Here is a 144,179-nt window from a genome sequence, read left to right as displayed (position 1 = left end):
TATAAGTAAAAGAAATGTACTCCATGACATAGGCTTACAGCTAGTTGAGATTAATATAATTTAGGAAGAATAGTGTTTGTCACGATTCCGGGAACCAAACACGCTAACACACACACAGAAAAGGTGCAGTACCGGACCTTAGAGTGGCCGGGCTAAGCACACAAAAAATAGTCAGGAGACAAGCCGAGTAAGGGGAACCAGAAGACAGAATAACGAGAAACAAGCCGAGGTCAAAGGGTAGGAGAAAGTCACAAAGTCAGAAAAACAAGCCAGAGAGTACGTAACCAGAAACACAAGTTCTGTAGCAATACTAGCAAGCAAAGACCACAACAGGGCAGGGAGGAACAGGAAAGGTAAGTATTTAAATCCATAGGTTAATTCTGATTGGATAATTTCCAATCAGAATTAACAATCACACGTGGGAGATATCTAGACCTCCCACTGTGATTGAGGTACTGTGCCTTTAACGCCGGGTCAGGTGGCTGACCCCGGCATTTATTAAATTGGGTGGTCTCCCAGCGTGCAGCGTCATGCATGCTGCCGCTGGGGGACGTAGAGGAAGACGCGGGCGGCATCCGTGGCTGGGAGGATGCCGCCCGCCGAGCGCACGCCAGGAAGGGACCGTGGACGGCTGGAGGGTGAGTGCCGCGAGTGGACTGCAGCCTCTTCTCGCAGCCGCCCGCGGGATCCTGACAGTGTTAGGGGATAGTGTAAAAGTTAACAGGCATATTGCCCTGAAGATGCTCTGGATTGTATCCCTTATCACTCTCAGGCAAACCTAAAACTACACACACACACTTTTTTCCCCCTAATACTAAATGTACCATAATCTCACCTAAACTTGTCATAAACCTTACTCTAGAAGTGTCCTTATTAAAGGACCCCTATAGGCACCCAGACCACTTCAGCTCAATGAAGTGGCCTGGGTGCCAGGTCCCCCTAGTTTTAACCCTGCAGCTGAAACTGCCATGTTTACATTGAGGGTTAATCCAGCCTCTAGTGGCTGTCTACCTGACAGCCACTAGAGGCCGCTACAGCGATTCTCAGTATGAAAATCACACCGAGGTGACTCTGGATGTCCATAAGAAAGCATTGAGTAATGCTTTCCTATGAAGGTTTGAATGTTTTAGTTTTAACCCCTTCAGCCCAGTGGGAGGGGGGCCTAATAACCCTATATTGCCAGGAAAACAAGTTTGTTTTCATGGCACTATAGTGCTCCTTTAAGGTTATCATTCTTAATGGTGGTGTAATGGTAATTTATAGTGTTAATAGTGGTTTAATGGGTTTAGTCCAGTTATTGTTCATGTGCAGAGCAGGGGGTTCACAACCAGTTCCCCAGTTAAAGCTAACAGCTAAAGACTCCAGTAAAGTTGTCTATGCTTCAAGGGAGACCGGGTTTATTTGCGCAAAACCACAAAACGTAAAGAATACTTTGGTCAAATGACTTTCCGCATTGTTGATGGTGATGTAATGCTGCATTATTCTTACAAACATAGGAATATAATGGCATTGCAATAGCACTTCATCAGTATATTACATAAAAAGCATTAAATGTTTTAGCTCCCAGTACAGTATAATTAAAGGATCACTATAGGGTCAGGAACACAAACATGTATTGCTGGCCCTATAGTGTTAATACCACCATCTAGCCCCCCTGGGCCCCTCATGCCTCCATAAATATAGTAAAAATCATACTGTATTCAAGCCTGAAGCTGTAAATCTGCATGCTGTAAGACTCAGAAAAGCAAGCAGTCTGCTGACATGTGGTAGCCTGATCCAATCACAGTGCTTCCCCATAGGATTGGCTGAGACTGACAGAGACGCAGATCAGGGGCAGAGCCAGCATGATTCAAACACAGCCCTGGCCAATCAGCATCTCCTCATAGAGATGAATTGAATCAATGAATCTCTATGAGGAAAGTTCAGTGTCTGCATGCAGAGGGAGGAGATACTGAATCACAGGATGCTGTGCACAGTGCTGCCCTGTGCTCTGATGACAGCAGATCTGAGTGGATGGAGGCATATTATGCATATTATGCCTCCATCAACTCCGAAGTCCCTCTGGTTCACTCTGAGTGACTGCAACTGGTGGTGTTCCTAGCTTTCAATGTAAACACTGTATTTTACATTTACATTCTCAGAAAATACAGTGTTTACATGAGAAAGGCTGCAGGGAGCTATAGTTCTCACCTGCACAACCTCATTAAGCTGAAGTTGTTCAGGTGACTATAGTGTCTCTTTAAGTTAATTTTAAGCTATGTATTTCAGAGCCTATTGCAGTTCAGTTAAATAACACTAATAGCATATATAATACCGTTTTGTTAAAACATTATAATTGTATTGCAGTTCAGTTAACACATTTTAATCCCAGCTTTGGTGCAGTTGAGTTCCAACTGCAATTCCGTAAAAATGTATTTGCAAGTGTATTGCAGTTCAACTGTTAAAACATTCAAATTCCAAGTGTACCACATTTCAGTTGTTAAAACATTACAATTCATTATTTCTGTGCACAATGTATAAATATTCCAGGAACGGTACTTCAATTTATATTAATATTTATTTTAACACACTGGAACATAAGGTTTACGAAATGAGCTGTTTGCCTGTTCACTGTTAAATCATTCAGAATTTTCACAGTTCATTGTATAACACTGGGGCTATTTATGGAAGTGTGAAACTAAACATGTTCCTCAGTGTTTTACAAGAATGTATGTGTTGAAAGTAGAAAAAGAAACAGGGTTAAATAAATACCCAAAGAATAGACTTTTCAAAATAAAATGGTTTCCTTTAAGAAACATCCATACTGTTTCTGCTGACAATGAACATTCCTGATCTGGATTAATTATGTGTGCACATTCTTCACTTATATGTAGAATGTGTCTGCATGGGTATAGAAAAATATAATGCAGACTGTACATTGTCACATCACAAACAGCATATGTATTAATCTAATATTCTTTCTGTTTTCACTAACACAAGGATTTTATCTTAATTGTGTTTATAAAATTTAACACGAGTAAACATAGTTGACATTTGGCAGGCTTATTTTTGGGGATTCAGCCGACCTGCTATTGCATAGTCTACTCAACATCTTCACCTTGTGGTCAAATTGATTGGGTACAGCTGTTTTAGCCGCATAGCATCTTTCAGAAAATCATACTTCTGAGATTATTGGGGTGATAAGGTAAATTAATAGTGATGTCTGGGTGGCAGCGAATACCATATTATAATGTAGGCCATTATATTTCCTGTACATAGTTCTCATGGAACAGTTTTTACCTTTGGTTAGATAAAATTAAGGAGGATGGGAAAGGGTAATATAGTTAAAAAAAACTATGTAAACAAGAAACAAATGGAATACATAAACTAAAGACATATAGATCTTTGGACCTTAACCCCTTAAGAACTGAGCCAAATGTACACGTTGTGAACAAAACAAAACGTAAACAAAACCTGGCATTTGCGCTATATGTCTGTCCAACCGTAATTCACCTCTTTCATATTAAATGCACTTATTATATATAATTTTATTCAGGGGAAACAGGTCTTTCATTTAATATCAAATATTTAGCTATGAAACATAATTTAATATGAAAAAATGGGAGAAAATAAGACTTTTGTTATTTTTTTAGTTCTACATGACATTTTAACTGTCAATGTCATAATACTGTTTGCTTGTACTGCAATATAATACACATATTTCTATTCAGCCAAGTCTCACGTGTAAAACAGTACCCCCTATGTACAGGTTTTATGGTGTTTTGGGGTCAAATATAGCACGTTACATTTGAAATTGAAATTCGCCAGATTGGTTACGTTGCCTTTGAGACTGTATAGTAGCCCAGGAATTAAATTTACACCCATAATGGCATACCATTTGCAATAGTAGACAACCCAAGGTATTGCAAGTGGGGTATGTCCAGTCTTTTTTAGTAACCATTTGGTCACAAACACTGGCCAAAGTTAGCGTTAGTATTTATTTGTGTGTGAAAAATGCAAAAAACGCCAATTTTGGCCAGTGTTTGTGACTAAGTGGCTACTACAAAAGACTGGACATACCCCATTTGCAATACCTTGGGTTGTCTACTATTGCAAATGGTATGCCATCATAGGGGTAATTTTCATTCTTGGGCTACCATTAGGTCTCAAAGGCAACGTAACCAATCTGGCAAATTTTAATGTGAAACAAATGAAACACAAGCTTTATATTTGACGCTGTAGCTTTTGAAAACACCATAAAACCTGTACATGAGGGGTACTGTTGTACTCGGGAGACTTCGCTGAACACAAATATGTGTGTTTCAAAACAGTAAAAAGTATCACAGCCTTAATATCGTCCGTGTAAGTGCTGTTTGTGCGTGAAAAATGCAAAAAACGCAAAGCATGGAACGTGGCGGTTTGTACACGATAGACATATGCGTTTGGAGAATGACTACGCTTACTTTATACTTTTACCTCACTTGTACAATATTGGACGTATTTTATGCTACTTGTGTCTTACTGCATTATGATGTTTGTATTCTTTTTGGTGTACTGCCTTGAAATAAATAAAGGATTAAAAAAAAATGCAAAAAACTTCACTTTTACTGGCGTTATCATCGTTGTAATACATTTTACTGTTTTGAAACACTAATATTTGTGTTCAGCGAAGTCTCTAGAGTAAAACAGTACCCCCCATGTACAGGGTTTATGGTATCTTGGAAAGGTATAGGGTTAAATATAGTGCTAGCAAATTAAATTCCCTATACTTTCGGCATGGGTTGTCAGGCAGGTTCCGCTAATTGTAATTAATTAAGATACCTAATTATGTAAAAATATTACATAAATATATATGTAGAATTCATATATGTATGTGTATATATATATATATATATATATATATATATATATATATATATAATTTCTTTTAAATATTTTTATTTATATAGGTATATAAATAGCGATATATACGTATATATTTATGTATATAGATATATATATATATTATTTTGTTCTATGTTTAATTTCATATAAATATATATATTTATATTAATATCACAATACAGTTAGAACGAAATAACACACATCTATATATTTTTTAATTATTTATTTTTAGTTATTTTTTTCATTTTTTTTGTATTATATATAAATATATATATAACAATAATTATATATGTATTTAATCAGTATCAGTCTACGTGTAATTTGATATTAATATAATTATATATATATAAATAGTAAAATACACCTAGACAGTCAGGGGCGGACTGACAGGTCGGGCAGATCGGTCACTGACCGAGGGCCCGAGTCAGTCAGGGGGCCCGGCAGCACAGTCATGCTTCTGCTGTGGAGATCAAAGATCTCCACAGCAGAAGTAAGTTATGCAAAAAAAAAGTGCTGTAAGAAGGTTGCAGGGGCCCATAATGACTCGAAGGGCCCCTGCAACCCATCTATCCCCCCACTCCACTCCGTGAGAGACCTGGCAGCATTATACCAGCTCTCACTGCCAGGTCTCTCTCTCCCTGCTCCGTGCTCAGTGCCCAGTGTGAGGATGGGAGGCGGGGCAGGAAGTGACATCACAGCCCCTGCTTCCCTCTCACACGGAGCACACTGACAGCATGGATGGAGAGTGAGAAGAGGATCCTGGCCTCCAGAGTGCTGCTTGATGAAGATGGAGGGAGAAAAACATCACATTGTACAGGTAAGCAGGCCCATATACACACACTGCCCCCCCATATATACACACTGCCCCCCCCATATACACATACACTGCCCCCCCATATACACACACTGCCCCCCCATATACACACACTGCCCCCCCATATACACACACTGCCCCCCCATATACACACACTGCCCCCCCCATATACACATACACTGCCCACCCCACACATACACTGCCCACCCCACACATACACTGCCGCCCCATATACACACACTGCCCCCCCATATATACACACTGCCCCCCCCATATACACATACACTGCCCCCCCATATACACACACTGCCCCCCCATATACACATACACTGCCCACCCCACACATACACTGCCGCCCCATATACACACACTGCCCCCCCATATACACACACTGCCCCCCCATATACACATACACTGCCCCCCCATATACACACACTGCCCCCCATATACACACACTGCCCCCCATATACACACACTGCCCCCCATATACACACACTGCCCCCCCATATACACACACTGCCCCCCCATATACATACACTGCCCACCCATATACACACACTGCCCACCCATATACACACACTACCCCCCCATATACACATACACTGCTCCCATATACACACACTGCCCACCCATATACACACACTACCCCCCCATATACACATACACTGCTCCCATATACACACACTGCCCCCATATACACACACTGCCCCCCATATACACACACTGCCCCCCATATACACACACTGCCCCCCATATACACACACTGCCCCCCATATACACACACTGCCCCCCATATACACACACTGCCCCCCCATATACACACACTGCCCCCCCATATACATACACTGCCCACCCATATACATACACTGCCCACCCATATACACATACACACACTGCCCCCCCATATACACACACTGCCCACCCATATACACATACACTGCCCCCCCCATATACACACACTGCCCACCCATATATACATACACTGCCCCCCCATATACACACACTGCCCACCCATATACACATACACTGCCCCCCCATATACACATACACTGCCCACCCCACACACACACTGCCCCCCCATATACACACACTGACCCCCCATATACACACACTGCCCCCCATATACACACACTGCCCACATATACACACACACTGCCCCCATATACACACACACTGCCCCCATATACACACACACTGCCCCCCATATACACATACACTGCCCCCCATATACACATACACTGCCCCCCATATACACATACACTGCCCCCCATATACACATACACTGCCCACCCATATACATACACTGCCCCCCATATATACATACACTGCCCCCCCATATATATATATACACTGCCCCCCCCATATACATACTGCCCCCCATATATACACACTGCCCCCCATATACATACATTGCCCACCCATATACATACACTGCCCACCCATATATATACACTGCCCACCCATATATACACACTGCCCACCCATATATACACACTGCCCACCCATATATACACACTGCCCACCCATATACTGCCCACCTATATATATATATATATATATATATATATATATATATATATATATATATATACACACTGCCCACCCATATACATACACTGCCTGTGTGTGTGTGTGTGTGTGTGTGTGTGTGTGTGTGTGTGTATATATATATATATATATATATACACTGCCCACCCATATACACACATACACTGGTCACCCATCTATACATTGCCCCACACACACACTGCTCCCCATACACACATTGCCCAACACACACATACACTGCCAACACACACACACAGCCACACATATATTGCCCCCATACACACATTGCCCCACACACCCTACACATTCACTCACTACACCACCCCCCCCACACACACACACTGAACCTTTCACACACACACACACTGCACCACTCACACACACCACTGCTCCTATGCCCCACTACAGCCTCATATCCCAGCAGACCCCAGGTAAGTTGTCAAACTGTTCTTAAACAGTTTAACCCCTTCATCCCAGCAGGTTGGGGGAACTTAATGACCCTATTGTGCCAGGAAAACGAGTTTGTTTTCCTGTCACTATAGAGCTCCTTTAATATTTTGTCTTCGTAGGGCCCTGGATAAAATTTTGTCCGGGGGCCCAGAAGGCTGTCAGTCCATCCCTGTAGACAGTGTATGTGTGTATGTGTATATGTGTATATATATATACTTAGATCATATATATATAATATATATATAATATATATATGATCTAAGTATATATATATATATATTTTTTACACTTATTTTATTTTATTTCCAGCCAGCAGGGGTCTAACTGTCATTACAGGCAGTCCCCCAGCTTGCAATGCAGCAATGCAGTTAATGCAGTTGCAATGCAGCAGCCAGCTAACCCAGCCATGTGATTGTGAGGTCCTGCAGGAGGCAGGATCTGCCGCGGGGGACTCCCTGGGAGTCCCCCCAACTGCGATCGCCGGCGTGGGATCGCCGGCGTGGGATCGCCGGCAAGCGGGTAAGTAACAAAAATTTTATGGGAATCTCTATCTACAGTAGTGATGGTGTTGAAAGCATTTTTTTGGGGGGAAACTATCTGCACAATCATGTGTTTTTATGTATTGCCTATACATGTGCTGTTAGCTGTGTTAACTGGGAGCCATCTACTGACCGTTGAGTATTATTGCAATACCTTCACAATTAACATTTGGTATTGCAATAATAATTTTTCGGTTCATCACCTAAACGTCTATTTCATACTGCTACACTATTTTCTATATTTCTTCCTGTTTCAATTCTGTTTTGTGTGTTAGGGGTATAACACATTGAGTGTGTCAGCAGCATTGTATAAAAAATTCATACCAATTCTAGGTATCTGAAATTTTTAAAGAGCGCTCCAAAATTAAATTACTCTACCATTTCATCCCGGATACTGTACGTTTTTAGACTGTTGCTCTGCACCCTCCTACATACTTATGTAACTCCTAATCACCATGGCCCCTTGGTGCCTTTCTGAACTCCCATTTGCCCCCGTGTGCCTCTAAACCCTATGCATTTCTTTCAACTCCCACAACTTTTTTAAACTACATGTGTGTCTGTTAAATTCTCATGTTTGTTACCTTTGTTTTTGTTTTTTAACGCTGTGTGTGTCTATTAACCCCCAACACACTACATCCGACTGCAGTGTGGTCTTCTGAGGCCATGGTGGGGCCATGGTTGAGGTTGAAATTTTTATGGTGCCCAGGTAAACTTAAAGGTCCAGTATAGTGTTCCGAAAACAAATCTGTATTCCTACAGTGTCCCTCTGCGACCCATCCCCCTCAAGCCCCCCTGCTTGTGCCCCACACCAATGATAGTTAATGGGTTAATCAAAACCGCCGCTCAGGGGTGGGGGACAGGGGGAGGACCTCAGGTTACCCCCCCTTATTAGTATTTAGGGCCAACACCCACCGCTCAGGGGTGGGGGCTGGGGGGGAGGACAATAGGTCCCCCCCCATCATTTTTTTTTTAAAACAGTGAGCAGCCACAGGCTGCTCACTGTTTACTAGACATGCCCCTACTCGCGGTATAGCGAGTAGGGGCAAAATTTACTAATACTAAGTCATTTTTACTTAGTATTAGTAAATATGTCTGAAACACCAATTTAGGTCTTTCAGCCTTTTGGTAGATAACTCCCTAATACCGTGGGAATTAAGGAGTTATCTACTAAGCGGCTGCAATAGAAGTCCCGAATTTCCGAAATGCCGAAATGCCGAAGTTCCGAAGTGCTGAAGTGCCGAAGTTGCCGAAGTGCCGTATTGTGAAAATTCCGAATTTCGGAATGCCGAACCGAACCGAAAATTTTCCCCATGCACATGCCTATTAGGAACCTCGGCAGTTCAGAGTTAACAAATAAGGTGACATATTTACTCATATATATAAAACTTTTCTGTATTCGGTATAGATGTTCTCTAGAAGACAGCATTCATGTTCTCGGTTTTTATATGCTGAAATCAGGCAGTAAATCAATCAGGAATCCCACAGCATATAACATTTGCATACTACACGGCATCATTTTTATGTGCTGACAATCAACATGATGGCATTATGGCAGCCATAATAATGTTGGCAATATAATTGTTCTAGAAACAGAACAATTTTACAAATTGTTGCATACATGGTAAATGAGCATACTCTAGTGGTGTGATACAAAAATGCAAGTAAATTACTTGAGCATTTTACAAAAGCAATACAAATTAAGGATATGATAATTTATGCCATTTAATTGTTTTGACTCTCTCCACTTTTTAATATACTAGATATAAGAAAAATACAAGGTAGCCAAGCAGAGAAATGGTTAAGGAAAATAGGAGAGATAGGTGAACCTTAGATGACAGCAATCCAGGTGGAGAGGTGGTTGAATAGGCAGATGTAGAAAAACTCAAAGGAGGAAAAAGGAGAGGGAAGGACAGGCATGTAAGAGGAGTAAGTTAGCTCCCACCATAGCAGAGGGAGGCAGTGTTAGCAATGTCAGAGGACGAGAGCCGGTTTCAGTTAGTGCCAGAATATTCAGGGCACCACCATCCATGGTGAACACACTTACAGGGTCACCGTCCAAAGGCAAACAGAAAACCACACAAGTGTTATTCTGCCTATAGCAGCGATGTTCTACCTATCACCCATCCCACTTCTCGCTGTCACCTCCATCCCCCACCCACTAAATACACCACTGCTACTTAATATAAATACGTACTTTTGTAAGGCAATTTTGTTTTCTGTGATGGCTACAAAACTTAAAAATAAATAAACTCTAAAATTGTGTTACATTGATACTATATTTAACTCCTTGTGACCTGTAACCACCAAAAATAAAATGAAATCCTAGACATGATGTACAGCGTAAAGCAGGAAAAATAATTTTGTTTATTTTTCTAAAGCTGCACTAATTATGCACACATTTATATTGCTAAAACTGTGAAAAATGTGTATATTTGCATTTTTTTTTTACAATAAATGGGAATGTATAAATGTATGTCACATCAAATTAAAGCCATTTTTGTCCTTAAAAAGTCATATCATATGTGCTAGTGCAATAGATCAGAAAAATGACAATTGCAGTTGAACACAAACAGCAACATTGTTTCTGCCCTTATGCACAAAACAATCAAACTCAATATATGTCGCTAACAGATAAAGTCAGTTTCATTCTATGTTTAATGCTGCAGATATACACACTTTATCAATACCTCTTGGAGTCTGTTGAACGTGGAATTCTTTGTACAGGTATTTGGACTGTAACCCCTCTAATTACACAAAGGGGAAAGTGATATCAAAGAAGTGATTAAAACTCCAGTTGCAATCAGTATGGATTGATTTACAGTGTTAATGGAATCCTGTGAGAATATGGCTCATAGTCAGGCTTATTGCTCTTAACTAAAGTTGCCAGTCTCCCCCCATCTCTCCTCTCTTTATTTTTTCTTCTCTCCCCCTTTCTTTTTTTCTTGCATTTTTTATTTCTTTTTAATTAAGTGATTAGCTTGTAACAGCTTTTTTTATGCATGCATGAAGCTGCTATAATCTCTAGAGGTGTCTAACAGGTAAATCTGACACTTTTTGTTTTGTTTGTCGTTATTCATAAATATAGAATTAAAAATATAGAAGAATGATGTTGTCAATTCATAATCTACATAAATTAAGAACTGAAAGATTGTTTCAACTTATTTTTTGCAAGTGTGTTTTCAAAATTACTGGATTCTAATTAAACTTCAATATTTTATATTAACTAGAGTGCATTCTTGAGTGTTATAGAACAATTCTATACAATCTCACACGCCTCCCTTGTGCACTGTATGGGTGTTTAACAATGCTTAATTTCTTGCGTGAGAACTTTGCATTGGCTGTGGGTAGCTCAAGAACATCTGGATGTAGTCCAATGGTTTACTTAATTGAAATAGAATGCTCTTTTGTTTCATACTAATTCTATTTGCTTAGCAATCAGAATAATTCTATCTGATCCTAGCATTGGATAATCAACCCTTACGCAGAAATAGTTTTCTCTACCAATCTATATTTAAATACAGTAGTTTCATGTTTAGTTCCTTTTGCACAATCAAGTACTTATATCTGAGATGACAACTGTTTTAGAAGACAATTTCAATTATGTCACAGCTCATTTCTAATTGTGATGCAACTTTTTCTTAGCTAGTTCACATTCACAACAAGTTTAGCGAGTACCAGTTGTTTGCTGACAGCAACATTTCACAAATAGCGACAGGGAGTTATCATTTGGTGCTGCTGAAAGCAATTCACCAGGTAGCTAACAGCTCCATCATTCTACCCTCCTGGTTTCAGACTGGTTTTCATCCCTGTCCCTACTCCCTGCCTCTAAACCATAAAATGTAACACTATCCGCTAATCTATACAAAAAGGCAAATGGGAGCAGCGCCTTATGAGTGTCCTCAAATCCGAATCCGAATTAGTCAATATGAACGCACCATTTTGAGAATAGTGTTAATGTGCAAAGACGTAACGTATCCAACTTTTCCCAAGCTAGTTTTATTTAAGATCTCCAAAATTGTTGCTAGGGTAGAGTCCCAGGTAGGTGTCACATGTTCATCCTCACCTTGTGGTGTCTGTAATGGCAAATGCTTCTCTGCCATTAACGAAGGTACTACTCAGCAGCCCTGTGCGGTGTATCTGACTTCTGCGGCATGTTGAAGGACGCCGGCTGCTGCGGACAGGGCCGATGCAAGGATTTTTGCAGCCCTAGGCAAAACATTTTTTGCCCCCCCATATGTCCTGCCCACCATGTGACATCACAATGCCCCGCCCATATGCTCTGCCATATGGGCCAACGCCAATCTTCACAAAGTGTCTTTTATCTGAAAAGACAGTGTGTTTATATTAAAAAGCCTACAGGCACAGGCTATAGACACCAGAACCACTACATTATGCTGTAGTGCTTCTGGTGACTATAGTATCCATTTAATGTGAGGTAAATTAGAGATTAGTGCCACTAATAATATATTGGATTGCCTACTTACCACCAGATGAGGACAAGAGGCTGATGGTGGGCTCAGTCTGGCTCCACAGGTCTGGTGTAGAAGAGGCTCTCTGGAGACAACTATTAACGAACAGGGCCCATTACACAGCTCAAGGTCTGGGCCCCCAGCGCTTGACCGTGAGTATGCCTACAATGCCCACCCATAAATACCTACATGGCCCACCCATGAGTTCTCTCACAGGAAGTGGAGTGTATGTGTGTAGGGGATGTTGTATGTGTTATTGTAGAGGATGCAATGTGTGTTTTCTTATAAAATGTATTGTATTGGGATACCAATTTGTGTAAGGGATGTAGTATGTTTATAGGGGATGCAGTGTGTGTGTTTGCATGTAAGGAATGCATTGTATGTTTCTGTGTGTGTGTGTAAGGGGTGCAAGGTGTGTTTCTGTGTATGTAATTGAATGCAGTGTTTGTCTGTAAGGGGTGCATTGATTGTGTAAGAGATGCATTTTGTTTCTGTGTGTAAGAGAATGAGTGTTTGTGTGTTTCGGGTGTGTCTGTGTGTGAGTTGGGATGCATTGTATGTTTCAGTGTGTGTGTGTGGGGGGGGATGCATTATGTATGTGTTTGTAGTGTAAAATAGAGGGTTTGTGGGGTAGGATAGGGACTGAGAGGGGAGCAGCTCTTTATTTATTTGTAAAAAATGTCATAGTGCTCTCCCCTCCTGTCAATTATTGATTTCCCCTTCCCTCCTGTCCCTCCGTATTCTCCCCTTCTGTCCCTTAGTGCTCTCCCTTGGCCCACTGTCCCTCTGCAGTCCCCCCTTGGTGGTCTTTTCACTCCCCCCCTCCCCCTTAGTGGTCCTCTATCCCTCCCCTTAGTGGTCCTCCCTCTCCCAAACCCTTTAGTGCTCCTCCCTCTCCCAACCCCTTAGTAGACCTTCCCCTCCTCCCCCCACCCCCTTAGGTGGTCCTTACCCTCCTCCCCTCTCCTTAGTGGTCCTCCCTCCTTACCCCCCTTTGGTGGTCCTTCCCCCCCTTAGTGGTCCTCCCTCTCCCAAACCTCTTAGTGGTCCTTACCCCCCCTCCCCTAGTGGTCCTTACCCCCCCTCTCCCCTCCCCTGCACTTCCCTCCTGCCGGTCACTCAAACCCGGCCGCCCTCCATACAGCAGTGCTGCGCCACCTGGGGCTTGCAAAAGCGCTCAGGCGGCGCAGCATGAGGAGCCGCACCAGTGACTTACAGGTAGCACCGGCCCTGGCTGCGGATCCATTCCAATTTGTAACCCCAGTCCGCTCAGAGTATTGACAACTTGGCGTGTGTGTGACGTCACGCAAAAGACGTGCACGCACGTTCTGGGGTCAAAGGCCGGGTACGGCCAATCGCATCTGAAGGAGGCTTATTTAAACTCCTTTTACCTTTTCCTCATTGCCCTGTCGTGGTTTCCCTTAGTAGGTTATCTGAGAGTGTATTTCTGGTTATTGACTTTGCCTCCGTTTGACTTCCCTGTATTCTGGTATCCTTGACTTTTTGCTTTCCCTCATCATTGTGTCTCATTCTGTTTCCCTGACCTCGGCAAGTAATCTGACTTTTCTCTGGTATGTTAAGTCCGGCCATTCTAAGGCCCGGTAAGATGTTAGCTCTAGTCCTAGGTGTGATACAGTTCTGCGTGCTGGATCAACTAGTATCCTGACAGTAGGCTCCTGGGAAGCCCCAATTTTAAGTTTATTACCATTTCATTGTGATCCCTAGTTCTCCTGAAATTCTGCAAATGGAGTTGTTATTTTTCTTTAAATATTACAATTCTCTTGGTTGGCATTTATTGTCTAATGGACAATTTCCTTTTCAAGGCTGCATTGCAATCCTTGTGACCAAAAATACAAACTTGAGTCTTTAATTTAACAAGTCAAGTGGAAAATTCTATTTTATGGATGCCTGCAACCTTATAGTAAAGTATCCCCTGAGACTAAATAAAAGAAGACCTATGACCAACACTTTCTCCTGATTTTAAAGAACTTAGAATAGATGATCCCAAGTCAGTCAGTTTTTCTTGACAAAGCCTTTTAAACCAAAATATTTTATCCTGTGCCAAATTGCCATTACTCACTGTTTAATAAAGAACCCCAAAATCCTAGATCTGCTTTTCTATAATGTGACTGCATGAATTTACATTTGGGGAGAGATGAAACCTTGAAATGAGATTATAATGAGGTATTGTGGCTTCCATGGAATCTATGTCGGAATTCATAATATCATTTTATCATTATACATTACCCGGAGAAAAAAAAAAGTGTTTTTTTTCCAACATACTAAGGGCAAAATTAACAGATGCATTAAATATTATTTCCTCATTTATCTTAATACATAGAAGCATTTATTCCCAATAATTCTTCTTTAGGCAGTTTACAAACAATATGTGCATGCTCTTTAAGTCCAATGAGTAAACGATTTATAGAGCTAATATTAACATTTTTGTGTTTGTGCTATAAAAGTTTGTGTTTTGCTGTTAGTTTAATTTTACTACTTAAGTGCAATATTTGTTTAAAAAAAAAAAAAAAAAAAAATTAAAAGTAGGTCTCCATGTCTATAATGGCATTAAACAAATATATAATATATAATAATATAATTTTGCTGACTTGAGTGAGTTGGTAAATGTCATCATTTTTCTAAAAACGTAAAATTGTTTTTACATAATTTGTTATCCTTATTTTAAAGAATGTTCTGTTCCGTCTGGCCTCTTCAAGATTAAAGCATGGTTTGTTATTCCAAAGCCTATAAAAATCAGGTGCATGTTGAGCCATGTAAGCTTTGTGCTCAGAAATGATCCCCTCTAAGTAGCTGGTATAAGCAGTACTTGATACTTAATTTGTCTGAATCCCACCATGTCTGCATGCAATCGGCATAATAAATAATGAGCTCTTTGCGTGCTAGCTGGTTATTAGGATCTAGACGGGATCAGAGAATACGTGTCACATGTCCAACTCAACATGATTTAAGAAAACTGTCACCTTCTTTTAAGGTTAGAGTAATAGGAAGCCAAGTTCCATTTTGAAAGAATTTTAATTAGCAATAAGCAAAGGAAAATCCTTAAGCCACCAAAAGTTTACAAGTGCTACTGTTTGGACTTTTTTTTCTTCATCTTAGTTAGTTCAGGCTCTCCTCCAAGCTGGGGATTAGCCTTTCACTGGCATGTTATCTACAAACCTTGCAGTCATACTCATAATCCTATCAACAAACCCCTTGGAAATATTAAGAACACATTAATACTGCATATGGGACATGGTCCAAATTAAATGAATATTAAAGCTTCTTATGATTATGCCAACAAGCCTTAGTTATTTGAAAACTGAGGCAATGGTAGAAAACATGTATTTCGATGTTTGTGTAGACGATTTTTTGAGTGTTCCATTATTTACATATTAGCATAACAAACAATGGAATAAACACAATTATAATAGCATAAAATGGACCTGCTTAAACAGGGTCAGTTTTTAAAAAATGTCCACAAAGCTTAAATGGTTATGTGCAAATGTACCCTGAAGATCTATCCAACTGTCTTTAGTGAGTACTCTTCAGATATAATGCTAAGGAGAACGTTTTCGCACAGCCCCAGGGCTTACCTAATTTGTCTTTTTTTTTACTGTGTAGGGTCACTTTTTTATTTTTTATAAAAGGATGGAGATCCTTATATATATATTTTTTTAATAAAAGGTTGGGCATTCTCTTGTATTGGGGACGGGAGGCTGGCACATAATTGATTGGAGAAACCTTGCCACATTGTGCATCCCTCTCTTCACTTACTCATATTCTGCTGTACCCCAGAGCCCATTGGATAAGGCATTAATAGGTAACCCATATTAATTCATAACCACACACATGCATGGTATGAAAATGAGAGGAATATATATATATATATATATATATATATATATATATATGTGTATATATATATATATATATATATATATATATATATATATATATATATATATACACTGTGTGCAGAATTATTAGGCAAATGAGTATTTTGACCACATCATCCTCTTTATGCATGTTGTCTTACTCCAAGCTGTATAGGCTCGAAAGCCTACTACCAATTAAGCATATTAGGTGATGTGCATCTCTGTAATGAGAAGGGGTGTGGTCTAATGACATCAACACCCTATATCAGGTGTGCATAATTATTAGGCCACTTCCTTTCCTTTGGCAAAATGGGTCAAAAGAAGGACTTGACAGGCTCAGAAAAGTCAAAAATAGTGAGATATCTTGCAGAGGGATGCAGCACTCTTAAAATTGCAAAGCTTCTGAAGCGTGATCATCGAACAATCAAGCGTTTCATTCAAAATAGTCAACAGGGTCGCAAGAAGCGTGTGGAGAAACCAAGGCGCAAAATAACTGCCCATGAACTGAGAAAAGTCAAGCGTGCGGCTGCCAAGATGCCACTTGCCACCAGTTTGGCCATATTTCAGAGCTGCAACATCACTGGAGTGCCCGAAAGCACAAGGTGTGCAATACTCAGAGACATGGCCAAGGTAAGAAAGGCTGAAAGACGACCACCACTGAACAAGACACACAAGCTGAAACATCAAGACTGGGCCAAGAAATATCTCAAGACTGATTTTTCTAAGGTTTTATGGACTGATGAAATGAGAGTGAGTCTTGATGGGCCAGATGGATGGATTGGTAAAGGGCAGAGAGCTCCAGTCCGACTCAGACGCCAGCAAGGTGGAGTTGGAGTACTGGTTTGGGCTGGTATCATCAAAGATGAGCTTGTGGGGCCTTTTCGGGTTGAGGATGGAGTCAAGCTCAACTCCCAGTTTCTGGAAGACACCTTCTTCAAGCAGTGGTACAGGAAGAAGTCTGCACCCTTCAAGAAAAACATGATTTTCATGCAGGACAATGCTCCATCACACGCGTCCAAGTACTCCACAGCGTGGCTGGCAAGAAAGGGTATAAAAGAAGAAAATCTAATGACATGGCCTCCTTGTTCACCTGATCTGAACCCCATTGAGAACCTGTGGTCCATCATCAAATGTGAGATTTACAAGGAGGGAAAACAGTACACCTCTCTGAACAGTGTCTGGGAGGCTGTGGTTGCTGCTGCACGCAATGTTGATGGTGAACAGATCAAAACACTGACAGAATCCATGGATGGCAGGCTTTTGAGTGTCCTTGCAAAGAAAGGTGGCTATATTGGTCACTGATTTGTTTTTGAATGTCAGAAATGTATATTTGTGAATGTTGAGATGTTATATTGGTTTCACTGGTAAAAATAAATAATTGAAATGGGTATATATTTGTTTTTTGTTAAGTTGCCTAATAATTATGCACAGTAATAGTCACCTGCACACACAGATATCCCCCTAAAATAGCTAAAACTAAAAACAAACTAAAAACTACTTCCAAAAATATTCAGCTTTGATATTAATGAGTTTTTTGGGTTCATTGAGAACATGGTTGTTGTTCAATAATAAAATTAATCCTCAAAAATACAACTTGCCTAATAATTCTGCACTCCCTGTATATATATATGTTCAAGGCCCCTTTATTTGAAGAGGATATCTTAATTTTTTAAACCCCTGCAATGACCTGCACAGTTTACAATATAAGAAAGTCATTACCTTCCACACACAGTGGGGGTCTTATAGGGGGTTGCTATGAATCCCAATCTATTTTATATCACACCTATTTCTGTGGTACTAGACAAGCTGACCATTGAGGTGGCTGGTATTGCAGGAGGTGAGTACTAGCCCTGTTGTGTTTTGAGTAGGTTCATTGGAGCCATGTCGCACCTGGTTGGTACAATATGTTGCTACCTTCTCAGAGGCTTATCTTGTTTAAGTTACAATTTTCCCGGTGGGTAGGTAGCAAGTGGCACATTTAGCTTTGTGTGTGAGTCTGCATATGAATGTGAGTGGCTGTATAATTCTCTATGTAAGTGTGCATGTCTTTGTGAGCATGTACATAAGAGTGTGTGACTGTGTGAGCCTGTGGATCAGAGTGCATGTATGTATCTGTAGGTGTTTCTGTGTAGATGCAATATATTGGAGACATATGGCTTTAAGGAGACATAGTGGGCTGAGAAGGTAAGGTATAGTAAGAGGGAGGATGTGACTCTGAGTCACAGATGTATTGTAATGGCTAACAGTCTGTGAGGAGAATTTCAAGGGAAAGACATTGCTGAATAAACATGTGTAAGGGGCGGACATTGCTATGGAGTTTTGAGTTACCTGGCAGGAGGGAAGTGCTCAGCGCTCCCTCCTGCCAGTAACTCTGTGTAGAGTGTCCGGGCAGCACGGACCGCGCTACAGGAGCTTCCTAAACCCGTCCGGACTGAAGGAAGTGCTCTCTCAGTAAGCACTTCCTGTCAGTCCGGCCAGGTACAGGAAACAGAAGCTCCTGATCCGCAGTCCACGCTGCCCGGACACGCAACACAGAGGTAGGAGGCACAACAGGAAAGGGGTGGGAGAAACCACTAAGGGACACTGGGGGGAGGGAGAGGAGGAGAAACCACTAAGGGACACAGGGGGGGCGGGGGAGACCACTAAGGGACAGGTGGGGAGGGGAGATCACTAAGGGATGGGAGAGCACTAAAGGACAGGAGGGAAGGGGAGAGCAATAAGGGACAGGAGGGGAGGGGAAAGCACTAAGGGACAGGAGGGAAGGGGACAACACTAAGGGACAGGAGGGGAAGGGACAACACTAAGGGACAGGAGGGGAGGGGAGAGTTCTAAGGGACAGGATGGGAGACCTCTAAGGGACGGGGAGAAGTGGAGTTGAGACCACTAAGGGACGAGGGAAGTAGAAGAGATCATTAAGGGATGGGGAGTGTAAGACACACAAAGACTCGAAACTTCCTGTTTGTTGTTTTTGTGAACACTGCCTCCAGAGAGCCTGTTTTAACACCAGACCAGTGGAGCCATACTTTAAGAAAAAATATACAAAAAAAAATTATATTAACAAAATAAATATAATAATAAAAATAAAGAGCTACTCCCCTCTCAGCCTCGATCCTACCTCACAAACCCTCACTTTCACACTACACACATACACAATGCATCCTTACACACACAGAAACACACCTTGCATCCCTTACACATACAAACACAGATTCACACAATAAACAGACACACACACCCAGAAACACATAAGGCATTCTTTACACACAAACACATACTGCATCCCCTATACACACCCACTACATTTCTTACACAAACTGGTATCCCTATACATTCCATTCCATAGGAACACACACACATTACATCCTCTTCAATAACACATAACACATCCCCTACACACATACACTCCACTCCCTGTGAGCAAACTCATGGCTTGTATGCATCAGGCTTATGGGCAGGCCTTGTAGGCATACTCAAGATCAGGCCCTGGGGGCCCACACCGTAATATGTGTAAGGGGCCCCAAACATGGAGCTGCTTCCTGTTTGTTGTTTTTGTGAACACTGCCTCCAGAGAGCCTGTTTTAACACCAGACCAGTGTAGCCAGACTGCAGCCTGAGCGCATCATCATCCTCTTGTCCTCATCTGGTGGTAAGTAGGCAATCCAATATATTATTAGTGGCACTAATCCCTATTTACCTCACATTAAAGGGCCACTATAGTCACCAGAACCATCTACAGCTTGATGTAGTGGTTCTGGTGTCTATAGCCTGTCCCCGCAGGCTTTTTTATGTAAACACACTGCCTTTTCAGAGAAAAGACACTGTGTGCAGCACTGGCATTGGCTCATATGGCAAATCATATAGGAGGGGCATTGTGATGGGGGGGGGGGGGGGGGCGCACATTTTTGTTTGCCTAGGGTAGCAAAAATCCTTGTTTGCCTAGGGCAGCAAAAATTCTTGTTTGTGTATGATTAAGAATTCTGGTCCTGCACATAACATAGGCTCCTATAAAAGTCAGCATTGTACATACAAAATGAGTAGGGAGGTCATTTGTACGATATTTACAATGGTTAAAACTATTCACTCATCAAACTCATATTTCTTTAGCTTGGAATTAAAAATGCAATGTCGGCAAACAGTGGGATTCCATAGTCACTGCTTCAACTAGATTAATCAAATCATCCACGCTCTTAGAATAGCAAAGAAAGGTGCTATACAGGTGGTACCTAGTGCCGACCAGGCTACAAGCTTTCTTCCCAAGCACACCTGCCTCTTGTTGGCGATGCCAAAATGCAGAGGAAACCATGCTACATATCTGGTGGCTTTGCTCCTCGTTAGCACCCTTTTGGTAAGAGGTACCACGGGCTGCACCTTAAACCACACAGCCTTAACGCATCTCCTACTGGAACTTTCTAATTCGATCCCCAAGAAAAGGTGAAAGCTGATCACGCATATTATTATCACAGCTCAAAAACGTATAGCGAGGAAATGGATAACTACCTCGATACCATCCATACATCAGTTAAAGGCTGACATTGATGTACAGAAAAATTACGAAACGCGAATTACATCCATATTCCCCCAATAAACTAACCAGGGAAACATGGAGTATCTGGGACACATGGAGATTGGGTAACCCAAACCAACTGTAAATGATTGTGAAATGGCAGCACCACATGGAGGGACTAGTTGTTGCAATGTGACAAGGTACACAGTAGGATGCCAAATATGCTACAGCAGGCCTCGAACAGTCAAATGGATAGTCTTTACTACTGTCTAGTTAGTATCATGGATGATATGTTGTCGATGTTACCCCTGTTAACCCCTCATCCTACCCTTCTTCCTTTCTGTACCCGACCCACTGTACTTGGAGAAACATTAAAAATCTTCAAATGAAAAAAAAAAAAAATGTCATGTCGGCATTATTGTATCTGTTATGGAAGCTTTTCTCTTACCTCTAGTTATTTTGAAGTCAATTTTAATTTTGTAAATAATTAATGTACTGTTGGTGACCTCTAGTGGCTAAAAGTAGATAAAACATATGTTTGAGAATGCGATTTCTTTGCAATTCTTGAGGAAGAAAATGCTCATCAGCATGTACAGATAAGTGTTGTCTCTAAATAACCTCCAGATTTTTAACTTATAGATGGAACTACACAAGATATTTGAAGAACAAACAAAATGCTACAACATGAGTAATAAACACTGTAAAATAAACATGCATTTTGTGTGTGTCTCAAGGTTTTCCCCTTCAGTGACTGATTTGAAAACAAAGCTATCACCTTTTTCTTCTGCAAGGTTATTTTTCTTTTTTACTGCATGTTCATATACATTGTGGGGTCTTGCTTAAAAGTCTTATTTGGGAATATTGTATGTGACTTTTCAACTTAAAACTAGATCTAAATAAAGGAATATTCCTAGGATTACACAGAGAAGCAAGAGTCAGTTCAGGGCAATTTGCATCGTATTCACTCAGATGAGCATTGAGAAGATGTTTCAGACCGTTACTGCTACATTGTTCTTGCCAGGAGCAAATGCCAGATGAGCCAGGAACTAATTCCGTTTTCCAAGAAGTCATTCATCATGCTTATGAGGTGGGTGAACAAGGGGATCACTGTCTGTCATGTCCCTAAATGGAGTAAGAGCTGTCGCTAGCGGTCATATGATTGTTCAACCCTCACACCCCATTTGCTCTCTGCTGTTTCAAATTTCTTTCCAGTATATCTAAAGTCGAGTACCACCACAAGCTGTCATGTTTTTGTAGATGGTGTGTGGGAAGCCTTTTTTTCTCGTACTCCTACTTCAAGATTTGGCTAGCCCTCACACTATGGTGGAAATGAGCAGCAGCTCTCCTGCAATTCTCAAGTATGGTTTGCACCTTTTGTGTTGCTCACAGAATTGCACCCTTGACAACTGCCAGCAAACCTCAATGACCTAAAGCAATGCTGTAAAGAGGAGGGGGCCAAAATCCCTTCACAATGGTGTGAGAGACTGATAAAGTCATACAGAAAACAATTACTTCAAGTTAATTCTCCTAAAGGTGGATTTACAAAGCTATTGAATCATAGGGTGTACTTAGATTTTTCACACAATGTTTCTCCATAATGACTTTATTTTTGTTTTAAAAATCATGACACGAACCATGGGACAATAGTCTGCTGGGCTCGGGCAGTGCTTGATGGCACTGTGTCTTGTTTGCGGCCCCCCTCTCTTTTTTCCTTCTTTCCTCGCACCTACTCTGCTCTCTATACTCCGGCGGTTTCGCCTTTTTCCTCTCTCTTTGCTCTGGCCTTTCACTTTTTTCAGTCTCACCCTTTTCTTGTTCCTACATTTTCTCTCTCCCCTCCCTCTGGTCTCTCCATGGATGGAGGCTTTTTTCTTTTTCACCTACTTCAGATACGAAGATACAGTTGCATGAACAATGTAGTCTGTGATCAAGTTGGGCACTCACGTAGATTGGGATCACGGTCTAGCTGCCATGCAAGTAGCACTCTACAATACCTAACTTTAGACAGCGGACACCTTGGACATATTTTAGGGATTGGCATGTGATGTCAATATAACAATATACATTATGGCCAGGCACAATGAATGTATTGTTTTCATTATTTCCCCGATTTATTCTGGGCTTCTCTCACAGCCATAGTGCCTCTTTTTATATCAACATGCTGCGCAAGTAGCAAGGCTGCCATTACTCATCATCACAGAATTCGATTTTGATTGTGTATGGAGTGCTGCGTGTCATCCGACTCACTGTTACTAAATAGAATTGTGTTTTATGTTTTTCTTTTTTACTTTTCCACCTTTAAAAATGTGCTGTATTAATCTATGCTGTTCTCAAATACTGTAAGATGCACACAGACGCTGGTCTGGCTCTGTGTAACTGTTGTTGGTACATGCACGACAAAAATAAAGAATTTAAAAAATAAATAAAATCATGAAACGGTGTAATATATCATGTGTTGTTGGTCATCTGAGGTTGTATTTACCTAATTTCGAGACCTGCTAAGTAACATTTGATTGTTGTTATATCCTGATATGTATAACCATAGAAAGAAAAGAGGGGGTACTTTCTTTTTCCATGACTGTATATATGTATGTATTACATAATTAGGTGATTTTATTAATTATATATTGAGGGACCAGTCTGAGAACCCAGGCAGAAAGTCCAGAGAATTTTATTTGCAAGCCATATATTTAACTCTGTAATTTTCAAAAACCCCATAAAACCTGTATATGGGTGGTACTGTTGTACTGGAGAGACATCACTGTACACAAATATAAATGTTTTACAGCATTAAAACGTATAATAACATCATCAGCTGTTTTTTATTTGAAAAATGCAAAAAAAACTAATATGAACACTAACTTTGGCCAGGGATTGTAACTAAGTGGCTACTAAAAATGACTGGACACACTACAGTTTGAATACCCTGGTTTCTCTACATTTGCATATGTCTCTACGGTATGTCATGATGGGGATAGTTTTCATTCCGGGCTGCCATATTGTCTCAAAGACAACATAGGCCCAGCAAACAAATCTGGCAATTTTAACGTGTAAAAACTGAAACAAGCAAACTTTCTATTTGACCCTTCATTTTTATTTTTATTTTGAAGGGTGTTTTTATTTGAAAATCACAGGGATTACCATGGGTACCAGGTTTGCCCCCAGTTATGCTAACACATACATGAGGAGATGGGAAAATCTCTTTGTGTGGTGTGGTCATGACTGGGTGGCGAACCTGGTCCTATGGCGGAGATTTATTGATGATGTGGTAATTATTTGGAGAGGAACACAAACATCATTTGTATCATTCGTAAGTTATCTCAATGAGAATGATTACAATTTAAGATTTTCACCAGTATGGAACAAAAATGAAATAAATTTTTTGGATATCACTCTGTTTGGAGAAGGGAGTGAAATAAAGACCAAATGTTTCTTTAAGCCCACAGATGGGAACAGTTACGTCCATAAAAAGAGTTGTCATCACCAACCCTGGTTGAGGGGAATTGCCAAAGGACAGCTGACAAGGGTGAGACGTAACTGTTCCCATCTAAATGATTTTACACGACAGGCACAACATATAAAGAAAAAATTTGTCACAAAGGTATATAATAAGCATTCAATTGATAAAGAAATTAGAATCATGTCAGGAACAAAAAGAGAAGAACTATTACAGGATAAACAAAAAACTAAAAGAAATGGAGAAAAATGAAATACTGCTTTTATTACCCAATATAATACAGACCATCATAAAATCAAAACAAGTTTGGAGAAATATTGGCCGATCTTATTAGAAGATCCTTTATTAGGAGAGATAGTACCTAAAAAACCAACACTGATATATAATTTTTTTTTTTTTTAATTATCTGGCTCCGAGTTATGCCACAAAACAAAAAGAGGAACAAAAAGATAAGGTGAAAGGTTTTAAGGGATGCAATAGATGTAAGGTATGGTTTACAGTAACTTTGGGAAAAACTACACATTTTTTTAATAGTAAAACTACTGGGGACATTTTTTCTATTAAAGATAGTATTGGTTGCCTCACAGACCATGTCATTTATTTGCTGGAGTGTCCGTGCGGCAAGCAATACGTGGGCCGGACGAAAAGGGCATTTAAAATCAGAGCAATGGAACATATTAACAATATTAAAAAACAATTAGAATCCCATTCGGTACCAGTACACTGTAATTCATGTCCATTATTTGACCTAAAAAAATTGAAATGTACAGCTATAGAGAAAATCCCACAACACTGGAGGGGAGGCAATAGGGAGCAGAGGTTGGCCCAGAGAGAAACATACTAGATCCAAAAGTTACAGACACTTAGCCCTTTGGGACTGAATGTCGATGTGGATTTTGTGTGTTTCCTGGGCTAACTGATATAACCTGTTGGAAAGGTAGTGACATTGATAGAGACATTGGTAGTGACCTCAGAAAAAAATCAAAAGAAATATATGAAAGAGAAGTGTAAAAATCAGATTCTAATATGAGAATTGTAATATAAAAAAAATGCAACACAACCATTATATACAATATGAAAAAACAGGAAATAAAATAAAATATTAAAAAGGGGAAAAGGAGAAGAGGCAAAATAAAAATAAAAATGAAAACACTCACAATAATAGAAACATAAGATAATATACACAATCTAAAATAGGAAAGAAAGGGAGTATATTTTATGTAAATGGACAAAATTTTGGGTATGTTTTATGATGCATGTAAATGAACATCAGCACACAATGTCCTGTTATAAATGACATATTAGATGAATTGGTGTGAATGTAACTAACCAATTAACCATCTCACTATGTATGTGGGTGGATATCAGTACACAATGTCCTGTTATATGAGACATACTAGATTGATTAATGTGAATGCAATTAATTAGTTAATCGAAAAAAAATAAAAAAAAATATATACCGGTAGTTAAATAAATTAATTTAGTCATTAGAAGGACAATTGTTTGCTGATGAGCAAGTATGGAACTAAAGGTACTAAACATAGTATTGTCAGAGGATAGGAATGAATCTTAATGTTGTTTTTCCTTTTTCATAATGCATACTATGGACTGCAATATCATGTCAAAATTGGGGTAATCCCTCTGGCGACCACTAGATGGCAGTGATAAGAATGTTTTGAACTGGGTTGAATGAAACGCACGGCCATCATAACTAAGGATCAAGTGGAATGCACGGATGTGCGCAAGACCGGAAGTAAACGCCGAAAGCGGATTTTGACCGCGAAAAAAGAAAATCATCAGCTGGGACAACTCTACACGATAATTACCGGAGAAGAGGAAGCCCAATCAAAGGAAGAAGATAGAACAACACCCACCACACTACCAATGGACTTCCAGCTCCACCATAGTTAAGGGAAGGAGAGGGAGGGGGCTATTAGGCTTATTTGTGCATTTGTCACTTTGTTGGCAGTGTATGTGATTATATATTTTATTGTTATTTTTATTTTTGGTCCCTGAGGAAGTTCCCTAAGGGTAACGAAGCGCGTAGGACCGTTATTTATTATTCATCTTTTATTTAGTGTATATATATATATAATATTTTTTTAAAAGCCAATAAATCTTTTCTAAACCCGACCATTGGGAGTGTGCGGACTTCCTTATAACCGGATTTGGCGTGGTAACCAGCAAAGAAAAAAAAACCTATCTAAGGGGAGGCACCTTGAGGGCCTGACTTAATTCATCATCTTGTGAGTGTAACCTTGAAATGTGAAGCGAGTGTTCAAAGTTGTAACTTTATTACACTATGTTGTATTTCATGTTTCCATTTTAGTGGTACAAGCTGGATCCCTGATCGTTTTGTATTTTATAAGATTTCTATTTGACCCTGTAATTTTCCAAACAGGCAAGCTCTTCATTTGACCATGTAACTTTCCAAAACACCATAAAACCTGTATGTTGGGGGGCATTGTTGTACACTTGGGACATCACAGCATACAAATATGTGTGTTTTATTATGATTCACAGTAAAAATGCCATGCAGAGTTTGGAAAATAACATTTCTTAATTTCTCACACTTCTTTAGATTTTATTCATATTGAATTTTGTTTTCCATATATAAATATTTAATTTGAAATGATTTCTCTTGAACAAAATGATATATAATACATGTGGATGTGCTTAATATGAAAGAGGTAAATTATGGTTGAACAGACATATCGCTCAAATTCCAGGTTTTGTTTTGGTTAAAACTTGTACATTTGCATCTGTTCTTAAGGGGTTACAAAAGTCAAACAAACTGTATATTGCAAAAATAGTTTCACACTAGGATTTATGAGAAAATGCCTACCAACCCAAGTGGCAATGTCCTATCTTCCACTCAAAGTTTGCTCCTGGTAGTACTAGCTGCTTGATACAGCTTACTGCTGTTTTGCCAAAGCATATGAGGATCTGTCTCAACATTCTATACTTGATTGATGCACTCTACCCCACCAAAAGGTATATCCCTAGATGTTTTAAACCTACAGCTTACATGATGTCATTCTAAAAGCATTCCAAAGGTATGCAAAGCATCAAGAGAGTTGTAGTTCTATAACATCTCGGGATCTACCTTTTGTGCACCCCTGCCCTACACTATCCTCACTGCCTGGGTTAGTATGTATGGAGCTCTTTCAAAATCAGCAATGGTACACACTGGGCTCTCCGCTGTCCCATTTCCTGCTTGGGTTTTTTCTAAAGCCATTCTTTGAAGAGGTCAGAATAGATGGTGGTACATCTTGAGAAAAACATAAAGTAGCTGCATACACATATGATGTTATTCTTATGTATGGGAACCCACAAATTTCATTGACAAATATTATGAAAGCTTTTTGTGAATATGGTTTAATGTCCAACCTTAAATTAAATGCTGATTAGTCCAAAATCTTAAACATAACTCTTACTAAGTCCCAGTCTACTCTTATACGGGGACAATTCCCCTTCACCTGATATAGTTTCCAAATTAAATATTGAGACATTTGGATGGTATTTTTCTCTTTTCTCGGAATAGGACATAAAGTTGCTGCATACATAGATGATGTTAAGTTTATGATTGGGAACCCACATTTTTCATTGACAAATATTCTAAAAGTTTTTCGTGAAAATGGTTTCCTGTCCAACTTTGAATTAAATACTGATAAGTCTAAAATCTTGATTATTACCCATTCTACTGCTCTTATACGGGGGCAGTTCCCTTTCGCCTGATATAGAATCAAAATGATATTTAGGTATTTATTTTTCTCTGGCTACACAACTAGTTGTAATGTGGTGCCTATGGTTGCTCTATATTATTGCTCTCTAACTCAGTAACACTAAAATAATAATGCAGCAATGGGTGGATACAATTTTATAAGAGCCATTTAAAGTTACTATGTTGTAATTTTGGCCTTAAATTTTAAATTCACCTTCTATTCATTTTGAATTCCTGATTATTCTCAATTAGTGAATACTCCTTTATTTGTAGAAACATTGCAAAAATCAGCTCAAGTATCTGCTGCTTTAGATTAATTATATGAATATTATTACAAAAAGAAAAAACACTGTTATCTGCTTTCAACTTCTAAGTTAACAGCTTGAAAAAATGTGGACACCTGTCTCTTCTTGCCTATGGATCATATTTTTAGATTTTTTGATTCTGTCCAAGTCAAAAGTATCCAGCTCCCAATTATTCAGTTCCATTGTGCATAAAAACTGTAAGTCAGAAATTACACAACTCAGTTTTGCCACCAAGACTGAATCTGGTGTAAACAAATTCTCTGTACTGAAGTTTAAGTATGTGAGTTTTGTTAGATTTTGTAGTACGTCCATTAAGGCAATCCATCCGTCACTCGTTGCACGGTTATTCGACAAGTCCAGAAATTCAAGCTTTTTAGATTCATTCCTAAAATGGGTAGCTGCAAACAAGACAGTGTGATATTGTAAATGATCTACTGAATATACTGCAGTTTATGAAATGTCAGTGAGGTTTCTCTTGTAAATTTTCACATGATCAGAAATTCACCTACAAAACTGACTGAACGTCTTGACAGAAATAATTAAAATAACATAACAAAGTAGTAATGTTTCATATTAAAATAAATAAATAAAACAGGTCCCCGACATGAGCAGTACTTGTGTTAAATTGGGCTTGGCACAATAAAAAGTTCTACAATGTTACACCAGATACCTATACGCCTGTTGAAATATAGCTTAGAAGATGAGGCAAAACAATTTTATGAGATAACAGTCAGAAAACACAAGGATGTAAACAGCCTTCTCTTCTGTTACTTATTACCCCGGTATCTATCAACACAAGACTGTACAGTTTATAGTGTACCTATACAAAGGGAATCTATTTCATTTACATATCAGTGTGATCTCACTCACAATGAGGTCCAGTAGAGAAATGCCATGTAAATCTATTCTACACAAAAGATAAAGCAAAAATACGCAATCATTTTGACCTTTTCCCGGAATGTGCATCAGAAACCTTTCTAGTGTTGTTGAGAAAGATATCCATGTTAATTACACTTAGTGAATTAGACCCTAGACTTTAGAATTTGACCCTAACCATATGTAAATACACTAAAACAGGTTATAAGAAGACCCAGAAAAAGGAACACATTGTAACCATCAGTTTTAAATAATTGTCAGTTTCAATGTGAGTTCAGTTAAGGGGGGCACTTATTTTCTTACACTGCATTAAGACTTTCTGGGCCTTGATAGGGACTGATGAACTGGCATAGCCTCTGCTGCAACTTACTCAGCCAGACTCTATTAAGCGACAATGTAGAGAAGGGGTGCATTAGTACCTGAGGGATTGCCTTAGATGACCAACATTTGCAACTGCAACAACATGATCACACCCCCTCCTTCTGATTGACTGTAAAATATTACTCATTAATAGTCCACTTAACCCCTTCAGGACGGAGTCAATAGTGAACGTTCTGATCAAAACAAAACGTAAACAAAAACTGGAATTTGCGCTATATGTCTGTTCACCCGTAGTTCCCCTCTTTCAAATTATATGCACCCACACTTATTATATATAATTTTGTTCAGGAGAAACAGGGCTTTAATCTATCATTCACTATTCATATATGGAACATAATTTATTATGAACAAAATTGAAAAAAATGTGAGAAAATAAGATTTTTTTTAAAATTTGCATTTCCGTCTGACATTTTAACTGTGAATGTCATAATACTGGTTTTACTGCAAATAAATGCACATATTTGTAATCAGCGATGTCTCACGAGTACAACAGTATCCCCCATTAACAGGTTTTATGTTGTTTTGGAAAGTTACAGGGTCAAATATAGAACATTCCATTTTTAAATTGAAATTTTCCAGATTAGTAATGTTACCTTTGAGACGGTGTGGTAGCCAGGAATGAGAATTACCTCCATAATGGCATAGCATTTGAAAAAGTAGACAAGCCAAGGTATTGAAAGTGGGGTATGTTTAGTCTTTTTTAGTAGCCACTTAGTCACAAACACTGGCCAAAGTTAGCGTTCATATTTGTTTTTGTGTGAAAAAAGCAAAAAACGAATATTTGGCCAGTGTTTGTGACTAAGTGGCTACTAAGAAAGACTGGACATACCCCACTTGCAATACCTCGGGTTGTCTACTTTTGCAAATGGTATGCCATCATGGGGGTAATTCTCATTCCTGGGCTACCTTACGCTCTCAAAGGCAACATTACCAATCTGGCAAATTTCAATGTGAAAAAAATGAAATGCAAGCCTTATATGTGACTCTCTAACTTTCCAAAACATCATAAAACCTGTACATGGGGGGTACTGTTATTCTCGGGAGACTTCACTAAACACAAATATTAGTGTTTTAAAACAGTAAAACATATTACAACAATAATATAGACCATAAAAGTGCAGTTCGCTTGTAAAAAATGCGAAAAAAGTAACTTTTACTTAAAATATCATCGTTGTAATACAATTTACCAGTTTGAAACACTAATATTTGAGTTCAGCGAAGTCTCCTGAGTAAAACAGTACCCCCTATGTACAGGTTTTATGTTGTCTTGGAGAGTTACAGGGTCACATATAGTGCTTGCGAATTAAATTCTCTGCACTTTCTCCCTGTGTTGTCAGGCATGTCAATCAAATTTTAATTAATCAAATCACATAATTACGTTAAAAGATTATTTAAATATACACGTAGAATTTTAATATATATGCATTTAAAGGTATTTAAATTCTACGTGTATACTAATGTAATTTTTTATGTAATTATATGTATTTATCTATATATATATATATTTGCGGTTATTTGTATTTTATATATAGATAGATATATATAGAATGTCATTCTAAGTGTATTTTGTTACCGATATATATATATTAATAACAAAATACAGTTAGAATGAAATTACATATGCATATATAATTTATATTAAATTTTGTTTCAATATTTTATTTATTTATTTTATTATTTTAATTATACATATTTATATATAATATATATATGTACATCTATTATATATATATAATATATATACATATTATATATATGTAACGTCATTCTAAGTGCATTTTAATATTAATATATATACTTATATTAATATTAAAATACACTTTGTATGACGTTACATATATATAATATGTATATATATTATATATAAATATATATATACATATTATATATATATAAAATTATATTTATTTTATTTTTACACATGTCTAATTTATTTTTTTTACACCTCCTACCAGCAGGGGGACTGTCTGATATTTCAAACAGTCCCCCTGCTGGCAGATCCATAGCCAGCTATAGGGGGGCCATGTGATCGCTCTTTGAGAGCGATCACATGGCCCCCGGGGGCCTCATTTGCCGGAAGGGGGCTGCCTGGGCTGTCAGGCAGTCCCCCAGAAGAGGATCGCGGCAGAGGTAAGTAAATCATACCTCCTGGGGCTGCAAGCCGTTACGGCGTACCATGCCGTCGCAACGGCTTTAAAGCCCATTTAATGCGTGACGGCATGGTACGTCGTAACGGCGGGAAGGGGTTAAAATTGTTGCGTATGAGTAAGCTAATCAGAAGCAAGAGCATTGTAAGAAAAAATAAGTAGTTCAAATAAATAACTTTTATTTATTATATTCTTTAGGGTTCTGTGGAAATAAATGTTATTCGTTGGAATGGGTTTTGAATTACTTATATATTAAATTGCACATTGGATGTGAAACCACTTTAAAATTGGTAGATAAGAAAGATATATATATATATATATATATATATATATATATATTTATCATACAAAATACACAATCCAGCACACTCGCTTATTTACTAAACAATGATTTAAAATCTTACAGATTGTAATAGTTTTATTTAAAAACACCTCACCAAGGCAAAAAATAATGGAGGTTTTTGTTACATTATATGAACATATATTGCATAATCCTGCTACAACGTTAATGTACCTCATTCAGGTGAGTGCAGCCCTCTTGGTTTCATTTATATATATTTATTTATTTATATATATTTTGTCACTCATTTGATTGGTAAGTGTTTTATTGCTTTATGCATATAATGTCACATTACTGTAAACTCTGTGATCTTGAAAAAGACCCTTAGGGGTCAAAACGTCGATCGTATTACAGATGTAAACTTTTTTTGCTATTAATTCACGATTTACTTTCACAAGACCTGAGAGCGCACCCCTGATATTATAGAGTGCCCCCCCAAATTAATACACTGCATCCCTCCCTCCCTCAAATTAATAGAGTGCCCCTCCCTCAAATTAATACACTGCACTTCCTCCCTTAAATTAATACAGTGCCCCTTCCTTCATATTAATACACTGTCCTCCCTCCCTCAAATTAATACAGTGCCCCCCTCAAATTAATAGTGTGCCCCCACCCTCCCTCAAATTAATACAGTTCCCTTCCCTCAAATTAATAGAGTGCTCCCTCCCTCAAATAATAGATTGCCCCATCCCTCCCCCAAATTAATACAGTGCCCCCTCTCTTCCTCAAATTAATACAGTGCCCCCCTACCCCAAGCCCCTTTCTCCTACCTTACAATCTGCTGTCTGTCCTTCAGTTCCAGCTCCAGCCCAGAAGCTCCTCTGGCACTGCGAGCAGGAGGGAAGGGGGAGTAGCTGCTCTGGTCTGCTCAGCAGACACACAGACACTCTGTCCTCTTGTGGCTGGGAGAGCAAGAATCTGGAAATATTTTTTCTGTCGCAGTCACAGCAGAAAGCGGCCCCAGGGCAGACAGGCCGCAAATATGTTCACTGTGGGCCGCATGTTTGTCATGCTTGCCATACAGTGTTTTAAAAAACCTCCACACTAACCTCCACACTAAAGAACAAAAGGATGTTTTAATCGCTCTGGCTGCTTTACATGCAGCCACATGATCAGCAGCAGCAGATCATGTGATCTATATGATCACTTGTCCCTGCGGACTGTCCTATGTAGGGAAGACAGACCTGACCATTAGAGACCAAATTCGAGGACATCGGTCAGGGATTATGACAGTCTTCCGTGACCTAAGGACTGATAAACCAGTGGCTAAACACTTTCTGGCAACCGAACAGTGTTTGCCCACACTACTTATTATAGCAATTGATCATGTCCCTCATGGGGTTGATAGATCTAAATTTATTTTACAGCGTGAGGCATTTTGGATTCATAAATTGGATACAGTGGCCCCCCAGGGACTGGACTTAATGAAAATATAGTATACTCAATGTTCCTCTAATGTGTCTAAGTTTATGTTGTTTTCCTCCCGCAAGATAGGATGATATTATATGGCTGAATTATTATTATATTTTTGTCTTGTTTATAATTGTCATCATATATAAGATAAGATGGTATGCCCCGGATTGAGATTATTTTTTATAGTTTTTTATTTTTTCTTTATTTTATTTTTTGTCTCTTCATCTATACTTATTAGTCATGGGTACAGTTATATACATATTATAATTTTATTTAGTTTATATTGAACAAGATATTTGAATTCATATGATGTCCCAGAGTGGGGGCATTTATCTTCTCTACACACTATATAAGCTTAATATTCATTTGTATAGTTACACAATTCTTAAAATCATGTTTCATATATGTATACTTTATGGATTATACTGTATGATCCCGTTTTGGGATACAGGTATATATGATGTATAATACCCTTATGTATTACTGACAGTTTAAACCACTTTTGTGTGCTACATTTTTTTTCACTTCATTCATATAATCATTTCACATGTTTTTGAAATACATGTTTTCTATTTCTTCACTCTCACTCCTTTATTCATCACTTTGGCATGCTTACTGTCAGATTTTTTCTATTTTTACATTGGATATTTTTATATATCCAATGAATATATATATATATATATACACTGAACAAAATTATAAATGCAACACTTTTGTTTTTGCCCCCATTTTTTATGAGCTGAATTTAAAGATTTAAGACGTTTTCTATGTACACAAAAGGCCTATTTCTCTCAAATTAAATCTGTGTTAATGAGCACTTCTCCTTTGTCGAAATAATCCATCCACCTCACAGGTGTGGCATATCAAGATGCTGATTAGACAGCATGATTATTCCACTGGAGTGCTTTAGGCTGGCCACAATAAAAGGCCACTCTAAAATGCAGTTTTACTGTATTGAGGGGGAACGGGGGGAAACTAGTCAGTATCTGGTGTGACCACCATTTGCCTCACGCAGGGCAACACATCTCCTTTGCATAGAGTTGATTAGGTTGTTGATTGTGTTGTTGTTGGTCCACTCCTCTTCAATGGCTGTATGAAGTTGCTGGATATTGGCAGGACCTGGAACACACTGTACACGGTCGTAAACGCCGATTGATAGCATCCCAAAACATGCTCAATGGGTGACATGTCCGGTGAGTATGCTGGCCATGCAAGAACTGGGATGTTTTCAGCTTCCAGGAATTGTGTACATATCCTTACATGGGGCCATGCATTATCATGCTGCAACATGAGGTAATGGTCGTGGATGAATGGCATAACAATTGGCCTCAGGATCTCGTCACGGTATCTCTGTGCATTCAAAATGTCATCAATAAAATGCACCTGTGTTCATTGTCCATAACATACGCCTGCCCACACCATAACCCCACCGCCACCATGGGCCACTCGATCCACAACATTGACATCAGCAAACCGCTCACCCACATGATGCCATACACGCTGTCTGCCATCTGCCCTGTACAGTGAAAACCAGGATTTATCTGAAGAGAACACCTCTTCAAAGTGCCAGAAGCCATCGCATGTGAGCATTTGCCCACTGAAGTCGGTTACGACGACTGCAGAAATTATTTGGTTATGCAAACCGATTGTTGCAGCAGCTGTCCGGGTGGCTGGTGTGGCAGTGTGAGGGAACACTGCTATATTAGCCCCAGAATGGCACTTTCAGTGTTCCCTGACTAGAGGGGTTAAAAATCAGGTTGCTCTAGTACATCAATTAGGGAGCTACATAAACCCTATGCAGAGGGAAATCAGTCTCTCCTGTGAAGAGCTGCGGCGGAGACAGAGAGACTGTGAGTCAAAAAGACTGCTGAAACTGTATGGGAACAAAAATGTATTTTGCAAGCCTTTATTTGTATTTGTTAAACTACTGGGTTCATCTTAGCTGCCCAGTAGCATAGAACGGGTACTCTATGTTAGTTAGTCTCCAGTGTGGAGTAGGAGTTTTTTGGGGGGTTTCATGTTTTGCTGTGGCTCAATTGGGGCCTGCTTGCTAAATAAAGCTTTCCTTATATTGGAAGAAAAAACTATTTCTGTTGTTTATGACCCAAGACCCGGCCAGCCTGCCACAGTGGTCTCAGACGATCTTGGAGGTGAAGATGCTGGATGTGGAGGTCATGGGCTGGTGTGGTTACATGTGGTCTGCAGTTGTGAGTCTGGTTGGATGTACTGCCAAATTCTCTGAAACACCTTTGGCAACGGCTTATGGTAGAGAAATGAACATTCAATTCACGGGCAACAGCTCTGGTGAACATTCCTGCAGTCAGCATGCCAATTGCATGCTCTTTCAAAATCTGTGACATCTGTGACATTGTGCTGTGTGATAAAACTGCACATTTTAGAGTGGCCTTTTATTGTGGACAGCCTAAGGCACACCTGTGTATCAATCATGCTGTCTAATCATCCTGATATGCCACACCTGTGAGGTGGATGGATTATCTCGGCAAAGGAGAAGTGCTCACTAACACAGATTTAGACAGATTTGTGAACAATATTTGAGAGAAATAGGCCTTTTGTGTACATAGAAAAAGTCTTAGATCTTTGAGTTCAGCTCATTAAAAAATCAAAAACAAAAGAGTTGCGCTTATAATTTTGTTCAGTGTATGCCTACACATTTTAAATGGGCTTACCTAATTTTATCATGTCAGTGTCTGCCAGGTTCCATCTTTTAATTGCAAGTTTTGACAAACCCGTTGCCTTCCGAAGTTGAAACAGTAATGCATCTAGGCAAAGTTTCACATCACTACCTCCAGGCAGCAAAAGTGTTTTCAGTGTGGGCAGATAGATCAAAGCTTTCACTGTAACCAAACAGAAATTATTATTTCTTTAGTATATATACCTTATATTGAATCTGAAACGTACAAAAATGTTTTTAGAGGCCTACCAAGTTCTTCCATTGACTGACTTTCATCCTCTTCTAAATAGTTTTCAGAGAAATCAAGCACGGCAATTTTAGGCAATGTTTTCAAATTCTGAGCTATAAAAATATTAAAAATTGTGAGAATATTAATTTATGATTAGAAACATGCATCACATGTGAGCTTAAATGTATTGAATGTATTTATAACGGTGTGGAATATTACAGATTGTAAAAAATGCATTTGATTTCTTTATAAAAAGGGCATAAGAGACACTCACCAGACAAATGCTTAACCCCTTAAGGACCGCTGACGGTTCAGGACCGTCAGCGGTAAAACGTGCGTTTGGACCGCTGACGGTCCTGAACCGTCATAACGGTTTTGGGCTACTTACCTGATCGCCGTCGGTCCCACGGCGGCGATCAGCTCTCCTCCCGGTCCAGGGGGGTTGCCTGTCTGCCCGGGCAGCCCCCCCTCGGCAGATCAGGACCCTCACTCGATCACATGACCGCAATAGGGGTCTTTGTATCTGCCTGCAGGGGGACTGTCTGTGCTGACAGGCAGTCTCCCTGCAAGTGAAAAATCACAAATAAAGTTTTAAAATAAAGTAATAAGTGTGAAAAAAATAATAATATGTGTATATATATATATGCTATATATACATGTATTATATCTATATATACCTATATATAATATATGTATATATATCATATATATATAATGTCACACTAAGTGTATTTTTATATTTATATATACGTATATAATTATAAAAATACACTTATATTTAAATTACACACGAATATATACAATATATATAATAACTATATATATGGTATATATATATTATTATAAAATACAAATAATATGTTAATAAAAATAAATAACAAAAAATAAAAATAATTTTTAATAATTAAAAAAAAATTATATCTATATATTCAGTTTTATTCTAACAGTATTTTGATATTGATATATATATATTTATATCAAAATACACTTAGAATGTAATGATATATATATCTATGAATAAATAAATAAATAAAAATAATACGAAATATACATATGTCCACATACATAATTACATAAATAATTTCATAAATATACACGTAGACGTCAAATATATAAATATGTATATATATTAAAATTCTACGTGCATATTTATGTAATATTTTTACCTAATTAAGTAATTTTAATGATTGCAATTTGAGGGACCTGCCTGCCAACCCAGGCCAAAAGTCCAGATAATTTAATTTGCTAGCACTGTGTTTAACCCTGTAACTTTCTATGACACCCTAAATCCTGTACATGGGGGTACTGTTTTACTCGGGAGACTTCGCTGAACACAAATATTAGTGTTTCAAAACAGTAAAACATATCACAGCGATGATATTGTCAGTGAAAGTGAAGTTTTTTGCATTTTTCACACACAAACAGCTCTTTCACTGAGGATATTATTGCTGTGATATATTTTACTGTTCTGATACACTAATATTTGTGTTCAGCGAAGTCTCCTGAGTATAACAGTACCCCACATGTAGAGGTTTTATAGTGTTTGTGAAAGTTACAGGGTCAAATATAAGGCTTGATTTTACTTTTTTTTTTTTTATTGAAATTTGTCAGATTGGTTAGGTTGCCTTTGAGAGCGTATGGTAGCCAAGGAATGAGAATTAGCCCCATGATGGCATACCATTTGCAAAAGAAGACAACCCAAGGTATTGCAAATGGGGTATGTTCAGCTTTTTTTAGTAGCCACTTAGTCACAAACACCGGCCAAAGTTAGCGGTTTTTGCATTTTTAACACACAAACAAATATAAATGCTAACTTTGGCCAGTGTTTGTGACTAGGTGGCTACTAAAAAAGACTGGACATACCCCATTTTGAATACCCTGGGTTGTCTACTTTAAAAAATATGTACATGTTAGGTGTGTTTCGGGGATTTATGACAGATAACGGTGTAACAATGTCACTATTGATACATTTAAAATATATATATATTGAAACAGCAATTTCCTACTTGTATTTATAGGCCTATAACTTGCAAAAAAAAGCAATAAAGCATGTAAACACTGGGTGTTTTTAAACTCGGGACAAAATTTTGAATCTATTTAGCAGTTTTTTTCATTAGCTTTTGTAGATAAGTAAAAGATTTTTCAAGTAAAAGTCCAAAAACATGTTTTTTTTTTTATTTTTCACCATATTTTATTATTTTTTTTAAATACAATATATGACATAATATAAATACTGGTATGTAAAGAAAGCCCTTCTTGTCGTGAAAAAAACAATATATAACTTGTATGGGAACCGTAAATGAGAGAGCGGAAAATTACAGCTAAACACAAACACCACAAAAGTGTTAAAACTGCTCTGGTCCTTAACGTACAAACATCGCAAAAACAGGCCGGTCCTGAAGGGGTTAAAGGAACACTAGTCACCAAAACAACTTTAGCTTAATAAGGCAGCTTTGGTGTATAAATCATGCCCCTGATGTTTTACTGCTAAATTCTCCGTCATTTACAAGTTAAATCACTTTGTTTATGTAGCCCTAGTCACACCTCCCTGCATGTGACTTGCAAAGCCTTCTTAAACACTTCCTGTAAAGAGTCATCTAATGTTTACACTTCCCTTATTGCAAATTCGGTTTAATTTAGAATTTAGAAAGGACCACTATAGGCACCCAGACCACTTCAGCTTAATGAAGTGGTCTGGGTGCCTGGTCCATCTAGGGATAACCCTTTTTTCTATAAACATAGCAGTTTCAGAGAAACTGCTATGTTTATATTAGGGTTAATCCAGCCTCTAGTGGTTGTCTCATTGACAGCCACTAGAGGGCTTCCGCGCTTCTCACTGTGAAAATCACAGTAAGAAGACGCCAGCGTCCATAGGAAAGCATTGTTAATGCTTTCCTATGAGACTGGCTGAATACGCATGCGGCTCTTGCCGAGGAGGCAGAGAGGAGGAGGAGAGCTCCCCGCCCGGCGCTGGAGAAAGAGGTAAGTTTAATCCCTTTCTCTCCATCCAGCCCGGCGGGAGGGGGACCCTGAGGGTGGGGGCACCCTCAGGGCACTATAGTGCCAGGAAAACAAGTATGTTTTCCTGGCACTATAGTGGTCCTTTAATATGTCTCTCAATATTCTACTCTATGTTATTTAATATGTCCGATGATATTCAACGGGGATGACCACTATCTCCTCTTTTAAAGAAAACCTAAACATCCGAAATCAGAAAAGGAAACCCATACCACACATGGTCCATCATAAACAGGGTTTTTTGGAGAATAATTTTCTTGCATATGACTGCATTTATCAGAACCAATAATAAACATTAATATTTTATTTTTTGTAATTTCCTTTCTTTTGATGTTAGTTTTAGCAAGTGCCATTTTGCACACGCTAGAGTCATCGTCAGCAAGAAACACAACTTTAACTGTACTTTTGTACCTCTATTGTCCAAAAAGCTTTACACCACTACTGGAGTTAAACGCCATAGTAAAATGTGAAACTTTTTGTTCGGAAAACCAATAATTGGCCTAACAAAAAAACATTTTTTTGTATTTTACCACGAGCAGTAATTTCTTCCCCTAAATGTTTTATGGTTACACACTAAATGTATCCACTAGTTATTGCAATAGAAGATAAGGATGTATTGTAAAACATTAGGAACCTAGTACTTACAAATAATCTTCAGTGCATTCCCAGTCAAACTGCAGTTAGATAGCTTGAGTTCTTCAAGCTGTGGACAGCTGGATGCAATAGCTCGAGCTATGTATTCAATGCCTTTCCCAATTTCAGGCAAAATGGATAAATTCAACATTTTTAATTTGCTTAATTTTTCAATACCTTCAGCTGTAAATTTAATAAAAACAATTTTAGTACGAAATGATTTTATATTTGAATTACCAATATGAGTGAGTAAGATTGGATTAAAATATTTTACTCTCTCACAAACCACAGGGCTATCAGACAGCTACATAACAGATAGCCATAAAACATTTTATACACATTTATTTTTATACTAAAGATAACATACATAGCAATAGAATAGGCTTATGCATAATAATACTGCCCAGTGAAACAGTGACAAGCGGGCTGCATACCTCTATATTACACAGACACTACAAGAACATATCAAAATGCCCTATAATATGTCTTATATATGAGTGCAGTATAGTTTATGAGGCATAACCTCTTTTACACATATGCTGTACAACAAATCTGGATAAACATTCTGCAACCGAGAGAAAGAAAGAAAATGTATTTGAGCTATTCCTGAGTTTGTGTAATTCAGCTGTAAATATAATTACTTATTTTATTTCATTTTATTTTTTGCTGATTTAATACTGGGCTTACTTTTTCCAAACAGGAAGAGATATTGTGTAGCAATTGTTTTACATTTGATAGCTCTGTATTTTGTTGTATTAAAACAACCTACAACCTACAGATAATGTATATATTTTTTTTTTGGGGGGGGGGGGGGGGGGGGGGGGGGGACTATTTAACATTATAATGTTAAGAACTATCCTTTTAAAAGGGATCTGTGTGTGTTGCAAATTCGGAATTTTGAGTAATAACAGGTTGCAAACTATTGATAACATAACAATATTCATGTCCATGTCCAAAAATATTTATATACATTAATAAAACATTGTGATACTCACCAAGTATTTGTGCATCCTTCTCAACCATTTTTATGTTTTCTAAAATTAATTTTTCAATGTTCACTAATTTACATATTCCACAGAGAAGACCATCTATAAAAGATATCTAATTAATAATCAAATATACATACTATTGTTCATAATAAAATGTAAAATATTCTTGCTGCATGTGCTTTCTATACATGTAAAATATTGTATGCAATGTCCACCTTGTTGCACTCTTAATTTAGAAAAAGTAATGGTTAGAGAGCAGTTCACATGTTACTGAACTTCAACTCTCATGATTCTCTGGCTGTCTATTTTATTCAAAGAACCATGGGAGTTGTAGTTCAGCAACATCTGGAGGGCCAGAGTTTGGAGAACCCTGTTTTAGAGAATTGTGAAGTTTGTCAAGACTGGTGTATAACAGTTAAAGCAAATAAAGTGTGCATGCACTGAACTAATATTTTATACTGTCCTGGCTATAGCACCTATCCTCAGAACATTATAAAATTGCTGGTGTTCTCAAAGCAAATTCACTAGGACACCATAATCACCACAGTTTAAAGTGTCATATTGGAATTGCTATAACAAATAATTGGAGTTCTTTTTCTTGACGTACATTTTTGTAACGGAAAACGCTAAGTGGAGGTCGGAAAGTAAAGGTGGACCCAAGTAACTTGCAGACTTAAATACAAAGGTGGACCCAAGTAAACACTTATTTTAGATGCAAACATTTACTGTCTGTTGGTATTAACAAATAAGATCCTTTTTTTTTTTTTACCAACAAGCATGGAAATAAACCATAGGTGTTTTTTAGGTCTATGTTTTTTGTTTGTTATTTTTGAGGAGGGGGAACAAAAACTCACAGATTACTAGATTATATATAGATATGTGTACAGGTTTAAATTATCTGTTACTGATTAATGACTAGGTTGGTTTATGTCTAAGCAACTATAAGTACTTATTGTTTCATAAAGTCTCAGGAGAAAGAACAAAAGAAAGACACATTTGTTTACCTGGTTGGTGTTGAAGTTGTCTATTGGAAATACTTAATGTTCTTATTACTGTCATGTCTGCAATTCTTCTCTCATCTTCAATACAAAGTGGTGTATGGTCAACAATTAGATCTTGCAGGTTTCTGCAAGACTCCAGAATGCCTGTAATAGCACCAGTGACTCCTGCACTATTTTTTATCTTGAGTCTCAGGCGTCTAGCCGAGCAGCATATTTTACTAAGGTACCGTATGTCTTGTCTATTTAGCTTATCAAAGTTCTTAAGTGTGACTTCTAGTGTCTGTAGATTTTGATTCCAATTAAAAAATAGTTTTACTGCCTTTTCAGAAATGTAAGTGCTGATCTGATCGTTTGGAGTTCTTTGTTTTGAAGGGTTACTTTCACAAATTCCAGATAACTCCAACTTGATAATTTCCAATGCACTTAGACAATTTGGTAAGTGCTCAAAGAATTCAAAATGCTGGGATGATATGTTGTTGGTGTTAATGTATAAATATTTATCTGCAAAAAGTGATTTAAATTCGTTACTCAACTCTGTTTTGGTTGAGCTTTCATAAAAAAGATTAACTCCAAACTCAGCTAAATCAATACTGTTGCTAGTAATATCTTTGTTGCATACTGCAACAATGTGGTTTAGAACTTTATGAGTGGCTGTCTTGGATGATCCACAAGTATATAAAAGTAGATTGCTGTACTTATTAGTAATATCGTGAATGGAGTCTATTCTGTTCAAGTATGACTGCCCTTCATTAACATATCTTGTCTCTTCAGAACATAGCAACTGAGAGAGTCTTCTTCCTGCGACATATTCTTGGAAGGATTTATGGAAGAATCTGTAAGTAGGTCTATGTCTCTGGGCAGTATATTTATTCAAGAGGCCAATATTCAACAACACATCTTCTTGGATATCGGGCAAGTGATCCTCTCGAAAGTCAAACATATGATCAAACAATCCTCTTAAAGCCAAGTTTCCACAGCACTTGATGTTCTCTTTTACAATATGTTTTTTTATTTTACTAGTTTTGTACTTGCCTCTTTCAATCATCAGTTCGTATAAAGTGCAGAACAAAGCTGTTTGGGTGTTCATCTGGAAATCTTTTTCCCCCATCCGTAAGGCACAGGCTATTACTACAAACAAAGGTGTCTTCATGAGATTTTTAATGAAAATAGAATCCTCTAAAGTGGCCAACAAGTCCTTAGCTTCATCTTCCACCAGAACATTTTCAATCAGTTCTTTAGCACTTTCTTCAGTGAAATCACTTGTTTCAACTATCAAAGCTCCAAATTTTCTAACTTTCCCTATTGTTTCTGTTCTTGTACTAACAATAACTGTACTATTGAATCTGGGATTTTGTTTTATAAGTTCATCGATTTGTTTGCAGCTGTCAGCTTGAAATTCATCATAACCATCCAATAAGAACAACACCTCCTGCCCTAGTTTCCATATTTCATCCATGAACTTTTTTTTTTGCCATTGTGAATTAATGGGAAAAAGTTGGTCATCTAGAGTTTCATACAGCGCATCACTTGCACTGCGAAGAGTGACAAAAAAAACAAGTTTGTAACTTGATAATGATTTACATTCATCAGTGGCCCACATAAGAGCAATTCTCTTGAGAATAGTTGTTTTTCCTTTCCCTGCTTCTCCTTCAATAATACAAGGACTTCTGAGCTTGTTTAAAATTTCCACTAGGGTCAGCTGTTTCTTCTTGCGATTAAGTGTGTCTTTTTCCCATAACAAGGGATCTTTGAATGTTGTCTCCAAATCAAATAAGATATCAATACCTGTTTCGTCCCCCAGAGGATTAAATTTTTGAAACAACGGGGATTGATATAAATTCTTTAAATATTTAGACAAATCTTCTAATTCCTTTTTTGTATCAATGCCCATCGTATCTAATGAGAGAATTAGAAATCAGTCTGTTATTATCTAGAATAAAATGCATTCCTTTAAACAAGAAATAATTCTGCTGCTAAATTAGTGGGACATTAGAGAGAAAACATTAGTTCTATAACTGATCAACAAGAAAGTAAGGTACTTTCATCCATTCAAGATCTTTCCCACTGGGTTATCATGTAAAACTGTCACAACAGTCAAGCAACACAGTAGTGAGAGCATTGTAGGTAATTACATATTTAGTTTTCCAAAGTATTGCTGCTTCTGGATTAATGACAAGTGCTATCAAAGTTGGAGAACTAAAGTCACAGTCGTTACATGTAGACCACGGCCTACACCATAGAAGCAATTGCAGCTGAGGAGTTACTACTCCCTAAGCAGAACTGTTGTGAGGACATCTAGTCTACAGGAAGGGATACAACATTTGGAGAACAGGTAGATATCTGGGAGACAGTTAAACATTGATGGTGAAGGGGAGGGAAGGGTTTGGCCACAACGGATTTTTCCCATCTCAGTCATAGTCATGTGCAACTACATTGCAGTAGGGTTTACTATCTAAATCCTATGTACAAAATATTATGTAAAATAATGAGGTCAAAAAATACAATCTTCTAATGCTAACCAGATGTACACAGAGAAAGAGTGGAGAAGAATGATTTTTCCCCTTTCAGGGACACAATGGAAATCACCTCAAATTGGGGTTTTCACCTTCATTTGGATCAGCAACAGAAATCATGGAAGTGTAAATGGTTGGTGGACACTTTTAACTTATATGATTATGAACATGCTGTCGGAATAGGGATTGTGTAAGATAGGGAATAATGGGATACTTAGCTGTTGACACTACTTTGTTTGTCTAGGGGACAGTATTTTATTTGATGCTTATGAAAATAATAGAATAGGCTTGCTTCGTCTTTGCAGGTGCTGGGTTTATTTCTGTGGACTAGTAAATCAAGTTGTTCCACAATGTTACATACAGCAGGTAATCTTGCTGGATGGATGTCAACACAATTTAAGAATGTTCATAGAAACAGCACAGAGTTTATAGACAGAATCAGTCATTTACACATATTACATCACTATGATGAAATAATAATATACCAAAAGGTCAGTCACAGAGAGAATGCATTAATGTGACAAAATAAGTTGGAACCAAGCAAGGGTTGCTGATGTTAAATTTCTCTGGTTTAAAATAGTCTATGAGTATCAGAAAATGCAAGTGTGCATAAAAAAATATATCCAGTCATTTAAGGAACTATTAATATGATACATATTTTGTTTAATGAAAGGACCTTTACTGAGGTCCCAACACATCGATGGATAATATGATTTGCTGTGGAGGGGTATAATTGCAATTTATCAATATTTAACACAATTTAATAAAAATAATAATACTTTTTTTTATTATCTCATATTTTTATCACATTTGTAATAAGGCATCAAGTGCAATCAGGGATTTTATTTTTTTTAGCATAAAACATATTAGATATAATACTCACTTTGTCCAATCAGATCGTGATAGAAATGTGAATCTCGATTTTCAAGCAATTTCAGAAAACATATGCAGGCTTCATTCCCTTTTTTTAAAATCATAGTAACCAATTCTCTTGCGACATCTTGATCTACCTTTGCAGAAAGTACAAACTCCATCTCATCCATAGAAAGGATGCATTGTGCATAGAGCTCATCAGCAATCTGTTTAGCAATTACCCTTCCTAATCTCTGGGTAAGCTCTGAGAACTTTGTCCGTATTAGGTTCACTAAGGAAAACATATAACATGGAATCAACATCAAAACAAACATGTAACATGGAAAGTAAAATTATGAAGACATAAGTGAACATGAAAACTCTACTCTTTTCTGATTGACGGCCACTCATCTTTCCTTAACTGACGCTGTGATTGCTGTGAAACTGCTGGACCAGGCATGTTAGTTGAGCGGCCATTGGTCAGGTAACAGTATTGTCTGACCCAACATGGCTGTTCAACCAGATTCAAAAGTGATGTTATTGAACGTGATATTAAGAAAATCAATCTACATCATTTAGATATTAAGTTCTCTTAGGGGAACATATAACAAGGAATAAACGTTGTGAGATTGTAAAGACATTAGTCAATATGAAGAAAAGGAAAGTAACCACCTTTTTTACTCCCTACCGCTTGGACCCAGTGACCTAAACAGCAAACAGGGCACTATAGCATTAGGAATTTACATTTGTATTAGTATTCTTTAATTATATTATTTTAGATGCTGTATGTTGATTTTTGTTTGTGAGGAAAATTCACTTTGTATCTGGCTGAGCAGTCATTTTGGGTCAGGCTGTACTGTTTTCTGACCCACTGCTACTCATCATTACTAGTTTGCCTCTGTAATTGCTCTATGCGAAAGTGCGGCAGCTGGCAAGGTGGGCTGGGTGGCAGTGGGTCGAATAACAACAGAAGCAAACAAACAAAAAAACTTAAAATATTCTAAAAAAAAAAAAGAATACATTTACATAATTTAAAGAAAATTGTTGTTTCATTAAATTTGATTAAATAAAATTTTTTTTTTTTTAAGTGAAATGTTGATGACAGTTCATCCCCTCTGTGCTGCTTGGACTACCATGGAAGTATTAGCCTGAGCAATGGGAGTCTGTAAGTGCCAGTTGACCGCTTGCAGACTATCGCATCAGTCCATTTCTTGGTGATTTGGTATGGCTAGAAAGAAGTGTATAATCCCTGCCTTAGCAATACCTCCAGTAGTGGCTGGGCTGGGGGTGGCCAGAGACATGTATTTAGTTTTAACTGCTAAAAACCGGTTTAACACTAAATGGAGGAACAGCGCCAGGGAACTTGAAGGCACTATAACCAATTCAATGATATGAAATGGTTATAGTGCCTACAGTGTCACTTTAAAATAAGCGGGAATTTAAAACTTTAACCCCTTAAGGACACATGACGTGTGTGACATGTCATGATTCCCTTTTATTCCAGAAGTTTGGTCCTTAAGGTGTTAAACTAATTATTTTAAGCTTTGAATGCACTATATACAATACAGATTAATTTGCTCTGAGGGACAGGCATTGAGGGCCAGAAGTTCTTGAGGAGGAACTTCTATTATCTCCCCTAAGCTAAGCCCTGCAGTTCAGGGCTTAGTACATTGGCTGAAGGTGTAAACTGACTTAACCTTTTTAACTGAATCTAATCACATTTAATACTTTTCAATAATGAAATCCAATATACAAACAGTCATACCACATCCATATTTCTGTTGGGCTTCGTTAATTCCAGTTCTATAGCGACCTAAGAGAGTTCCCTTTGCTGTCATAGCAATGTTTTCAAGTGATTTACATATGTTTGTAACCATGAAGATGATACAAATAACAAATCTGATAATGTTACTATGTTCAATATGCATATACTTTTTTTTTTTTTTAAATCAGCAATATCATTATAAAATACCTATTCTGAGTGTGTCCCACAGTTCTATTTTTTTTTTTCAGTTCGTTTCTGTTTATTACACAGAGTTGGATTTATATCTCACTGGTTCCTAGACAGGTTAACAATTTCAGTCCCTCATACAGGGACATGGGCTCAGACAGATACTACTAGCTGCATCATCCACAATTTATTACCTCACTACTCAGCTGACCTGACTTACTAGCTGGGCACATTAAAACATTGTGTGGACCAACAGACATATAATCATCACCTCTCTGCATATCGCAGGTGACAAGGCCACTGGTCCATCAACAGAAAGGTTCTGTCTGATACCTAGGTGGGTGCCTTAGGCTCGCTTATAGGTTATCTGACTGTGCTGATAGAGCATTTTGATTATGGTGTGTAAGTAGTATAGTACACTTTTTTGAAATTAAATAAATAGTATAAACACTTACTTGTGAGTCAAATTGTAGAGTTAATGTTACAAAAAAAATTCTGATTCTCCTGGGAAATAAATAAAACAAACAGTATTACAAACATTGGAAGTGTTTAAACTTTACAGGGTTATTTTACCATTTCATGCATGGGGGAAGGGGTGGAAGCAAGAGGCATAGGGAAACTTTAGTGTTAGGAACACAGTTTTGTATTCCTAACACTATAGTGTGCCTTTAAATGTCATTGGAGGGAATCAGACCCTGGTTATAGGTAGTGTAATGAGGGATTAGGCTAGATTTGGTATGGCTGAAGGGTAATACGTAGTGGTCTTGTCTCTCATGTTGAGATATCTTAATGTAGTCTAGTGAAGTGAACAGATGATAGTAAGTTCTCTTAAACTGAGGAACCAAAGAAAGCTAAATAAGTGGCGGTATTTATGTCATGATTGCGTGTGGTTCGAAAGGTGCTGCATCAATGAGATAGGACCATGACCGACAAGATATCTGAGGATAGGTAATATGGAGGGTGGATGAAAAGTACTTGATGTTTAACGCCTAACCAATTTAGAAGATGACAGAAATTTGTTAAACAATATTAAATTCCAGCCAACTCGTGAAAATGTACACTCTTACAAAGCTTGTAATGGAGAACAAGATACGTGATCAGTGACAAGTTGTCAATTCCTGGGATATGGTCCTATATCAAGAAAGTAGTTAATAGCAGTTGACCAAGTCAGTATTGTCATGAAGTGCATATGTCAAGATCTGCTCGAGGCACATATAGACACGTAAGATATGACATAGGTGAGCAAGAATAATTGAACGACCCTTGAGTTTTGAAATAGGAATCGAGGACAACTTAATTGCATATTACCAACTTGACAGGGAAAGCAATAGTTCAAAATATATACTTGCGTACACCCACCCCCACCCACCATATACCTACCTATATACTTACATATGTAGATATGTATATTTTGCTTATCTACAGCTTTGAGCCAGGTATAACCCTGATCCAGTCAGTTGTGACACCTGCAATTTAGGGGAGCCAAATTGAATGACATAGTATAGAAAATAATATGTCTTAGTAAGGGGCCCAATACCGTAAGCTGAAAGAGGCATGCTGTGATGCTTATATGTAGATGAGAAGCTGAATTGTACTAGTAGTGAATTTCGCCCTGAATGAGCATAGGAGCTTCTATGTACGAGGGGGGAGTGGCTTAACCTAATTATTAGCATAATAGATACATCCCAAATCTGCGTGGTAACGTATGCAATCTGTATCCTAGTCTACTTGAAATGTAGACAGATACTCAATATCCTGTTGGACTTCTTGAACGAACAGAAACATGTACTGAATATTGAGGTATGTAATGTATGCTTGAATGCATATGGAGGACCCTGCGAGGGTCAGTGTAAAGAGACAGACCCTTGTTAAAGGCAGAGTTGCAAATGTAAAACAAATAACACTCTTCCTGTAGGAATATTAATTTGTCAGGAGAGTGTCAGCTGGAAATCTTAATTAGCATAGAGAAATAATAAATATCTGAATGAATGAATAAATAAATAAATGCTTATCAAACCAACTCCATAACCAAAAGGTGGTGGGCAAAAACAGAAAAAAATTAACTAAAGCCAAGTGGCTAATCCTCCAAAAACTCAGCAAGAGATTCCCTATTGTTCAGACTCTAGACCAGGCCTGTCCAACTTGCGGCCCCCCAGATGTTGCCGAACTACAACTCCCATGATTCTTTTAATGAGGCAGATAGCCAGGGAATCATGGGAGTTGTAGTTCGGCAACATCTGGGGGGCCGCAGGTTGGAGAGCCCTGCTCTTTTGATCAGGTCTTATGGTTTGCATTGCTTTAAGGTTATCTGTGCTGGGTACATTTTTATTGCTCGTTAGTGTAATTAAAGAAACACTCCAAGCACCATTACAACTACAGCAACTGATCGGCTTACAGCTCGGAAGAGCTAACTGAAGCACCAGCTTAGGAGCTTCTGGCTCTCTGTCGTCAGTAGCAGAGGCAAAGAGAGGCACCCCAAAGACTCCAGATAAGAAGTCAGTCTGCTCTAAAATAGGTTGACTTCTTACAAGTTGGGGGTTGGAGTGGTTGCTATGCCGTGGCATTCTTGACACTATAACCACTCAAGTGTGCTGTTGTGGTTATGGTGCTTGGTGTTTTTTTTTTAATGTTACTTAGATAAATATTTTTGCACTTTTTAAAAATAATTTCTATGTCTGCAAAAACATTAAAAAAAGAATGTGGAAAAAAATATGCAGTTCTTGTATAGTTTTTGTTTTGTCTTGACATGTGTTTTGTCCCCTGAGCATGGTTTAAGTGTGCAAACTATTTAAAGGTTTACTCCAAGCACCATGACCACTTCAGTGATTTAAATAGTGATTTCACTATAAAACGCTTCAATTTTAACCCTTTTGCTGCCAGAAGATGGGCATTGCAAAACAGTTTGCCCCATTACCAGGGGCCAGGGTACTTCTGGCATCATAACCACGACAGCGGGCTGTAGTGGTTTTGACGCTTGGAGTAACCCTTTAACCCCTTAAGGACACATGACATGTGTGACATGTCATGATTCCCTTTTATTCCAGAAGTTTGGTCCTTAAGGGGTTAAAGTTACATATAACTACCTTGTACTGTTTTACCTAAAGAATGAATTGCAGTGTATTGAACGATTACAGCTTAAATTAGTATTGTGGTTTTAGCTGAATTAGGGAATTTCCCTACATTATGTTTTAATGTTTGGTGAATACTTTAGTCAATGATTTTCAAATCACCCATTTCTTCACAAATTGTATATTTTAATTGATTTCAACAGATTACATTTAAATCAATGTGAAAGCAAACAACTCCAGTTCTCTAAAGCTCACTGGCAATGGAAGAGTTAAATCAATACTTAATCTGGCAGAAACAGAACGTTTCTGTACTATACAGTATCTGGAAGAAACAGGATACATTAGTATACTTTACCTGACAGGAGCATGCAGTAGTAGATGGTGTACAGTACAGTCTTCCTCGCTGTAGATCATGTGGTCTCATGTATACGTTCAGTCAGTGTCTTTTTATTATTGAAAGGTGCAGGAAACGTATTGAGCTGCTGATTCCTGCTGAATTGGTGAAACGAAGTTTAAAATGACTTTTTTAACTTCCTGTTCCTGGATACTCTTGTTCCTGCAATGCTATGAAGAAATCAGCAATGTGTGTGTGTCTCAATGCTTTTGTTTATTCATTACTGCAATGCGTTAACCCCTTAAGGGACAATAAGGCATGTCTTGACACAAAAGGGATCGAGGTTAGATATGGAAGTGTGACAAATATATACTTATTTTAATTGATGTATTGCTAATAAATATACAGGACAGGTACAGTAAGTGCAAGAGTTACACTCATGAAAAAATATGTGTTTGGAGTGTTCCTTTAATAGTCATACATGTATTATTGTAGCTCATAAAATATATTCAGATATAATTATACTGTGCGTGTGTGGTTTCTGTGCTATATCCTTATATTTGTATAACACTAATACAGGGGAGGGCTATACAGTTTTGCTTTGGAGGCTTGTGTTCCTGTTAACAATAAATCTGGATTTTATGTGCCTATCCTATTGAATCCATGGACTTCTTCATAATGATTGTGGATCTCTCCAATGGTGCACCAGTTTATCAATTACCTACATTACATACTAAAAGGAATGACAGATTGGAATGCCCATAGACTTTAACAAGGCAGTGGAATGCCCATAGACAATAATGAAAGTGAAAGGAGTGCCCATAGACAATAATGGAAACAAGATATTTCAATTAGAGACAAAACTATTAGACATATCAAGTAAATCTTTTGCTGACATACTCTCCGAGCTCAGTGTCAATTTTTTACATTGAGATTAAGTGGGATTATCAATGTTTTCTATGGAATGACAAGGGTGATTGGCTAAAGAGAATGCCCATTGCCCATACAGTATAATGGGAAGCAACACAAACCCATTTGCAGGTAAATCTGTGTGACATAGTAAACTAACCTTTACCCAGTAGTTAGTTGTGTTTCAGTGTGGCTCTGTGCCTTTTTTTTGTATATGTGACTGTATTCCTTTAACTGTGTGTGGAACCGTGCCTGGAATTGTGTCTGTGCATGTGGATATGTGCCTGTAAATGTGTGACTGTGAGCCTGTTACTGTGTGCCTATTACTACACTTGTGTTTGTGTAACTGTATGCCTGCGTGTGGCACTGTGTGCATGTGACTGTGTGTGCGTGAGATTATGTGCCTGTGACTATATATTACAGTGTGTATTTTTGTTGTGTATGACAATGTTGTATGCGACTATGTGCATGTGACTGTATGCAGAGGTGTAACCAGAGTTACGGGAAATAACAACACTTTGCTCCCCCATGTACCACCCCCCATGCACCCTGCCCCTCTGGTTATAATTCAACACATGTAAAGATTATAGCATTTGTAGATAAAGTGCATAAATTGTTTTATGAATAAACACTTATAAAAGCTAGAAAAAAATAACTGCTGATAAACTTAAGCATGTTTTGTGAGTTTGAATGTGTGTATGCAAACCATCGCGGCAAACCAGGCAAATGCCCAATGGGTTGCGATAGCCATGGGCTGAAGCCAACAAGGGAGATAAAGGGCTGGTGCTGCCTGACCTCCGGGCCATACAGGGAACTCTGTGGCTGTTGAGGATATAAACGATCTCCCTCAACAGCCTGCACACAGCATGCTAAAACACAGGAGCCCAGTGCACATGGTCTACAACTGCCAGGGGTTGAGACCAGACAATACATCCACTGGACCCAGGCCCGATGTAGCTGCAGGCCCATAGCAGTGTCAAGCTCTGCCCCCTTGCATGTGGCTCTGCCTCCAGAATTAGGCTCTGCTGTGCTCACAAGGCACCTGGTATCACCAAGGAACGTGATCCCTCCCCCTTCCTGGATCCCTCCCTCAAAGGTAAGCCTCAGGGAGGGAGGAATTGCAGCACCTTAGCCCTAATATAGGCCCTTAACGCCTTACTACAGCCCCTAAACTCCCTACTTCAGCTCCTTACCACTACAGCCCCTAAACCCTGTACTTAAGGCCACTAAACTACCCCTACAGCCCCTAAACCCACTATTATAGCCCCTTACTACAACAGCCCCTAACCCCCCCCTACTACATCTCCTAAACACACTACTTAAGGCCACTAAACTACTCCTACTAGAGCCCCTAAACCCACTACTACAGCCCCTAGCCCATCCATACTACAGCCCCTTACTGTCTACTACAGCCTCTAACCAACCAATTTCTGCCCTTAAGCCCCCAATTGCTACCCATATACTCTACTACAGCATCTAATCCCCCAATTGCTGTGCCCATACCCTGCTATAGCCCCTTACCCCCAATTGCTGCCCCTATACCCTACTACAGCCCTAACCCCTCAATGGCTGCCCCAATACTACAGCTTCAAACCGTCCAATTGCTGCCCTTATACCCTACTACAGCTTCTAACCTTCCAAATGCTGCCCCTATAATTTCTGAGTGTGTGTCTGTCAGGGTCTGTGTGTCTGTCAGTATATGTGTGTCCGGTTAGGTGACAAGTCCCCTTTGATAGTATGGGAATAGTGATTTTACTTAACTTTTTTCCCACAGGAAAGCAGTAGGAGGCTATTGCGCATGCACTAATCAACATCTCCTCATATAGATGCATTGAATCAATGCATCTCTATGGGGAACATTCAGCACCTCTATGCAGAGCGTGGAGAGGCTGAACGTAGGTGCTGCACACTGTGTAGCACTGCCCCAGGAAGCACCTCTAGTGACCGTCTGAGTGATGACCACTAGAGGTGTTACTAGGCAGCAATATAAACACTGCCTTTTCTCTTAAATGGCAGTGTTTACATTGAAAAGCCTGAAGGCAGAGGTAAAACTAGAAACCACCGGAGCCCCAGTGTGAAAAGTGCACTGGGGACCCCCATGTGTCTCATCCCCCCCAGTCCATCCACATGTCTCATTCACCCCCTTGCCCCTCCAATTGTTTCTCCCACCCCTAGCCCCTCTGTGTCTCTCCCACACCCCAACCGCTCCATGTTTCTTACCCACCCCCAAAGTTTGTGACAGACACACACACACTCAGTGACAGACACACATACATACTGAAAGGCCCACACACACACAGACACAGACTCACTGACAGACCCACACCTTCGGGCAGCTCATAGTCGCAGCATAGCGACCGTGGTAGTTCCGCCACTGTTTGAAGGGACAGTCTATAGACACCAGAACCACTACATTAAGCTGTAGTGGTTCTGGTAACTATAGTGTCCCTTTAAGAATTGCATTTTTGTTGCTGAAAATGGAGCTTTGTTAGTTAGCGGGCTCAGATTCCAAGCAAATTTGTCAAGCCCTGCCCTAACCCTCAAATTGCTGCCCCTATACCCTACTACAACCCCTAACCCAATTGCTGCCCCTATACACTACTACAGCCCCTAAAAGCCCTTTTAACCCAAAAGTAGCTCCTATTCCCCCACTGCAGCCACTATCCAGGTTACGACCCCAACCCTACTTCTACATTCTCTTATTACCCTCCAAATGCAGCCCCTATCTCCCTACTGCAGCCTCCAACCCTCCTACTACAGCCTGTTTTCGCACACTACAGCCCCTATTCCCCCTTTTACACCTCTATCCCCCACTACAGCTCCTCTCCCCTATACTACAGCCCCTTTCTCCAATTACAGCCATCTCCCAATTCAGCTCCTAACTCCCCAACTACAGTCCCTATCCGCCCCAATATATTTTCTAACCCCCAATTACAGCACATACCCTCCACTACATAGTTACATAGCTGAAAAGAGTCTTGTGTCCATCAAGTTCAGCCTTCCTCGCATGTTTTTGCTGTTGATCCAAAAGAAGGCAAAAAACCCAGTCTGAATCACCAATTTTGCAACAAACTGGGAAAAGATTCCTTCTTGACCCCAAAATAGCAGTCAGATGTCTCCTTGGATCAAGTAGCTATTACCCCACTAATTAGAAATTATATCCCTGTATGTTATGTTTTTGCAAGTATTTATCCAATTGCTGTTTAAACATCTGTATGAACTCTGATAAACCCACCTTTTCAGGAAGAGAATTCCATATCCTTATTACTCTTACTGTAAAAAACCCTTTTCTTTGCCTTAGATGAAATCTCCTTTCTTCCAGCCTAAATGCGTGACCTCGTGTCCTATGTATAGCCCTGTTTATGAATAGATTTCCAGATAATGGTTTGTACTGGCCCCGAATATATTTGTATAATGTTATCATATCCCCTCTCAGGTGCCATTTTTCCAAACTAAAGAGATTTCAAATTTTTAACCTTTCTTCGTAACTAAAATGCTCCATTCCTTTTATCAATTTGGTAGCTCGTCTCTGCACTTTTTCTAGTGCCATGATATCTTTCCTGAGAACAGGTGCCCAAATTTGCACAGCATATTCAAGGTGTAGTCTTACCCGTGATTTATAAAGAGGCAAAATTATATTTTCATCCCGAGAATTTATGCCTCTATTTATACATGTCAAAACCTTACTGGCCTTAGCAACTGCAGATTGACATTTTATATTGCTGCCTAATTTGTTGTTTATGCTCCCTTGATAAAGGCGGATAACGCAGAAACGTTGGGGGCTATTTTTGTGTTTGATGTCTTCACCCTCTTCTCATGTTCGTTGATAGGGTCTGTGTTTGGTATGTATTTTTTGGTTCACTATTTTATAAAGGTATCATAACATTGCTTTTTTTTGTATCAGTGGTTATACCACTTAATGTGGATTATTTAGATTATAATTTTCTCTTGTTTTCTTTGATCCTAGTCATTGCTTACATATTGGGTAGATATGTTTAAGCATTGTTATGGATAGAAATTAATGTAGGTAAAATCTCTATTTACTTTGTATACCTGTTTTTTTGTTTGTTTTTTTTTTACTCAAAATGGCTGCTGAGCACCCCTTCCCATCAACTGAACACCTTGTGTAACAAGATGGCATCTCCGTCCGGAGAAAAATCACGAGATGATGGCGACATCACTCTTTGGAGGAAGTGCATTAGATAAGACACTTGACCAATTAAAGATGTATTCTCTCTGTTATCTTGCATTTTGCATATGATGTATTTCTGCCTTTATAAGGGGCTTGCCACCCCCCTGATTAAACATTCCAGAGTTTTTTCAGTTATCTGAACTTGTGTCAGTGGTGATTTACTCAGCGTTCACGCTTTCTATTTTAAGCAATCTGGAGGGGGGCAGATACTCAAGCAAACACATGGTTTGATCTAAAACAGTATATTGTCATTCTATGATGTCCTTGTTGATACCTGTTATATGTGAGCCTGTACAATAAAGTTTTTTGCATTTGTATTGGTTGTGCTCCTCCTTTCATTATTATATAATTTGTTGTCAATTCCCAAATCCCTCTCGTGTGTGGTTATCCCTAATTCACTACCATTTAGGGTGTAAGTTACTTGTGCATTCTTGCCCCCGAAGTGCATAACTTTGCATTTCTCTACATTAAATTTAATCTGCAATTTTAGTGCCCATTCCCCCAATCTATCCAAATCCCTCTGCAGCAAAGCAATATCCTGCTCACATTTTATTACTTTACAAAGTTTTGTGTAATCTGCAAACACTGACACATGGCTTTCAATGTCTATTTCAAGATCATTTATAAATATGTTAAATAGAAGAGGTCCCAAAACAGAACCCTGAGGGACACCACTTACCACTTTTGTCCAGCCTGAAAATTTACCATTAATTACAACTCGTTGTACTCTATCCTTAAGGCAATGTTCTACCAAGAACAATAATATTCATCTAGATTTCTTTTAGTTTGAAGACTAACCTATTGTGAGGAACCGTATCAAATGCCTTGGCAAAATCCAAGTAGATCACATCCACTGTAACACCCTGATCTATGCTTCTACTTACTTCTTCGTAGAATGCAATTAGGTTAGTTGGACATGACCAATGTGTCATAAAACCATGCTGATTATTGCTAATAACAAAGTTCTTCCCAATGAATTCCTGAATATTATCCCTTAATAGTCCTTCAAATTTCCTTGTCACAGAAGTTAAGTTCACAGGTCTATAATTTCCCGGCAAGGATTTTAAACCCTTTTTAAATATAGGAACGACATCTGCCTTCCTCCAATCCTCTAGTACAATACCTGAATATTGATATTCGTAAGCTTTATTAATTTCAAATTTGTAACTAGCATATATAGTCAGTGTGTGATTGCCCCAGCCCCAGAATCTTGCATTTTGATTATCCCCTGCAAAGCATAGGTGTACCTATCAAACAAACTCTTTAAGAATCAACCGTGGTGTGATCTGACTTAGTCTGCAGTCCAACAATTACGAAAACCAAGGATGAATTTCTGATAAGTGTAGATGCCACTTGGCAGTATCCTTTACAATGTTCTTTTTTATTAGAAAAATTGTTAAAAATAGCACAAGACAAGTCACTAAGGGTTGGGAGATATAAAACAACAGGAGGAAGTGTGACAGGATTAAGGGGAGTTAATGCTACAGAGTTGGGGAGATTTGGCACGGAGGACAGAATTGGAAGTGTTAAGATAGAGTGATTGTGGCAGGGTGAAGGGGGGGCGAGTGTCATGATGGGTGAGAAGGTGATTGTGACAATGACAATGTGAGGAAAGTTAAGTGTGACAGGATGTGAGATTAATGTGATAGTGTGAGTGTGACAGAGCGAGGGCAGATGAGTTTGGTATGGTTCGAAAGGGTGAGAGCGACAGGATTAGGAGTAGTTAATATGAATGTAGCTGGGTGTAGGGAGCTGACAGAGTGTGTAGGGGAGTGACCGTGTGTATGTGTGGGGGGTGACAGTGTGTAGGGGGGTGAGAGTGTGTGTGGGGGGATGACAGTGTATTTGTATATATGGGGGTGACAGTGTGTATGTGTGGGGTGGGGGGGCTGGGGGTGGCAGCATGTGCGGACGTAAGAGTGGTGCCAGTGTGTGTGTGGGGGTGATATTGTGTGGAATGGTGTGGGTTAGGGTGACACTACAAAGTTTGGAGGCTGTTTCGGTAAGCAGCCTCCCCACACTAAAATACCTTTTTTTTTTTTTTTAAGAAATCCATTCCGTGGTGGTCCAATGGCCATGATATCTGTTTGCAGCAACTCCAGTTGCAGAGCTGCTGACAATGTATCATGATCTCAGCCAGTTTTAGAGTGTTGCTGTGGTAACAACCTGGTTGGCCAGAAATCGTGAGACACATCGTCTGCAGCTCCATTGAGGCTAGCTAGTTATTTTTTGCGCCAATACTTCGTTTAAATTATTCAAAACTTGCCAAAGTATCTATTGCAGTGCCAAAACAAAAAAGGCACATTTGCGAACAGCACGGCTAAAGAAAATGCCATGTATAGAGTTTCTCTGTTTGATGCATCAGTTGAGGAAGTCACCAAGAACAAAACACAGAAAAAACAAAAACCGTCGAAATGCAGCAAAGGTAAATTAGTTTTTTATTAACATATTTAGCTTTTTAATTTAAGCCAGTAGATGTGGTTATAACGTTTGCTGGTGTTAGGGAGAAAACTGTCACTGACAGTTCTTTTTTTTAAACTCTGACAATATTTTTATACCTAGCACAGAAGCAAAATTAGAAATCAAGATATATTTGTAATGTGTTTTGTCTGTAGAGAATGCACAATACAGCACAAGCACATCATTAGATGCATTATGGCCGTGCCACGGGTACCAAGGCCATGCAGCGGATGCTTCAACAGTGCTTCATGCATTGTCCTGAAGGCTCGGGGAGGGGCAGGCAGCCTGTCAATGAGTGGCCCTGCCAATTAAGGAAGTTGCTAATGATAATGTAAGTATTTTAAAATGTAACATTTTTAATGAACGGTTTATAGTAGTGGGGTACTGCATTCACACTGCCCTGTGCTAATTGAGTTTACGAAATCAGATGTGTAACTCTCTCTGGGACCATACATTGCTTGCCTGCTATCTGTGCTATCGTGTACTACAAGAAAAAAAAAAGATTAATAAATAGAAAGCCAAAGTAGCTTGTTGGCTTTCTATTTATTAATCTTTTTTTTTATTTGAACTCTTAAAATAAATTCTTAAGACATATAATATTAAGAAGGAAAATTATGGCATCATTAAGAGAATCACCCACTGAAGCATGTGTACGTGTCATCTGTATTTAACTTTTATAATAATACAAGGAAACTAGGGATAGAAAAAAATTTAATAAACTCAGTTCTGCTGCTCTTCAAAGTTTTGAGTAAGTTGTTTTCTTGAAACGTCAGATATCTAAGTATTACTCTGTGAATGGACCGAACAGACATGATTTGTTAATGCTCTCTCAGGCTGCTTCACCTGTTGTTTAGATCCCTCTGTGCCACTGATCATGAACACCTCCTGCTCAGATTCTCCGTACAGCTCATTCTCAACAAGATCTGTAACAGAACACATCTTTTTTTCTTTGAAACAAGTTTGATGGCATTATGGTTGAATACAATAAAGTAGTTTTATTGTTTGCAGCTGCACCTTGTCACTTATGCAAAGTTTTCTCCTAGCACCATGCAAGCTGTGCACATATGTCAGTTAATGTCCTCATATCAACATATGAGTAAATAGCCTGTAATTCACACTGATGAAATGGATGTAATTACTTACATTGGTCTTTATTCCAACTGTTAAACCAAAGTATATATTGCTTACACTTTAGAAAAGCTGACACTCCATCTTCTCATGAGAATATCAAAAAGGGTAGAGATCCACAGAATCCCATGGCACAAGAATGTAGCACAGTCTTGGTCTTGCGCATTGGAGGTTCACATCAAAACAAGTCCAAAGGTAACACAGGAAAACAGAATGAAGCTGGATGAATACTTGTTTCTCTAATAACTGTTTAGCCATCTACATGAAACGTTGGTCAACACAACTGAATAAAAGGAAAACCCACCATCTGGCAAATTTTCAAGAAATTAATCTGGTCTACCATTAAAAACATTGATGGCTAACCTTGGCAGTTTAGACGCTTGTGAAAAATATTTCACTGAAATGAAACCAGCCTATTAATGTCTTTATGACAAATCTGCACGCTCTATATCCAAATTAAATATGGAGTCATTGTTACTGGAGAGAGAGTCCTTCAGTATAAATTAGACCAGTCTTCTGTGTCCATATTGTATATTTAACAGAGTGATAAAATAATCTTCACATCCATCTCATCCACAGTCCAAGTAACAACACAGTAGTTGTGGTAGTAAAGCAGTCTTTGTAATGGTAGATGACTATTTAAAATCTATCTTGGTTTCTACACAGTCCGTACCAGAAAATATATGTATTAACTGTTTCTGACATTATGATTACTGCTGTAGCCAGCACAGCCTTGCAGATGTCTAATTTCTCAGAGTTAAATATTAATACTCTCTTCTCGGAGATAAATATAAAAAGCACCTTTTCCCATGCGTGTAGAATGTGATTTAGAGCGTTCTCTGGGCAAAGTTTAGAGATGAATTAATGACGTGGTCCAGATTTTGGCTAGTGCCTGTTCCTTTAGCAACAATGTCTGAGCCCCCAGCGTTACCTCCCATTTCCAAGCACACAGACGAGGCCCACTCAGCAGCAGACATTTTGAAACCCAAGTCCTAGAGAATGAAGAAATAAAAATATATTAGTTTTATAAAACTGTAATAGTCTGACATTGTTACAGAATTTATATTCTGTCAAAGTGAGTACACCTCAAAAACCACCTGCAGAATTTCATACCTGTGGATGTTGCTTCTTACCTCCAGCAAGACTGACTGCTTACCAAATGTACCCAAGGTTTTAAAATTTTGGGTACACCTCACACTTTTACTATTTTATCCTAAAGAGACATTGCACCATCACAATATCCCCAGTAATGACAAGACATCAGAAATGTACGCAAATTTTGTATTCAAAATTAGGGGGGGATATAGTGTTTCCACCTTTCCATGGAATACATACAGTAAATAACAAAACATACACAGTGTGACAAATCACAATGTGAATTGCACCCTTATAATGAGTACAATAAATAAATAAAAATACTTATAAACAGAGATACTGTGGTTTCTTCTACAAATGTAGATCGTGGAACAATAAAAAATACAACACATAGTGTACAATGTAAATGTATCCTGAAATATTAATAAGCAATGGTTACACCATGCCAGACTGTGTAATATGCCCAATGGTGCCTATTTAAGATGGAGCCATGTCTGCACTCCATTCAAGCGCAAGGATAATGCACTGTTAGGCCCTATTGCAGTGGAATTCTCACACTATATGAATGCCCGTGGTGCGTTCCAAGTTCTAAAGGCAGCAAATTCTGATTTTATGCATATCGTTTTATTTTTTAAGTGTGGTTTTTATTTAAGACAAGCAAAGACATGGCAAAAACATGGGCACTTGATGCAAAGTTCACAATGGAAGAGCTGCAGGCGGCCATTAAGAAATCTAAAACTGGCAGAGCGCATGGCCCAAATGGGCTATCGCTTAAATATTATAAAAACTTCAGGGATACCAAATGCCTCGTTTGTTGAATCTGTTCAATTCAATCTTAGAGCAAGAGTCAGTCATTCCCTTAAGATTCGCTTGCGGCACCTATAACGACAAGCCTAAAGAGGGTAAAGATCCAGAGGTCTGCTCTAGCTACTGACCCATTGCTAAATGCAGACGTCAAGCTGTATGTAAAAATGATAGCTTCTAGGCTTGAGAGCGTGGTGCAGGGGCTGGTCTAACCAGAGCGGTTTTATTCAGGGGCAAATGGCCAGGGAAAGACCATACAGTATTAAATGCTTTCCATCTAGCTAAATCTTGACAACTTTCATTACTCGTTATCCGTGGATGTGGAGAAAGCTTTTAAATGGGTGGACTGGCAATTTCTGCACCTTGTGCTGCAGTTGATAGGCTTAGGCGATAAGTTCTGTAGAGGCGTACAATCTCTTTATACAACTCCGACGGCTCAGGTGTGGGTGAGCGGGGTTATATGAGCGGGGACGCCTACCCAATCACAAATTACACCAGACAAGGGTGTCCCTTATCACCTTATCACCCCTACTGTTTGTACCAACACTGGAACCCCTGCTTTAGACGGTCCACCAGAATTTTGACATATCGGGCCTTAACACGCTTACCATGGACGCAGACGATATGCTTTTGTTGAAAGACCCTAATTGAGGCGTCAGCATCCTGCATCTGGTGATACCACCATCTAGCCCAACACCTCCAAGAAAACATGCAAAGCAGGCAGGCAGACCATAGCTTCCTCAACCACACTTCTGGCAGAAAGAGCTACATTTCTAGCAAACTCACAATGGTCCCCAGAAAGGACACCGTGTTTATGGAAACAGGGTTCTGGGAATGTTTGATGCGCCAAGTGGTGCACCAGAGAGACCGGAAGGTAAGTGAGGAGGGCTGCAAGATCCTAGGAAACCGTTTGTACCAGGATATGATTAAGGCAGAGGGCTGCCACAATTCCTCTGGTACTGTCAGGATCATCATTGGGTTTTACACAATATTGTGTATTTGGGTCTGGCTGGGATTGAACCTGAGTTGCCTGCATCCCAGTCAGGATCCTTACATTGGGCTCCACGCATCTTTGACTGTTTCTACATGTCCTTGGTATCCTGTAGTCTGAGCCTGTTTGCCTGGGATTTGCACACCTGTTCCTGGTTCCATGATTATTGTCTTCCTATTTAAACCCCGCAAGTCTGGTCCTCGTGGTCAGATCGTGTTTCCTGTTCCGTTTGGTTTCACTGCTGTTTGTCTGACTCCTGGTTTTGATCTCCTGCTCGTCTACTGTTTTCGCCTGATTGTCGCCAGCCCTGACTTCTGATTCTGTTACCGACTACTCTTCTGGATTTCCCTTGTCTGTACTGCGTTCCAGGAAGCACTGGTTATTTCAGCCCCAGTGCACTGTGTCACACCCTTGGGGATTTCTGTCCTGAGTCCCCTCGGTCTGTGCCGAATTGCAAAGGGTGCCTTAACTCTGCCTGCCGGACTCCCACTCCAGGTAAGATCCCTGACAGGTACAAACCAGTGCCAGCAGGCAACCAAAGTAAACATTCTGAGACCTGCGGCTGGCCACAAGGGCAGTGAGATGAACTGGTAGTGCTTGTCCCGAAAGGAAAAATCACAGAAACTGTATCTAGATGGATTGGAAAGCAGATTTAACCCTGTTCACGCCAAGTAGTAGCATCAGGAGATTTAAATGTCCATTTAAAGTGCTGGCTGAGTGAAGCTCTCACTTTCATTGCTGCATACAGTTCACCTGTGAGCATGGGGCCACTAATTCTGGCCCCACTTGACAGGGGAGTGCCCCAGGTACCTAATGAAACCCGAGGTTAGCCTGTTACTAGTTACTTCTTTCTTATACAAAAGCATATGTCAGTTAAATCTATTCTCTACTTGCTGTTCTCATGTTCTTTTTGATTTCAATAATTTTTTCGTTATGCTATACATAACATTGATGGGGTTTCTTTAAGAATTTCTTTTGGAGGAGGTGTTTGCTTCACTTCTAGGATTGGGGATTAAAGTATGGTGTCTTCTTTGTACACCTTGTTTTGAGAGAATGATTCTTGATAGATCAGCCTTTTCTTGCATTCACTTCCTTTATATACTTATATATACAGTTAGGAATTCCTTTGTGTGACAGATCCATCTGTATAACTACTATTGCTAGTTTGTCTGTTTTATCTCCATTCGTGGAATTACCTGCCCGTATGTGCCTGTTCGTTTATTGCAGGATTATACCAAACAAAACTACCGAACGGACGGCCACCCAGAAGAGAAGTGAGCTGCTGGTTAAGCTCTTGGCCCCAATTAGAACGTTGTGGTTAACCGCAGACACCTCGTCATTCTAACCGTATGCCGGGTGGTTGTCGTTCGTATGCCGACCACGAGGCGGGGCCATTTTAAACATGCGAATGAACAGCGGTGTTCGACGATAAACTTATGGAACTATAAACGGACACTTTTTCCTACCGAACACTGCTGAAACTGCCGATCGCCCTCTTTATCGTCAGGCAAACGAACACCGGTCCGTTCAGGACTTTGGATGATACGAATGGACTTAACCCAGATAGCCATCCCATGGAGTCAATCGTATACCGAAAGACATGTGAAAGACTTTGACTCCATGGCGATTGAACTGTGTGCATTGGGTCTGAGCGCTATTCGGTAGTAATATGCGCTCAGATCCAGGCTATCTGGGGATACGTTACACGAATCCAATGTATTCGGTATTCCTACAATTATTTATTTTTATGTGTTTTTAATGTACCATGTAAGATGGTGGTTTGCCTCTATCCCTGGAGATAATTGGATTTCTTCCCAATTATCTCCAGGATAGAGAGGAGGGATTTACTTGTATAAAGGGGAGGGTTTATACCTGAGCCACTGTGATTGGCTACTGTACATTATGTGTCCCAGTCTTCCATCTGGTCCCCTAGGGGAGTGTCCACCAGGTGGGAGACCTGCATAAATACCGGGCAGGTAGCCCTCATTAAAGCAGATTCCTATTTTACCCTCAAGACAGAGCTTGGTCTCGTGTTTGGGGGGATTGATACTTGGAAGTTTTTATTGCGCCTGTTTTAGCCGTGGAAGGAGTTCGGCTGATTCTGTGTTCGTGGATTTACTGCATTCCCTTGCACTCCGTTCGGGAGTTTGGCGGTCTACTGCAATAGAGCCTGTGTCTCTGAAAGGGTGAAGATCAACTAAACGGCGGTTTCACCCATTTAAGCTGGGAGTGTCTTATATAATGCCCAAGTTGAGAAAGCACCAGAAAGGGTGCGAAACACGTCCAGGGCTTCACTAACGTTTTTCTGGGTTGTCGCTCCCCTGTCCAACATCTCTGCGTGGTCCTGCTTTCTGGTATTCTTTTCCTTCTTTTTTTGATTTTTTTTCAATTGTATTATTTACGTAATATTATATTTTCAGCTTATATGTTTGGACCACTTTAGCACATATGAGGATTGGTGTCACAGCATTATGCCATCTGTACTTGTTTTTTTATATAAATAATGTGCATTTTTCTATGAATTTTTTCTTTCACATTGTTTGGGATTACCTACGAGTGCGGATCATTTTTTTGTGAAGTATTGTTTAACTTATTGGGAGGAGTCCAGCACCGAGAAGGCAGCCTTATTCTCCTTATGTCACTCTCCCTTGCTGGAGGGGGAGGGTAGATAGACAGGGGTGGCACATAGCTGAAGGCCATGCCACCATTGGCTGTCTGGATACCAGCATGCTATGCATACTGGTGTCAGATGACAATTTTGCACAGAATTGACATTAACCAGCCCTAAACTTTGTTCTAAGCTGGCTAATGATACTGCCGGAGGTGGAGTTACACCACTGGCTGCTTATTGGTCAATCTCTTTACGTGCAGCATTTCAAAGCAAAATGCTCCACATACAGACTAAAGACACCAAGACCACTTCAAGTAAATGAAGTGATAATGGTGCTTGGAGTAACCTTTTAAAATCACCTTAAAATGACTGGGAGAGTGAGAGTACTAGTTGGGATCAATGTATATCCCGACTCTTCTGAAGAATTTGGTTTACAATTTAGGGTATATACAAATATATTTTAAATTTATGAAATTATTTTTTGGAGTATTTCATAATTTAAAAAAATATAAAATACAAAGAATATACACAACATAAAATATTGATTAATTTCTTGTCTACTGTGGAAAGGAATGGTGCTTCTATTTTAATATAAAGTAATGTTTTTATGCCACTAAAGTTTCTATATTGCACATATGATTTTGCTATATATGAATTGTCACGTGAGCGAAGTTCAAATGCGGTCATCTCTTTTTTTGAAAGAGAGCACTTTTACAGACTTTCTTAATGCAGCCCCAGTCACACCTTGCCCGTGCGTGATCTACACAGTCTCACTACATACTTCCTATAAAGAGAGATCTAATGCATAAACTGCCTTTATTAGACAGTCTGTTTAATTTAGCTAAAGTCTTCAGGAGCCTTCCGTGTGTGATTAAATTTCAATTAACAGAGCAGGAGATAAATTCTAATGTAAACACACTGTGCAGTTACATCTGGTTGAAAATGAAACCATTTTTTAATGTAGGCTGTGCGAGTAACAGCCAGGGTAGGTGTAACTAGGTTTGCATAAACAGAAACAAAAGTGATATAACTCCTAAATAGCAGAGAATTGAGCAGTGAGAGCGCAGGGGTACAATCTATACCAGGGGTAAGAAACCTTTTAGTAGTACTAAGCCAAAACAAAACTTTGAAGTCTCTTGGTGTGCGGATCCTATTTTTTTTTAAATTGATGTGTCTGTATGTTGCCGTATTCTGCTTGTGTTATGGGGATGCTTGGGGTATTGCATGAGGGAGGCTCTTTGTGAGGTTATATCCTATAAATATATCTCTCTCTCTCTCTCTCCCTAAGATTTTTAGATATATTATACCACGTTGGTCTCATGATTTATGACATCTCCAAAATCTCAATGCCACTATTTTCCAGTAATAAACATTTTATAATTATGTTACATCTGCAGAGACACACAAAGAAGCTGGTATGTCACTGTTGTGCATTCTTGACACAGTTTTGCAGACATGATAAGAGAGCTTTACCTTTGGAACTTGGCATGCACAGAACACCTTGTCTGCATGCTGTTGGCTGAGAAGCATCACTGCAGATCCTGGGGACTTATCGCATATGTGATTAACCACCTTAACTAGAACCTAGAGGGCACACAAGGTAAAAGATTAGGACTGGGGGTTCATTCTCTGTGAAATTGTTGGTGACTACCGTAAATATGTCAATTGTAGGTGACCATACTAAAGGTCTGTGAAAACAAACAAAGTGTAGGTAATCGTTGGACATTAATGCAAAATGCAGACAAGATGGATAGAATTTGAAATCTACCTCAATGTCACCTCAGACAGTTATCCAGAACATTATATAAACCGCATAAAGGATTTAGGGAGGTTATCCTCATATTAAGAGTGTTTAATCTCTTCCTATGTGTTTAAAATCTTGGTCAAAGCAATACTAAACTATTTTCTGATGAAAACTACCAAGCACAGTACTATATAAATTAGCCCCTCACACTGTTAATTTAGGAAACTACCAAGACCTGTAGAAATTTACCTCAGACTGTGTTAATTTTAGAAACTACCAAGCACAGACCTGTACAATTTTGCTCCTCAGTCTTTGTTAATTTAAGAAACTACCAAGCACAGAACGGCACAGATTTGCCCATCACTCTTTCATTTAAGAAACTACCAAGGTATGGGAAGAAACTAATGCACTATCAACTAGCAATACTTTCATGCAACTATTCTATTTGTATACTCTGGTGTAACATTTAGCTGATTAGTTTCATCCTTTTGCATCTTTTTATGGCCAATTTGTTTGCTTGTTATGCAATAATCTTCATTTAACATATTAATTTTAATATTACTCAGATTACTACTAAGCAATGTGGCTATCCAGTCACAAAAATAATTACTCTTTTATTGGTCTTATATACTTATGTCTGCTGTGTTTCTGGTTAATTGATTATGCTTATCTAACCCAGTTTAACCTTCCTTTCAGCCATTAAAGTGAATTAAAACATTGCTTCTATGTATTTCAGGACAGAGCAGCAGAAATGTGTCCCCAAACACACATCCATAGTGGAACCCTTGACCACATTTAAATCTTGGCTATCATGCGGTCATACCCTCTAACATGCACATTTCACCTGATGATCATCACTTATCTATATTTCTATCCCAATCCCTTTTACCTATTCTGCACCTTCTCAAGCTGCCCACATTCCATGTAGAAAGCTTAGTTTGGTTGACCCCACAACACTAGCTTCCATGGTCTATCGTCACAACCTCCCCCTTCCATCCTATTCTGCTCTCTCACCTAACGCTACACTTTCCTCTTTTAACAATTCACTCTATTCATCTCTCAATACATTTGCTCTTCAACCAAATCATCTCCCTAGCTCAACAATGACGTCAAGGCACTTTATGTTCTTCTGACCATTCCTGGAAGTCCTCACTCTCTCCATCTGCCGTACCACTATTCTCTTCTTAGTGTAAGCAATATTCTAACTCTGTTAAGGTTTGTAAAAATACCTACTACAATTAACTACCACTGTTTCCCCTTATCCACATCATCCTTCTGCTTCTTTGAACAACCTTCTCTGACCATCCCCTTTTTCAGCATCCCCCTTATAGCATCTGGTATAGCTGTGCACTTTACAAACAAAATCTCAGCTATTCCAACCTTTGCTACCCAAAGTACACCTATATCCTCTCCCTCTACTTACTGAGTTACCTTCTCGGATTTCACAACATCAATGATTTTCATACTTTCAGAAAACAATCCTGCTCTACTGGAGAACCATTCCCGCATTCTCTCGTACATTCCCTCCTTCCTGTTACTCTATCCTATTTGTCCTCCATATTCAGTCTCTCTCTTCTGGATGTTATCTCGATTCCTTCAAAATGGCAGTTGTAACTCCGCTTCTCAAAAAAACATTCCTCAATCTTAGCCTATTTACTAGCTGCCAAACAATCTTCCTTTCTTGCCTTTCTTGCCCAATCTTTGCACAATCTCAGAATTATAAGATCGGTTCCATTTTCATTCTCCTTGATCTCTCTGCTGTGTTTAATACAGTTGTTCATCCTACCGTTCTGTCTACCCTCACAACCCTTGGCATTACTGATACTGGATTCTCATCCTATATTTTTGGTCTCATTCAACAGTACACACCATCCATCTCTCTTTCAGTTGTTGTACTGCAAGGCTCATTCTTTGACCCCCTTGTCTTCCCTCTGTACACTGCCCCCTGGCAAGACTAATTTACTCTCATTGCTTCAATTCTCATTCTTTTGCAGATGACATATACATTTTCTTCTCTTCACCCTCCTTCTTCATACCCAACCTCTCCTCTTACTTTTAATCTTGCCTTTCTGAACCACTTACCATTTCAGCAATTCCCTGTACTAGACAGAGGGGTGTAATCACTAAACGCTGACTTGTTCTTGAATCCAAAAGGTACACGCCAAATAGGGCGTAAGTCTCTGGTATAAATTGTAGCAAATCAAAAAATGAACATCATAATTAGGTAAACATAAGCTTATCTTGAAATTAAACGTAAACTTTGCTGTAGTCACAGCTTTCCTATTTTTGCATGAATGATGCAATTCACATTTAATTTCTCTACAATTTAGAGATTGGTGAATAAACTCCACATAAATCACAAATAATAGTAAAAGTTCCCTGTCATTCTATTTTTGTTGCACACAATGGAAATATAGGAAACAAGGTTTTGCAACCCAGCTGTTTATAATGGCGATTGTAAACCTATAACATGTATACTAAATTCTGGTCAAAGTATAATTAACTTACAGAGAGAGACTCCACGGATACTGTGGTTACGATGAGTGGCTGATTAGCATGCTTTACCAAGAGGCTCTGAGCTTTTTCTGCAGCCTGCAGAGAGGACAAGAACAGTGTTATAACTACAAGCACTCACATTCTGCACTCAATAATCGCATGTCAGCATCACTAATGGGTTAAGTTCCTCCCTCTCAGCTGCTAGGACAGAAATACTCAAATTAAATTGATGATAAAAAAGATCACACCTCATTTATTACCATTAGTATTTTTTCCTGTCCTCCTGTTAGGCAGCTCTATATTTTATTCACCTTGCCATACGTTTTTCAATATGCACCCCCTAGAGCAGCGATGGCGAACCTATGGCATGCCGAGCCCTCTCTGTAAGCACACAGCCATAGGTCGACGGTAGGGTGCACACATGTCCCAGATAACCCGGGACAGTCCCACATTTTAAGAGTCTGTCCCAGATCCCAGTCATGAGCTGAGCTGCACCGCCGTGGCCGGGGAGGGAGGGGGGGGGATCAACGGGGCAATTGCTGGCTCTGCCCCTGATCTGCCTCTTTGTCAGTCTCAGCCAATCCCTTGGGAAGCACTGTGATTGGATCAGGCTACCACATGTCAGCAGACTGCTTGTTTTTCTGAGTCTAACAGCATGCAGATTTACAGCTTCAGGCTTGAATACAGTAAGATTTTTACTATATTTATGGAGGCATGAGGGGCCCAGGGGGGCTAGATGGTGGTATTAACACTATAGGGTCAGGAATACATGTTTGTGTTCCTGACCCTATAGTGATCCTTTAGGTGGCCCTGATATATATACACATACATATATATATATATATATATATACAAACATATATATACAAACCTATATATATTCTTACTACGGACATATATGTATATTGCAGCCCAAAACCACCTGAGAAAAAAGGAGTGTCCACGGAGAAAATAAGACAACTTTTACAAATATTGCTTTCGCATTATCGCTACTTTGGCTGAGGTTCCCAGTTCGTGACTGGCTGAAATTATATCTAAAGCTGTGGCTGCTGGAATTAAGGAGGCGACTTCTATAAGTCATTCCTCAAAGAAAAATAAAAGACCAAGGTTAGTTCCCAGTCAGATATAGAAATCTCTAATCTGACTCATCAGATTATGACGATACTCGGGAATACCCATATAATCTGGATGGGGAGACAGTGAATACACTCATCTCTCTCATTAGAGATATGTTCCTAAAGATTGTGGAGAAACTAAACATCTGTCCCGGTTCATTCTTCTGTTAAAGAACTGATAGAAACAGAATGGCAAAGACCAGAAAAGCGTCTATTCACAAAAGGCAAATTTAATAGCATATACCCATTCCTGACTTGGTAATTATTTCCCACTCTTTTTTGAACTCTGGAAGTCCCATTAGTGATGCGGACATGGATTAGCCAGGAAAACAGAAAATCTTGAAAATATCGTAATTTACTTTTCCTGGGTAATATCCAGCACCAGCAATCCCTCCCTTTCTGGATTAACTTGGGTTCATCACTAAGGGTAATAGGAAGATGTGACCTTTTGTATCTTTAATTGAATTTGAATATTCATGTCATAGCAGCTGAGAGGAAGGATCTTAACCCATTAGTGATTAGCAAGGAAAAGAAAATTACAGTTTTTTTCAAAATGTTCTGTTTTATAATCTATAAAAAATACACTACTGCCTATTTACATCACAATACTCACTTTAAAATATGGCTATTTCATCCTTATTTTAATTTGTTTTAAGTCATGGTTTCAAACACATTTAAGCAAACATCTTATTAATAGGATGACATGCAATATATAGTTTTGACAACCCTACAGTGCCTGCCGTTAGTCGACCAGAAATGTGACCATTTGCATAATGTCAGTATTAGTGCAGCCAAATAATCACTGTTTTCATCTGTCTTTGCTTTTTAGTATATGTAGAATGTTGCATTTTTATTATACACTGTACAAAATTATAAACGCAACACTTTTGTTTTTGCCCCTATTTTTCATGAGCTAAGCTCAAAGATCTAAGACTATTTATATGTACACAAAAGGCCTATTTTCTCTCAAATATTGTTCACAAATCTGTCTAAATCTGTGTTAGTGAGCACTTCTCCTTTGCTGAGATCATCCATCCACCTCACAGGTGTGACATATCAAGATGCTGATTAGACAGCATGATTATTGCACAGGTGTGCCTTAGGCTGGCCACAATAAAAGGCAATTTTAAAATGTGCAGTTTTATCACACCGCACAATGCCACAGATGTCGCAAGTTTTGAGGGAGTGTGCAATTGGCATGCTGACTGCAGGAATGTCCACCAGAGCGGTTGCCCGTGAATCGAATGTTAATTTCTCTACCATAATTCATCTCCAAAAGGCATTTCAGAGAATTTGGCAGTACATCCAACCGGCTTCACAACCGCAGACCACGTGTAACCACACCAGCCTAAGACCTCCACATCCAGCATCTTCACCTCCAAGATCGTTTGAGACCAGCCACCCGAACAGCTGCTGCAACAATTGGTTTGCATAACCAAAGAATTTTTGCACAAACTGTCAGAAACCGTCTCAGAGAAGCTCATATGTATGCACGTCGTTCTCATCGGGGTCTCGACCTGCCTGCAGTTCGTCGTCGTAACAGATTTGAGTGGGAAAATGCTCACATTCGATGGTGTCTGGCACTTTGAAGAGGTGTTCTCTTCACGGATGAATCCCGGTTTTCACTGTACAGGGCAAATGGCAGACAGCGTGTATGGCGTGTGGGTGAGCGGTTTGCTGAGGTCAACGTTGAGGATCAAGTGACCCATGGTGGCAGTGGGGTTATGGTATAGGCAGGCGTATGTTATGGACAACGAACACAGGTGCATTTTATTGATGGCATTTTGAATGCACAGAGATATCGTGATGAGATCCTGAGGCCCATTGTTGTGCCATTCATCTACGACCATTACCTCATGTTGCAGCATGATAATGCAAGGCCCCATGTTGCAAGGATCTGTACACAATTCCTGGAAGCTGAAAACATCCCAGTTCTTGCATGGCCAGCATACTCACCGGACATGTCACCCATTGAGTATGTTTGGGATGATCTGGATCAACATATACCACAGCATGTTCCAGGTCCTGCCAATATCCAGCAACTTTGCACAGCCACTGAAGAGGAGAGGAACATCATTCCACAGGCCACAATCAACAACCTGATCAACTCTATGCGAAGGAGATGTGTTGCACTGCGTGAGGCAAATGGTAGTCACACCAGATGCTGACTGGTTTTCGGACCCCCCGGTCTCCCTCAATACAGTAAAACTGCGCATTTTAGAGAGGCCTTTTATTGTGGCCAGCATAAAGCACACCAGTGCAATAATCATGCTGTCTAATCAGCATCTTGATATGCCACACCTGTGAGGTGGATGGATTATCTCGGCAAAGGAGAAGTGTTGACTAACACAGATTTAGACAGACTTGTGAACAATATTTCTGAGAAATAGGCCTATTGTGTACATAGAAAAAGTCTTAGATCTTTGAGTTCAGCTCATGAAAAATGGGGGCAAAAACAAAAGTGTTGCATTTATAATTTTGTTCAGTGTATATTTGGTGTGTTATTATTATTATTGTTCTTCAATGCTATGTTATTTTATATACATATATGCATACACGTATTCTAACCACAAACAAGTTACAAAATGCTTCTCCTAGTTCAAAATACAGGATAAAGCTTTTCTTTGATGGAGTCTGTTATTGAGGACCTGTTAGTAAGGAGTGTTTAATCATTTGGCCTGTGAAAGCAATTAAATGTTAAGGTGTGTGGAAGTCCTGAGCACTGTCTTATCGTAAGAGGTTAAACCGTTTACAAATGGTTTAACCCAAAAGTGCTCCAGATGGCACCTACCTCCTCTGTTTCACCCTTCAGCCCTGGCTTTAATGAGCTGGGTCTCAGTGATAGGCCAAAAATAATTGGCCTCCCATTGAGAAAAACAAATTAGAAACTTACATGGAACATATTTTTGAGGTACGTACTATTTAAGCCATACATTTGAGATTCTATATACGAACAGGTAAATTAAGAAAATATGAGATTAAGGTCTCTATTCTATTTCTCTACTGAATGTAAAACATTTTTGTAAAAGGAGCGTATGAATTGAGTCATGCATTATTTGAAATTATACATATGGATAATGAGATAAATGTCCCTCTTTCTCTTTATTTATTTCTGCAATAGAAAATAAATGCACGGACTGTACCATGTAATACATTCATTTTAGTAGATTATGTATGTATCAAGTAAATTACTAAGAAATGAGACAAGTATGTTTATTTTGTATACCTGTGTAAAGTTAGACATATCAATTCACTTGTATTATTGATAGGTTCTATTATGAGTTTTTAGGCAAAGTCTATCATGTTCTTATTCTTTTAGATTATAATTGCTGGAATTACATTATACAAAATAAAAAAAAAATTTTGTTTTATTTCTCTTTATTAACCCAATTCATGTTTAATAAGCAAATATCTATCACTGCTATTTAGAAATTTGCAAAAATCTACTATGCTCTATGGACATGCAGAGCTAAGAAAATACTGCCTGGCTCTGCAGAGCTTATTTATAATCATGGCTCATCACAAAAGCAAACCAAGAAGTCTAAATTATAAAAAGGACTACAGGTTTGGCATTCTTATAAATGAATGAGTATTATTTACATATACCTGACAACAGAATCATTTCTTGGACAGTTTAAAGAAGAAATGAATCCTGACTGAGATGAAGAAATCCTGCCTTCAGATATTACCTGTTTAATTTCCAGCTTGCGAATGACCGTGTTAGTAGAACGCTGCAAAGCTTTCAGACCTGCTTGCAGTTCCTTTTTCTGCCATTGAGGCATGATGGCGCTATCTACAATCTGAGTCAGCAACAAAAGGGATAGTTATAAAATAGTTTCCAGAACAAATGTAAATTAGTTTAACATTGTCATATGTTTTAGCTCATTCATATTTTACTATTTTTTTTACTTATGTAATATTTACACACACACATATATATATATATATATATATATATATATATATATATATATATGTAAAAAACAGATCAAATTTGTATCTTGTAATACCTTTTTTATTGGGCTAAAAGCATTTTTTCATGACAAGCTTTCGGGAGAACCTCCCTTTCTTACGTCTGAAGGGAGGTTCTCCCGAAAGCTTGTCATGAAAAAATTCTGTTAGTCCAATAAAAAAGGTATTACAAGATACAAATTGTATCTGTTTTTTACATCTACATCACTGGACTAATACGGCTACAATCTCTATTTTGGCAGGTCCTACTCTAACAACCTAATGTCTAATCTTATGAGATTACCCCACTTACTTGGGGAATACAAATTTAATCTGGGGCTCTCTGTAGTACAAGGTTAAATAGGGACCTGGAATGAGGCACCTGTGAAAGGGAGGCCTTTTTGTTCCCCAAGTAAGTGGGTTAAACAATTATTTCAGTATGGATTGAAATAACACTGTTAAAACATAAAAAACATTTCAACATTTTTTCTGCTCGTAAAAGTAGAGCGCAAAGTAGTGTCCAACCAGGGTTGTGGGGCAGGACACTCATCTGGGAACTTGTTGTCTACAATGAGGGGTTGTGGCCAGCACCTCCCCAGATTAAGTGAGTCTTAGTATTCTAACGATGCTCGTTGTTTGTTAAGTGTTTGTGTGGGTGGCCAATGGTCTATCAGAGAAGATGTTGGGTATTTGGGCTAAAAGAATATGGATGACAAATTTATAATTGCAACACTAAATGTTAAGGGGATAAACACAGATAAAAAAAAACACCACTTATTGTAAGATTACATGAGAAAAAAAAACACGTAACGGTGGGATTTATACAAGAGACACATTGGAAAGGGATGGATGGAGAGAGATGGATGGAGAGGGATGGATAGATAGAGAGGGATGGATAGATAGAGAGGGATGGATAGATAGAGAGGGATGGATGGATGGATAGAGAGGGATGGAGGGAGAGATGGAGGGAGAGAGAGGGATGGATAGAGAGGGATGGATAGAGAGGGATGGATAGAGAGGGATAGATAGAGAGGGATGGATAGATAGAGAGGGATGGATGGATAGAGAGGGATGGATGGATGGATAGAGAGGGATGGAGGGAGAGAGAGAGATGGAGGGAGAGAGAGGGATGGATAGAGAGGGATGGATAGAGAGGGATGGATAGAGAGGGATGGATAGAGAGGGATGGATAGAGAGGGATGGATAGAGAGGGATGGATAGAGAGGGATGGATAGAGAGGGATAGATAGAGAGGGATGGATAGATGGATAGAAAGAGTGTGTGTATGTTTACAATATTTAAAAATTGGATGTTTGTATACAAAATATCTCTATATATAGTGTTTCTATGCACACACAAACTTTTGGCTTAGGAAGGTTGCGCTGGAGGGGGGCGGGCATAGACAGCGGGCTGAGTGGTCAGTTAGCTCAGCTCGTGAACGTGAATGCATAGATTTCAATGCCGCTCTATGAAGAACAATGAGATTGGTGCAGCGTGAAGTTGCGCATGCGCACCACATACCGATGACGCTTCTCTAAGAGAAGCATCTGATTGAGCCCTGCTATTTCGTAATTTTGATGAAAAAGGGGGCGTGGCCTGCCGAGGATCTTTGCACTGGAACGGAGGTAAGTTTACACATTTAAAAGCACTCAGATTTATTTATTAGGGGGACTATAGTAATCATTTAACTATACCACAATGGAAACTTAAACAAATACATAGTCTCTTTATGAGTTATATTTGGAGGCAAAACGAGACCAAGAATTGCAGCTTCCCACTTAATGAAGAGAGCAGATAGGGTGGGATCTTGGGGTTCCCAATATCATAAAATACTATGAGGCAAGGAGAATGTATCACTTGTGGAGATAGCAGGACCCAAGTTCAAGAGAAGATACCCGGTTTAAAATTTAAGTATCTATATATTAACCCCTTAAGACTGGAGGGCGTACAATTACGCCCTATTTTAAGCGGCTCTAAACGCAGCCGGGCGTAATTGTTCTTACTTACCCGATCAACGGCAATCCCACGCCGGCGATCGCGGTTGGGGGGACTCCCAGGGAGCCCCCCGCGGCACATCCGTCCTCTTCCGACACCCCCCGGCCATGTGAGAGTGAGGTCCTTGCGAGGACCTCACAATCACATGGCAGGGATAGCTGGCTCAGGTATTGCCAGCAGGGGGACTAACTGTAATGACAGTTAGTCCCCCCTGGTGGCTGGAAATAAATTAAAATTAATTAAATCAGTGTTAAAAAAAAAAATATATATATATATACTTAGATCATATATATATATGATTTAAGTATATATATATACACAAATACATACACACACATACACTGTCTAGTAGAGATGTCCCGAACAGTTCGCCGGCGAACATAGGGAGGGCCTGGGAGGGAGGGTCTGCTGCTGATTGGCTGGAATGTGTCTGCTGATTGTGAGGTACAGGGTCAAAGTTTACTCAATGATGACGAATAGGGGGCGGACCGAACATCGCATATGTTCGCCCGCCGCGGCGACCGCGAACAAGCTATGTTCGCTGGCGAATATTTCGGGACATCTCTACTGTCAAGGTGTATTTTACTATTATATATATATATTATATTATTATATATATATATATATATATATATATATATATATATTAATATCAAATTACACGTAGACTGATACTGATTAAATATATATATATATATATATAAAAAATGTAAATACGTAAAAAAATAAATAATAATTAAAAAATAGTTACAAAATATATAGATGTGTGTTATTTCGTTCTAACTGTATTGTGATATTAATATATATATATTTATATCAAAATATACGTAGAACAAAATATATATATATATACACGTATATATCACTATATATATATACCTATATATAAATACAAATATTTTAAAAAAATGTATATATATATATATACACACACACATATACACATATATATATATACACACACACATATACACATATATATATATACACATATGTATATATATATATATATATATATATATATACACACATATATTAATTCTACACATATATTTATGTTATATTTTTACATAATTAGGTATCCTAATTAGTTACAATTAGCGGGACCTGCCTGACAACCCATGCCGAAAGTATAGGGAATTTAATTTGCTAGCACTATATTTAACCCTATAACTTTCCAAGACACCATAAAACCTGTACATGGGGGATACTGCTTTACTCGAGAGACTTCGCTGAACACAAATATTAGTGTTTCAAAACAGTAAAATATATTACAACGATGATATCGCCAGTAAAAGTGAAGTTGTTTGCATTTTTCACGCACAAACAGCACTTACACGGACGATATTATTGCTGTGATACTTTTTACTGTTTTGAAACACACATATTTGTGTTCAGCGAAGTCTCCCGAGTACAACAGTACCCCTCATGTACAGGTTTTATGGTGTTTTCAAAAGTTACAGCGTCAAATATAAGGCTTGTGTTTCATTTTTTTCACATTAAAATTCACCAGATTGCTTACGTTGCCTTTGTGACCCTATGGGTAGCCCAAGAATGAAAATTACCCCTATGATGGCATACCATTTGCAATAGTAGACAACCCAATGTATTGCAAATGGGGTATATCCAGTCTTTTTTAGTAGCCACTTAGTCACAAACACTGGCCATAATTGGCGTTTTTTGCATTTTTCACACACAAACAAATACTAACGCTAACTTTGGCCAGTGTTTGTGACCAAATGGCTACTAAAAAAAACTGGACATACCCCATTTGCAATACCTTGGGTTGTCTACTATTGCAAATGGTATGCCATTATGGGTGTAAATTTATTTCCTGGGCTACTATACAGTCTCAAAGGCAACGTAACCAATCTGGCGAATTTCAATTTCAAATGTAACACGCTATATTTGACCCTGTAACTTCCCAAAACACCATAAAACCTGTACATAGGGGGTACTGTTTTAAACGTGAGACTTTGCTGAATACAAATATGTGTATTTTATTGCAGTAAAAGCAAACAGTATTATGACATTGACAGTTAAAATGTCATGTAGAACTAAAAAAATAAAAATAAAATCTTATTTTCTCCCATTTTTTTATATTTTTTTCATATTAAATTCTGTTTCATAGCTAAATATTTGATATTAAATGAAAGCCCTGTTTCCCCTGAATAAAATTATATATAATAAGGGGGGGGTGCATTTAATATGAAAGAGGTGAATTACGGTTGGACAGACATAAAGCGCAAATGCCAGGTTTTGTTTACGTTTTGTTCTGTTCACAACGTGTACATTTGGCTGAGTCCTTAAGGGGTTAAATAAACTAAATGAGACCTTGCTGATCTGATTTAGCTCGATAAGAAGGCTGGGAATAGCTTCCTTACAAAAATTGAGTGCCCACATTTAAAATAATTATATTCTTATTGGATGGACTATGAGAAAATAAATAAACTACTTTATAAAATTTAAAACAATTGAACAAACTGTTGGGGATCTGCAGTTAAAGTATTGGCTAAGACATGTCCCACTTACAATAATAGATAATATAGAGGGAAATACTATAAAATCTTTCCCGCAATTACAGCAGTCCATTACCCTTCCTTCAAATTAGATCTTTAATAACCTAAGAGTAAATAATTATCTGGCTTCCCATTTGATAATAGAGATAAATGTATTAAATCAAAAAATAAATGATTTATTTAAAAATGAAATAAAATTTAGTTCCATAGCATAGTGCTATGAGATTATGAACCTGGAAGAGGTCGAACTTAAACCTAGAGCCTAAAATTGGGACAAAGAAATTGGATATACTACACAGCCTGACATGTCATTTAAATCCATACTAGAGGTGAAAAAAATAAATTCACTGTCTGAATATTGTTGAAACCCCATTATAAGATACTGCATCAATGGAACGTGGTTCCAAATATTTTAAATAAAATGAATTCTAACAACTCAAAGTTATGTTGGATATCTGCTGGGACTGTGTATTGATCAGTCCTTTATGGAGTAGGGCCATAAAATAAATTCCCTGTTCTGGTTCTAGAAGACTTGGATCCAAATTTTATGACAGCTCTATTTCATTTTAATATATCAAAATTTCCATTACCAAAAAGATATCTAATAATACAACTATAATGGCAACAAAAGTAGTTCTATCAAGACATTGGTTACAACAAACTATGCCTAACTGGCCTCAGGTCCTCTCCCAACTTAAATATCAATTTAATATGGAAAGGGGCATTTATTTTCAATTAGGAGAAAGCTCAGTCTTTGAATAAAGGTGGCTTCCATGGATAGGGACCTTAATTGAAAAGCCCTCACACTTTAACTTGCAATCCGATGATTTTAAATGTGGCCTTCCAGGATAACCGATTAAATATAGTACTCTCTCACTTTACAAATTACCCCCTGACTTTCGATAAGATTTGGTGTAGCAAGTTATAAGCTATTAAAAATATGCCCTTTAATCTCTGTTGGACCATCGGTGGCACGCATCCAAATTGTCTACAGTCTAGGTCCTTACAAAATACTGTATAACACAGCTATTGTAATAATATGTATTTTCCGTAGATATGTAGTTTTTAGTGATGTTTTACATATTGTGAAAAACTAATAACTTTCGAATACAGAACATAATTAATAAAAAAAAAAAAAAAGTAAATCTAGCTGGTACACTTAGTACATAAAAGGGACCACTCATTATCTCCATTTCTTTATTTTCAGAAGAAACAAAGTAGTTTTTCCTTGGGAAATGTCAGAGCAGCGGTCTACACTCACATTTGAAAGAGCCCCTACTTCCCTTGAGAGACGAAATGCTTCATCAAGTGTAGTAGGTTTTATCCGAAGGCGTTCTGTGATGGATTCCACTTCTACTGACAGCTCCTTTCCGGTTTCTCTTGCCTGCAGGAATAACAATTATTTCAGTATGGATTGAAGCAACACTGTTAAAACATAAAGAACATTTCAACATAGGGTAGAGAGACCGTCTATGTGTTGCTGGCAAAATTATACAGTATAGAGGGGACACACTCAGTAAATTAAACCTGTATACACAGTATATAGAATAGCTGTGGGCTCAGCCTCAGTATTATGAGCAAATTTATAAAGAGGTAAAAGGGGCAGGCTTCAAAGTCACAGACCTGCTTGGCATCTTTTCCTGTGACAGCAATCAGACGAGAGACACCTTTTACTAGTTGCCGTTCTGAAATTAACACCAGATCCTCAATGGCCCCTGTCCTGTGCAAGTGTCTGTGTGTAAAGAATACAGTAAATAAATAATATAGAGTAGGACTTGTGAGTGATTTAAGGAATTATTCTAAAAAGGACTAAAACAATCATACAAATACTTGTAATAGAGCAGTAGGTGAGATGGTAAAAATACTTACGTGCCGCAGCAAAGCTCTACTGATGTCTGCGTGGCAGCTTGTGAGTCTGGCTTCAGCAAACTGTGTACAGGAACACCCACAGATACCACACGCACTGGATCAGGGTAAACCTGCAGGCATGAGAAGAAATACAAAATTAAATGATGTCAGGAAATAAAGAAGGTAATAGAGTGGAATGTATAATTCAGCTATACAGGATAAAAGTTAAGACAGTTAAATTGTTTAGAATATACAGAAATAAAATAAAAAAAAATAAGGAAAATACATTTAAAGGGATTTGACAGTGTTAGGAATACAAATCTGTCCCTCGGAGCTGGGTCGGTACTCCGCCTCCTCCAACGTTATCCGACTAAGGGGCTATTGCAAATGCGCTGCAAGTGCATTAGGCCCCCTCCATAGGAAAGCATTGCCTTGCGTCATTTAGGAGACACGGAATCACCTAGCATCAAGGAAGTGCCTCTAAAGGCAGTCTTAGTCCTGCAAGGTAATAAGTGCACTTTCTCAGAAACTGCAATGATTTACATTGCAGGACTAAGTGGGACAGGGACAGGGACATTGCACCCAGACCACTTCAATGTGATGAAGTAGTCGGGGTAACTATTGTGTCCTTTTAAGAGAAATGAGAAAACAATATAAAATATGCTTAGAACCAAATGTTATAGCCTCACATCCACAGGCAACTGTTTGGCAGTTTCCTGTAGACAACAAAATGAACATGACATGTTACATCAGTAATGTTATGCTTGCATGTGTAAAATGGGAAAAGTAATATTTAAGCATCTGGTTTGCAAAGATGCATCAGAGATATCTATTCACCTTTTCCTATGAATCTGGTGGATATTTGTTTCCCAATATATAATGTGGCTCTAATGATTGGTACATTCAAACAACCCTGCAGTATGTAGCAGATACTTACATACTGCCCCAAATTGTGCAAAATTTTAATTCTGTACTGAGATCACCTGATTTAATGAAAAGTATTGATGACTTTTTCCCCTAAATTATTTATTTGTAATTTCAATTACTCTAAAAAAACTGTATCCCTGAATATTTTCTAAAAATATAAATCACCCTAATACTGGGGAAGAATAGAAATACCTCATCCACAGTACGGAGTCCTTTGACACTTTTGGCATCTCCGAGTGCTACATGTGCAGTGTGGATTTGTTCATTACGTGCAATAATTTTCTGCAGCTCGTGCTCCACTTCCTGTAACTGCTGGGTTGTAATAGGGGCCTAGTAGAAATGACAGACAAAAACCTAACAAATAGTGACAACATAGTGTGGCAATGGAGTGTAGAAAACTCAAAGATTTAATGTAGGTTCTATGTGACATTATTAGGACACAACACAAGAAATCCTGATCTATAAACACTGTTCAGTAGAAGAAACATCAACTTTAACTATTCCAGTGGGCTGCAGTTTTCATTTTATGGTTAGACTCTGAAGTCCAGAGCAACATTAAAGCACCGAGGGCTATTCGCTATTGTGAGAACTGTCAGAAAAATGAAGTGAACTTCAAATATATGATCAAAAAGAGCTCTACATGAAGCATTGTCGACTAAGGGTAATTTTTCCAGTTGGACTACTTTGGCCTTAAACCTAAAATTCTTATTTAATTTAAAACAATGCAGTTTACTTTAGTAAATACCCCTATCAATATTTAAAAAACAACAACAAAAAAACACATTCGTGGGTCAAGGAGACAACGATACCATGAATCTCCATGCACAAACTGATGACATACACAGAAATGCAGATTTTTATAAACCAGAATTTTCTTTCTTTGCTTTTCTCTTTTACTATTCTTTATATTAGGAATCCCATTCTTACCTTAACGCTGAAATCAAACCGCAGGCGTTCTGCTGTGACATGTGATCCTCTCTGGGCTGTACTCTCCCCTATGACCCGACTCAAGACAAAGTTCAGCAAGTGAGTGGCAGTGTGCTTAATCATGCAGGAAAGGCGTTGTGCCTGTGAGATAAGAACAAATGAGAGTCCGAGCATATTAATCTGTTGTTTTTATAATTAGCATCAAGTCACACTCCAGGGTATATGATACAGTGGAGGACATCAATATCAGCCACCAAGAGGTGGACTAATCAGTGTTTCTCACAACCACTTAGTACCTCATCCAGAAAGAGCAGGACCTTGTCTCCAATCTGCAGTTTTTCTGAAGTTGTAACTTTGTGCACAACGTAGCCACCAGATAACCTCACTGATTCCACTGGGAACATCAAGTCCTGCAGGGGAAAAAACTCCAGATGACATGTGCATTGCTAGATCACATTTAGCTCTCTGTCATATTAGACACGTTAACCCTGGGAGATGCAGGCAATCCATCACCTTTGTACAAATCCACAAATAAAATATATCCCTAACAGGAACATCAACAGGGCTGATTGTTTATGACAGATTGTTTTTCCAAATATAGCACAAATTAGTTTCGAAGAAAGGAGACTGAAGATGGCCCACAATGATGAGAAAAAAAAAAAAACGCAAAAAGAAAAACAATCAAGTACTTCAGGTCCATACTTCCCCTTTTTATCACTTTTCATAACACTTCCTCAGTCACTAAATTCTCCATGCTTTTAAAACAATTCAATTTCAAGAAGATGCGCACATTTTAGTGGAAAGTCTAAAAAGTGTATATATATTCTAAAATGTAAACATACATTTTTAAAATGGCTATACCTACCGTATATTAAATAATTGCTTAATATATGAGAAACTGCATATTTCCACATAATAAAATGTCTATGACTGCTTCATCACACTAAAGTTGTTATAATGTTTAAAGTCCCTGGTACACTGTTCTCCCATTCATCATTATACTGTTTGTAATGTTTTAAAGGGACACTCCACTGCCCAAATAAAAAATATAAATAAATAAATGCCCCAATAGAAACATGTATGCATTTAAATGTGCATGTGCTAATTAGCAGTAAATCTAAAACCGCTTGCAAAAGCTGCAAATTTCTTGTCTACAGCCTTTGCAAGTTCTATTCCTTTTTTTTTTTTTTTAAGTTAATCATTTTTATTTATTTTTGACAAATACTCAACTATGTCAAACAATTTTCTACATATCAATATAGAAGGTCAAGCATTAAATCATTATTCATACCATACAGACCACCATTATGAATAAGAATTTGACAAATCGATACACATAAAAATACAAAACATACTTCTACAGACTAGACAGAAATTATTTTCCTTGTATTATCGTTAGATTGTCGTTTAACAAATCCAACCTGATCTTTTTGTATAAGAATTGGACATATATTTTTTAAACGTGCATCAATAGCAGAATATATCTTTGTATCTGTATTAATCAAGGAAATAGGTCTATAATTAGATAGTTTTACCGCCTTTTTACCTGTCTTTAAAATAGGTAGAATAAATGCTTGAAGCATATTAGTGGGAAAGGATCCAGATTCTCTGACCTCCTTAAATATACCCATCAAGTATAGACATTTTTTCGTAAAATTCCTCTGGGAATCTGTCAGGGCCGGATGCCTTATAAGGCTTCTGAGTTCTAATTGCACTCATAAATTATTTATATTCAATAGGGACATCCAAACAGTTGGACTGTTCATTAGATAAATCGTTTTAATTTAGAGTCAAATAGATATTTTCTTATTTGTTCCCTATCTTTTAACTGATCCGAGATATTATAGTTCTGAATAAAAAATGTTAAACATTCACCCTATATGTTCTTGGTTAGTGTATTCCTTATCCTCTTCAGTTATTTTGAATATTCTATCCTTTATATATATATATATACACGTTTTTTAAGTTGATTAGTCATTATTTTATCTGCTCTATTACCCAAATAATAACGACAATGCTAAAGAAGAAAAAATAAAAAATTATATATATATTGTGAGCTTAGGCGAGACAAGGAGATGTCTCTATATCCGATAACTCTTTGATGGTACAAGGAGAATATATATTTTTTTATTATTATTTATATATATATATATATACATATATATATATATACACACCCACTCTCAGGGACTATCCCTTTTAAAACCTCTAATATCATGCTGTCAGATTAATAAAATAATAGGCATAGATTATGCTACATAAATTATTTTATCCCTTTTGTTTTACCATAAACCAAGTAGCATTTGTCTTTAAATTAATTTTTCCTCATTTAATCCTTCCCCTCCATGTATCCCCATCATACTGTATCCCATTTAACATACCCTCCTTCTCTAAGGAGAATTATATATTATATTATGATTTAACTCTTGTCCTTTTTATAAGATACAATATTATATAATTTATATATGATATAATTAGGCATATATTATACTGCATAGGTTCTTTCATTAAACATTTTAAACAAATCCCTCAAATAAGAGTACCGTAATATTATTATTTAACTCTTATCCCTTTTATAATCTGCAATATATTACTATTATAGTCTTAGATATAATTAAACATGAGTTATACTGCATAGATTCTTTGAGTCAAGGTTTATATAAATTCCTCCAAATAAAGAAGTATAAGAGGAAAAAAATGTATAGGGGACTTCAGAACATTTCAAGATATTTATCAGTATTTATATTTGCCATGTTTCCTACATGCCATGTAATATCATACATAAAGCCCAGACTCCCAACCGGTCACGATGGGGGAACTGAAAGACCTACTCACAGGCCTCCAAAGGAATCTCCAGGCCGATGTGGCCTCACTCCGCACAGATATCACAGGCCTAGTGGGAAGGTTAGGCACGCTAGAGACCTCCTCAGACGTACAGGCACAGAAGATTGCGACACTGGAAAACATGGTGAGAGACCTCCAGTGCCAGCAAGCAAACACCGAGAAGAGGTTTGCCGCCCTGGAAGATCAAAGACGGCGCAAGAACCTTAAAATACGAGCAATACCTGATGAAACCCCGGAGGCTGAACTCCCTCATGTGGTGAGACGCCTGCTGGCAGCGCTGCCGACTCCCAAGCACGCCAAGGCCGTCACTCTGGATGGTGTGTTCCGCATACCTAAGCCGAGGAAGGCCCCAGCGGAGGCCTCAAGGGACTTGATAATCCGCTTCCAAACCATGAAAGACAAAACGGCAGTGACTGCGGCCCTGCAGGGTACCACCCAATACTCCTTCGAGAACATGGGACTTACATTTTACACGGACATCTCCGGGAGCACGATGGAGTGGAGAAGAACGCTCCAGCCACTAACCACCCTCCTCAGAGACCGCAGCATCAGATACACCTGGCGGACACCCCTGGTCATGCACGGAGGAGCCACCTACTCAATACATGAACTGTCCGAGGCGGATACCTTACTGGAGGCACTCGGCCTCACACGGGACTGTCTGGGACCCCCCAGACGGGAGAAGGCCCCAGCGGTATCACGCAGATGGGACCCCACTAAAATCACCCCATTTGTCCCACAACGAGCGACAGCCAGCGCCGGCGCGGCAACGGCAACTTAAGTCCTACCCTGGAAACAAGGTGAAACGGGACTATTACCAGCCAACCCCAGCAGATCCTCACATAGTTTGTTTACTTTGTTCCTTACCTTTGTTAAATTTTCTCTTAACCTTTGAAACATGTCTCTGATGCGATATTTGTTTCTTACAATGTTCACTACATATTTACCTAGCTCAAAGAAGCTAACACACACCCAGACGGATAGGCTACACAGCGAATGCTAACCCCCCCCACCCCCACCCCACCCCTAGTCACAACACACTGCCACATATTGCAGGCTCAACACGACCTTAACCGGAGGGGCGTCAAATTTACTTTAACTGTTAATGCTTTTTATCTGTTATGCGTTTTTTTTACATTATTTTTTAAATAGCAGTCTACCGCACCCAACTCTAGTCAGGACATGCCAACGTCCTAGGGGACATCCCAGACCGACAAGTCCATGACTACCCTCGCACTCACTGAAGAGCATCACTCGGGCTAGCAACTTACAAAATGGGTTAACCAACGAGTAGTCACACAACAAATACTTATTACTTAACACAACGATCATCACGACACAACATAGTTGAAAGACACAAATGCTGACACCATCTTATTGTTTTTTATCTTACGTGCAATTCTGAGGTCCACGGAAGCCAGGACGATGCCAACCTGCACGTTCACTAATAGTCTATAGTTTAGACGTACCTGCTTTGTTAACTATACCTTTTAAACAAAATGTGCAAGTTTCACATGCCATTGTTCACCCTATTTATGTTTATATGTAATCGTTCGCTGTTGTGGCGCATGACTATGCTTTGTACCTACCTGCACAACAAAAATAAAGAATTAAAAAAAAAAAAAAATGATGAGAGTAAGGTAGGAAAACAAATAAATAAATAATTTCCTTTAATTCTTGGAACTTCTTTCTATTTTGCTGGATGTGCCTCTAACCATTTGTGGCCTTCTTCAACTTTATGTATGATGTATCGCTGATTTTCATGCCACAAAAATAATTTAGTAGGAAATCACCAGGTATATTTGATTTGTCTGGATCTCAATATTATATTTAAGTCTTTAAAAAGCATATATCTTTTTCCTTATGCCGTTAGATATATCTTGAAAGAAGAGCAGATTTTTATATTTTTCCTCATTGGATTTGAAATTTCTTGAAGTTTGGAGGATTTTTTGCCAGACATAGAAAGATGAAAATCGAACAATTATCTCTCTTGGAGGGGATTCTGAGATTCCCTTGGGTTTTACTGTTCTATGTGCTCGTTCTATTATGTCTTCCTTCTGTGCTTCTGAAACTCCCATGTTTTTAAATAGATCCAATAAGAATTCTGATAATAAATTGGGATCTAGATTCTCATTTATACCTCTAATTCTCTATTTTTTTCTGCGCATTCTGTCCTCCATGTCAATCGATTTTTCTTCCAAATCGTGTAGCTTCTTCTTTAATAGTGTGCAATCATCCATTACACTTTTTAGTTCAAATTCCATTGACTCATTTTTTGTTAATTTACTTTAATTCTTTCCCTAAATACTGCTTTGTCAATTCCTGGGTAATTGGTTGAGTTTCTTGTAATATTTCCTGCATTATTTCATTAAAATGATTTTGTTTTACTAAACCAGTTGAGGATCTACCTGAAACATCCATACCCATCAGGTAATGTGCTGCAGCAACTAAAGAAAGTTAATATAAACAAAGCTCCAGGGCCTGACGGTATCCATCCACGTGTACTTAAGGAACTAAGTGTAGAAATAAGTGAACCTCTGTTTTTAATCTTTCAAGATTCTTTTCTTTCAGGAAGTGTTCCGGAGGATTGGAGGAAGGCAGATGTGGTTCCTATATTCAAAAAGGGTTCAAAATCCTTGCCTGGAAATTATAGACCTGTGAGCTTAACTTCTGTGGCTGGTAAAATATTTGAAAGGTTATTAAGGGATAATATTCAAGAATTCCTTGAGAAGAATATGGTTATCAGCAAAAATCAGCACGGTTTTATGAAGCACAGGTCGTGTCAAACTAACTTGATTGCGTTCTACGAAGAAGTAAGTAGAATTATAGATCAGGGTGTTGCAGTGGATGTGATCTATTTGGATTTTGCCAAGGCATTTGATACAGTTCCACACAAAAGATTAGTGTTCAAACTCAAGGAAATCGGTCTCGATGAAAATGCTTGTTCTTGGGTAGAACATTGGCTTAAAAACAGAATACAAAGAGTTGTCGTTAATGGTAAATTTTCAAGCTGGACAGAGGTGGCAAGTGGTGTCCCTCAGGGGTCTGTTCTGGGACCCCTTCTATTTAACATTTTTATAAATGATCTTGAAGACAGCATTGAAAGTCATGTTTCAGTGTTTGCAGATGACACAAAACTTTGTAAAATAATACAATGTGAGCAAGATATTACTTTGCTGCAGAAGGATTTAGATAGACTGGAGGACTGGGCACTCAAATGGCAGATGAAATTTAATGTTGAAAAATGCAAAGTTATGCACTTCGGCGTAAAGAATACACAAGCAACGTATACCCTTAATGGAAGTGAATTAGGGATAACAACACACGAAAAGGACTTGGGAATTGTTATAGACAACAAACTATGCAACAATGTGCAATGTCAATCAGCAGTGGCCAAGGCCAGTAAGGTATTGTCATGCATGAAAAAGGGCATTCATTCTCGGGACGAGAATATCATTTTGCCTCTCTATAAATCACTGGTAAGACCACATATTGAATATGCTGTGCAATTTTGGGCACCTGTTCTAAAGAAGGATATCATGGCACTAGAAAAAGTGCAGAGGCGGGCTACAAAATTAATAAAAGGAATGGAACATATCAGCTATGAAGAAAGGTTAACAAATTTAAACCTATTTAGTTTAGAAAAACGTCGCCTGAGAGGGGATATGATAACATTATACAAATATATTCGGGGCCAATACAAACCATTGTGTGGAAATCTATTCACAAACCGGACTTTACATAGGACACGAGGCCATGCGTTTAGACTGGAAGAAAGAAGATTTCGTCTAAGGCAAAGGAAAGGTTTTTTTACTGTAAGAACAATCAGGATGTGGAATTCTCTGCCTGAAGAAGTGGTTCTATCAGAGTCCATACAGATGTTCAAACAGCTACTAGATGCATACTTGCAAAGACAGAATATTCAAGGATATAATATTTCAATGTAGGGTAATAACTGCTTGATTCAAGGATAAATCTGACTGCCATTCTGGGGTCAAGAAGGTTTTTTTTTGTTTTGTTTTTTTTTTTTTTTTTTTTTTTTGTCCTAGCTTGTTGCAAAATTGTGCTTCAAACTGGGTTTTTTTTTTTTTTTTTTTTTTTTTTCCTTTTGGATCAACAGCAAAAAACAGGTGTGAGGAAGGCTGAACTTGATGGACGCAAGTCTCTTTTCAGCTATCTAACTATGTAACTATGTAACTATGTAACTATGTAAGAAAGTGCGTAAGGGCGCCCTGACACCATAACAACTTTATTTAAATGAAGTTGCTATGGTGTCTGGAGTGTCCCCTTTAACAAACGGAATGTCATAATGGGGATAAAGTGCAGCCAGGAGCTACTAATTTGTCGTAAAGAAAAGTATGGTCCCATTAAATCAATCAGTGAAAATTGTGAATTTTAAACTGGCACATCTGTAATTTGACCCGATCGTTTCTCAAATGTCTGGCAAAGGTCTAGATGTTTGCTACTGTTCTACTCTGAGGCAATATAAATCTGGGCTTTTTACAACAGTGGAATACATGCATTATTGTAACTCAACCCCAACCAGGGTTTTTTTTAACCAGTGGGCAGGCAAAAAGTGTCTGTCCACTTGTTACTCAAGGATAGACGTAAATACATGAACACAAACATTTCACTAACATGTTCTATTTAGCAACTCACCAATCCTTATATTAGAGCAAGCTGATGCTCTGAAGTATGAGTAAGACCATATCACAAACTTCATCTCCCTACATTTATACATTATAGAAAGCAGATTGATTAATATACAGTGTTAGACATTCCCTGTTTTAGCTGTATTTTTGATTGGTTTGTGCCACATTTTTATAAGTTAAATTGCACAGTCAACCCATGTGCATTTCATTGTCTTCTGTTTTAACTGCATTGTCTGCAGCATGTTTATTTGTATGGAAACATTTTTACCTTGTTTCATTTGTCATTGTTATGGTGGCATGTGGCTATATAACAAGTTAGAAACCAAAAATATGAAGGCGTTACAATCTTACCTGAGCACCCTGATGCACAAAGTATCCCTCATCATGGGACTGTCCTCCTTGCTCTGCATAGAAATTGGTCTGATTGAAAATGACACCACAGGACACACCCCTTCCGATCTCAGAGTGCAGGGTCTGGTCTTTATAGAGCATGAGTATGGTGGCCTGGCATGGACTAAACACTGCAGGGTGAGAATGGCTAGGTGTTACTTTCAGAATGACACAACTGTACACATTATTTGAAGAGGGTTAAATTATTCAGGTTTCACCCGACTCTGGACCTAAACTTGCTAGTAGGTTTATGAAAATTCAATCAATAATAAAAAAAGGCAATGGTCTACAAAAATTCATTAGGGAAATTGAAGATTTCAAAAATATATTACAAGAAGTGGAGCGACATTTAGGTAATCAGCCCCTCCCTGATTAAAAAGACATCCCTTCTATGTCCCATTCAAAAAACAAAAACAAAAAAAAGAAGGTCTGGATGCTTTACTGGTAGGATATTAGCACCATTATCAACTTGTTTATCTAAAGAGAAAAATCAGATTGGCATTTTGGAAAATAAATAACTCTTTACTATTAAAAATATACATTTCTTAATTTATATGTACGTATTTAATTTTTTGTTGCAAAACTTGAAAATGGCTTACCATATCTCCCATCAGCCCCCATGGAATATGCATATTTTGGGGAATCGTCAGTGGGTGGTATCCCTGCACGATGTAGCTCATTTAAGGAGTGTACATCCAGTTCTAGACCAGTCTCAGCATCATCCACCTGCTGGTTCCTCACTTTCTTCTGCACACAATACAAGGGGACATATAAAACACAGACACTTCGTAAATTGTGCTTAGGTGTTATCTCCGGTACTAACAAAAAAGGTGAATAATTGTTCAAAATTATTTATCTTGATGTTTTACGGTTCAAAACTTAACTATTGATAAAAGATTGACTAAAATTATGAATGAAAAAACACCTCAGTGTTAAAGGAACACTGTGGGCACCATGACAATTTCATCTTAATTAAGTTATCATGGTGCCAAGAGTTCCTGGGCGTCTTCTTACCTTAAAGGAACACTCCAGGCACCATAACTGTAACAATTAAGTTATTAATTGTTTGGTGTGAGGTGGTTTATAGGTGCCGACTTACCTCAAGGTGTTAAAGCGTTAACAGTTTAACCACAAAATCTTGAATCTGGTACCTATCAGTTCAGCCTAGTTATTTCTGTTGCAGTCTGATGCTCTCAGCCTACAAATAGCTTCCTATTCACAACATAGGGTGAGATACCATTAATGCCCTGATGCTTCACTTTCACTGCAGCCATCTGGTGACCACTCCATGGGCTTATCACAAATCCTGCCCTAATGTTTTCCCATGCAAAAGACTGTGGAAGAGTGGCAGCCTCTCTGCTGGCAAAGGACCAGTGAAGCTACCGCTTCCTCCCACCAGTCTTAGTTCTTCTATGCTACAGCCCACAAAGAGGACCTGTCCACCAAGGATTTTGTCCTCATAGACGTGTACTTTGATCAAGTCAGCTGGAACCCAAGAAAAAGCCTGGAACATGGTCTGAAGTCTAAAGTCTCAAGCCTAAGACAAGTTACTAAATATTACAGACCATTTAACTCTTCTCTTCATATTAACCGTTGTTTCTGGCCGATCTACACCAGATTACCACACTCTTATGGAGTGGACATAATATGCTATATGATTGTTAGGCAATGCAAATGTGGCCATCTCGACCGAATGCCACAAAGCGGCTCTATATCATCTAGATCCAAAGCTGACTAACCTAGAAGAACAAGAACTTTGTCCAATGCATGATCTTCTAAGCAAAATTTGTCAAATAACATAAGTCATATGGTGATGTTTAGTTTCCTCAATAAAGGTCAAATGTCACTCAGAATTTTCCTGCCAGGGCAGGCCAAACACGTGGTCAGGTCACCAAACACACAGCATTTAAAAGCAACAGACCCCAAATCTCTGAGTTACTCCAGTCTGCCAATCCTAAGTACAAACACAGGTCCTTCTTCCCGAAACGTGGCTCCTGCAGCCACAGGGCAAATCAACACAAGTAAGCAGTTCTCCTTTTTCTCATCATCCACTTGCTGTTATGTTAACTATTTGCCTTCCATTCTGAATGTCTCTCACAATCAATGGATCCTGCAAATTGTTTCAGGTAATCTCATAGGCTTTGTCCTCCCTCCTAAACTTTTTCCTCCTGCTCCAAACCGTGTCATTTATGCAGAGGCAAACTAACTCACCAAGCACTCAAATCGGACTGGCTTCTGGACCTCCTGTATTCTCGTGCAACATTTTCCTTATCAGGAAGAAGATCGGGTTCTTCCAGGGTCTCCAAACTTTCTAATTCTTAATTTTGTATTGTCATGACTGCAAAGTAGATTGGGCTACCACTTTAGCCCAAGTAGATTTTTAAATTTATTTTTATGACCACACCTCTGTGCTATGTAAGGATAACATGTAGGTTGTTTGCTGTATCAACCGCCTAGGTACCTCTCGATCCAGGCTCATCACTGAACAGACCAAGGACCTCTACAAATTTGATCTGGACAGAAACCTCTCCATATGTGCAGAATATCTTCCAGGAACAGGCAATCTGGTGGCGGACTGATTCTCTGTTTACTGGAGAGACTCCAGCAAATGGATGCTGTACCCAGAGATTGTCCTGGCATTTGCATGCATCCCCACTCTCCATGCCTTCTTTGGGACACTGACAGGAATCTTGACCCACTGGAACTTCATGATTGGCTTTCATTTGGACATTTTCCAGGGTTCTTGAGATATGTCAGGCTTATTATAAATGTTATGGTTACCTACTCTGGGACTCTTGACTCCAGACACCAGGCAATCTTCCCTGTAAGTTTGGCATTGCTAGTGCATGGAACACGTTGATTCTTTTATCGTTCCTGTAGTTGTCATCTTCAATTTTCTCTCCTCCTTGTTTACCCTAGACAAGTCTTACTACACGATTTTTGCTCTGCCATCTTGGCAGCTCACGCCTCTCCTTTCTCGAGACTTGGCCAGACAAGAGGTTTCAGCTCTCTGCCAACTTTCAGGCACGGTTTCTTTACTCCTTTGCCCAGTGTCTTTCCAAAGAGGTTCAGATATCCAAGCCTTCAATGTGAACCTGATTTCCTTTCATTCTGAGGGTGCCACGCTCTTTGTGACACGTCACACTAAATCTTTCTCTTCATACATTTCTTTTGCATATTTCACCTACAGACAAAAACTCAGCGTAGCACATTGTCTTTAGCAATAAGTTTCTATCACAGATTCTCTTTGACCTGGACATTCCAAACAATTTCTTATTTCTTATGTTCGACCTCACACGCCTGTATCTGATCTTGGATACGATGTATTCTGGTTTCCGCTTGTGTCGACCGCTCTTTTGGGGCACAATCATGGGAAATTAAAATAACATCAAAATGTGCACTTTGTACTAAAAATATTAAACCATGCAGGACCAATCTGATAGTACTGCAGATCAGCACTCAGCAGGGCCTCTGGTTCGTTCTCTGAAATCCCCAGGCTTAATATGCCCTTTTCAAAATGTAAACATATTTAATCACTTTTCAAGCCACACTAAGAGTTTATGTACATGTATATAGCTTGCTTGGTTTCTTTATTACTTTTAGTGGGAGATATGACTGTACATGAAGTAGGGCTACATTCATTTTGCTAGTATTCGCAATGTAGCAATTCCAGAAATAAATACATTACCTCTGATTCCTCAAGTGCAAGCTGATCCAAAGCAGCCTTATCCAATGACATTCCCTTCTCCTCCAACATAAGCCCAATAAGATCCATTGGAAATCCAAGATTTCTGTACAGAGACCATGCCACATTCACTAGAAAAGGCAAAATAGCAATGAGTTCAACTTTGGTATTCACAACATATAATGCATTCAATATGCAAGTTGGTGGCACCTTAAGAGCAATTTCTAGAATAGTACGGTGCTTTGTAAATTAAAATAATATGATGTCTATCACCAGCCCAATCGTATCAGGGGCCTGATCAAGTGCTGGGATCCCTTTAACAGTCTGGTTGCTGAAAAAGGAATATCTCCCCACTGTTTAACTGAACAAACTCTAACAGCTTTTCTGTACCACATTAGTGGTGAAAATTATTTCACTTCCTCACAGTGCACACTAGTAATGGGAAGTCGGATTCACTTAGATCAGTTTATTTCAGATTGTTCTTAAAAAGAAATGGTTCATGAACGGATTCATTAGTTCACTTGCTAAGTGAGCTGGTCTCTGGGAATGACTCACCTAAACACTCAAAACTGCTATGGTGATGCCACTGTTAAATGCTGCCTGCCTACTCTGGTGGCAGCAGTAGCATAGATGCATCACTTTATCTATAGAGTTCATATTTGGGGTGTTGAAGGTTAGGGGAGGTTGGGGCTAAGTTGACAGGAGTCCTTAGGGCAGTGATTCCAAACCAGTCCTCAAGACACGTATACCAGTCCAGGATTTAGGGATTTAGGCATTTTTATTTTTATTTTCTAAAAACACCTTAGTTACAGCTGGGTAATCCCTATATCCTGGACTGGTAGGCGTGTCTTGAGGACTGGTTTGGAAACCACTGCCTTTGGTTAAAGGGGGTCCAAAAGGATTACAAATCTTTGGGAAAGTGAAGGCTCATTGAGTCAGTGTACTGTTCTAGTGATGACTCATCTGCTGCTGAGACCAGATCTCAAGTCAGTGTACTGATGTACTAAGTGGTTCATTGCAAAGAAGACTTGCAGTAGCAGAAGTAACTAGCGCTAGGATCATATTACCACTGCAGATGTTAACGCAAGAAGTGCACCTTTTCTAATGAAATAATTGAAAGGAACAATTTGTTCAATAAGGCACACACTACCCTTAAGCAGGGCATACCTCCTATGTGTTGCCAATAGGCTGATTTAATTGACAAACAAGAATAGAATTTCAGTTAATTGCTTGTTTTTTAGGCAGCATGGCTAGACACAATCTTTTGTTAGTGGAGAAAACTAAAAAAAGAAAAGAGAAAGGCCATGAAATGAAACAGTAACAAGAGTAATAAAATGAAAATTCAAATGACAACATTCAGACTAAATATCTGTTAGAACTCACTTAAAAAAATGGAAACGAAAATTCTTCACTTCAGCTACAGTCACAGTATAGTATTAATCACAATCTGCAAAAGCCAGTCACAATTTGCCAGATAGCTTTGCACTGTGTGTGATTTGTGCTACTCAGAGTAGTGATCAAAGCATGAAGTGATAGGAATAATTATTAACGGGAGGTACATCTGCATGAGCATTACACAGATCTATCTCTCAGTGAAAGTCATGGCTGTCACTTCACGTATCACTTGGTACTGTGAATGACACCAATCTGACAGTTGGAAGACTTGGATATGAGGAGGAAATGACAGACTAACACCCAAGTAGAGGAATAGAAGCAGAAGAAAAGGCACTAAATATTGAATTTTATTCAATTCACAATAATAAAAAAAAAAAAATAGCAGTGACAATATCAAAGGCACATGAAATATATGGTGTGCAATATTTAGCCCACAGGGTCCTTTTAATTGCATGCTATGAAAAAGTCAGTAAAAATATAACTCAGCATACCCAGTGGATGTAATCTCCTTGAATTTTGCCAATGTATTTGATACAATTTCAAACAAAGGATTAATATGCAAATGAAAGATGGGAGACGACAATTAGTTATAGGATTGCACATTGTCTAACAGATGGAGTGCAGTGAATAGTTGTTAAGGGAACATTCCAACACCATAACTACTACAGCCTAGATCTCAAACCATTTTGGATGAATTAGTGGACTTCGCAGTCAAGTGATAGATAAGAGATTTACACAGTAACTCACTAAACAAATTCCGACTGGAATGGAAATTCTCACATTTACTAAAACTAATTCTGGTTGGATTTCGGTCAGCCTGGCTGAATCTGCACCAATCAGTTGGATGCATTCGGTGTCTGATTGAAAACAAGTGCTTTTCATATCTGAACACTATACAAAGTATCGTATTGGGAATATGTACATAGCACAGTTTCTACCATGAGTAGAGACTGAATGCTACTGAGCAGCTAGCGATGCTCGTGGGCAAATATTTCTGATCCTTTTTTTTTTTTTTTTTATCCGGGCCCGTGTTTGACATTACAATAGTGCCAATCATTAAACACTATTTTTACATAAGACACTTGCACTAAAAAATAATGGCAGAACTTGCCTGGGAAAATATTTGAAGACTGTTCTTGCTGAAGTGTTCGGTCTATAATACGTCTCCCCCGTTGGAGTGAGGTGAGGAATGCTTCTTCGTTCTCATTAAGAATGCTCATTATCTAAAGTAAAAGAAATCAAAGTTTACCACCAGCTTAATAAACAGAGAGCAAATATAACAAAATGCTTTGGAGTACCAAAAACGTTGAGAACAGATGACATAATTTGAAATTTGTTTTGTACGGTTAATAAATGGACCATTGCCTGAGCAGGCCTGTAATTAACAAAATATTCCATCAGGTCTTTAGGCCATGTAATTGTCTCATAAAGAATAAAACAACAATAAAAATGAGATTTTTCATTACAAATAAAGTGACTGACCTGCTCTTGTTCCCTCTGTAGCATTGGATATGCTTCCTGCTGTGAAAAGATTAGACACAAAAATACTTAAAGTGTAATGTTTATGTTTGATGTTCAATATAGCAGTGCATAATTTTAATAATAAAAAAAAAAACAAGCACAAGTATCCCTGTGTTACTGAATTGGCTATGTGTCACCTTTATGAAAGTCATGCTAATCTAGGGAGATGATATCACATTGATTCAATAACAAACTCATTTTATAACTTTCCCATAAATAGGAAAACTAAAGGTTAATGGGCATGAAAAGAACTGGCCTCTTTATAATATAAATGGACACACTAAGCAATATAACCTCTACAGCTCACTGTAGAGGTTAGGTTGCCTAAAACCTCTGGGTGCCATGCCCAATTTTATGTCAGTCTAAGACTTCTCCCAAATCGATCATGATGAATTAATTAATCTGCATTATTAAATACCAATTTTGTCCAACCTGGAGGGAGTGCCTGATGGAGAATGCTAAGAGTGGGTTAGTCTAGCACTCTCAGTTGTTTAGAGTGTCATGCACTCATAGATTATGCAGTGAAAAACTGGGCACAAATCCACAAAAAGCTTTGTATTTCTGGCACTATAGTATCCCTTTAAGTCCGATTTACTGATACATTATCCTCTATTTTACTGTCCAGCACTGGAACAAATAATTGCATGTTTCACTCCTTTTAAGCCAAGTCAGCACTTCAGGTTGTACCCACTTTTTTCCATAGAAAAGTGCGGATTCAAGAGAAATTTGCAATTTTATAAATAAATAAATAAATAAAAAGAAAGAGTCCTTAGAGCGGTGAGGGTTTTTCTTGCTCGCTTAGTTTTAATGAGCATTTAAAGTGGTAGTGAGCACGTGTAATACAAAACCATTTGATTCAACACTTCTATGAGACTATTGGTAGGGCTTCTCTATGAGAATCATTGCATTGGCAGAGCTGTGGAGAGAATACTGCCTTGGAAAAAAGGTAACTTTTTTTATTAATCATCTAAATGCCTAAATGCATAGTCAGCCACTGGCAGAGTACTGTATTTGCAAAAAAAATTACTTCATATACTGCTAAATGCTAAATATAGCTGATTGCTTAGATAAGATATCATACCATGCAATATGATGTAGACATGTTATACTTACAAGAATTTGTACAACAGTAGGGACCAGAGAGGAGAGAAAGCCGGGAGGGCAACGGAGAATCTCAGAGGAAAATCTGACAGCTCTGCGCAGGATCCGACGCAAAACAAGTCTAAGTTGTAAAGAAACCGATTGTTTATTTTTTTTAGGTCCAAATTAGCTTGTCTGACAATTACAATGGACAATATCAGCAACATGGTAGCCATGAAATTATTACAAGTTCATGGAATCATAGCAATTTGTGTTAGCGATAGAACAATATGCTACTAAGATTTACTTATTATAAAGCATGTCCCATTAGAAGTCATAAATCCTTCATTATCAAGTTTAAATTTTTAAGGAAAAAAAAAATTTAATCAATGTAACATTTATTTTAAACCCGGTATACATGGGTAGCACACAATAAAGATAAAAACAGTAATTTTGTGTATATGTTGATAGAGGATACATGCAAAATGGTATTTCCCAACTTACATGAAATGTTGCAAGATAAAGAATACTGTGAAATCATAGTGTTTAATCTCAATATTTCTGCAACTATTTAATTAAATATATGTATATAAATTAGTCACAAACCCTGCTTGTTGAGATACCGAAAATACAAGCATGTAGACAAAAATAGACATCTTCAGGATGACTTTGGTTGTTGGTAATGAAGGGTTTACTACTGAACAGAGAGGTTGCATATAATCAGGAATTAGCTTCCCCCTATTTAATCGTGCATCTTACAATACGGGTTGCACTCAACTAATCAGCTTTGATTAGATTATTAAAAGTATTTAAAACACTTCAGTATCACTTACAATGTCAGAGCTGATGTGAATCCACACTGGAAGCAGGAAATAAGCAAAATACAAGCAATGCAGATAAAATCCCAATAGTAATAACTGGGTATTGTTCCCCAGTACTTACTCTGCACCTGACATTCCAGGGTAAACGCCATCAGCTATACAAACAGACAGCGTCCTGATGTGATCTGCTATTACGCGATAAGCCATGTCTATGTGACCTAAGTCCTTTGTCCCAAGAAGACCCCGATATGGTAACACCTGGGAACCCTGAAAAACAGGCACACATAATTCATAAAATTAGAAGACAATTATCATGAACCAATAACTTAAATGAGGAATTCTGGTGACATTAGAAACATGAGACTGAAGTTGTTGTGAGATGTCTCCATACTCGAAGATGTTATTTTCAGATAACATAGTTACGCATCAATTATAATTTAATTGTTTTAAGGAAAAAAATGCGTTATTTAAAATATATGCTTTCCAGTATCTGTATTAAAAACAGGGAATACCATAACACTTATGTACTTTCATACTCACAGTGAAAGTGAGAGGAGTGAGGGTACAAACATTGCCAACTTTCGCAAATCACCACATCTATGACAGGATAACAGTGTACCACTTGGTAAACAAATTGTAATAAAAATTTGTTTTTAATTTAATTTATTTTTTGTTCTAAACCTACTGGACTAACAGAGAATCCTAAGCTGTTGTAGATGGAAAACGCAACAAACTTAGTCAAACACAATCCTCCTAAACACGCAATCACACTTTTATTAAGTTAGAATGTTAGATGGGTGATGGATATATTTATATTGATATTCATATTCTCCTGCAAAATACGTCACTGCAACTAGCCTACCATTTAATTTCACTGTTTGGCTCATTTTCCCATACTGCATGATCTCACATGGTTTAATATGCAATTTTAAACAGACAGTTCATCTAATACACAATAACAAACAATTCCATGATTGGCTGCAATCACTGCCAAAAAAGATTGGCTGGATATATATCTTCAAGGGGATGAAGCACTCGGGATTTAGTTGAACTATTTAAATTTAAAACTTGTCTTTGATTTAGCCACTTTAAAAGAACACCGTAGGCACCATGAACACTTCTACAGCTTGAACTGGTGCATGCTGTCGGCAGGCATGGGGTCCCCCCTTTCCCGCATTTACCCACCTTTTAGTAGAGATTTTCGATTCACCAGCAGTCTGAAGCCCAGCCTCCAATGATGGCCGTACTCCTGCCTGAAGTGGTTATGGTGTCTATAGTGTCGATTTAAAACAGCATATATCAAAGCTTTGTTCCACTGTCATACCTATATCAAGTTGTCACCACCTGTCGCCTGTGAAGGCTCCATCTAAATATATTATTATATTAAATATATTAAACATATCAAATATATTATTTATGTATGTGTATGTATTTTAACATAAACTTACATATATATATATATATTATATATATATATATATATATATTATATATATATATATATATATTCTATACACTTGCATCCTGTTTTCTACAACTAAAATATCTTTTTAAACAACATGTTTGTGGTTATTTTGCATTAACACATAACATACTATGACTTATAATGTAACATGCTATTACTAATACTTTTCTGTAAACAATATAAACACTCCTACAGATGTAAGGAGAATACTTCCGTGCCATTAATACATTGCATTCTTTGGGAAAAAGTAAAGCTTATGTAGAAAGTCTCTCAAACCCTCAGACTTTTTTTGCACTCTTTGAGTAATTCATGAGATGTTGCAAAGTTGAGTACCTCAATTAGTGACCAAATGGAAGAGTGATCGGTAAGTAAAACAAACTACTTTTTACAAAACGATGTGAGTCTTTGTTAAATGTAGAAAACTTCTCATGAAAACAGGAATAAGCAGCCATGGTTCCAAATATTCTATTATCCCTTTATTATATCATTATCAACTATAGACACAATGGGAGAACCAATTAATACTGGATTCAAGATCTGACAACAAGGTAAATATTCGTATTAAAAAACAAAACAAAAAAAAAAACCTACATTTAGCTCCTCTTGGTTGCAGAAAAAAAATCATTACCCACTAAAAGCTGCAGATATTATAGATCTGTATTTGTATCATATTTGTCAGATATTACGGCAGCCAAGCAATAGAACTGGCTGAATGGGCTTTATGTCAACAAATGCCATGTCAGTGCTACAATATGAACCTTGGAAAGGAGATCTTCATCAAGTGTACCTTGTGAATGGCCTCCAGTATCGGTGTGAATAGATCTGTATCATAATTTGACCTCTTTCCCTGAAGCACAGTTACCAGCCTTTCCAGACCCATTCCAGTGTCCACATGTCGTTGTGGGAGCAGCCTCAGAGTCCGATCTGCTTCGCTATCCACAAACACAGAGAAGAGACAGGTTATTTAGGATGCCACAGTCCTACTAGCCAACTGCTATTAATTTAAATAGCAACTACAGATCATCCCCATATATTCCCTATTTGTTTCTCCTGTAAGATCAAATAATTATATTTTCTTCTTGTGATCACTGTTCGTTCTTATTCTTATTTGTTAATGTTCTCCTCATTCCAGGCATTGTTTTCTGTTTGCCATTCAAAGCATCATGGGCATCTCCAAAATATATTAATTACAATGTCCTCTTCAGGTAGGTAAGATAAATGTTAAATAGAAATATATTTACCTAAAGATAGCTACCCTTTCCATCTGTACTTTCAGAAATAGAAATGTTGCTAATGTGTTTGTTTTGTTTTTTTTTGTCAATGAACAAAATGCAAAGTGAGTGAACAGAAAAAAAAATTGAATCAATTTTTGATGAGAACACGCTTTGTTCAATTGTACTCCAAAAATTAATGTTGCTTTGAAAGCAAAATCAGGGATTGTGTAGGCATATCTTCAGGAGCATGATTAATCAGTTATAGTTATAGTTTTAATAGTTGATAATGAACATTAATTTAATATATGGGTTGAAACACAAATTAAGTAAAACAAAAATAGCCGTGTAGGAGGAATACAACTGCGAGGAAAAGACAAACGTTGCTAACAAGGTGAGGTTGCAGAAGGCAGTCTAATATCAATAGTTACACAACATGGCACGGCTGAGTACAACAGCAAAACATAAAGTAGCTAAACTGCATCAGTAGGGTTTCTCCCAGGCAGACGTTTCAAGACAGACAGGGATTTCCAGATATGTGGTCAAAGCTTTTTCAGAAGAAGCACAAAGAAACAGGCACCACTGAGGACCATATACGCAGTGGCTCGCCGAAAAAACACAGTGAAGGAAATAAAAGACACATCATGCTTACTTTTCTTTATAATCAGCAGATGTACAGTAGTGTTATCAGCTCAAAATTGGCAGAAACCAGTGATGCCCATCTACTGTTGACTGAAGTGTCAAAACTTGAATTATCTTCAGCATAAAGAAAAACAAGAAGTCCTTTAAGTGATGGTATACCCTCCCCTTGATCTCAACATTATCGAGTCTGTCTGGGGTTTTTATGAAGAGACACAAGCAACTGAAGCTGTCTAAATCCACAGAAGAAATGGTCTGCTGAGTTCCTTAAAAAAAATGTGTACCTAGAAGAATTGATGCCAATTTGAATGCAAACGGTGATCACACCAAATAGTGATTAGATTTAGACTTACTTCAGTTCACTCACCGTGCATTTTGTTAATTTATACAAATAAACTATTTTAACATTTCTATTTTTGAAAGTCTTAACTTACACTTATTGGTATATAGATCCTTCTTTTACTTACTTACCGGTTATATTGTATAAATACGAGGTTCCAGATCTCCACTACATCTGGGTTGCCACAATTCACCAATGTAGAAGCATTACGTCCTCCAATGTGATCATAATGAATTTCAGTGCAGGGGCCACATGGGCCAGTCTCGCCCATTTCCCAGAAGTTGTCTTTCAATCCAAATGGCAGCAGGTGAGATGAGGGAATGCTAACAGTAACATGAGACAAGGAAAATGTAGGCATTTTTTCAGTACTTTGCATATATGCACATAATAGCAAACTGACTGTACGCTTTATGGTTATGTATTGATGGAGTGTTTGGAATAGGGAAAAACTATACCCTGGAGTGCAGAGCTCAACAACTAACGCAATTTTTAAATCGATAAAACCAATAATAATCAATTATGAAAATCGTTGTCTACTAATTTTCTTTTTGAATTGCTGATCTACACAGGGGCATAGGGCATGTTTACTCATTGTGTTATGATCGTTGCGATAAAAAATATTTTGTTACAATTGCTCTTCGAAAAAGCCGTAAAAAACTGTGAAATGCTTTGTGCCATTTAAATTTTTATTATCTAGTTTTTAATATTCAGTTTTAACCATTAATTTAAAAGCCACTGGCAACCACATTTAAGTAAGTCTTGCTCAATTCTGCTGTAATGCTGCAAAGCATAAAAGCAGGAATGGAGGAGTCGTGGTCATGGGAGAGATTTCCAAAGACATGTAGCAAAGATGATGGTAGGAGCCGCACTCAACCCCAGCAGCCACCCCGTGCTCCGGAGCAGGACCAGCAATCCCACAACGACAAGGCAACAAAGAAATTCCCCAGGCAGGTTTAATGAAACAAAAAAGAACAGCAATGTTTCGACCTCCTAACAGGTCTTTTTCAAGCTTGGAAAAGACCTCTTAGGCGATCGAAACGTTGCGGTTTCTTTTTGTTTGTTTTGTTTGTGCGGCTTTAACACTTTGAGTGCCTGGGGATTCATTTGTTGCAAAGACATGTAGCAGGCATAAACAATAAACAGATGTGGTAGCCTGGCTCGCACTTCGCAGACATATAGCATTAGTATTGGTAGTTTTGTTTTTAAATCTCCGCAAACAATGTAACAATTCACATTGGGATGGACCTGGAGCCTAACAAAACCAGATAGGCTAAATGGTCGAAGTGTGTTATAATGTATTAATTGTGTAAAAATTAATACTGGCTGATTAATCGATTATGAAAATAATCATTAGTTGTAGCCCTACGGGGAAGCACAAATAATGCAATACTACAAAGTTACAATAAGTAATGAAATTACATTAGCAGTTGATACAGTTCAAATTTTAAAATTCTACCTACATTTTAATAACAATGTATTATTTTTACATATACATATGCACACTTTATTTTTTTGCAGTTTGATCCTTTTTTAAAGATGAAATGGATGAGTATCTTGAGTGTTATTTAAAACAAAAAGCAATTTGATTACTTTAAAGGGTTATTTCAACCACCATGACCACTTCTGGTTTTAGTTGTGGTTCTAGTGGTAGGCGTCTGTAGCGTTTCTGCTTGAAACATTGCTCATCGAGATATTTGCACTTTTGTGCCTGGGGCTAGTTACAACCCTTGCATATGTGACTTTGGAAATCCAGAAAAGGTCTGGGCTGCCAAATGTCAATTCTATGCAAAAAAATACATCCGTTGCCAGAAACAGATGTAATTAGCTTCGTCCCTGAAGGCAGAGCATGTGCGTGCGCTCAGACGATTAAAGTGTCCAACCAAAGTCTTTTCTATGAGAAGCCTTTGATTGGACCTCGTGACAGCGGCCGTGTCATCAGACAGGAGAGTGCAGAACATCGCTGAAAGCGTCACTGAATGTTATATTTCAAGCAAATTTTAACTTATTTTATTATTTATTTCAAAAAATACATATACTGGAGAAATCTCGATCCAAAAACTGAGCCCCCTAACTGGCAGAAATCACAGATAATCATACTCGCTGAATGGTATCTAAAAGTCATTTCATTGAGGAGGGTTCTATGCTTCACAGATACTGACCCCTTCCTCTATTTACAGGATTATCTGAGGAAACTTGTATCCATCTTCTTTTATTCTTAAACCCCTGTGTACTACTTACTTATTTTAATATAGGTCTCTACCACTATACAACGCTATTTAGCCGTTGTTACCTTGTACATTTGACCGCACTTAATAAAGTCTGTATATTTGTAGCCATTTCTGGGAATCTCCTCTATACCTTTATTTAATCATATTACTTTAAGACACAATTTAGAGAGTATGATTGTCTGTAATTTCTTATCTACCAGCTAGGGGTCTCTGTCTTTGGATAGAGCTTTCTCGGGTATATATATTTGGGTTTATGCCCTGGGTAGACTGGTACTACCCACACTGACACTGTCTCATTAAGAGCAGTACATCTCTTTTGTTGAGTGCCTGCTGTCAGTGAGACATAACACTATTTCTTTATTATTGATTTCAGCATTCATGATGTTTTTGTTTAAGTTTAAATTGGTTTTCTTTTCTTTTGAAGAAATAAAAAAATAAATCGATCTAAAAATAGATTTCTATTTCAGATACATAGTACTGCAAATGCTTTTCAGCATACAATATGGATTAGTTATGTAGCATGAGACTGTATTATTAATGCCACATTTAAATTATTGGTAAATAATATTAGGCCAACTTAATTGAACTTCTGTCTGCAGAGATAACATGCACTTTTCACAGAAAAAAAATCTTATAAAATAAACAAAGAACAGTAAAAGACCTTAAAACAGAAAAAGACCTAAAGTCCCCAAGACGTCAACAAAGTGGTCTGGCTGCAGTTGTACTGTATGTTTAACGCTGCAATGTAAAACACTGACGTTCTGGAGAAACTGCAATGTTTACATAGCAGGGTTAAACACACACTACAATGGCTGTCATACTGACAAAAACTGGAAGTGCTTCCTGTTGCAGTAACAGAGTAAAACTTTATCACTTGACTAGAGCTCTCATATGATAACATTGACGTAATGCTTTCCTATGGGAAGATTTGATGCATGTGTTGGATTGGACTGTCACCAGGCCATGCCTCATCTGTGACGCTGTAAGAGGATGAGAGGTAAGCCGTGCCAAGGGAGACTCAGCGATGGGGAGAAAAAAAAAAGTGAAATAATTTTTATTTATTTTTTAATACTTTTTATGCCGAATGGGAGAGGACCATAAACTTAGGGCCAGGAACAATAAAGTGGAATATAGGCGTGTATTACAAACATGAGTGATTAATCTATTAAACTGGAGATAGTTCACCTTGCAATAATGTCATCATTATATATGTATTTCTAATTTCTAAAAAGTTATTATCGATATTATTCTCAAAATGAAATATTCATCTGGTTCCAAATGTTAAAGTTCATAACAAACATCAAGAACGCACCCAAACCACTTTAGCTTCATGAGTTCATCCTGGGCCAGTGCCTCTGTCATTCTTGTCCTGCAGTGTAAATCATTGCCATTTCATAGAAACAGCAATATTTACTTTCTGCAGCTAAACCCCCCCCCCCCCCCAGTGCCTTTTAGGATGAAAGCCACTAGAGGGACCTTCCTGGTTGAAGACCAAGTACAACTCGACTCTTCAAGTTCTGCATCCTCAAACTTTAGTAATCCTTTGGTGCTGTGTGAGGTCCCTTGTCCCTGCTGGAGCCAAAAGTAAGAGAGATAGGACTTTTCTACGTGTGAAATCTGTGAGTGTGGCAACATGTCTCTAAATGTGGGTGGTAGGGTGTCTGTCTAACAGTGTAGATCAGTGGGTAAATCTTTGTGTCTGTCTGGTGGTGTGTATTTGTGTGTGTCTGTAAATTAGTTTATTTATCTAGGTTTGCAGGAAACTGAGCGTATGTCTGGGAATGTGTATCTGTAAGTGAGTTTGTATGGGTGTTTATGTCTGGGAATTGGTGCCAGGTGGAGCACACAATATAGGCTCTGCAATATTTGATGCCAACTCCTAATACTGATCCTCCTCTTTCGCTCTCCCTCCAAGTTTGTGGTACCAACATCAGTCCATCCTTGCAAGCGCGCTGTCTTGGCGTCATACTTGACTCTGGTCTCACCTTTGAGCCTCACATCCAGCATGTTGCCAAATCCTGTAGATTCCATCTTAAAAACATAGCCCGCATCCGCCCCTTTCTTGCACCAGATACTACCAAGGAGCTTGTCCATGCTCTAGTAATTTCCCGCATGGATTATTGTAACCCTCTCCTGATTGGTCTTCCCAATAGCCGTACTGCACCCTTACAGTCCGTAATGAATGCTGCTGCTAGATTGATTTTCCTCTCTAGTCGTTTCTCTCACACCTCACCCCTCTGCCAGTCCTTACATTGGCTTCCTGTATGCTATAGGAGTCAATTCAAGGTACTAACTCACACCTATAAAGCACTGAACAACTCTAGCCCCTCTTATATCTCCTCACAGATCCATAGGTATGTCCCTTCTCGGTCTCTCCGTTCTGCCCGTGACCACCTCCTGTCCGTTGTCCGCACTCGTACGGCCAACTCGCGCTTGCAGGACTTCTCACGGGCGGCTCCCTTCCTATGGAATAGCCTGCCTACCGCCATCAGACTCTCCCCTAGTCTTGCATCTTTTAAGAAGTGCCTTAAAACCCATCTCTTTAGGAAAGCTTATGGCCTCCAAGACTAACCCTTACCTCACATACCTGTCTCTTGCCCTCTCCTAAAGGGCAGCCCACCTTATTTGATTGTAAATTCCTGTCCTAATGTGTTTTACACCCCACCTCCTATAGAATGTAAGCTCGTTTGAGCAGGGTCCTCTTCAACCTATTGTTCCTGTAAGTTTATTTGTAATTGTCCTATTTATAGTTAAATCCCCCTCTCATAATATTGGAAAGCGCTACGGAATCTGTTGGCGCTATATAAATGGCAATAATAAATAAATAATAAATAAATAAACTCTGCAGCTTATCTTACAGTTTTTGTATCAGTGCTACAGTTATTACTAAGGTATGGCAATCTTATGGGTAATATAGGTTGTAGTGTAGGGGTTGCTGTGTAAGGATTAACAGTCAGAGTCAGAGCCTGCAGCTCGGCCTCCAATGATGGTATGGTGAATGCAGATTACACTCAGCCATTCATACCACGGATAGTAGGCACAAACTGAAAACATACAGATGCATAATCAAGCCCATGCCTTCATACAGAGGCATAGGCAAGGACATGCATCGATATAGAATTCGGTTTACCTTAAATTGAGTCTTATGGACTAAAAAGGAGTGAACAGAAAATAAGATAGTGGGCACCACCAAAGGCGCTATACCCGAAGGAACAGTGCCAGGAGTGTCCACCTATCTTAGGTACCGAAATGAGACTCCAGGGCTCTCTAGGGACTTAACCCCAATAGAAATGACAAACACAGAAAGAAATATGCAAATAGTCACACCACTAGCAATGTCTTGAGACTAAAAGCATCTCCTGGAAATACAGATAGTACTGTGGATAATCTATATAAAGATGAATACCAAATGGCTATAAGCAGTAGGTATATATCGCTAGATCAACTGATCGAAAATAATACTAAGTAACCTAATAAGCTCCTATGTATCAAGAGTATAGAACAGGTCAAGGTATCATATATACAGGTGTAGTTCAATATAAAAATAAAATGTGAGCTTTATTGAAAGCGGCTCTAAATAGAAGAGAACCACCACCAGTATATCTCATACCTGTTGGATACTATAAAGATTCTCCTCAAAGTTCCTGTCCCATAGTATTGTTAAACTTCAAATCCTATTATATTGTATAAACTGGTAGTTCCATAAAGGACATCAAATGTAACAATCTGTAGCATTCCTTTTGGATACCAGAAAAAATGGTCTTGGATTAGTAGTGATTAATGGGATATAGTAAAAAATGTATGGATTTATGTCCAATATCTCAAATGGTACAGAGGATGTCAGGGCACCCCGGTCTCCCCTTCCCCTACCTGTCAGCGAGCGGCGTCCTCTCTGCTCCAGGCGCCGCTCGCGTCCACCTCCTCGCCTCCCAGCGGCAGCATTTATGCGAACGCCAGGGTCGGTCACGCGACCCGGCGTTAAAGTCACAGTACCATATCTCCCACGTGTGATTGTTAATTCTGATTGGAAGTTATCCAATCAGAATTAACCATAGGATTTATATACTTACCTTTCCTGTCTCTCAGTGCCCTGTTGTGGTCTTGTGATACCTGTATTGCAGTCTGTTCGTGCGTCTCTCTCTGGTTACCGATTATTTGGCTTGTTATTCCGATTTTCCCGTATTCTCCATTCCTTTGACCTCGGCTTGTTTCCCGTTCTCCTGTTTTCTGGCTCCCTTGTCTCCTGACTATTCTTAGTCTGCTTAACCCGGCCATTCTAAGGACCGGTATTACACCCTTTACTTTCTGTGACCTGTTAGCGTGTTAGGTTCCCGAATCGTGACAGAGAATAAATGCTGTCAAAGGTTTGTAAGAGAAGAGAGTAGGCAGTAGAAGTTCCGTAGTCAGTTTAAAAGAAGATGACAGTTCAAAGTTAAAAAGCCTCTCTCCCTGGTAAACTAGCTAGACAGACATAGGAGCAAAAAGATCAGATAATAAAGTTATATTATAATATCATAATTAAATAAAGTGTGCTAAACAAAAAAGTGCCCAGTGCCCATAACCCAGGAAGAAAAAACGCCTGACGCACGTTTCGGTGCTAAATGAGATGCACTTTCGTCAGGGGCCAACAGTCTAATGACCAGAATCTAGCTTAAATACATGGTATCGCCAAGAATTCGATCTACCTGCAGCCAATGGTGTGATTGAGGGAGAGTGTGGCAAACATAGCCACTTACTGAATGTAATTGTATATTTTCTGCTATTTCCCGTATCGTCTGTTTCCCCGATTAAAAGATCCATGTATAAAGCATTTGTGTGTTACAGCACACGAATACCGCTAGCATTCAGCTTGGTTAGCCATGAACAGTGAATCTCCGCACTGTTCATGGAACAAGCAAAGTACCGAATGGGAGATCACCCCCAGTAGGTCGTGTGTCTCCAATTAGGTACTTTGCAACATTGTATCCGTGCCCAATTAATGTATGTTGCGGGTGGCCGCCGTTCGTGTACAGTACACGTGGCAGCGGCCATCTTTGTTCTCGGAGACCCAGCGGGGTTTTGTCGTCGAGTGCCTGGAACTAAATTCGGCTACTAGGCAACACAAGCCCCGCTGGACTTCCAAGCCGTTCGGGGGTTTTCTTCTTTCGGGAAGCTCATTCCCTCAGTTAGTACAACTGTTTTAAGCCGAGTGGTCCTGACCATGTAAAATGAATGGCGTTCGTTTTTTTTGTGCTGGGATCTGAGCGCAAGTTCCAGCTATGTAATAAGGGGTTTATTAGCTGCATAGCAGGAATATTATGTCAGTTATAGATTTTTATGTATAAACTGTATTTTTCTGTACCAAGAGATAATCCCATTAACAATGCATTCTGGGGTAATTATCGCTCTAGCACAGCAGTGTATGATGGGTAATCAGCCTGTAAGCTCAGTTCCCCATGTAGTTCACAACTGGACAACCCCTGTAATGTGACTTGGAAAACCCCTTACATTTGTAACTGCATAAATACTGTGACCTGTGATTAAAACCTCAGTTGACCTCCAAGCTATGTGTCATCTAGTTCTTGGGAGAAAGGGATTATAACTACGCTACCTGCATTTTGCCTACTTTTTACCTGCTTCACTCTGTCTACCAGCGGAGATACCGTGGATAATACTACTACTCCTCTACAGAGAGTATCCACATCATGATGCAATACCGGCTTGATTAGTGCCTTGTGACGAATTGTCAGTCTAATCTTGATTGGTTAGTATGCTCTAGTGGGAGGGAGCCGTGGTCCCTCCCCATGTGGTGTATGCAGGGCGGGATGAAACGTCCGTCTACAACTCCGGGTTCGCCAATGATTAGTAATTGGGCGGGTTTACAAACGGACCCGTCCAATGAGTAATGAGTGGGCAGATATACCAATGAACCCGTCCAACACGGCGAATTGTTACCCATTACGACTATATTCTCATGGAACGTATCTCAGTGATGGGTATTTACTCCCATCATGTTAAGGCATCCCTTGGCTGGTGGGTTACTGTCCCAATATAAAAGTCTAAAAATGTATATCGAAAAAAAAAATAAAAAAATATATATATATATATGAAAAAGAAAAAAAAACACAAAAGATCTTGCACTCCACCTGTCCAGTTTTTCAATGCCCGGTGCTTGACATTTGATGTTTTAGTAAAGAAAATAAAAGTTAATTTTTATAAAGTCCCTGGAGTGCTATCTTTGGAACTTCCTTTATATATATATATAGTGTGACACATAGATACTGTATATTGATTGATCCCTAGAATGTACCCTATACCTATATATAGGTCCCATGGTTTCATATATGTGCCATTTCTTACCACATTGGAACAATTTTCTTCATTGTCTATTTGAACATATTCGTCTGGTTCAATATATACAAGAAGTCTTATATGACGCTCTATTACTCTATAATATGGCTATATACATATATTGGGCTAACAATAACCATATGGGTTATAGATTGATTCTTATGCAATCGGCTCCATATATTTCTTTGGAACATGTGCACACTATATCCGGTGGTTGTCAAGCTCACATAATTAGTAGATACTTGGGAGATCCCCTTAGCAAATTTAACTTCCATTATGTGAATATATATATATATATATATATATATATATATATATATATATATATATATATATATATATATATATATATATATATACACACACACACACACATACATACATATATACACTAGGTGGAAATCATATAGTAAACACCAAAAGCTAGGTATCCGTATTTGTAATATTCAAGCAAAATTAAATAAAATTAAACCACTATAACTACTATTTACACGTGTATCGGCCAAATAAAAAAATATATTTATAATTTAGTCTGAGATAAAGGATGTATAAGAAAACCCTTAATTTAGACCCAGAAGGGATAAAGTCTTAAGCTTATCTATCCCAAAACTCTCTCTTTGTAAGCGTTTTGTGTCTAAATCACCCCCTCTCGGTCCAAGTGTGACTTTTTCAATGCCACAGAATCAGATTCCCTCAGGTGAACCCCCATGATGTAATTTTAGGTGTTTTGAGACAGGAGTATCAATCTCCTGGGTTCACATGTTCATCTATCCTAAGCTTAAAGTTATGAGATGTTTTACCCACATAGAGTTTATTGCATGAGCATGTGAGGAGGTATACCAAGCCTTTTGACTGACAGTTAAAGAACGTTCTAAAGCTTTCGACAGAGTTAAATGGCCCTACTTATTTACACTGTTGTCGCATTTAGGCTTTCCAGAGCAGGCTATAACTTTAATAAAAGCTATGTACAGCAATGTACGAGCGCAGGTGAGGATCTCAGGAGCCCCACTCCGCCCATTTCGACTCTACAGGAGGTCCTTGGAGAATAAGGGTAAATCTCTGGGTACAAAGCGAACATGGCTAAGTCTAGCACCCTCCCGATCAGTGTCCCTGAGACAGATATAACCTTAATACATGACACACATCACATACATATTGAACGCCTTTCGATTAAATATTTAGGTATTCGATTGACGGAAAACACAGACAACTTATATATATCTAGTAGCTGTTTGAACAAAACTATGCACCACTGATAAAACAGCTGATTAAGGAAATGGAAACATGGACTAATAATCCTAAATTGTGGATAGGGAGGATTCATGCTGTTAAGATGAATGTGTTGCCTAGGATCCTATTTCTATTCCAAACACTACCTATACACCTCTCTAAGGCACACCTTTCACCCCTGCAGCAAGCTATAGGGAACTTTATATGGCAAAATAAACGTTACAGGATATCGAGACACCTCTTATACAGGCCAAAAACGAGGGGTGGACTGGGGTTACCAAACCTATATTTTTATTACGTTGCGGCACAATTGACGCAAGTAGCAATGTGGCACTCACCACCGGGAGAAAGGACGTGGGTAGATTTAGAGTCCCTCATGGTGGGAGCGGATCTTCCACAATTTCTCATATGGGTTCCTAAAGACCATAGGCCCTTGATAAGGGTCACGTGCCCAACAATACTCAACTCCCTGTACATTTGGGACTCCTCCATGCATAAATATAGTCTGGCATCAGCCCCATCCCCCCTGATGCCATATCTCTGCAATAGGGCTTTCCCTCCAGGCATGTCAGCTAGGGATTTCCGAAATCTAGAACAAGTAGGTCTATAACGCATTTGCCATCTTTATCAGGGCACAGAGGTCGTGTGATTTGACACATTGAGGCAAAGGGGTCACCTTACACCATCTGATTTCTTTAGATATTTACATATTAAAGATTTTGCAAAACTTCCGCACATCCAAGCAGCGGCACAAAAAACACTGACGTTCTACGAACGCATATGTATACAGGAAACCATGCCTCGAGGCCTCATAATGCTGCTGTACGTCCACCTCTGCTCGGAAACCAGGGAACGGGGTGGACTTACTTAACACCTGTTAAACTGTATCACATGAACAAGATTCCAACAGACATTTGCTGGAGGGGGTGTGGAATGAAAGGAACATACATCCACATCTGGTGGGAATGCCCACAGATAGAAAGCTTCTGGAACCAGATTAAAGATCTATTAACCCAAGTATTTTCTAGAGCCCCCGCGCTAGACCCATGGCTATATTTACTAAGTAGATCAATCGACGGGTGGTCCAGGAATGAACAAAAGCTCATACACAAAATTACCTCAGCAACTAGACGAGAGGTGGCTTCAGATTGGCTTAAACAAAGCACACCCTCTATAGTCATAAAAAGGATCAAGGAGGTACACTTAATGGATGACCTACCAGCCAGAGTTAGAGGAACCTTGAAAACTTTTCAGAAGATCTGGGACCCATGAGCGAATAGCCCCTCCCTCCCCCCCCCCCCGTATAGCTAGGGACTTGTACTTCTGGGTAAACGAGAACCAGAACGCGATCATATCGCCCCACCCCCCACCCACGCTCTTCTTTTCATCTTGCTCTATCTAATCTTTATCTATCTTATTAGCTGTAACTAATCCCCGACCTCAAGGAGAGGACTTAACGCGAACGATGTGAAATAGATTTGTATTTGCTATTTTATATCTATTGTACTAATATTGCATTGGGTCAGAAACTCTGCCAGGAATATATCTGTATTTTATGTCAACTCTAAAAAAATAAAAATAAAAAAAATTGAATGTTACATAGTTACATAGCTGAAAAGAGACTTGCGTCCATCAAGTACAGCCTTCCTCACATTTGTTTTTTGCTGTTGATCCAAAAGAAGGCCAAAAAACCCAGTTTGAAGCACAATTTTGCAACATGCTAGGAAAAAAAATCCTTCTTGACCCCAGAATGGCAGTCAGATTTATCCTTGGATCAAACAGTTATTACCCTACATTGAAAGATTATATCCTTGAATATTCTGTTTTTGCAAGTATGCATCTAGTAGCTGTTTGAACATCTGTATGGACTCTGATAAAACCACCTGTGGCAAATCCAGCCACTGTACATTGTCCTTTATGTATCTATATACTGTTCTGCATACGTGTATACACCTTTAAGAACCAAGCGCTTGTATTCTGTGTAAAATGGTTCAGGGGAATGATAGCATTCGTATGCTGCCGGCATACAAAACCGCCAGCATTCCTACAATCGTTTCACGAACGGTGAATTTCAACACCATTCGTGAAATGAAAAAACTACCGAATGAAGACCACACACAGGAGGTCGTGTGGCTCCCATTAAGGATTGCAACATTGTTGCAATCGGTAATTAAGAGGATTCGGGGTGGCCGTCATTCGGCTACCGACCACGTGGCGGTTGGCCATCTTGGATCCTTTGTTAGCCCAGCGGTATTTGGTCGTCGAGCGCCTGGAACTAAAATCGGCTACTCGGCGGCACGGATACCGCTGGACTTCCAAGCCGTTCGGGAGCCCCGGTCCTTCGGTAATGTGTTTCTATAGAGTCATTCGGTAGTTTGAAGGTAACTTAGAAAATATGTGTATTTCGTGCGGCGTTCGGTTATTTAAGCTGGGATCGGAGCGGCACTTTCACGCAATGTGCACTCAGACCCCAGCTATCTACCGAACGTCCGTTCGTATAAATCTACCGAATAAAATGTAAGTTATGTATTTTTATATAGAATAGTGGTTCTGCTGCACGAGGGGATAATCCACTTAACTGCATATTCTAGTGGGAGTGTCCCTCTCGTGCAGCAGTGTATTATGAGAGAAATGTCCAGGTTGTTAAGTTCCCCATGTAGTCCCCTACTGTACAACCCCTGTAATGGCAGTAGGGAAACCCCTTGCATGTGGAATCACATAAATACTGTGACCTGTGAATAAAGAACTCAGTTGACTCCCAGCCTATGTTTCGTCTAGTTCTTGGGAGGGAAGGATTCTTACTACGCTACCTGGAATATTGTATGCTGTACCTGCCTATGCTGATTATTGCCTGTGTTCCTGTCTACCAGCGGAGATATTGTGGATTATACTACCTCTCCGCTACACCACCTCTCAGGCGATGTTTTTCTAAACTAAATAGGTTTAAATTTGTTAACCTTTCTTCATAGCTGATATGTTCCATTCCTTGGAACATTGCACATTGTTGCACAGTTTGTTGTCTATAACAATTCCCAAGTCCTTTTCATGTGTTGTTATCCCAATTCGCTTCCATTAAGGGTATACGTTGCTTGTGTATTCTTTACGCCTAAGTGCATAACTTTGCATTTTTCAACATTAAATTTCATCTGCCATTTGAGTGCCCAGTCCCCCAGTCTATCTAAATCCCTCTGCAGCAAGGTAATATCTTGCTCACATTGTATTACTTTACAGAGTTTGGTGTCATCTGCAAACACTGAAACATGACTTTCAACGCTGTCTTCAAGATCATATATAAACATGTTAAATAGAAGGGGTCCCAGAACAGACCCCTGAGGGACACCACTTGCCACCTCTGTCCAGCTTGAAAATTTACCATTAATGACAACTCTTTGTACTCTGTTTTTAAGCCAATGTTCTACCCAAGAAAAAGCATTTTCATCGAGACTGATTTCCTTGAGTTTGAACACTAATCTATTGTGTGGAACTGTATCAAAGGCCTGCAACACCCTGATCTATACGTCTACTTACTTCTTCGTAGAACGCAATCAAGTTAGTTTGACATGACCTGTTCTAACGTTAAATTCTTAAGTGTTCGTGGAATCTGAGAATTTCTTGGATGGTCGACGTATGAATTTGCAGGCCTTACACCTGCCACACTGGTAGGTGCCCATCACTGGAGATTTAAGCCATGTTTGCTTATGTGGGGTGGTTCTGAAATGACTAGGGACCAAAATGTCTTTGATATTGCGTCCTCTTCTTGCTGTAACTGAGGCATGAGGAGTTATCACTTTGTGTATGTGTGGATCTTGGTGCAATAGGGGCAAGAGTATTCCAAGAATCTTTACTATTGAGTGCCAGCCGGCATCAAAGTTCCCTATGCATCTAATGGTCTCCTGTGAGGGTTCTTTGTGGATATCCTCTGCTAGAAGTTCCTTGCGGTCCGCTAGAAGTGCGCGCTTATATGCCATCTTAAGGCATCTATTTGGATAGTCCTTGTTTCTAAACTGGTTTTTCAGTGTCTTAGCCTTCAGTTTAAAATCCTCTATTGTGAAACAATTGCGTCGAAGGCGCAAATATTGTCCCACTGGTATACCGTTTTTGAGGGCTGGAGGATGATAGCTATCCCAGTTTAGGAAATTATTGGTCGCTGTCGGTTTGCGATACAGTGTAGTCATCAGGTAACCATCATCCATAATCATAATAGTGATATCTAGAAAATTAATTTTCTCCCCCCCCTATTTTGCTGGTCAGTCTCAGATTAATGTCATTGGTGTTGAGTACTGCAACAAATTCTTTGAAAATTTCGATGGCACCCGTCCATACTATTAGAATATCATCGATATATCTTTTCCGAAGTCTGATATATCTGATGTACCTATCCAAGTTTGTGCCAAACACCGTAGTCTTTTCCCACTAACCCAGGTGGAGGTTGGCATATGAGGGGGCACAAGCCGTCCCATAGCTGTCCCTCTCACCTGGTGGTAGTATTTGCCTTGGAAAATGAAATAATTGTGTGTCAGGATAAAATGCATCAAATCCTGAACAAATTGGTTATGTCTTGGAGATGCTGCTGGGTGTATGTCTAGCAAGGCTTTTAGATGTTGCAAGCCTACCTCATGTGGGATAGAGCTATATAAGCTCTCAATGTCCAGACTGCATAGGATGGCATTATCAGACAACTTTGTTCCATATATAGTATTTAATGTGTGTTTGGTATCTTTGATATGAAGGGAGTTCGATAACTGATTTCCTCATAATCTGATCCACGTATACACTCACATTTTGAGTCAAGTTGGATCTGCCTGAGACAATTAGTCTACCATTAAGTACAGGTTGCTGTTTATGTACTTTTGGAAGTGAATAAAAGGTGGCAGTCACAGGATTTTTTTATAAACATAAAATTATATTCATCCTTAGAGATCAGAGATAGTGAAAATGCTTCGTCTAGAATATATTTGAGTTCTACTAAGTATTTTTTCGTGGGATCCCTGCTTAATATTCATAGGTATCTCTATCTTCAATTAATCTTTGCAACATAGAAACATAATCAGTCTTGTTTAAGATAACTGTGTTGCTACCTTGATTTAAATCAACTTGATTTAAATTAAACCCACCCTGTTAATAGCTGACTTTCAATGTTTTATTTAAAGATGTAGTTTACAGAGAAAAGATGGTTCTTCTTTAATGTAACTGAAATTTGCTATATATACTAACTGCCAAATTACCGATAAATTAAATTGAACTTTATGAAAATGAGCAAAACCATACTGATCTACATTATTCTTGAGTTGGAGGTTGAATAGCTCAGAAGTGAAATATATATATATAAAGGACCATTGTGAGCCTCAGGCTTGAAAAAGGCTCTCATTAAACATTGCTTTTGTGTCATCAATAAAACTGCTGGTGGAGAACATGTGCCTTCTTCTTCTGCATGCATTAAATGTGCTATGACACATTAAGTATGTAATTCTAGTAACCTGTAGCTATCAGGATATTTTTTATCACATGATTTATTTTGTACTTACCCCAGGCTGAGCCAAATTTCTTTAGTCTCCTCATCAGCTGCCAGTCCCAGCGCTGGATCTCCACCAAAATAAGTGACGTAGAGGCGTTCTGCAGGAATCTGATATCCATCAGTGAGGAGAGCCCAGGCCATGGTACATGTTTTCTCCTAAGAAAAAGGCAATAGGTAACCTTAAGAAAGGTATATAAATAACAGATGAAACTAGTATCTTGTAATACCCTTTTTTTACTATCAGAACTTTGAAGTGGTCATGTTGCCCGCTAGCGCTGCCACGAGGCAAATAGTATTTACAATTATTGTTTGGTTGCAAAAGCAATGAATGGTAACTTGGTAATTTTGCAAATGCGTATCTTTCTAAATGACATTCACTGACAAGTTTTGTTTTTTCCCCAAATGTCCCATTCTACATTTCTATAGTATTTGAAATTATTTGAAAGCACAAAAGATGATTTTCAAATTGACACAAATGTATTCAGTGAATAATGCAGAGGTGTGGAATAAAAAAAAAAAAAAAATGTACTTGTCCGCCATGACAATCTATTTGTCCTGACACAAAATACAATAGTTTACAAAGATTTGGATCTCTGGCAAGAGACCTGGACATTGACATAAACTCATGGAGTTTTCACAAATACAAAATCGTTTGTCTGGAAATTCTGTGACTCCACTACAGCCACACCATGGCTATATTTGCATCAGTTGTTCAGCTTTATGAATTACCCTTGAGTGCCTAACCCTATGACCTCCCCGAGTGTATCCCACTGTCATAATGTGTGTGTTGATTTTATGTCATGTGTGTGTTGTGCAATGAGTGCTGCACCACTGTGCTTGGTCTGTACGATTTACATATATGTGGTGTGTGCTGTCTATATGCAATGTTTGTTTATGTAATGTGTGGTATGTGCTGGCTGTATGTGATGTGTGTGTGTGGTGTGTGCTGGCTGTATATGATATGAGAATTGTCAACACGGTCAAAATCCCACCACTTTCAGCAAAGTTTGTCCATCCAGTCATTTGATGTTTGGCATACAGAACCAAATAACTTCCCTTTTAAGGAACATCCCCAAAGTCTTCAGTTTATTGTAATTGTTATTGGTTTAGCAAAAACGCTGACTGCTAACAATTAACAACAGCAAGAGCCATACCTTAAAGTAATCACCAAAAGACCAGTTACCGAGCATCTCGAAGAAAGTATGATGATATACATCTTTCCCAACATCGTCCAGATCATTGTGCTTCCCGCCTGCCCTCACACACTTTTGGCTGTTTACCACTTTACGATACTGTGCCATCTCACTGCGAGGATCCACCATGCCAAGGAAAATGGGTTTAAACTGTAAAGGCGGTGTTATGCAAAAAAAGTTATTATGCAACTATCACTGCAAGGTGCAAAACAGTGAAACAGTAGGGCTGGGCTTGGCAAATATTCATATTTGAACTGCAATTGTTATGTTTGTTTTGAGCAAAGGTTTCATTTCTCCCTCTTTCCTTGTTTTTACCTAAGCTTCACATTTTATCAAAATTAAAAATAGAATACAGTGATACTGATAAATTTAAGAGTTCAATGACCAATCTTTTATACATATCTGGTCTTATAAATAAATACTCAGGGATACACTCTTTCCCTGGTTGTTCACCAAAATGTAAAGTTTAACAAACTTATACACACCCCCACCCTGCACTTTGTTTTATATGGATATAGAGCTCCGATATACGGAATGCACACTTTTGTTATACCCGTCTACACAATGTTCATTACGATTTTAGTGTTGTGCATCTCTGCGATACAAGTCTACATATATTACTTTGAATTTTAATAACAACTTGCTACCTATGAGTTTTATTACTGGAAGATCTATATATACACACACAGTAACTTTGTCCTTTTTTTTAACAACAGAATGCATGTACATGAATGGCAAGTGTCCTGGCTATCTTGATGTCCTTTTTTCTTTAAATGCTTCCTATACAACACATATATAGCCACATAATGAAGATGGTCCCAGCCAATCAAATTTGCACCGTATAGCAGCACTAATCAAGCAAAAGATGTATCTCTTTGACACTGGCTACATGTTGCCTTAATATTTTTAAAGGACCTCATTCTCCATTATTGTTGCCATTCTCGTCTGCCTGCAACTACTCCCTCACATATCCTGGAGTAAACTTCAGTATTTGTATACATTTTATTTCTCTTGTATATATTGTAAATAGTTTACTTAGTATCTTATGTTTAACACATCGATCAATCTTGTCACTTTTTTCTGTCCTTTTCTACCTAGCGACCATACAATATATATGTATGCCTTCTTAATTAATACATTTTTAAAAGCTATGTATTAATTACCATATCATTTATCAACCTGGGCAAAGAGCCTCTCCTCTTCTCTTCTCTTTAATATTACTTACCAGGGTTCATGCCCTGCTCTTCTTGCCCCCGAGAATTAACATACCTCTATCCCACTCCTTTTATTCCTTCAGGACAATAGCTGAGTGTGGTTGAAGGATGGTGTGGGATGATATACAGGGAGTACAGAATTATTAGGCAAATGAGTATTTTGACCACATCATCCTCTTTATGCATGTTGTCTTACTCCAAGCTGTATAGGCTCGAAAGCCTACTACCAATTAAGCATATTAGGTGATGTGCATCTCTGTAATGAGAAGGGGTGTGGTCTAATTACATCAACACCCTATATCAGGTGTGCATAATTATTAGGCAACTTCCTTTCCTTTGGCAAAATGGGTCAAAAGAAGGACTTGACAGGCTCAGAAAAGTCAAAAATAGCGAGATATCTTGCAGAGGGATGCAGCACTCTTAAAATTGCAAAGCTTCTGAAGCGTGATCATCGAACAATCAAGCGTTTCATTCAAAATAGTCAACAGGGTCGCAAGAAGCGTGTGGAGAAACCAAGGCGCAAAATAACTGCCCATGAACTGAGAAAAGTCAAGCGTGCAGCTGCCAAGATGCCACTTGCCACCAGTTTGGCCATATTTCAGAGCTGCAACATCACTGGAGTACCCAAAAGCACAAGGTGTGCAATACTCAGAGACATGGCCAAGGTAAGAAAGGCTGAAAGACGACCACCACTGAACAAGACACACAAGCTGAAACGTCAAGACTGGGCCAAGAAATATCTCAAGACTGATTTTTCTAAGGTTTTATGGACTGATGAAATGAGAGTGAGTCTTGATGGGCCAGATGGATGGATTGGTAAAGGGCAGAGCTCCAGTCCGACTCAGACGCCAGCAAGGTGGAGGTGGAGTACTGGTTTGGGCTGGTATCATCAAAGATGAGCTTGTGGGGCCTTTTCGGGTTGAGGATGGAGTCAAGCTCAATTCACAGTCCTACTGCCAGTTTCTGGAAGACACCTTCTTCAAGCAGTGGTACAGGGAGAAGTCTGCATCCTTCAAGAAAAACATGATTTTCATGCAGGACAATGCTCCATCACATGCGTCCAAGTACTCCACAGCGTGGCTGGCAAGAAAGGGTATAAAAGAAGAAAATCTAATTACATGGCCCCCTGTTCACCTGATCTGAACCCCATTGAGAACCTGTGGTCCATCATCAAATGTGAGATTTACAAGGAGGGAAAACAGTACACCTCTCTGAACAGTGTCTGGGAGGCTGTGGTTGCTGCTGCATGCAATGTTGATGGTGAACAGATCAAAACACTGACAGAATCCATGGATGGCAGGCTTTTGAGTGTCCTTGCAAAGAAAGGTGGCTATATTGGTCACTGATTTGTTTTTGTTATGTTTTTGAATGTCAGAAATGTATATTTGTGAATGTTGAGATGTTATATTGGTTTCACTGGTAAAAAAATAAATAATTGAAATGGGTATATATTTGTTTTTTGTTAAGTTGCCTAATAATTATGCACAGTAATAGTCACCTGCACACACAGATATCCCCCTAAAATAGCTAAAACTAAAAACAAACTAAAAACTACTTCCAAAAATATTCAGCTTTGATATTAATGAGTTTTTTGGGTTCATTGAGAACATGGTTGTTGTTCAATAATAAAATGAATCCTCAAAAACACAACTTGCCTAATAATTCTGCACTCCCTGTGTATATGTATATATATATATATATATATATATATATATATATATATATAATGAATGCAGAGTGTGTGTGTGTGTGTGTATATAATGCAGAGTGTGTGTGTGTGTTTGTGTAGGGATATAATTTGTGTAAAAAGGGGGGGGGGCATTTTTTAATTTTAATATTTAAATGTTTAATTTATTTTTTAGTCCCCCCTCCCTGCTTCTTACCAGGAAGGTGGGATATAGTATTCCCTGGTGGTCCGGTGGCATGGAAAGTACAGTGGGGGCCCAGCAAGCGCTTACTTACCTTTCCAGCAGCCAGCTTCAGCTCCCTGTGTAAATCTCGCAGACTTCGTGCCGCGCGGAGCGTTGCCATGGTGACCCGTGGCAACGCTCTGACAGCTGCGGGACTCGCAATATTTACACAGGGAGCTGCTGGAAAGGTCAGTAAGTGCTTGCTGGGCTCCCCAGGACCGCCGGGCTTGTAATGGGATCGGCGGTCCTGGTATGTATTATCGGCAATATCGGTATCTCTATAGGCCGATACCGATATTGCCGAAAATACCTTATATCGGCCGATAATATCGGCCAGACCGATAATCGGTCAATCCCTACTTCCCATCACTGCACAAAACGCCATTGGTCATATGCTAAGTGTGCCAAGGGTGCTGACGCCCATTACGCCCAAATTTAACATTAGCCAGACGGGAACTCTTGTTTTGGGCTGGCTTATGATGCTGCCAGAGGTTGAGTTACTTTAATTCCTTATGTGCAGCATTTCCCAGTGAAATTCTGCAAATATAGACTCCTAGCACGATGACCACATCAGATCACTTAAAAAGGCTTTGTCATGCCAAATTTACCTTTCCCCCAATCACTTCCTCTTCTCTTCCTCTCTCAGGATCTGTTCTTCTTTTCTTCCTAACTGATCTAGTTTTCGTTAAAACATAAGACAAAGTATTTTTCCTATGCTTGACCAGCTTTGACCCAGAGAAGAAGCTACGTCCGCGCCATTCCCTGTGGTCAAAGCAATTTCCCACAATACTCACCTTTCCTCCTGTTGCTTCATTCACCGTTCGAACGCCAGCGAAACTATTGAGTTTCGCTCTAACAGAATGAGAACAGTTTGTCCATTCGTGTTAGGACGCAATTCTGTACTTTTTGTTTGAATCGGAATTTAATTCAAATTAATTAAATATCGATCCTATTTGTGCCACGGCTGCATCTTGCAGCCCCTTAGTAAATAGCTCCCTAATTCCAATGGTATTAGGGAGTTATCTACTAAAAGGCTTAAAGACCTAAATTGGTTTTTCAGACAAATTTACTAAAACCAAGTAAAGATTCCACCCCGACTCCAGTGCCCACTAGTGCACCGCAACTGGCGGCCACTAAACTAAACGATCCATCTTCACCCAGTGAGGGCACCGCGCAGACTGAGCTCCGCAGGGCGGGGAAAGGGTTATAAAGCCTTCCCACGCCCTGCAATTTGACTCAGAGTTTGGTTAAAGTGAACTAATAAGAGTGCTCTGATAGGTAAATCTTGAGCCATGCAAGTAACCAATCAGGCGCTGTTTAGTAGACGTGCACACGGCACTCATAGTGTTTACTTATCTAAATATCTGCAAAATAACTATCACACTATAAAAAAAAATAACCATTTTTTTTTTAATATATATAAAACAAAAACAACAAATATCTGTGTTTTTGTTTCTTGTTATACACCATGCATTATGGAGGGACTGTCACTTCTCAGGGCGAAGTGACAAACGTGGGAGCTTTCCAATTATACACACAAACACGTTACTGTAAATGTTTTATTGCTTTGACACATTGTGATAACTTCCAAATATTCCACGGAGCGTTATTAACGTGCAGACCCGAGTTGTTTCCTTTCCATCACACTTATTATTATAATCAGCTGTGATAAACAACTAGCATTAGGATTTCCACGGCACGGTCCTAGCATACCTGTTGCCAGGGAAACGAATAAAAAAAACCGCGTCATTTAAAAGCGCCAATACGGAAGCGCTTGCGCCATGTCACGTGACACGCTCACCTGGTTCATGCCGGCGTTGACGAATAACAGCGTGGGGTCACCTCGGGGCCTCACTGAGGAGGACGGGACAAACTTGTGGCCGTGTAACTCTTGGAAATACTGTAAAAATGTGCGCCGGATGGCCGCTGAGGTCGGTAAACTGGACGATGAAAACGAGCGGTAGCCATGAGCCCAAACACAGGCAGCTGGAACCACAAAACGCCAGGGAGCCGCCATCTTGTGGCTGGCAAAGGCATAGGAAGTGGCGAGGCTATAGGAAGTGGTGTCATATGTAAACGTAGGGATAGTATTTTTTTTTCTTCACTAAATTAGCTTTATTTATACACTTTAGAAACATGCTTCGGAAACTTAATGGAAATTAAACAGTTGAAAAGCATTGTAAATACAATAACGTATACTAACAGTGTTATGTACAGCTCCATTTTTTTTTTTTTTTTTTTTTTTTAAAGGCACTCTCTTCTAAGCCATAGCTCCTGTTGTGGTTTAAATTCAGCAGACAGCAAGGTTTTCTCTCAGGGATGAAGGTCAAGGAATGGACACAGCAGAAATACGAGCTTGTGTTTCTGCTGTGTCCATTCCTTGTCTTCATCCCTGAGAGAAAACCTTGCTGTCTGCTGAATTTAAAGCACAACACCTCCCAATTGGCCCTATATAGAAGGGACATAAATCCATTTGTACCTCTATTCTGTTCTAATGTCCCTCTTTTTCTATGAGGTCCACAGTGTATTTTTGAGTGTATAGCACAACTCTACTGCAATAATACTCACCACAATGTGTCTGTAAACTACAATAAAGTTCTTGTTTTAAATTCTATTGTTGCTGGACAATTTGTTATTAGTAAGTCACCTGGCTACTCCCCCACCCACGTCCCCTAAAATTAAAGGAGCACTAAAGTGCCAGGAAAACAAACCCGTATTCCTGGCACTATAGGGTTATTAGGTTCCCCCATTCCGCTGGGCTGAAGGGGTTAAAACTCCTTCAGGTTGGAGCAAATGGGCATCTGAACTCACTCTGAGAATCACGGAGACAGCTACTAGAGGCTGGATTAACCCTGAAATGTAAACATAGCCGTTTCTCTCAGGATTAAGACTAGGGGGACTTGGCACCCAGACCACTTCATTGAACTGAAATGGTCTTGCTGCCTATAATGGTCCTTTAAATTTGAAATGTTGGGGCACCAAACCAACTATATCTTAATTTGGTGGTTATGGTGCAAATATGTCCCCTCACTCGGATAAATGTAAACATCATTTTCAAGATACAGTAATGGTTACATTTATCAGTCAGAATGATTCTTGTGTCTGTCAGGCATACAGCCATTAGATGCACTTTCTCATTAAAGTGACACTATATATTCATCCTGACCACTTTGTTTAATGAAGTGGTCTGGGAGAAGTGCCCCTGTCTATTTAACCCTGCAATGTAAAACATAGTTTCGGAGAAACTGCAGGGTTAACTCCACCTCTACTGGCTGCCTTCCAGACAGCTCCTCGAGGGGCTTCCAGGTCCTTCTCTAAGTTTTACTCCTCTATCCAACATTGGACGTGCTCACGTTTTGCATGAGGACATTGAACATCTTTTGTATTCCTCACATGGTAGCAATCGTGGGACCTAGTGCGCGTGCAAACTTCCTCACAGGAAATAACTAATTCAATGCTTTCCTGTGGGGAAGCTTGAATGCGCATTAGGTTCCATCTTCGCCATGACGTTGTGGGAGGAGCAGACCTAGCCAGCATAGAGGGAGGCTTGGCCCTTGAAAGAGGTAAGTTAAAAAAGGGTTTTAACTGTTTAAACATCGAACAGTGAAAGGGGAGGCCTCAAAACTACGGACTACGGACAACTACGCACAATAAGCATAAATAACAGGGAGCAAAACTGAGATGCAATATGACATTTCCAATCTGACACACTAACCTCCCAACTCTGCCTGTCACAGTCAACCTCTATTTGCCTGTTACACTACTACTTTCCTGTACAGAGCCTGTTTACAAAAGGACCTTACATCTTGTACCCCTTCATACTTAATATCTTCTTCTTAATGCTGTTCTCTAGATGTTTGAAGGAGAGATTTTCACCAAGGAAAGCAAGAGCACACAACCTGTTTTTAGAAGGTGTATCTCCTGATCATGACCTAAGCCATCGGTCCCTTCTTGCTGCTATTACAATACCATGCCCTTCGATACTGCTCTGACTTAATCAGTTTCTTAGAGGATGAGCTCAACTGTTGGTCCTGAAAGAAATCCTTATCCTCTTTAGAGCTGTACAATTGATCCAATTGAGCCAATCTGAATCTTTTGAAAGCCTAGGTGGCTTTTATAATTCTTTTTGTCACCACCTGCCTGATGTGGTTCAAGAGGGGGGAGAAGGAAAATAATCATCATGTTCAGTTAACAGTAGATTTGTGTAGTAATTTTTATTTTTTTCAAAACAGTAAATGTACAGAATATTGGTAAGCTATCGGCTATCGGCCTGAAAGTTCCCAGATTATAGGTATCGGCTCTAAAAAAAATAATTTGGGGTCGATCCCTAACCCAGTGTAACCGCGGCTTGTTCCCTTATTTACCACTATAACGTCTTAAAGTATAGAACTTAGCAGGGCTAACTATACGGATATCTTAGTGTAACGGAACCGTTGGCACCCCGACTGGATACCTTCCGTTGATGGATGCTCCTAGTGCTTCCCGAGGACTCCAAGCACTCCGCCAGACACTATAACCACTGCAGACCCCACGAACCACCACAGCTTGGTTGGGGTCTCGCCGTCTCCACCCACTCTGGACCCAAGACCAGGGTCCAGCTCCAGTAGGTCAACCTCTCCAATTCCAGAGAGCAGGAACAAGAACCAGCTCTTAGCAGAGCTTAGTGATTATACCCTGGGGAGTATAGTGATTATAGCAATCCCCAGAGTGTAGTTCTCCAATCCCCCAAACATGAGCCGAAACTTCATGAAGGTCCAAGATGATCTGAACTTTTAATGACCATACACCGGCTTTTATGCAAGTCCCCATGCCAGGGGACATCCCACAGGGTGGGACACAATACAGCCAATCATTTGCAGGCAAACCGTAAAACACACCCAGCACACACATACAATCCCTCCCCTCTGCCTGTGATATAATTACTGAACTCAATGGGTTAATGTAATTTATCACAGGCAGGAAAAAATACACTTTTTATCCATATACTATAACTTTAAAAATATGCATCATATTCACATTAAACATACGTATTCGGAATCAGCATACTTTAAATATAGACATAACCAAAAATCATTCAAATCCCTCCAGTACATAAAAAGTTAGACGGAAGTCCTTTATGACCGACCGCAAGCACATTTTCCTGCCCAAAACAGTTCCATAGATTTGGGCTGTGCGGCCGGTCTATTTCCGATGTTAAAGGCAGTTCACTTAGAAAAACTACTAAGTCCCATTTGAATGCGCGAACGGGCCCCATTCGTGCAAATAGCACAGTGTAACATGGAGTTCGAATTGTCGAATGCACTTCGACTTTAGCCGAAGCGTGGAACTGGAGGAGACAGTAAGGGTCAGCTGTATTTGTGTAGCCGATTTTAGTTCCATGGATTTACTAGCACACACCGCTGACTGCGTTCGACTAAATTAAAATGGCCGCCGCCACTTATTCCTTTGTCGAATGGCGGACACTTCGACGACTTCGGCACTTCGGCTGCATCAAAAGTGCCATATAAAAAGGTACCAATCCTCCCCTATAGTGTTTAAAGGGCCAGAAGTAGTGAAATATTATCCGGTATGGCTGAATAATGTTTTTAAAGGGTCCAATCTCCCAGGGGCCATAGTCATGCGGAAGGAGGCTGGCAATCAGGCTCCTCCAACAGCCAGGGGAAAAGGGCCGCTGGTCACCTAACCATCCAGTGACAAAAGGCGTTTTGTCACACTTATCTATAATATTATATAGTTAGTAAGAGATCCTCTATTTAACATATAAAACTAGTGATGTACCGAACTGTTCGCTGGCGAATAGTTCCTGGCGAACATAGCGTGTTCGCGTTCACCACGGCGGGCGAACACATGCGCGGTTCGATCCGCCCCCTATTCGTCATCATTGAGCAAACTTTTACCCTGTGCCTCACGGTCAGCAGATACATTCCAGCAAATTAGCAGCAGACCCTCCCTTCCAGACCCTCCCACCTCCTGTACAGCATCCATTTTAGATTCATTCTGAAGCTGCATTCTTAGATAGAGGAGGGAAAGTGTAGCTGCTGCTCATTAGATAGGGAAATTGATAGCTAGGCTAGGGTATTCAGTGTCCACTACAGTCCTGATCTCTGCTGTAAGAACAGCACCCCAAAAAGCCCTTTTTAGGGCTAGAACATCAGTCTGCTTTTTTTTCCTGTGTAATCTAATTGCAGTTGCCTGTCTGCCAGCTTCTGTGTCAGGCTCACAGTGGATACTGTGCCCACTTGCCCAGTGCCACCACTCATATCTGGTGTCACAATAGCTTAAGCTTGACATTTAAAAAGAAAAAAAAAATTCACTGTAATAGATTGAATAGCAGTTAGTTGTCTGCCAGCTTCTGTGTCAGGCTCACAGTGGATACTGTGCCCACTTGCCCAGTGCCACCACTCATATCTGGTGTCACAATAGCTTAAGCTTGACATTTAAAAATAATTTTTTTTTTCACTGTAATAGATTGAATAGCAGTTAGTTGTCTGCCAGCTTCTGTGTCAGGCTCACAGTGGATACTGTGCCCACTTGCCCAGTGCCACCACTCATATCTGGTGTCACAATAGCTTAAGCTTGACATTTAAAAAGAAAAAAAATGTTTTTCACTGTAATAGATTGAATAGCAGTTAGTTGTCTGCAAGCATCTGGGTGTCAGGCCTTCAGCGTGTACTCTGCCAACCTCTGCAAGTGTACTTTGCCACTCATATCTGGTGTCTCTATAGCGTGCCTTTACAAAGAAAAAAGTTTTTCACTGTAAGCTAATAGCAGTTAGTTGTCTGCAAGCGTCTGGGTGTCAGGCCTTCAGCGTGTGCTCTGCCAACCTCTGCAAGTGTACTTTGCCACTCATATCTGGTGTCTCTATAGCGTGCCTTTACAAAGAAAAAAAGTTTTTCACTGTAAGCTAATAGCAGTCAGTGTCCTTAAAGCGGGTGTCAGGCCTTCAGCGTGTGCTCTGCCAACCTCTGCAAGTGTACTTTGCCACTCATATCTGGTGTCTCTATAGCGTGCCTTTGCAAAGAAAAAAAGTTTTTCACTGTTATAGATTGAATAGCAGTTAGTAGTCTTCAAGCGGGTGTGTCAGGCCTACAGCGTGTACTCTGCCAACCTCTGCCACTGAACAGTGCCATTCATATCTGGTCTCACAGTAGCTTGCACGCATGGTACCACTAGTCCAAACAAAATGACAGGCAGAGGCAGGCCACCCCGCAGGGGCCATCTTGGTCGTGGTGCTGTGATTCCCTTTGGCCCTAGAATAATGCCCAGTTTTCAGAGGCCACGTACCCTGAACTTGAAAAGTTCTGAGGACATAGTTGACTGGCTAACACAGGACACCCAATCTTCTACAGCTTCCGCTCGGAACCTTGACGCACCATCCTCCTCCAGCTTAGCTTCGGGCACCTCTCAAGATACCACTCACCCGCCTGCTGCCACCACCAAAACTAGCACCACAGTCGTGGGAAGTCCAACACCCACCTAGGTACAACTGCTTTGCGTAGGCACATGATCGCACATCACAAACGCCTATGGGATCAACACATGAGTACAAGCAGCACGCAAACTCAAAGCCGCCATCCTACTCCTGGTCCAGCATCTTCAGCCACGTCAACCACTGCTGTCCTCCTTGCCCCCTCTCAACCATCCGCCACTCCGTCTCCTGCCTTGAGCAGTTCCCGCTCATCTGGCCACAGTCAGGTGTCTGTCAAGGACATGTTTGAGCGTAAGAAGCCAATGTCAGAAAGTCACCCCCTTGCCCAGCGTCTGACAGCTGGCTTGTCCGAACTATTAGCCCGCCAGCTTTTACCATACAAGCTGGTGGAGTCTGAGGCGTTCAAAAAATGTGTAGCTATTGGGACACCGCAGTGGAAGGTACCCGGACAAAATTTATTTTCACAAAAGGCAATCCCCAACCTGTACTCGATTGTGCAAAAGGAAGTAATGGCATGTCTGTCACACAGTGTTGGGGCAATGGTCCATCTGACCACTGATACCTGGTCTGCAAAGCATGGTCAGGGCAGGTATATCACCTACACTGCGCATTGGGTAAACCTGCTGTCGGCTGCCAAGCATTGAATGCGTGGCTCTGCAGAGGAGTTGGTGACACCGCCACGACTTGCAGGCAGGCCTGCTGCCACCTCCTCTACTCCTCCTACTCCATCCTCTTCCATAACCTCCTCGGCTGAGTCCTCTTCTGCTGCTGCGTCTTGCTCCACATCAACGGCACCCCCCCCCAGCTCCCCAGGTACTGTTCCACATCCCGGATACGGCAGTGTCACGCCATCTTGCGTTTGACTTGCTTGAAAGCAGAGAGTCAGACCGGACAAGCACTCCTGTCCGCCCTGAACGCACAGGTGGAAAAGTGGCTGACTCCACAGCAACTGGATATCGGCAAAGTGGTCTGTGACAACGGAAAAAATTTGTTGGCGGCATTGAAGTTGGGCAAGTTGACACATGTGCCGTGCATGGCACATGTGTGTAATCTGATCGTACAACGCTTTGTGCATAAGTACACAGGCTTACAGGACGTCCTGAAGCAGGCCAGGAAGGTGTGTGGCCATTTCAGGTGTTCCTACACGGCCATGGCGCACTTTGCCGATATCCAGCAGCGAAACAACATGCCAGTGAGGCGCTTTATTTGCAACAGCCCGACATGTTGGAATTCAACAGTCCTAATGTTCGACCGCCTGCTCCAACAAGAAAAAGCCATTAATGAATATTTGTATGACCGGGGTGCTAGGACAGCCTCTGGGGAGCTGGGAATTTTTTTGCCACGTTACTGAACGCTCATGCGCAATGCCTGTAGGCTCATGCGTCCTTTTGAGGAGGTGACAAACCTAGTCAGTCGCACCGAAGGCACCATCAGCGACATCATACCATTTGTTTTCTTCCTGGAGCGTGACCTGCGAAGAGTGCTGGATCAGGCCGTAGATGAGCATGAAGAGGAAGAGGAAGAGTTGTGGTCACCATCACCACCAGAAACAGCCTTATCAGCATCGCTTGCTGGACCTGCGGCAACGCTGGAAGAGGATTGTGAGGAAGAGGAGTCAGAGGAGGAATGTGGCTTTGAGGAGGAGGAGGAAGACCAACCACAACAGGCATCCCAGGGTGCTCGTTGTCACCTATCTGGTACCCGTGGTGTTGTACGTGACTGGGGGGAAGAACATACCTTCATTGACATCACTGAGGAGGAGGAACGGGAAATGAGTAGCTCGGCATCCAACCTTGTGCAAATGGGGTCTTTCATGCTGTCCTGCCTGTTGAGGGACCCTCGTATAAAAAGGCTGAAGGAGAACGACCTGTACTGGGTGTCCACGCTATTAGACCCCCGGTATAAGCAGAAAGTGGCGGAAATGTTACCGAATTACAACAAGTCGCAAAGGATGCAGCATTTAAAAAATAAATTAAAAAGTATGCTTTACACAGCGTATAAGGGTGATGTCACAGCACAAAGGGAATCTAACAGGGGAAGAGGTGGAAGTCATCCTTCTCCTCCCACGACCACGCCGGCAAGGACAGGACGCTTTAAAGACGTGTTGTTGATGGAGGACATGCGGAGCTTTTTAAGTCCTACGCATCGCCACAGCCCTTCGGGATCCACCCTCAGAGAACGACTCGACCGACAGGTAGCAGACTACCTCGCCTTAACTGCAGATATCGACACTCTGAGGAGCGATGAACCCCTTGACTACTGGGTGTGCAGGCTTGACCTGTGGCCTGAGCTATCCCAATTTGCGAAAGAACTTCTGGCTTGCCCCGCTTCAAGTGTCCTGTCAGAAAGGACCTTCAGTGCAGCAGGAGGTATTGTCACTGAGAAGAGAAGTCGCCTAGGTCAAAAAAGTCTAGATTACCTCACCTTTATTAAGATGAATGAGGGATGGATCCCAAAGGGACTGACACTGGGCGATACATTTGACTAAAAAAGGCCTCATGAGATGAGCTGCCTTGGGCTAAAAATGGTCCACACGCTGCTGTATTTTAGCTCTGAATGCCGGTTGACTTGCGTGACTTATCCGCCACCAACTAGGGTTCAATCCGCAATGTTTTAGGGCACTTTCTGCCTGGGAAACAAACATCAATTTTTATGGCCGCTGCTACAGCAGCGGCTGCAACAATACCTAATTTTTCAGGCATGTGTACATGCCTAATTTTTCGGCCCTCTGGTGCTGCACTGTGGCTTCAAAAACCAAACCAAAAAAAAGGCACATAGTGACCCTATGTAGGGGGAACAGTCTCTATTCTGCTCTGTGTCAGTGTGTATCATGGTCTCTGAGGACAGGTGTCAATCCATATCTGCCAAGTGACCCTATGTAGGGGGAACAGTCTCTATTCTGCTCTGTGTCAGTGGGTATCAGGGATCCTTAGGATAGGTGTCAATCCATATCTGCGAAGTGACCCTATGTAGGAGGAACAGTCCCTATTCTGTTCTGTGTCAGTGTGTATCAGGGATCCTTAGGATAGGTGTAGGATAGCTAATTTTGGTATATGGTATATATTTATTGTTTTTTATAACATATTGTCCTCTTTTTCTCCTCATTTTTAGATATATTTCTTTTATTTTTTTTTTTTTTTTTTATATTCTTTATTTTTGCTGTGCATGAAGTGAAATAACATACGCATGTCTAATGCCACAACAGCATTCACAGGCAAATTGGAAACAAGTCGACAGTTACATGGCATGCAAAGAGATGCACAATTTTTTAAAAGTTTATAAACAAGCAAAATACAAGCTGATTATTTAAGTCTTGTTATAGTGGTTTGCGTCGTGGGTGTCAGGCTTGCAACATTTAAACAAGTAGGGGCATTCTCATAGTGTTTAATTAGCCGGGGTTCTCTGCTCATATTGCTTATAGCGGGCTGAAACTAGAGCGGAAGCCCTGATAACGATATGCATGTCTTACTGCTGAAAAAGGCTGGTGTAAGTAAGTACCGGTAGTTAAAAAAAAATTATAGACATGGTGAGTGTTGAATACGTTCTAGTGTCAAAATCAGGCTGTTATACCATGTAGCAACCACTGAAACGATGTACCTTAGTAGGCTAGCACTCTAACCTGACATCAAAATGGTCAAAGCATAACAAAACAAAACAAGAGAGGGTCTATTAGATTTGCATGGACGTAGTGGGAAAATAGCAGTCCATCATTCTATGAGGCAGCGAAAGTCACCCGACTCCCACAGTCGGTAAGGGCCGGGCACTTACAGGAGAGTCACTGAGGGAAGGCGCCTCTCTCACCCCGAGTCTTTCTGGGGCAGTGATCACCGAGACATGGACTCGGAAGCATGCTAAGTCCTTGCCCCACTTCAGTGGAGAGCTGTAGGAGGTGTTGGCGGTCCGTCGCTTCTTTCGGTTTGCAGGCTTCTGTTTGTGTGGCGGGGCTGACTCCTGAGTTGACCTCGGCCCATGGGGGCCTCTGACGGTACTGACAGGTGCTGGTTTAGGTGCTCTGCCTGGAGGGATCTCTCCCTTATTACCTCTCTGGCCTCTCTCATGGGGCAGGGGTGGTACTGCTGCTGCACGTTCTTCTAGTGCTGCCCAGAAGCGATCAAAAATCTCTTCAAGGTGTAGCAGGGTTTTGTCTATGTGATCTTGCATGTCGCAATGGATTTGATTCAGGCTCCGCTTTTCAGGAGCGAGTCCGGGCGCCATCTTGGGAACCGCAGTCCTCTCCATGTCGCAGATAGTAGCCTTTAGTTTTGATGTGGAAATACCGTTCCCGCGGGGACCGGGATAACCCCCACCGGTCCAAAGGGGGGGGGGGGACTCGCAGCCTTCGCCTCCGACTTGCTAGACATCAGTAAGCGGTAGAAAGGTAAGGAGGCGGCCGTCCACCTCACCTCTCACTCGGCTAGGCCGCAGACCTCCGGTTGTCTCAGAGTTTGTTCGGAGCTTCAAAGTTTCTGTAGCTGGGTCATTCAGTGTTGTCCCCGGTCTTATCTACTTTATGGCACAGCTTTTGGCGTCAAGAATGTGTAGAAGCCGGTTTTAATCGATTTATAAAGCCATAGGCTTCAGGAGCCCATCAGACATGCGGCTTATCGGCATGGCGGTCCGGCCCGCCCCCATTTCTTTTATTTTTAGATATATTTTTCTCTTTTTTATAATATACATTAATTGTAAATACGTAGTTTAGGCAATATGCCGTTTTTTTATAAATTGCATGTTTTAAAGTATGTCTCTTTAAAATGCCTCTTCAATATGTCTCTTCAAGTATGTCTATTTAAATATATTTATTTAGGAAATTATGTGATTTGTAACAATATATAAACTTTTCCTGTTTTTAATACATTTCTAATATATTCATAAGGTTTTATGATACCTATAAAGTTTTTCTATATAAGTATAGTAATACAAAGATATTTTTAATTAAGAAGTTTTTCATAATAAAGTATGATTTTGGTTTTTCTGTATATATGTATTCAATTGATACTAACGTTAAAGTAATGGACTTTGATTGCCAACCATCTGATTTTACCCATTGAGATGGGCAGGGCTCGAGTCCTGCGGGAACGCGTGGGAACGGCGTTCCTGCACTTTTTTCATGGCAGGAACGCCGTTCCCTTTGCTCCTGCAGGACAAAGGCAGGTGCCTTTTGAGCCCAGCCGGTGCTCCTCCTGAGCAGAGCCTTCACTATGCAAGCGGGCGCGGCGTCGCATAGTGAAGGAGTCAGGACTCAGGAGCGGACGGACGACGGAGGACTTACTTCCGGGTTGTTCCTCCTCCAACCTCCCCTGCCCTTTGCGTACGCGGCTACGCGGAGTGATGTGACGTCACGCGGAGGCGGAGTCACGGAGTGTATCGCTAGGAGGAGGGAGAAGAAGCCAACAGCCAAGCCAGCCAGCACCCACCCCTGAGGCTAAGCCAGCCAGCACCCCTGAGGCCAAGCCAGCCCTGAGTCAGAACTGTAAGTATATTTTACTACTATTGGAGGCTGGGTGGTTGGATGGGGGGAGGGAGGGGGGGGGATGCAGATGGGGGCTGGGTGGTTGGAGGGGGGGGAGGGGGTGGATGCAGATGGGGGCTGGGTGGTTGGAGGGGGGGAGGGGGTGGATGCAGATGGGGGCTGGGTGGTTGGAGGGGGGGATAGGGTGGATGCAGATGGGGGCTGGGTGGTTGGAGGGGGGGTAGGGTGGATGCAGATGGGGGCTGGGTGGTTGGATGGGGGGGGATGCAGATGGGGGCTGGGTGGTTGGAGGGGGGGGAGGGGGTGGATGCAGATGGGGGCTGGGTGGTTGGAGGGGGGGATAGGGTGGATGCAGATGGGGGCTGGGTGGTTGGAGGGGGGGTAGGGTGGATGCAGATGGGGGCTGGGTGGTTGGGGGGGGTAGGGTGGATGCAGATGGAGGCTGGGTGGTTGGAGGGGGGTAGGGTGGATGCAGATGGAGGCTGGGTGGTTGGAGGGGGGGTAGGGTGGATGCAGATGGGGGCTGGGTGGTTGGAGAGGGGGTTGGAGTACACGTACAATGATATTAATTAAATATATATATAATTTTCATTATATATATATATTTATATATAATATAAAATAAGTATGTAAATACGTTAAAAAATAAAATTAAATAAATATATGTGTGTGTAAATTCGTTCTAACTGTATTTTAAAATTAATATATATATATATATATATATCAAAATACACGTATAACTAAATAATATATATATATATAATATATATACATAACTATATATACCTATATATAAATAAAAAGAATTTGAAAAAATTATATATATATATATATATATATATATATAAATAATCTACGTATATATTTATGTAATAATTTTACATAATTAGGTATTTTTATTAATTAAAATTTGTGGGACCTGCCTGACAACCCAGGCTGAAAGTCCAGGGAATTTAATTTGTTAGCACTATATTTAACTGTTACTTTCCAAGACACCCTAAAACCTGTACATGGTGGGTACTGTTTTACTCGGAAGACTTTGCTGAACACACATATTAGTGTTTTCAAACAGTAAAATGTATTACAGCGATGATATCGTCAGTGAAAGTGCATTTTTCACACACAAATGGCACTTACACGGACGATATAATTGTTGTGATATGTTTTACTGTTTTTAAACACTAATATTTGTGTTCATCGAAGTCTCCCGTGTATAACAGTACCCCTCATGTACAGGTTTTATGGGGTTTTCAAAAGTTACAGAGTCAAATATAAGGCTTGCTTTTCAGTTTTTTTCTAATTGAAATTTGCCAGGTTGGTTATGTTGCCTTTGAGACTGTACGGTAGCCCAGGAATGAAAATTACCCCCATGATGGCACACCATTTGCAATAGTAGACAACCCAAGGTATTGCAAATGTGGTATGTTCAGTCTTATTTAGTAGCTACTTAGTCACAGTTACTAAAAAAGACTGGACAAACCCCATTGCAATACTTTGGGTTGTCTACTTTTGCAAATGGTATGCCATCATGGGGGTAATTCTTATTCCTGGGCTACCATACGGTCTCAAAGGCAACATAACCAATCTTGTGAATTTCAATGCACTGAAAATTTTCTGCGAAATTTATATTTATTTAGGTGGGGTGGGGGGGGGGGGGGGGGGGGGTGGCAGTGGATCTTGTGTGAGTTCCCACACTTTTTTCCCCAGGACTTGACCCCTGGAGATGGGTATAAAAGAACGAATAGGACATGTATGGGCAGATCTGATGAAGCCGTGAATACGGCGAAACGCGTCATCACGCAAAGTTACGCACCTTACGTCACGCATACAAGGAAGTCCCTCCCCCCGGAAGTCTTTTCGGATACAGACGGTAACTACAGCGGCGAACACAACAAAGGGAACAGTCGACACCCTGAAGCTGCACTTTACCGAACTTTGTATTTATTTGAAATTTGGATGTGAAGGAAGGTGACTTTTCTATGCTGTGCTGGGCAAATAAATATTTTGAAGTATCTCCGTTTATGCAGTCCTATATCTGAAGAAGCAGTTAAAGCTAGAGCAGGCTCATTCTGCTCTATGTTTGTGAGTGCACACTTCTGGCATTTATTATTTATATATATTTTTTTAAAAAACGATTTTACACTATTGTGTTCTTTATGTCTCTCTTTTTCCTTTATGTATAATTCGAGAGGACATATGTATGTATAACATTTTATTACACATTTGAGTGCACTTAAAACACTTTGCACTTTATTATAAAATATTGCACTAGTTGCACTTTGTATCACTTGGGTCTTAAAGACACAGCGCACCTTATCATTTTATTGTATTCACAAGAGTGTTTAGAGAAGTTTTTACACTTATTTCTTGGTGCAGCTTCATTTAAAGGTAGATAACATCTATTGGAGACTAGTATTTTACGAGCGCCTACTTTTTACTTGTTTTTTGTGTATATTTTGTATTTAGCTCTCACCAAGTAAGGCTGCTGTAATATGTCTTTGTTTGATTTTAGAGAAAGTCTTAAATTCGGTTTTGATGGACCAGAAAGTCTCAAATATGATGATATTAATGTCTCTAGAAATGATGATATAGAAGTGAATTTTAAGAATCTAGAGAAATTATTAGCAAAAGAAATCAAATATAAATGGGAGGTGGCAACAATGGAGAGGTACCTAAAGGATAAAATCATGCCTAGGGGTCTTCGTTTTTTTAAAACACCCACCTTTGAAAATGAAAATAATCAAAAATATGTAAATATTTGGAATGATGCTTTGGAAAGATTTTCTGTAGAAATGATGAACATAGTGATAGCATGCAGATTAGAAGCTTTATCTCAACTAGATAAAGATATAGAAATGTTTCAAAAAAGACTAGAACCGGCATCAGAGACAAGGGATTACGAAGAACTGACAAAGAAAACCAAAGAAAATCTGGGTAGACTTGAGGAACAGGTAAAGTTTGGTAAACATAAAAAATACAAAAGAGATATGTCAGATTATAAAAATAACAAAGTTAGAAACTTTTCTAGATTTGAGAAAGACAGACCTAGGAATAACCAGTATGGTCCTTATCCGAACAGGGAAAATATAAATACACAAGATAATTTCCAAAGAAAAAGGCTAAATAGCTATGGAACATACAAAAAGACCACATGGAGATCCCCTGAACATAAGACACAAGGGGAATGGACGAAGGTAAAAGCAAGAAATGGGCCTTATCACAGAGAACAAAAGAATATTAATACGAAGAATCGTTTCGAAGTTTTATCAGAGGAAACACCCCAAAATCCACGAAAGGATTTTTTAGAGAAAAGAAAAGAGAGGGTTGTTTTTTCACCACTGAAAAGAAGGAGGAGCAGAGACAGAGAGGATGTAGAGGAGGAGTCAAACTACAGATTCGGAAAGAAAGGAAAAATAGGAAATCGGATGGAATAATAAATTTATCTAAACACCAACTCTCTAAATACGAATGTAAAGTTTTAGACAAAGGGCTTAAATTTGCCCCTAGCCGTAAGTTTGACTCCTTCTCGGCATATGTAGACATGTTGAAATTTTCTAGAGGTTTAACACTAAAAAGGTTTTTTTATTTAAATAAATGTAAAGAGAAGGTTATAGATAACACCCATACTACTTTAAAAAATAAGTCTAGTTTCTACCCCAGAAACTATAGGACTAGTGCTATTGATATTTTTGAAAAATCAGTAACAGAAGATTTTGAGAAATTGGAAAAAAAGATCAAAAATAGGAAGAATAATCTAAATAAAGAGGAAAGAGAAGCATTACAGCAATTAAGAAGTAACAAAACGATTATTATAAAGCCCGCGGACAAGGGAGGAAGTATAGTGGTACAAGATTCTGAGATGTATATAAAGGAATGTTATAGACAACTCCAAGATAAAAATGTTTATAAAATTTTAGAAAAAGATCCTATAGAGGAAATAAAGAAATCTCTGTATGAATTGTTGGATAGGGGAAGAGAAGACGGCATTCTGAATGAGGATGAATACAAATTTTTACATAATGATTTCCCCAGAATGCCGTTGTTCTATACCCTACCCAAGGTTCATAAGGATAAAATGAACCCCCCCGGAAGACCCATTGTCTCAGGGATACATTCTATTTCTGCCAATCTCTCGAAATATGTAGACACATGGCTGCAAGATCTAGTTAAGATTGTGCCTTCGTACCTAAAGGATACATTAGATGTTATCAATTTTTAAAAAAATGTTAAATGGAAGAGTACATATATATTGGTAACTTGTGATGTGTCTTCGTTATATACCTCTATTCCCCATGTACAAGGCTGTCAAGTAATAGAAGACTCCCTAAATAGATCTAAAAAATTCTCAAATGAACATGTAGATTTTTTAATTAAGAGTATTAATTGGATTTTACATAATAATTATTTTTTATTCAATTCTCATTTTTACCTACAGTGCCAAGGAACGGCTATGGGGACCAGGTTTGCCCCCAGTTATGCGAATTTATACATGGCAGGCTGGGAAGAAAAACATGTGTATGAGGGCCCGGAATGGGGGGCAAACCTGGTCCTGTATTATAGATATATAGATGATTTAATTTTTATATGGGATGGACATGAAGAAGCTCTTAAAGAATTTTTAGAAAAACTTAATAACAATAACTGGGGTATCACTTTAACTAGTGTTTTTAGTAAGACTAATATTAACTATTTAGATTTAGAAATATACATAGAAAATGATGAGATTAAAACAAAAAACTTTTTTAAGAAGGTGGATGCTAACAACTATGTTTTATACAACAGTGGCCATTATACTCCTTGGCTTAACAATATCCCCAAGGGCCAACTGCAGAGAATTAGGAGAAATTGTACCGATAAGGATAAATTTGAGGAACAAGCCAAGATAATTATAGATAGATTTAAGCAAAAGAAGTATCCTCAACAAATTCTGGAAAAAGCGTACAATGAAACAGTAAGTTTAGAATCTAATCAATTAGTGAGTAATCAGAAAGAAATAGGAAATCTAAATAAAGAAAGAGAAATAATATTACCCTTGGTTTTTGATTTTGATCAAGAGTGCAATAAAATGAAATCAATAGTAAACAAACATTGGCATATTTTAAAGAAAGATAATGAACTCAGTAAAATTATCCCGGAGAAACCCTTTATCACATTTAGAGGAGCTCCAAATTTTAAACGAATTCTCACTTTTAATCACCCTAGAAAGGAAATTCCCAAGACGTTTTTAGATAACAAAAAAGGGTTTTATTCTTGTAATAAATGTGCAGGATGCAGGTGCAGTAAAAATGCCACTCTGAAGGGGGTTAGTAAATTTAAAAATAATACGAAAGATACTGAGTTTTACATCAAAGATTTTATTACGTGTTTTAGCAAAAACGTAATTTATTTATTAATATGCCCATGCGGATTACAGTATGTGGGGCGGACAATTCGCCCACTACACAAAAGAATATATGAGCACGTAAATAACATTATTAAGGGCTATGATAACCACAGCGTTTCGGCACATTTTAAGAAGTATCATAATAAAGACCCTAGAGGTCTAGCATTTCTGGGAATAGAGATAGTGAAAAAATCATGGAGAGGGGGAAATCATATTATTGATATAGGCAAAAAAGAAATGCAATTGGTCCATAGGTTAAAAACGTTAGAACCTAGGGGACTCAACATAGAATTCGATTTGTTTAATTTTTTAAGCTAATTTTGGTATATGGTATATATTTATTGTTTTTTATAACATATTGTCCTCTTTTTCTCCTCATTTTTAGATATATTTCTTTTATTTTTAGATATATTTTTCTCTTTTTTATAATATACCGTATATACTCGAGTATAAGACGAGTTTTTTGGCACATATTTTTGTGCTCAAAAAGCCCCCTCGTCTTATACTCGAGTCTAGGTCTGTATTATGGCAACTTACATTGCCATAATACAGACCATGACATGTTGGGGGCCGGAGAAGCTGTTACTTACCTTTACAGCAGCTCCGGTCAGCTCCCAGCACGTCCGCGCGGCTCCTCTGTTAAGCTCCCAGTGTAAATCTCGCGAGACACGCGGGCCGCGAGATTTACACTGGGAGCAGACCGCGAGACTGGCAGTAAGTACCGGACCCCCTTCACAGCTCCCCCTCCCCCTGGACAGCCCCCCCCCATCCTCCCCCTGGACAGCCCCCCCTACCGCTGGACAGCCCCCCCTACCACTGGACAGCCCCCCCTCCCCCTGGACAGCCCCCCCTCCACCTAGACAGCCTCCCCTCCACCTAGACAGCCTCCCCTCCCCCTGTACAGCCCCCCTCCCTGGCCAAGTATGAAGTAGGGAGGGGGGGACAAAAAAAATGATTTAAAAAAGTATTCAAATATTCAAATAAAAAAATAATAATAATGCCCAATTGATGGGAGTCTGACTCACTTTTCTAACTCCCTGTATTTAATGCAGAGTGTGTGTGTATTTAATGCACACACTCTGTATTAAATACAGGGAGTCAGAAAAGGGAGTCAGACTCCCATCAATCTGAGTCACCCTCTTGCACCTAAAATGCAGATGTGTGTGTATATAATGTAGAGTGTGTGCATTATATACACATACACTCTGCATTATATGCACACACACTCTGCATTTTAGGTGCAAGAGGGTGACTCAGATTGATGGGAGTCTGACTCCAATTTCTGACTCCCTGTATATAATGCAGTGTGTGCATTATATATATACACACACACACACACTCTGCATTATATACAGAGTGTGTGTGTATCTAATGCACACACACTGCATTAAATACAGGGAGTCAGAAAAGGGAGTCAGACTCCCATCAATCTGAGTCACCCTCTTGCACCTAAAATGCAGATGTGTGTATATAATATTAAAATCATTAAAAAATAATAAAAAATGCCCACCCCCCACCAAGGCTCTGCATCACACACACACACTGCACTCATATACACACACTGCATTCATACACACACTGCACTCGTACACACACAAACACTGCGTTCACACACACTGCACTCATACACACACACTGCATTCATTATATACACACACTGTAAATAAATATTCAATTAATGTAATTTTTTTAGGATCTAATTTTATTTAGGAATTTACCAGTAGCTGCTGCATTTCTCACCCTAGTCTTATACTCGAGTCAATAAGTTTTCCCAGTTTTTTGGGATAAAATTAGGGGCCTCGGCTTATATTCGGGTCGGCTTATACTCGAGTATATACGGTACATTAATTGTAAATACGTAGTTTAGGCAATATGCCGTTTTTTTTTTATAAATTGCATGTTTTAAAGTATGTCTCTTTAAAATGCCTCTTCAATATGTCTCTTCAAGTATGTCTATTTAAATATATTTATTTAGGAAATTATGTGATTTGTAACAATATATAAACTTTTCCTGTTTTTAATACATTTCTAATATATTCATAAGGTTTTATGATACCTATAAAGTTTTTCTATGTAAGTATAGTAATATAAAGATATTTTTAATTAAGAAGTTTTTCATAATAAAGTATGATTTTGGTTTTTCTGTATATATGTATTCAATTGATACTAACGTTAAGGTAATGGACTTTGATTGCCAACCATCTGATTTTACCCATTGAGATGGGTATAAAAGAACGAATAGGACATGTATGGGCAGATCTGATGAAGCCGTGAATACGGCGAAACGCGTCATCACGCAAAGTTACGCACCTTACGTCACGCATACAAGGAAGTCCCTCCCCCCGGAAGTCTTTTCGGATACAGACGGTAACTACAGCGGCGAACACAACAAAGGGAACAGTCGACACCCTGAAGCTGCACTTTACCGAACTTTGTATTTATTTGAAATTTGGATGTGAAGGAAGGTGACTATTCTATGCTGTGCTGGGCAAATAAATATTTTGAAGTATCTCCATTTATGCAGTCCTATATCTGAAGAAGCAGTTAAAGCTAGAGCAGGCTCATTCTGCTCTATGTTTGTGAGTGCACACTTCTGGCATTTATTATTTATATATATTTTTTTAAAAAACGATTTTACACTATTGTGTTCTTTATGTCTCTCTTTCTCCTTTATGTATAATTCGAGAGGACATATGTATGTATAACATTTTATTACACATTTGAGTGCACTTAAAACACTTTGCACTTTATTATAAAATATTGCACTAGTTGCACTTTGTATCACTTGGGTCTTAAAGACACCTTATCATTTTATTGTCAATCCATATCAGCCAAGTGACCCTATGTAGGGGGAACAATCTCTATTCTGCTCTGTGTCAGTGTGTATCAGGGATCCTTAGGATAGGTGTCAATCCATATCTGCCAAGTGACCCTATGTAGGGAGAACAGTCTCTATTCTGCTCTGTTTCAGTGTGTATCAGGGATCCTTAGGATAGGTGTCAATCCATATCAGCCAAGTGACCCTATGTAGGGGGAACAGTCTCTATTCTGCTCTGTGTCAGTGTGTATCAGGGATCCTTAGGATAGGTGTCAATCCATATCTGCCAAGTGACCCTATGTAGGGGGAACAGTCTCTATTCTGCTCTGTGTCAGTGTGCATCATGGTCTCTGAGGACAGGTGTCAATCAATATCTGCCAAGTGACCCTATGTAGGGAGAACAGTCTCTATTCTGCTCTGTTTCAGTGTGTATCAGGGATCCTTAGGATAGGTGTCAATCGATATCAGCCAAGTGACCCTATGTAGGGGGAACAGTCTCTATTCTGCTCTGTGTCAGTGTGTATCAGGGATCCTTAGGATAGGTGTCAATCCATATCTGCCAAGTGACCCTATGTATGGGGAACAGTCTCTATTCTGCTCTGTGTCAGTGTGCATCATGGTCTCTGAGGACAGGTGTCAATCAATATCTGCCAAGTGACCCTATGTAGGGGGAACAGTCTCTATTCTGCTCTGTGTCAGTGTGTATCAGGGATCCTTAGG

The 144,179-nt window shown here is 39.3% G+C and overlaps 2 protein-coding genes across 3 annotated transcripts; both read right to left on the bottom strand.

The window, feature by feature from the left end:
- Positions 1–27,958: 27,958 nt before the first annotated feature.
- Positions 27,959–51,127, bottom strand: LOC134585881 (NLR family CARD domain-containing protein 4-like). 2 transcript variants are annotated; one of them, XM_063441365.1, is made up of 9 exons: positions 51,002–51,127; positions 48,039–48,087; positions 45,664–45,924; positions 42,271–44,163; positions 41,273–41,365; positions 40,290–40,460; positions 36,647–36,739; positions 36,393–36,560; positions 27,959–28,946 (listed from the first exon to the last, which is right to left on the bottom strand). In XM_063441365.1, coding segments are annotated over exons 2-9 (3,009 nt in total). In that variant the 5' UTR covers positions 48,040–48,087; positions 51,002–51,127; the 3' UTR covers positions 27,959–28,617. The 2 variants fall into 2 exon arrangements, with proteins under 2 accessions (XP_063297435.1, XP_063297434.1); XM_063441364.1 differs by having other exon boundaries at positions 51,007–51,127.
- Positions 51,128–60,364: 9,237 nt separating this feature from the next.
- Positions 60,365–124,422, bottom strand: LOC134587341 (alanine--tRNA ligase, mitochondrial-like). Its single transcript, XM_063443641.1, has 22 exons — positions 124,161–124,422; positions 119,197–119,385; positions 118,053–118,198; positions 102,871–103,062; positions 101,337–101,481; positions 99,206–99,351; positions 98,297–98,405; positions 97,145–97,183; positions 96,774–96,885; positions 94,271–94,398; positions 91,182–91,329; positions 90,544–90,713; positions 82,993–83,106; positions 82,697–82,837; positions 81,962–82,099; positions 80,864–80,973; positions 80,618–80,726; positions 80,256–80,378; positions 74,220–74,330; positions 69,428–69,511; positions 66,649–66,759; positions 60,365–60,666 (listed from the first exon to the last, which is right to left on the bottom strand). Exons 1-22 carry the CDS (start codon positions 124,374–124,376, stop codon positions 60,502–60,504), a joined length of 2,946 nt encoding a protein of 981 aa, XP_063299711.1. The 5' UTR covers positions 124,377–124,422; the 3' UTR covers positions 60,365–60,501.
- Between the last annotated feature and the right edge of the window lie 19,757 nt (positions 124,423–144,179).

The sequence above is a fragment of the Pelobates fuscus genome, chromosome 2 (genome assembly GCF_036172605.1).
Source record: "Pelobates fuscus isolate aPelFus1 chromosome 2, aPelFus1.pri, whole genome shotgun sequence".
NCBI lineage: Eukaryota > Metazoa > Chordata > Amphibia > Anura > Pelobatidae > Pelobates > Pelobates fuscus.
The sequence above is the reverse complement of the archived record's forward strand: the minus strand, read 5'-3'. Positions and strand labels throughout refer to the sequence as shown.

What these genes read in the sequence shown, in the direction of transcription:
- LOC134585881 (XM_063441365.1), bottom strand. An exon ending in TCACGATCTGATTGGACAAA is followed by an intron (nt 44,164 to 45,663) that starts GTGAGTATTATA and finishes TTCTCTCATTAG; the next exon opens with ATACGATGGGCATTGATACA. An exon ending in GAAGGATGCACAAATACTTG is followed by an intron (nt 40,461 to 41,272) that starts GTGAGTATCACA and finishes TTAAATTTACAG; the next exon opens with CTGAAGGTATTGAAAAATTA.
- LOC134587341 (XM_063443641.1), bottom strand. Translation starts at nt 124,376, where the DNA reads ATGGCGGCTCCCTGGCGTTTTGTGGTTCCAGCTGCCTGTGTTTGGGCT. An exon ending in GTATTTATACAATATAACCG is followed by an intron (nt 101,482 to 102,870) that starts GTAAGTAAGTAA and finishes GTTTGTGGATAG; the next exon opens with CGAAGCAGATCGGACTCTGA. An exon ending in GGGGGCTGATGGGAGATATG is followed by an intron (nt 90,714 to 91,181) that starts GTAAGCCATTTT and finishes CTCACCCTGCAG; the next exon opens with TGTTTAGTCCATGCCAGGCC.